This window comes from Cinclus cinclus, chromosome 10, assembly GCF_963662255.1.
Source record: "Cinclus cinclus chromosome 10, bCinCin1.1, whole genome shotgun sequence".
Classification (NCBI taxonomy): Eukaryota; Metazoa; Chordata; class Aves; order Passeriformes; family Cinclidae; genus Cinclus; species Cinclus cinclus.
The window spans coordinates 1,383,949-1,487,322 of NC_085055.1; the positions used below are offsets into that span (position 1 = coordinate 1,383,949).

The following is a 103,374-nucleotide window of genomic DNA, read 5'->3' on the forward strand; positions in this document are numbered from 1 at the left end:
TGTGACCACATTCCCTGGTTCCAGGCTGAAGGAAAAGTCCTGGATGTCCCCAGGGCATGTGGCAGTGTCCCAGTGCCAGGGCGTGTTCCCACGGTGGCACTGGGGGTGTCGTTGTCCCACAGGCCTGGTTTGGTGGTCCCAGGGCTGGGGTGGCCTCATGGTTGTCCCAAGGTGCCACACAGGCACAGATTGGTGGCCCCAGGGCTGGGGTGACCTCGTGGTTGTCCCACGGTGCCACACGAGCACGGTTTGGTGGCCCCAGGGTTGGAATGATGTTGTAGCCATCCCTTGGTCCCACACAGGTGCAGTTTGGTGGCCCCAGGGCTGAGGTGACATTGTGGTGCCACACAGGCACAATTTGGTGGCCGCAGGGCTGGAGTGGCCTTGTGGCCATCCTGGTCCCACAGAAGTAGAGTTTGGTGGCCCCAGGGCTGGTGTGACCTCATGGTTGTCCCCTGGTCCCACACAGGCACAGTTTGGTGGCCCCAGGGCTACAGGTAGGTGGTGGCCTCGCGGCTCTGGCGCTCGCGGGCCTGCGCCACGGCCACGTTGAGGCACTGCAGCCACTCCTCGGCGTTCTTCTCATCCCTGGCCTTGAGGACGTAGCTCCTGCTGTCCGTGAAGATCTCGAAGGCCCGTGGCAAGCTCCGGTCCCGCCGCTTCTTGGCCACCACTTTGACGCTCTGCACCTTGCTCAGCTCGATGGGGCTCTCGTCGGGGTCGTCCTTCTGGAACACGGAGACAGAGCAGAGGTCACCTGTGAGGAGCCACCCACCACTAACACCTGAGGCTCCCGGAAATGTCCCAGGCCAGCTTGGACAGGGCTTGGAGCAGCCTGGGACGGTGGGAGGTGTCCCCTGTCCAGGGCTAGGACGGACGTGTTGGTGGAGCACAGACCCCCCGCATCCCCAGCGCTGCTTGCCCGTCACTTATCCACTAATTAATAAATTGCCTTGTTGATTGTGGTGAGTAATTTCTAAGCCAGGGACAGGAGGAGTGCAGCCCCTGCTCTGACACTCACGGATTTGCCTCTGCGGAACAGCAGCTGGTTGCCAGCCAGGGTGAAGTAACGCGTTTTCCACCTCTTGATGAACTTCCAGCGCACCTGCTTCTCCTTCAGCTTGCCCTCCATCAGGGGCTGCCCGTCCTGGTTCACACCTGGCAGGGGAGCACACAGCCAGGGTTAGTCCTGCCCTCCTTCCTCCCCAGCTGGAGGCTCGTGCTGTGCTGCAGGAAGGTTGTTCTGCCTTCCTCTGCCTCCAGCACTCAGCTCTGACTTCACACAGACAGCTCAGCCTCAGCCATGTCCTGCTGGGGACGCAGAGCAGGTGGAGCTGGCAGCTCAGACCCCTCTTCCATCTCTTTTCCTATTCCCTCAGCCATCCCAAACTTCTCCCCCACACTCCTCCTCGTTGTTCCTCAGCCCTGCAATAACCATTTCTGGCCTTGGACACTGCCAGGGGTCCAGGGACAGCCACAGCTCCTCTGGGAATTCCATCCCCACCGTCTTAGGGAAGGATTCTTTCCCAATATCCAGCTTACCCTGCTCTCTGGCAGTTTAAAGCCCTGAGATCTCCCAGGGGTCTCTTTTCCCTTTCTCTTCCATCTTTACACCCACAGCCAGGACGCCGAGGAGCAGATAGACCAGAGGGCAGTGCAAGGCACATGCAGGCTGAGAAGGGACATTTTTGGGGAGGGATGTTTGCCTTGGAGCCCATCCCAGCACATGTCAGAGGGGCCATTCTCCCACCCCCAGCTCCATCCAGCTCTCCTTGAACACCATCACTGCCATCTGCAGCTCCTGAGCCCAAAGGATGCTGAGGATGGAGCTGAGCAGGGAGCCCAAGGGAGTGCCAAAGGCTTTATGGATTTTTGGGTACCCAGGCCCTGTCTGGAAGAGGGCAAACCAAGGCCAAGACAAGGCACCAGCTGTAGGTAAAGGCTGTGTCCTTCCCCCAGCGTTGTTTTCCTTGGCAGCGAGGCTGACAGGGGGTGCAGTGTGGACTCGTGCAATTTCCTCAGGAAAAACCATAAATATTTCTGTCTCTGCAGACAGGGAGTGCTTGGAAGGAGATGGATGAATGAAAAAAGGGGGTTGGCAAAGCCTCAGTGCTGGGGGGGAGCTGCAGCTGTGGCTTCCAGAGCCGTGCTCTGCTCCATTCAGCCACTTCAGCCCTGACCCCACAACTTTTCTGGAGATTTTTGTGCCAGCACCCATCACAGCACCTGGTCTGGCATGGCACAGGGGAAAGCAGAGGGTTGCTTTCTCCCTGTACAGATGTCACTGCAAAAGGGGATAAATTTCCCAGGAGGCTGGTTTGGGGCTGCACCCTCTCCCCAAAAGCTCTTTAGTGGGACAGAACCACCTTTTAATGTCCCCCTTACTAAAAACTTGGCAATTTTGTTAAATGTTGGTCCCTGCCTGGCTCCTGGCTCCACAGCAACATCTTCAATCCCACTTCAACCAAGCTGGGAGGGGTAAAGGACAAAAGGCTCAGATGATACTGAGATAGTTTGTGGGCAGGAGCACAACACGAGAAGGGAAGTGAATGTGCAATTTTGGCCTAAAGTGAATTTTTATGGCCAAGATCTTTCAAACCCAGGATTTGCTAAGAAATGTTGAAGGAGCCAGTGGCTTTGGGCAATGCTACCAGGGGACTTCTGTGTATCCACAAAGAAGCCCAGGGGGAGTTTGATGGCAGCTTCCAAAGTGTCCGTAATGAATCCGATGCCAGAGTGTCTGAGGGGCTGATTAGGAGAGAGAGATTCATGCAAGATAAGAATAAAGCTCTTTTCCAATATTTTTCTAAGCCCTTCTGCTTATTTTCCTTGCGGTTGGGTTCACAGAATCCCAGAATAACTCAGCTGGAAGAGAGCTCGAGGGGTCTCTCCTCCAGCCTCCAGCTCCAAGCAGGGTCACCCACGGGGTCAGACTGGATTTATCCACGTGGGACTTGAAAAATCTCCACATCATCTCTGGGCAAGCTGTTCCAGTGCTTGATATCCTCATGGTGGGAAAGCTTTCACTCACAGGGAGCAATCCCTGTCCAATATCCCATCTATATCTCTTCTCTTTCAGTTTGAAAAGGTCATGAAATAGCCAAAGGTCTTGAAATACCTATTTTTTCTTAAATCATCTTAATATAGACACCCTGACTCCAGTTTAACCCTGAGGAGGTCCCGTTGATGCGGCTGTTGGAATTTTCTATTTTCCATCCTGCTTTCTTTGCAGAACTACAGCACATCCAGGTCTAAGTAGTTTGGGTACTGAATAAAAAGTTAAAAACCCTCCAAACTCTTCCAAGATGAACTTGAGACAGATAAAAACCCAAAGCTTTAAATCTTGAATTTGATGAAACATAAAATCCTCTGCAAGAATTCATGAATGATCTCAGTGATAATAAACCCCTATGAACTTGAAAGAATGGAATGTGTGGCAGATAAATGCAATTAACCTCGGGGAATATGGATTCACTCTCTTCCATTAATCACCACGTTGGGTGTTGCTGAAAACCTGGAAGGAACACATCTCCGGATGCCACTTTTTATGATTTTGGGCTCCCTTATTTCTCTGGATAGCTGGCACTGCAGGAGGGGGATAAAAGTATTCCCAAGTTAATGCGGTGTCGGCTTTCCCTGGGAACTGCAGTTTTCCAGAGGAATTGGCAAACACCCTCAGTTTTTTTCCCCAGATCCCGAATCCTTGCCCATGGCTCCTCTGCAGCCCCCAGGGATCCCTGCCATGTCTTTGTGAGCTGGAATTCCCTGCTGGCTCTGCAGTGGTTTTGAGGAATGTTTTGTGCAAGAGCTCCTGAAGCCAAACTCTCAGTACAGGGGGTTGTGTTGGAATGAGGCTCCCAGCAGCCAGCCTGTCCTAACAGGAGGAATCCTCTCATTTTCCAGCATTCCAGGAGCCTCGTGGCTGTGCTGGGACGGCCAGGGCTGGAACACACCATGGTGGGAGCTGCTGTTCCTCCTCTGAGCCCAGGGCAGGCTTTGTGGGAGTGTTCCTTCCTCAGTGGCAGGAAAAGCCAATCCAGGAGGATTTAACAGCACTTCTGGAAAAGAGTGGTTGTACAAGAGATGCTTTGGAAGCAGAGGAATGAATGAGAAGGAGTCAAACTTTCTCTAATTGTCACTGTGGGTGCATCAACCACATTGCTTCAGCTTAGCTGGCTCCACACAGGACCAGCTTCCAGCTCCAAAATCCCTCCCAGCTACAGCCAAACAGGAATCACTGGTCACAGAAACATGGAATGGTTTGGGCTGAAAAGGATTTTAAATATCACCTCACCCCACCTCTGCCATGGCAGGGACACCTCCCACCATCCCAGGCTGCTCCAAACCCCAGTGTCCAACCTGGCCTTGGACAATTCCAGGATTCCAGGGGCAGCCACAGCTGCTCTGGGAATTCCATCCCGAGGCAAGGCCAGGGCTTTAAGGCAGTGTTTGCCCAAGTCTGGAGGATAAATGGCATCTTGCAACACGGCATCCAAAAATGCAACAAAACCCCACATGAACCAAACCCAGCTGACAATAATAGAATAAAAAATTTGCCTGTAAATTCCTTCTTCTACAGGAATTTGGTTGCTAAACAGCATTGCTGAGAGGGAGAAATTGCTTTCTTGCCTGTCAAAAGTATTTCAGATTTCAAATGGTCTTTCCCGCTCTGGAATGAAAATAAAAAAATGTTTCACAGCCTTTAAATCCCTTACCAATCCAAGGAGAGCTCCAAATCCTTTCTTGTGTCAGATCCTACAAACCCAGAGAGACTCTGCAGGGTCTCCCACTCTGCCACAACCCTCCCCAGCTGCCACAGCTCTGCAGCACCAATACAAAGGTGGAGTTGTCACTCCCCGCAAATTTTTATTCCACTGAGCTCCCTCTTCCACATTCCTTTGCTCAGCTTCCACATGAATTCACAGGAATTTATTTTCTTGGTTTTGTAAAGTCCTCTGGAGCTCAGAAGCAAATGGTGATACTCACAATGAGCTTTTCTTACAAAAATTCTTTTAAACTGAGACGAAGAGAGCAACTGCTCATGTAAAGGACAATTACAGCCAGCAGAGCAGGAGCGAAGCAAGGCTGGACTGGTTAAATGTCTTTGGAAATTCAGACCAAAGTTACTTCATTAAGCTTTGACATTTTAAGCAAGAGGCTCGTTTTCCTCATAGCTCAACATCCCTGATGCGATGGGGAAACCACACTGAGGGCACTGTGGAGATGAAGTTTTAATTCAGAGCAGGATTTCTTTCCTGGTCTTGCAGTCCCAGGGGAGCTGGGGAAGGAGAGGATGCTCAAACACCCATGGAATGAGCAGGGGCAGCCTGGCCTGCAGCAGCAGCTGGGCCACTCCTGCCAGACTTCCTAAATTCGGGGTTCATGCAGTCTGAAGAGACACTCATTGTTAAAAGAAATCTCTGAAACAGCCAATTATTCAAACACTTGGCCAAAATAGTCAAAACTCTTGGCCAGGATTGGTCAGACTTTCATGGAGTGGCAGAAAGCATCTAAGAACAAGACATTCCTCTGCCTGTCAGGGCACTGCTGAGTGCCAGAAAACTTCAAAAGCAGGGCACCAGGAGATTATACCTGGGAAAAAGGCTGTTTTTTCCTAATTTCCACTCACCCTCTTTTCCAATACAGCTGAAATATTATGCCTTTTTAGGACTTAATCACCATGTCCCTAAGGAGATGTGCACTGTGGAGTAAATGATATTAAAGCAAATAATTCTGAGAGTGAAGAAAGCAGGAACCAGGTGTTGTTTCTGTGCCAATGTCCCCTGACTTGTGGCACCTGGGCGGGCTCCAGAGGACCTGGGATGTGCTCCAGGAGATGCAATCCTTTATCAGGACACTGGAGGAGGGGTGCAGAGCCCTCCCACTGCCAGGGGTCAGTGGTGGTGCAGATTTGGGGTTGTGTCCCTCTAAGCACACACCAAACCAGCTTTGGGGCTGACTCTGTCACCAAAGACGAGTTTAACGGAGAATTCCAATTAAAATAGCCACTGGGGAGTTTGGTTTAGCCTTTTCCCCTTTCCCCACCATGACCACACACCCAGCACGACCAGTGAGCTTCACTGCACCCACTCCAGCCCAGCAGAGGCAGGGCCAGGACCTCTGTGTACCTGTTGCCTTCTCAGGGTTGTTGCACATGAAGCACTGCCAGGCTCCTGCCTCCTCGCTGTAGCCAAATAAATCAAAGAACCTCACTTCTTCCAGGTGCATCTGAACCTTCTCCAGGTCCTGGGATGGGAGGAGAGAAACCAAACTCAGCAGGTGAAGAACAACAGCTCAGCCACCTGCGTGGGACCCCACATCCAGAGGGACACACAGGGACAAGGGGCCAGGACCAGCAGCTGAGCCAGAAATCATGGATTAGGCTGTGGGAGGCTGGGGATGGTCTGGGATTTATTTTTCCTGTTTCATGCTGCTGCCAGCAGTCAAGTTTATTTTCCAGCTTCTGAACCAGCTTGGAACACGAGTGCGATGAGGAGAGACTCATCTCTGAGGGAGCTGGGAAAGGGAATCAGCCTGGAGAAAAGGGGGATCAGGGGGGACCTGGTGGCTCTGCACAGCTCCCTGACAGGAGGGGACAGCCGGGGGGGATTTGGGATCTGCTCCCAAGTAATAAATGATAGCACAAGGGGAAATGGCTCCAGGTTCTGCCAGGGGATGTTCAGATTGGGAAAATTTCTTCATGGAAAGGCTTGCCCAGGGCAGTGGTGGAGTCACAGGGGGGATTTAAAAGCTGGGTGGATGTGGCACCTGGGGACACGGGTCAGTGGTGGCCTTGGTAGTGCTGGGGATGGTTGGACCTCTGATCTGAGAGGGCTTTTCCAACCTAAATGTTTCCATGGTTTCCTTACCCCATCCCCTTCTCGGGGATGTTTTGAAGGGTCCCTGCAGTGCTGGGCACTCCCTGCTGTCCCCTGGGTCCCCACCAGAGCAGGAGGGACGAGCCAGGGCAGGGGGACAGTGCACCCACAAATGAACACCCGGCTTGCCTAGAGGAGCAGACAGAACACTGCAGGGGAAAAGGCAGAGGGAGCTCACTGTGAGCTAATCCAGGCCACTGCATAATCCAGTGTGTTTTAAAGCCCGTGATTTAATTTAAAACCAGACTGTGATCTCACACCCAAACAAACCTTGGGGTTAAGTAACAGAAGCCAACCCTCACTGCCAACACGGAGGGCACTGCCAGCCCTCAGAAACCCTCCTGTTATTGGTGTGGGGTCTCAGAGAGCTGCAGCACCATCCCGCAGTCCAAGGAACACATGGAACCATCCCCTGCCAGGGCTCTTAGCCCATCCCACTGCAGAGGTGTGAAGGGATGCAGATGCAGCTTTTCCAGACAGGCTGGAGGGCAGGACAGGGAGCAGAGCACGGTCAGTGCCTTGTCCTGCCCCCAGCTCCTGCTCTGGCACCTCGGGGGACACAAGAGGGGCACAGCAATGGCACTGCAGGCCATGGGCTGAGCGGGACATTCTGCACACTGGGATGAGGCTGCACAGAAAGCCTGGGAGCTTCCCCATCCCGTGAAAAAAAATCTGGTGGTGGCTGTCATGAGGGAAGTCCAGCCTGAAAGAGAGAGCAAATCCCACTGAAATATCAGTGCGGACATCTGCCTGTTCCGCTCCGCACTCCAGCATGCTTGAAATAATCTGCAAGGAGCCACTTATTTCAGGAGGGAAAAGCCTAATTGGAGAGGAGAGATTCACTTCATCCCCTTGAAAACCTCAGTGAATCCAACGTGGCCCTTCCTCCTGCCACATGAACCAACAGGAAAGGGGAGAACTGAGAGATCCACAGCTTAAAAATGTTAATTCTGCTCTTGCAAGGCTGAGCAACAAAGGGACCTCTGAGGGCATCACATGGGGCTTGTGAAGCAGTCACCATCCCAGTGCTGCCACTGCACAGGAGCCAGGACAGCTGAGCCCAGCTGAGCCCAGCTTTCCCTGAGCTGGGCACAAACAGGACCTTGGTAAAGAGCTGTGGAGAGCCCCAGGAAACCTGGGAGGATCCTCATCTGGAAGTGCTTTGCTCCTGAATAAATAAATAAATGAATGTTTTGTGTGGCATGGAGAGGCTGCCCAGTGAAACCCAGCGTGCTCTGGGTGAGCCAGGTACTCCCTGCAGCTCCAGGGATCTCCACGGTGCTGCACATCCAAAGGGATTTCTCAGAATTCATCTGCAGTGAAGTATTGATGTCATACATTACTCTCCAGGGTTGAAAATTGCTTTAGAATCCTTACTGGGAAAAAAAAAACAAACTATCACCTTCCACTATCCCAAGGTGCTCCAAGCCCCAATGTCCAGCCTGGCCTTGTACACTTCCAGGGATCCAGGGGCAGCCACAGCTGCTCTGGGCACCCTCCCAGCCAGGAGTTCCTTCCCAATGTCCCATCCATCCCTGATAAAGCATTTCGGACTCTGCTAGAACACAATGCATGAAACACTGTCTCAAATATAGCAGACAGTGTTGATGCTGCATTTGCATCAACACATTTCAAGCCATTGAAAAATAAAAGTGCTGTGCTTAATGAAGCAACCACAGCCTCAGAATTTTACTTCCTGGACTACTGGCAGAGGAATAACATTAACAAATATAATAATTTTGTCCAGTAATTCAAAATCTCTGAAGTCCTGTTAGCAATGGGAAAAACTTCTGGGATGACAAATTCCAATTATGACAAAAGCTGAGGAAAGTAAGGACTAGGCAATGTTCCAGGCAGATTTTTTTTGGAAATGCAAAAGCCAAAGAAAACTTTTACGGCAGTTCTAGTCCTCTTTCCCAGAAAACTGAATGGAAATTGCATTGGAGACAAACTCAGGCTCTTAGCAGTAAACGCAACCAGAACAAACCCTGGGTCTGCGTTAATTAATAACCAAAACAGAAAGTAAATCCAGCAGCAAACAGCAGAGCCCAGGAGTGGCCCCTGCAGTGTCAGAGCGGTCAGATGTGTTCCAGCTGTGCCTCTGTCCTCAGGGCTCTGTCCTGGGGCTGCTGGGCACTCACAGCCCGAGCAGGGAGCAGGGAATCCCTTCCCAACTCTGCTGCTTTGGGAGCTCTGAGATGCAGTCATGGAGTGATGAAAGTTCCCAAAACAGGCTGGGCTCGTGCACCTGAGGTCTGCCAGGCTTGTGCAAGCCCTGCACCTGATGCCATTAGCTGGGGTGTCTGCAGGCTCTGTGTGCCTGCTGCCCCACATCCGACTCTGCCCTGAGCTCTTTATTCCCCCAAACTCTCCCCGCTGCACCAGCCCTGGCTTTGGGCGAGTGCAGCTTGGCAGGGGCTCAGGTTAAACTGCTCTAAAGCCTCTGGATGAGCCAGTCCTGGATTCAACAGCTCAAATCCTTAGCACAGCTCCTCTGTGTGAGTAAAACTGGCCCCAAAAGCTGCTCTCAGATATGGGGGTCCCCCAGTCCTCTGAGCCCCAGCAGGAGTTCCCACTTCTTTGCCACATTGTCCTGGGAGCTCAGAAGGTGTTCCTAACAAAATTCTGGTTTTAAATCAGCCATAGCCTTGGTAACGTAATCTTATTCCACCAGACATCTTCATGCTCACAATATTCTGAGAGAGAGAGTGTTTTAAAATCATGTTTGACAACTTATTTCATCCAGCTGAGCTGGATGGAGATGCTCAGGGATAAATAGATATTTGTTTTCCAATCCTACAGTGGCCTTTTCCAAGCAGCTGATTAATAGCTTGGAAAGGGCAGTCACTGAAATCCTGGAGACAGAAAAGAGCTTTGGGCTGTGATCCCTTCAAGGGATGGGGGTAACTAATGGCACATGTGCAGACAAACAACTCCATAAAACCCAGGGCTGTGTTTAGCTGGGTGAACTTGCAGGGGCTGTCCAACACCCCCCAGCAGCAGCTAAGCTGAGTCTAGAGCTCGAGTCTGAGCAGGAAAAGCCCCATGTGCAGCATCCCTGCTTTCCATGCCATGCATCAGTTCGCGTGGAGGGGTGCAGAACGAGCCTGGGGACCTTCCAAAGCACAGCACAAAACACCCCTGGAACCCTCTGGCCCTCTGGGGTTGTTGCAAAAGCCCCAAAATGCAGGGCAAACTCCTGCTCTTCCCATTTGTGAGGAAAGCAAGCCCTTACCTTCTGGTGTGGGAAGGTGGACTGGATCATGGCAGTCTCAAAGCTGTGCATCCCCTTGAGCTGGGTCTGCTCCCACAGGGCCTTGAGGACTTGCACTGAGCTGCTTTGTATGGACAAAGGTTCTGCAAACAGGCTCTGAAGAAAAGGTTGAAAATGATTTCAGGAGTTTTTTTCACTCAGCCATTGCCAAAGAGCATCTTGTCCTCACAGCCATGAGGATTCCCAGGGGTTAGCCCAGCTCTCCGTAGGGAATTCCGGTGGATCAACAGGCTCACAATCAGACACAGCATCAAATATCTCATTTCTCTTGGGGGTTTTGAAGCTTGTTGCACATCCCACAGTCTCCGAGGTCTGTGGCTCACAGAGGATTGCCCTGCAATGTCCACTGCAGGGTTCTGCACTGAAATGTTAATTATGTTAATTTATCACCGAATCAGCAGTCACACAGAGCCCTGGGCAAGGTGCATCCCCCTGGAACACACCTGGCATTTCCAGCCAGAGAGAGGAGGTGCTTCACACCCCTGCAGGGCTGTGTGTGTGTCCTGGTTTAGGGCAAATTTGGGAGAAAAACTCTGAATGGGGCCCCTTTAGGAAACAGATTCAAGCAGCCCCACCCCAGCTGGTTCTGGGAAATATTTCCTAGGAGAGAAGTGGAAAAAAACCCCATTTATTTAACAGGCAAAGAGCTTTTTTTTTAGCACTAAAAATGAACAATACTAAGCAACAAAACCTTTTGTTGCTTTGAAGAGATGACAAATTCAGAAGAGTTCCTTCTGTGGGTCGCAGCCTGGCTAATACAAATATTATTGATAAAGTATTATAAAATCACTCCAAGACAGTGTGTTTGCTTGGAGCTCCTGCAGGTCTCGGTGCTGGAGCAGCAGGAGCAGGGTTTGTGGGTGCACTGGGCAGGGAGCAGGATGAAATCCAGGAGGGAAAACTCCACGGGACATTCTCAACACAGAGTGCAGAGTTTTCAGCTGAATGTAAAGGTGGTATGTGTACTACTTAATTAGTGGTTTGTTTGTAGGCTGTTTGTTTGAATTTTTTTGTTTTGTTTGTTTTTACTTAGAGTTATGATTAAAAACTTGAAGGAGATGAATTTTTTCATGTTCGGGCTTGGTTGTTTGTTAAATCTTATCTAAAGTACAGAGAGTTCTGCAACACTTCCAGCTTAAAGTGAGCAAAATGGAGATGAACTTAGCTAGTTATAAGGTCTTTTAAAGTTAAACAGTCCAATAGGGAATTAACACAAATATTATTTATACTTCTGATCCAAAATAGGGAATTAACACAAATATTATTTATACTTCTGATCCAATAACCAAACTCCTGTGACTTGCAGTGCAGCACCGACTGTCCAACCAAAAACTACCTGAAACCATGAAGGAAGAACACAGAAAGAAACAATATCCAAAATCTTTCAGTTTGTCTCATACCTATTATTATAAAAAGCCCAAATACATAAAAAATAAATATATTTTACATATATATTATAAAAACCCCAAATTCCAAACCCTTCATCATCTGAAATCACACATTTCTATTCAACTACACACCAGTGATTTTAACTCCAAATTTCTCCAAGGCCTCAGGTCCAAAGCAGTGTTCTCCTGGGGGTCAGTGTCAGAAAGCACAGAAAGCTCAAAAATCCCAGATTTCTGGGATCCAACAGCTGAACACTCTCAGGACAGGAGGATCCCTTGTTGGGGTGGGTGTTGTCACCCCCAGAGCTCCCTGAGCCAAAGGACAGTGAGGATCCAACCTCCCAGCACCAGGAATGATCCTGGTATTTCAACAGCATCAAGTTTGTTGCATCAAGTCTCACAAAGCCAGTGGTGCATGAGCACTGTGGCTGGGAGAACGTTTGTGCCTCTCCTGTATCTTCCCCATGATCTTTTAATTAAAGAATGCATTTAAATGCAGGAGCCAAGATAAGAGTGCACAAACAAACCTGATTTTCCATACTACCAATGTATGATTTCACAACATGGGCAATGTCCTTCAAATGTGGGATTCCTGGATGGACTTTCTGTCTCCTCTTTCTGAGCAAACTCATCCAGCCTAATCCTGCTCTCCTGCACTAATCAGTTCTCAATTTTTATCCAAGAGTTTTGAAACATGGTAGAACTCTCCGTTAATATTTTTTAAATTAACTGACCAGTGTTCTTGAAAAGTGTTTATTTCTAGGAAAACACACAGGGCAGAGCAATTCAGGCTGTTCCATCCCAGGCATCCCTCACTGTGCTACATTTTGGATAAATCCTGGGTGTTTCCAAGGCTGCCTTAGGATGGGATGAACTGCAGTGAAAGGCTCTGTGCCTGTTAAGAAACTGCACATTGTATTTTAACTCAAACCCCATCTGTTTCATCTCGAAGTGTGAATGTAGGGCTCTCTTTTAGTTTCACACTATTCATAACCTGCTAGGAAATTCTGCACACATCCAAATACTGGGCTGTGCTTGGAAGCAACATTAAACACAGGAAAATCACTTGGACGGTGGTAGAACAGCACTGAGCAGATTGACAAATTCTGCTCAGTCCAAACCTCTGCAGTTGGGTTCTGTCCCTCCAGCTTCCTCCTGCTGCTCCCCTAAAATCCACTGCCAACTCCTGGCTGCTTCCAAGGTACCTGGGACTTGCAGGAAGTTTTGCCTGAATAAGAACAACGTGGTTTTGGTCCCACTTTTTCATCCCCAGACTTTGCAATCTCCCCAGCCAGTTTGAATTTGGGGTATTTAACAGAAATATAAAAAGATATAAAACACAAAATAACTTCAGCCCAGCGGAGCAAGTTTCTGAGGGATCACAAGAGTCACAAATGACTGTGAGCTAGAGGTGTATTTAATGAGTTTAACCATTAAAATTCTTGTCCAGGTGCCCAGAGGTGGCCCTGGTTTGTGTGGCCCTCACCTGCTGGAACAGGAACATGATGTGGATCCAGAGAGGAGGCTGCTGGCTCACCAGGGTGAAACTGCATTTGCTGTACAGGCAGTAGTGGCCCTTCAGGGGACAGCTGAAGAACAGCTTTGCCACACAGCTTTGAACAGTGTCTGCAAAGAAATACATGGGATATTAAAATCATCCACAAACCAGAGAGAAAGCTCGGTGCCCCTGTGGGAAAACATTCCACTGAGGATTCGGGACACTCCTGCAGTTCAGCAGGGCACCCTAAAAGAAGGAGAGAAATTCAGTATTCAGTGCTTCAGCTCTTACCCTTCCCTGGCAAATGCAGGAGGGGCAGCACAGCCCAGCCTGGCTGTTCAAAGTCTTTGTGCTTTCTCCTGTGTTGGGGATATCAAACCATCAGATCCATCAAAGCTGTGTGTCCCTTAGCCTTATTTTAATTGCTGGAAAACCCCTGCCCTATCAGGCCCCAGCCATGTGGGGCTGACACTTGTGGGATCCCTGCTGAGGCGATGGTTTTAACTGGAAATGGAGCCCTTGAGATGCACAATTCTGCTTTTGCTAAATATTACAGATAATGGTTTGGGTTGGAAAGACCTAAAATCCTATCCCAACCCACCCCTGCCATGGCAGGGACACCTCCCACTGTCCCAGGCTGTTCCCAACCCCAATGTCCAGCCTGGCCTTGGGCACTGCCAGGGATCCAGGGGCAGCCCCAGCTGCTCTGGGAATTCTATTCCAGGGCCTGCCCAGCCTCCCAGGGAACAATTCCTTCCCAAAATCCCATCTGACCTCGGAATTTCAATATCCCACCCGTCCCTGCCCTCTGCCCATGTGAAACCATTTCCTCAGCAAACCCAAACAGCTTTGTCAAAGGATGATAAAATGATTTCTCCTTGCTAACTTCTGGAGGGTTTGCTCCCAGCCTCACAGCCATCTGGCCTCTCTGTAGCATTTCTGGCAGATTCCAGCATCCCACTTTTAGATTTTCTGCATTTTCAGTGACAATCTGACCACTGACACTTGCTTCTGGCAATGCATTCTTTGGTACCTCTGGTAAACTCCTTCCTCACGTATCCCACTTTTACATGAAATACTGAATTTATTACATTTCCCTCCTATGCACTGACATCTTGATTAGATGGCACGTGTTAAAAGCAATCATTTCAAGTTGTTGTTGGACACACAGGCTGCCTCTGCTCTCAGCCTCTGCTTGTCAGGAGATCCAGAAACCATCTTATCTTAGTCACGTTTTCTCAAAAGTCACAACTCATTTTTCCAGTTAGGAGATTTCCTTTGAGCATTTCATTCCTTCCCCCTTCTCCCCACGGTGATTCACCAGGACAGCAAGAGGCTGAGTCACATCCCTGCATGGCTGGCCCACGAGCAACACACCCCAGCAGGAAAAAACAGGGCATAAATCCACTTCTCTTGGATTAGTGGCATAAAACCCACACACTTGGATTCCTGGCTATGGGGGAAAACTTGAGTTTAATTAACCAAACCTATTGGTTCTTACCCAGACCTGCCAGTGCTCATGTTCACTATAACAGAGGAGTTTGGGGAGCCAAAAGGGTTAATGAGAGCCATCCTGAATCCTGGGGCACAGGAGAGCACACAATGACATTTCCAAGGAGGCTGTTGACAGATGCTCTTCCAAACTGCAGACCCCTCACAGATGCTAAAAAAAACCTTCACTGATGCACTCAAGCAGAAATCCAGGCTTGGCCTTGAGCCATGTGTCTGAAAAAAGCTGATGTTTCAAGATGGGAGATGACTCTTAGCTAAAATTGACCCTAAACCACAAGAGGAAGAGGAGCAGGCAGTTTGTCCTTCCTCTTCCCTGGAACACAGCCTTTACTCCTGCAGTTACAAACATCTGGATTGACAAAAAAACTGGGAGCAGGAGGGGCAGGGCTGCAGCTCCCCGAGGAAAGGCACCCAGGTAAGATCGTGTTTAAGGGATGGGAAGGACATTCCTGAATGCTGCAGGCCAAAAAAAAAAAAAAATGGAAAAGGATTTATGGAGAAACAGGAGCTCCTGAGAAAGTGCTTGGCAAGGTTTTGTTGGTGACACTGAGGAGCACATGTGCCAAAATCCACGGCAGCTCCAGACCAGAGCCCTCGCTGGCTGAGCACAAAGTTCCTGGACAATTGAAGCACTCGTTTGTCACTCCCCACTGCAGAAAGCTCCTTCCCAGACAATCTCCCAGCCTCTGGAATGAGCTGAGCCGTGACTCAGGGCTGCTCTGCTCTGTTTGAGTGCTACGTGCATCTTCTTGCCACGAACCACCAGGTTCCATCTCTAACGGGGAATAACAGGGAATATCAAGGTCAGCAGAGCCATGGAATTGTGGAGTGCCTTGGGTTGGAAGGGACCTTAAAGATCATCTCATTTCATCCCTGCCATGGCAGGGACACCTCCCACTGTCCCAGGCTGTTCCCAGCCCCAATGTCCAACCTGGCCTTGGACGCTGCCAGGGATCCAGGGGCAGCCCCAGCTGCTCTGGGAATTCTATTCCAGGGCCTGCCCAGCCTCCCAGGGAACAATTCCTTCCCAATATCCCATCCAGCCCTGCCCTCTGGCAGTTTAAAACCATTTTCTGCTGTCCTTTCATTACCTGTTTTCATTCTCCTCCTTCCTCAGCCTGGCAGGAGAGTCCAAGCACCACAAGAAAAGGATTTTAAAACATGAGAACATATGAAGAGCAGCACAGGACACAAACCCACCCCACACAGCCACCAAATGCCCCAGAAGACTGACCTAGACCCCAAGGAAAGGTTCCTCCAGCCAAGGAACATTTCTCAGCCCAGCTCTTGGCTAGTCTCTGCCTTCCACCAAGGGAATAAGCAACAACTTGTTATTCCTACAGGAAACAAGGGAATGTATGTTGCAATTTTCAAGTTCACAACCCAGTGGCGGTGTCTGGGGAGAAGGAACAGAATATAACCAGAAGAATGTCAGTAGAGCTGTTAATTGTTACCTATTCCAGCCTCACATGCTGGGCTGAACCAGGAGGGTACAGAGCCACTGGCTCTGGGAACAATTAATGCATTATTTGATTTACGTTGGTAATCCTTTACTATTAAATGAAATCTGCTAATAGGAGTAAAAGTATGCTCATAAAATTCCTAAACAGATTCAAACCCACACATAAACATGGAACCAATAAGAAATGGATGCAACTTTAAAAATTTTGGGTTTAAGCTTTTTCAGCTTCCTCGTTTTCCTTTGCCTGACCTCTTCAGTTTGGATTGCAAAAAGTATGCAAGCAATAAATACGTTTATAGGAGGAGAGGGCAATTTTTAAAGCCAGCAGCTTCAAGAAATGCTGCTTTATATTGTTTTTAACACTACTAACTTTGTGTGCAGGGCATAACTCAGTCCCAAGGTTTCACCTCCAGTGAATTACACCAACACTAAGAGAAGGCAGGGCTGTAATGGGGGTGGGCACCAACAACAAACTGAGCATAGACTCCACATCCAAGGAGCAAATCCAGAAGCTCAGGAGCCACAAAACCATCCCAGAATCACAGACTGGGTTGGAAGGGCCTGAAAGCTCATCCTGTTCTATCCCATCTTCCTTCCCCTAGACCAGGCTGTTCCAAGCCCCATCCAAGTCCTCTGGTTGATGTCACCATGCACAGGAGTGTCCCAGGTGCCAGGTAAAGCTCACCTGGAGAGCAGCCTGTCCCCAGATCTGCTCCCAGGTCTGCTCCCAGGGCAGGATGGAGCCTCCAGGGCAGGATGGAGCTCCCAGGGCAGGATGGAGCTCCAGGACAGGATGGAGCTGCCAGGGCAGGATGGAGCTCCCAGGGCAGGATGGAGCTCCAGGACAGGATGGAGCTGCCAGGGCAGGATGGAGCTCCAGGACAGGATGGAGCTCCCAGGGCAGGATGGAGCTCCAGGACAGGATGGAGCTCCCAGGGCAGGATGGAGCTCCAGGACAGGATGGAGCTCCCAGGGCAGGATGGAGCTCCCAGAGCAGGATGGAGCTCCCAGAGCAGGATGGAGCTCCCAGGATGTGTGTGAGGACATCCAGGGAAGAGCTGGTTGCATTCCCAGCACTCTGCCTGTAGTTCTGGGAATTTCTCCATGGTCTGACACTAGGAGCACCAAGGTCATCCTGAGTGGTGGCACTGCCATCCCCACTCCTCCCTCACGCCTTTGGGATGTGTTTGGGATGGAATGCCAGCTCCTGTTTGCTGTGAGCCAGCAGAGCTCTCCTGAGCCTCCCCAGCTCTGTGATCCCATGGCAGGACCCCAGCCCCATCTGTTCCCAATCAGGTTCTGGCTGATGGAATGCTGGAATTCCTCAGGCCGGAGCAGGGGTGAGCACTGCAGGGGAGCAATGAGCTTTTCCATCCACGCTGCCATCTGGTCCCCATTACCCCTCAGTACCACATAAAACATAATAACAACCACATTGGGGGCCAGCACTCTGCAACCTGCTTCCCCTGCTGCCTCCTTCCCTGCCAGGAATGTTCACTGGATGGATTTCCTCCTGCCTGGCACCCAGGAGCCAGCAGTGACTGCTGGAAATGGTTCTGATATTTTTCATTGGATGTCACTGAACGTGGCCTCGTTGAGAGAGGGGGAAATGATTCCATGAGCTCCCAGGGCTCTGTCCTTTCCAAAGGAAGCTGGAGATGGCAAATCCTTCAGCATTCCTGTCACACAGATATTACCAAATCTGCTTTCTTTCCAGCAGCTCACTTGACAATCAAAGCTCTGAGCATTAATGGTGGCTTTTTTATCTAAATTACCTAAAAATCAAGCAGAGCTACAGCAGAAAACAAGGGCCTGTCCTTGTTATAACTAAACCCAGCAGCTGTGTGGGACTCCTGTCTGGGAATCATCCCAGCCCCTCCCAAAGGCAGCACAAACATGGCTATGGGTCTGGGCACTGTTCTGGCACGTGGGGGAAACAAGGAGAGAAAGTCAGAAATCAGGGAGAGAGCAGGGAGGCTGCCCCAGGTGGGGTCTGCAGGGGCTCCAGAGCTCCTGTGCCAGGAGAAACTGGGTGCCCTCAATCCCAGCTGGATGCTGTGGCTGTCCCCAAACCAGCACTGGGCAGGTCATGACACCAAAAAAAACCACATAATCACCCCAGAACCTGCAATGGAAGGGCCTGGGCAGCTGCCATCAGCAGCACCCTGGAGAATACAGGATCCCAAGCCACCCCAAAAAATATGGGCTGAGGAAGACTCTGCTGAAATCCATGAAAAGTGAAGAGTCTGACAAATATGGTGGCTTGTTGTTTTTCTCTTCTTTTGAGGAAAAGTTCCCTAGGATTAAGAGGCTTTAAATGATGAATATGACATTAAAAAATGCCTCAAATTGCTTCAGGTATGTCAGAGACGCGGGTCAGGGCACAAAGCTTCAAATTAAGCAGGAACTGAACCAATAAATGGATTTTTGTGGGTTTGGGTTCCTTCTTTCTGCCCCAGCTCAAATCCCCTCTCTGACCGCAGTGTTTTTCCAAAAAAACTCCCTTATGCACATGAGTGTCTTGTCTGCTCTGTGAAACAGCCCCAGCTTAGCTCTTTTCTTTAGGGTAAAACCTTCTGGCCAACAGCCCAGTACTAACACTGCTCCTGCTGCAGGATCATCACCCAATTCACAGCTCTCTTCTGCCCAAGGCACAGCCAGCCAAAAATAGGAAGTATTAAACAACAGGGCTGACATGGCAATTTTTCAAGGTCTGCACAAGGCATCTTCAAATTGTCACAGACAGTTCATGGATCCACCCTGACACTTCTTAACCTGCAGCCCTTCCCAGCTGTAAAATCTGACACTCCAGTTAATATTGCATCCATTTGGACATGGAATATAAATTGAATGAGCTTAGAAGTCAACAAGGAGCCTGCAAATCACACCCTGTAAAGCAAAAATACTCAGTGAGGGGTAAGACCTACACAGCAAACATCTGCCTCAAGAGCAAAAAAAGCCAATTTGCAAATCACAGACAATTTAACAGAACAGAGGTGCCTGTTTTGTTTTGAACTTGCTTCTGACAACTTCATTGCGTGCTCTCCAGCACCTGGATCAGAGCAGACACTCAGTTAATCCTCCCAGTCACTCCTGATATTGCAAATCTCTTTTCCAGACTGCAGAGTCCACCTCCACTTGGAGGTCTCTGATTTTCCTCACACTCCTGCGGCCACTCTTACCCTTTATCCTTCATGCTCTAATTAATGCAGGCAATCCCAGAATGGTTTGGGTTGGAAGGGACATTGCAGCATCTCCAGCTCCTGGGCAGGGACACCTTCCCCTGCGTCATTAGTGTTCTGTCCTCACCAGCACATCCCCTTTTGGAGGAGCCCCCAGTCTGGGCCGAAGCCATGAGGAATTCACTCCATTCCCAGGTCAGACACCACCACCAGAAATGCAAGCAGGGATGGAATTCTGGTAAAGAGAGCAGAATTTGGCCCAACACCCCTTGGAAATTCCTCTAAGTGTCATTAACACCCTGCTGACCCCCCCAGAGCCACCACTCGAAATCCCAGGAAAGGCCTGAGCAAGGGAAGGAAAGGTTGGGAAATGTGCATTCACATTTTGCCACTCTTTCCTTCAAATATTCTGTGCCATGAGGGGTTGCTCTGGAGTTCTTATCTTTCCATATCTTCTATGTCTTACACATTAAATTTCCAGTTCAAGACCCCCACACAGGGAACAGAAAATCAGCCAACTATGTTTATTAATGTTTTGCAATCTCGTTTTTTTTTCTGCTAAGCACGTTGGTGAAATGTAAAACACGCCTTTGAGTGGCCCCTGTTAGAGTCTGGGGATCTCTAGAGTGCAATAACTGCAGGTTTTTGGAGAGGTTTATGCAATATCTGGAATATTAACAGAGCTGTCCCCAGTGGAATGAGTGGGGCTGCATTTCTTCAACAGATTCAGAACGACTCCCATAAATCTCTGCTCTGCACATGTGTCCCTGCTCAAGGAATTTCCCTAGGAATGCTAGTTGAGGATTTTCAGGAAATTACAATAGTTTGAATGAATTTAGAAATAGTCACGTGCCTAGGATGTATCATAAGAGGTATTGCAGAAAGGAAACTGAGCAATACATTCAAAATATTCAATATATGGGATTTCATTAATGCGGGGTCAGAGCACTCAGCATTTCAAAAGCCACATTGTTCACTCTCATGTTTTTAATGGAATTTTATGGAACATAAGTTTCATCCTTAATTCTACCAAGTAACTATTTCAACTACTAAACCTGGAATTTAGGGTATTTAGGAAATTCTTCAGAAGCATAAGCTTTTAAAATATATATATAAAGAATTATGTCCCCTTTATGAGTGGAAACTGCTTTTGCACTTTTTGACCACTGAGAAAGGAAAGAAATAAATCTTTTATCAACTTCAGTTGATGCTTGTTGGAGCTGAAGTGACGTTGTATTAGAAGGTGATGTTTGAAGTGACTGGAAATTTAATTTGTTAAATTAGATTTAATTTAATTGCTTGAGGCAGCTGCTCTTTGGCATCAGTGTGGCCCATGGCAGGGATGGGCTGTGAACAGCTCGTGGCCACCACTGAGGGGTTGGATGCACCCAAATTCATCTCAAAGGGAATAAGCAGAAGGATCCCAACCCAACTCAGCCCAGCCCAACCCAGCCTAACCCAATTCAGCCCAACCCAATTGAACCCAACCCAACCCAGCTCAACCCAACTCAACTGAACCCAACCCAACCCAAGTGAACGCAGGTCAATCCAGCCCAGCCCAGCCTAGCCCAACCCAACCCAACCCAACCCAACCCAACCCAACCCAACCCAACCCAACCCAACCCAACCCAACCCAACCCAGTCTAGCCCAAACCAACACAACTCAACCCAACCCAACCCAGCCCAGCCCAACCCAGTTTAACCCAATGCAGCCCTACTGGACCCAGCTCAACCCATTCAGTTCAAAGAGGAGCAGATCCCAGACCCACCAGGGATGAAAGCAGCAAACATTAAAGCACCCCAGGGATTGGTGAGATGGGATCCAACCCAACCCAACCCAACCCGTTGGGGTCTCAACCCTGCTGTGCCCTCAGGGGGTTCTGTGTTTGCAATGCGCTGCCCCGAGGGACCTGACCTTTGTAGTTCCCATCCAGCTGATTTAATAACTTGATAATGAGGAAGGAGCCCCAGATCTGCCCCAAACCAACCCAGCAGGAGCCTCATGGATCAGCACAGAGCATGTGGCACGTGGGCTGTCCAGCACACATGGATCCCTGATGTCTAACCCAGCTTCACAGCTCCAGCCTGGAGAGCTGGGAATGTCTCCTTCCTGTCCTGCCCTTGTGCCCAGAGGCTCTGCCACCCCTCAGGGCTCATTCCCCATGGCATCCAAAGGGAATTCTTCACCTGAGCCTTCATGGGAGTCTGGGAGAGGCAAGAGGTGTGCTGTTGCTGAAGGAAATGAATCCTGGAAGGTTTCAAAAAATTCCATTTGGGAAAGACGTTGTTTCCTAAGGCTGCTGTTCCTCCCTGCCTGTGCGGGGTCTTTGTTCCCCTTTCCCTGAGCCCTGAGGGGAGCCTGGCTGGATGTTCAGGTTCTTGGGAAGGCTCGTCCCACTTACCTTCGATCACACACTGGTCAGGGATGGGAATCCTCCTCCCCATCTCCATCACAAACTCTTTGACTTTGCCCAGGTTTTCCTTCAGGTGCAGGTACAGCTTGTCCTGGTATTCCACAGTGCCCATGGCTGCCTCTGCCCTTCCCTGCACGGCCTTTTCCAGGCTCAGCTCTGGCACTTTGGCTGGCTGGGGGCAATCAACACTTGGGTGTGAAACCGAGGAGTTCCCCACGTGCACTGCTCCGGGGTGGAGCTCAAAAGGCACTTTCTGGAGTTCCTGGCTGAGGTAGAGCTCAGAGAAGGAGATTCCAGCAGGGATGTCCCCGTTTTCCTCGTCTTGCCCTCCCTCTGAGCTCAGCCCTTTCATCCGGAGCGCGTGCAGGGCCAGGCTCTTGGACCTGGGGGGAGGAAGAAAGGAAGGGAAAACGGGTTTGGAATAGAGGCAGAACATGACCCCCCCCTAAAACCTGCCCTCAGAGAGCCAAGTGTGGGGCTCACTGAGCCAGGGACAAGAACCTTCTGGGAAATCTACATTTCAAAAGCCAAGCTCAAGCCATGGCTTTAATAAATGAATGAAATGAAATGAAATAATATCCAAATGATATCCACATATCCCAACATCTGCCATGGGGGGAGCGAGGCAGCCCCTCTGCAAGGAACTTATAACCCCGGGGGTGCTGTGGCTGCTTTACCAATCACTTCATAAAAATGCCAGCCAGCAGCAATTCCCTGGGCCAGGAGTTCCTGCTCTTCCTGCCCTGGGTCCCTGCTGGGGATAGAGGGGAGCAAAGAGGGCACAAGTGGCTGAAAGGGCAAACCCTGGAGCAGGAGGAGCAGAGCTCAGTGTGGAGCTGTGGGGACAGCCTGAACAGCCTGTGGGTCACTGTGGGTTAAATATTGTTAAATATTGATAAATACTGTTAAATATTGAGAGATATTGTGTTGGTGATAACACCCCAGAAAAGCTCTCAGGACTTTTCCTCTCTGTGATATCTCAATGCAGTTGTTTTCTTGCTCTTTTTGTTGCTTTAAGGCACAGAAAAGATTAAATGGGCTCCCCAGGAAAGCTGTGGCTGCCCTGGATCCCTGGAAGTGTCCAAGGCCAGGTTGGACACTTGGGCTTGGAGCAACCTGGGACAATGGGAGGTGTCCCTGCCTATGGCAGGGTGGGACTGGATGGGATTTGAGGTCCCTTCCAACCCAAACCATTCTGTGATTTACAAAGATTTCATCCAGCCCTTAAGTTCATGGATGCAAAACTTGTTAAAATTCGGTTTATACTGCCTGGGGGTACGACATGAGCAGACCAAACCCTCCATGTCTGGATAAAGTTTTATGACAAAACTGATCTCCCTGAACCCCTCACACATTTTCCAGAGCCATACCTGTTAAACCTCATATCCTTCCTCTCTTCTTTAGAAACCTGGCCCAGGCTGTATCTCCTCACTGAGCCAGGGGTGCTGTTGTCCACATTTATTTTCTCTTCAAAAGCCTGGATTTTAACTTGCAGCTTTTCATCTTCTTCACTGCCATTCACGACAGATTTTAAATCATCCAGGGGTACAGGACATTCTGCCTCAGGGTCGTTTTCCACCCTGAGGGAGCAGAAAGCAGAGGTTTAACCCTGGCACTCTGTGTTCACTGTGCTGTGTTTCTGGTGGTTTGGAGCTGGTAAAATAATTACATTTGAACAGAAATTCCCTGAGATTATCTTCAGGAACATCTTCTAGGTCGACATCTCTGGTGGATCAGAAACACTGAGCATCTCTGACAGCCCTGGATTAGAAACTGCCAACACCAGCAAACCACAACTCTGTCCCTGATAGTCAAAAGTTTTTCATCTGAACTCAAACCATTCTCTCAAAATTTCTAAACACTGACTTATTGCCTCATTTTCACAAGGCAAAAGTCAAGCTATTTGCAGACTTTATAGAATTCTGTGGTTTTAAAGCTTTGACCAAAGTACATGCAGTTCTTACTGAATTATTGCACTCTGAGAAAGAAAAATACCTTTTGAAACTCAGGAAAAGTTCTGAGCAATGCGACTCCAGCTCAGCAAAGAGAAAATGAAGAGTTAAAACAAACTTGTAGGACTGCAGGGCAAGTAGTTTTGTTTTGGATTTGTAATGTTTGCCTTAAAAATCACAGAATCAGAGAACCATGGAATGGTTTGGTTTGGAAGGGAGATGAAATCCTATCCAGTGCCATCCCTGCCACATCAGGGGCACCTTCCACTGTCCCAGGCTGCTCCAAGCCTTGGACACTTCCAGGGATGGGCAGCCACAACGTGGAACATCTTAATGCAAAATTCAAAGGTAACTTTCAGATAAATTGAATGGAAGCTGTTGATCTTACAGGACAAAAAGAAGGAAAGGGCACTGTAGGTAAAAGCGTGCTGGGTTGCCTCAAACACCCTTGAAAATGGCTTTTTCTGGGTTCCTTCATTGCTCAGAGCCTGCAGAGACACTCAGTTCCAAATATTTGCTGGAAATGTGAATTTATTCTGCCTTGAAGATGCTGCAGCAGCAGCAGGACTGGATTTCCCAGGGACCAACAGCAAGAGCATCACTGCTCCTTCCCCTCTCCCTCTCCTGCTGGGATGGTGTGCACGTTCCCTTCTCACTCCTGCAAGCAGGGAGGAGCTGGCACAGAAAATCATGGAGGCAGCAGAAAGCAAGCAGGAATCTCTTGGAGAATCAAGGGGGATTGGGCAGCATTTCCTTTTTGAACTCTACCCACAGCTCTAAAACCAGTTTGTTATGCTTCTGACTATTTCTTTGTTTGATTTTCTTTTTTTTTTTCGCCCGATGAACAAACATCTGAATAGCTAAATCTGTAAAACATGGATATATAAAACCACAAATGAGGGGTTGAACACAGCCCTTCCAAAGCTGCAGAGCATCACAAGTCACGCTCGCAGTGGGGGAGCCCATTAAAAACTCCCCAAACTGCAAATTACCAATTGTAAAAAGCCAGTTTTTTAAAAAACAACCAGAAATGTGGCATCACAAAATGCACTTTTTCACTTGTTTTGATAAAGGCAGCTCAGAATATTTCTCAGGGGAGCTGGCAAGTTTTGTCTAGCTTTGTTTTTAATTCGAGCAAGATCTCATAATATATTAACAGTGAGGAGCACTTGAAAAATATTCTTCTGTAATAAAGACCCTTGATGTGACCTTTCCTAACAGATCTTTCTGGGGATGTAGGACAAGATTTAATTTATTGGAAAGCAGTCACAGCTCCAAACACTGCTGCCATTGTGGGAGCTGAGCTCGAAGGAAAACTTCTGTTCCCTGTGTAAATATGGGCAAAGCCTCAGGACACAGAGAGGGGATTGATGGACTGGTGGGCTTTGGGAGTGACAGACCCCAACCAGGGAGCCTTGGTGATGCTTGGAATTAAAAATGGGGTTTCAAACAGCACCTCTTTGTCCAGCATTCTCCTGCTGAGCTCCCATGGCTTTGTGAAAGGAATGCAAGGAAATACTTCTCCTAAAGAATAAAAAAAAATAGTTATGGTTGGAAAAGAAATGTGGCTGAATCCTATTTTCCATGTGTAGAGCAGAAAAAAGTCACTCCTAGGGTGTGGAGGGTGGGCTCCTCAAGCCACCACCTCTTTTTTGCCCCTGTTGGTGCCAGGATTTCCAAGTGGGAAGCAGAGCATCTCTGAGTGCCCAGGAGCTCTCCTGTGCACCAGCCTCGTGCTCACAGCAGTTCCCTGGGAAGCCAAAAGCACAAAAACCCCACAAAACCCTCAGCGAAGGCTCCATCCCACCCCACTGGGATGCCTGGCAGCCCTTCCAGCTCCACTCAAACCAAGAATTGTTTGCAGCCTTGGCAAGAGGCACTGCTGGATTGCTGAGGTTGCTCCAGCAGGATCAGTTTACACCAAAGTGGTGAGGAGGAGGAGGAAGCGGAGGAGGAGGAGGAGGAGGAGGAAGAGGAAGAGGAAGAGGAAGATGCACAAGCTCGTGGAGGAACCAAAATGCCAAAAATTGTGCCAGGCTGCTGAGGGCTTCATGGACAAATGCACCTCAGTGTCCAGGTGATGCATTACACAAAGGACATTTCTCCAGACCAGCAGCACCAGTGGGGTGCTCAGTGGGATAAAGAGCATCCCAAAGGGAGATGAGTGAAAATTCACCCAGGAAAGTGGCCAGGGCTTCACCTCTGTGCACATGGACACCACGAGGATGAGCCAGGTGCTCCCGGTTTGTTAAGGGAGAGAAAATCACCTCCTCAAATGAGATGGACTAGAAACTTTAAACAAGGCAAGTGGTGGAGAAAAGATCATGGACTTGTCAGCAGGATCCCAGACTGCTTTGGGTTGGAGGGAACTTAAATCCCATCCCGTTCCACCCCCTGCCATGGGCAGGGACCCTCCCACCATCCCAGGCTACTCCAAGCCCCATCCAACCTGGCCTTGGACACTTCCAGGGATCCAGGGGCTTCTCTGGAACCTGTTCCAGAGCCTCCCCACCCCATGAGTAAAGAACTTCCTCATATTTACCCCAAATCTCTCCTCTCCACATGTAAAACAATTCCAAGCAGCCACACCACTGGGAGGAGCAGAACTGGTGCAGCCTCATGCTCAGCTCTTACCCACAATGAGGACTTTGAAGCTTTCTTTCCTTTTAATTGACTACACTGCCCCTCTAGGTAGGATAAGTCCATTAAAACCCTGTATGTGGTCTTTAAAAGCCCCTCTGGGACTGAATAACTTTCAATTTTGGGACAGTAAGGAGCAGCAGAGCATGACCTGGTTTCAATTACGCTTCCCAGTCCCTGTATGTAAAATTCCCTGTGTCAAGCCACACTGGACCAGCCATGGCTCTGAAGAAATCAGCTTCTCCTTCTGTAAACACAGGGGTTTTGGAAGGAATGGTTATAATCCAGGCACACAGTTTAAATCCTGGTTTCCTATCACAGCACAAACACTCTGGGTTGCTGCTCTTCAGCTCAGGGGCTGCAGCAGCTCCAGAGCTGGAAGGGCACTTCCACCTTCACATCTGGACTGGTCCCACTTCCCAGCCCCGAGTCAAAATCAACTCTGCTTCAATCAGCAGAGAACTCTCCTTCAGCCCTGTCTGATTGAGCTGATGCTCTGCTTGATACAGGCCTGGAGTGAAAAAACAAATAGCTAAAACTGTGAAAAAGCAGCATTTTGCTGTGATCTCTCACAGCCATGTTGAGATAACGACGGCACAGAGGGTTGGGGAGGGAATGAAATTTAAAATAAAGAAAGAAATAAAATTGAGCAGAGAGAGAAAATCATCTGTAACCACACTCACAGTCAATGAAGCTTCTACACTTCAGCCAGTCCTTAACAGAGAATTTTAGAGAGAAACAACCAGCTTTTGATGAAAACCTTTTTTTTAACCTTTTTTTTTTAGCAGCTCTAGAGAAAAACGTTAAGCACAGAATGTAATAAGGAATATCACAGTATTTTAACAAATAAAGTAATTTTTCAGCCATAAATGGAGGGACCATGATGGGTTGTGAATGCTGAGGGCTGTTTTCTGCTGAGGTTCTGCCACCAGGTGAAGCTTGGACATTTCTCATAGCCTTGTAGTCAGAGGAGGGGCTCTGTCTGGGCTCCTCTCCTTTTTCATTTTTACCTCTTTCCAGGACACCAATTTTTTATTTCTCCACTGACCTCACTGTTTTGGATCCATGGCTCCCAGTCTGGCTCCAGGGCTGGCCTTCACTCTTAGGAGTTTTCTGACATCTGTGTTCCATTTTTTCAAAGAATTTCATTTTTTCCAGAAACTACTTCTGTGTGCCCCCCGACCTACTGCAGTATAGACAACTCTAATTATTAAGTCTCTCACTAATTAGAAGTGACTGCCACCCTGTATTTAAATAACGTTCCTATCCTCACCATGAGGAACATCATAATGCTTTAACCTCAGGATGCAGCTGAGTGAACAGAAATCTCTCTGTGGATGCTTCAGAAATTGATTTCAGACTTTTTTTGGAGAAATCTCCATCAGGGAGCTATGCCAGCCATTGTTCTCATCACCCTCAGTGGGCATTTTCTAGAATAAACTCAATGATAATTGTGAGGCCTGACTTCACTGATTTATTTTTAAATGAGGCTTTTTAGCTTGCTTAGGTCTACTTATCTGGGGCATGGCTTACTTCATGGCAATGGGAGGACATTTCATGGGAATTTTGATGCCTAAAGAGGCTGCCTAGAACAGAGGCTGGGCAGAGTTAAAGGAATAAAGCAGGGATTTATTAAAAGCCTTTCAAGGATTCACTTTGGGCAGTGCAAGAGCCCGGACAGGATGGACCCGAGTCAGGAATTTTCACACTTTTATAAGTTTGGGTTCATTCCCACCTTGGGGTTCATTGTCCAACCCCAGCTCCAGGTTCTGCAGTCCCACCCTCCCAGATTCTCTCCTCAGTTCTCTGCTCTTTGCACTTTTTGGGGCTGGAGCTGCAGCGGTGTCCTTGGTTCTGGGGCTGGAAAAGGATTGTTTTGTGGGGCTGAGCTGTGAGGAGAACTTGGAACACTTCGTACGGAGTTCAGAACTCTACACTAATCCAATACAGAATCTGGAGACACAAAAGCTGAGCCTGAAGGCACCAGCAGAGCCCTGGGGAGGGCCGGGCTGGGGTCCTGGCAGTACCTGGCTGCCGCTCCGCCGTCGCGGTCCAGCTGCCGCGCCAGCAGCCTGGCAATGGCAGAGAAGCTGTTGCTCATGCGATAAATGTCCCTGCTCTGGGTGCCCAGGATGCTCGGGAAGCTGTCGGTGAGGCTCTTGATCTCCAGCAGGAGGATGTGGTGAAAGGAGTGCTCCATGTTGGCCAGCTGGTTCACCAGATACAGCAGGGACGTTCTGGCTCGCTCCTGGGCAGTGGGGAGATAAGGACAGTGCTGAACCACGGACAATGAATGGAACTCATTGTTTTCTGCTGGCAGGGGCTTGGTGTGCTGGCATTGAGTCACTGGCCCTGGGGGAGAGTGGCTGCCCTGTGATGACAGAGGCAGCTGCCTCAAAACCAGTTTATTTGTGGTCACGCTGAAGTGACTTTTGTTCCTCTTGGTGTTACCTAACCCAGCCTAACTCAGGACACCTTGTTTCCTCCTCAGACCTGGAGCCAGATCCCTGAAGGCTCTTCAAGGGCCCTGCATCATTCGGGGTTGGCAGATCAGCCTGGCTCACTGGCTCCTCTTTCACCTCTGATGAGGCTGGCTCAGCTACTTCATAAAACCAGAGAATGGTTTGGAAGGGACCTTAGAGGCCCACCCTGCCATGGGCAGGTTGCTTCCACAGGTTGGCCCAAGCCTCACCAACACCTCCAGGAATAGGGAACATCCAGCCTGGATCTGAACATCTCCACATTAGGGCTCCTCTGTTACAGTTGTCCTAATTAGATTGGGTTCCACAGTCCTAAAAACACCCAAGTGGGAAAAGCAGTGGAAAAACCAGCAATTATCTCAGGAACCCCCATCAGATCCTTCACTGGGGGAATCCTTTAACTCAGGGAAGCCCACTTGGCCCTCAGCAGATGGATACAGAAACTGGGAGATGTTTGGTTTCAGCCTGTGCTGAAACACAAACAAAGGCAAACACAAAGAGCTTTTCCCTTCCCAAGGGCTCACGTGCCATGCACGTGCAGTGCATGTGCACTCTGCAGGGTCCCAGCCCCATTTCCTCCTCTCTTCTGGGACCTCGTAACCAGTGAGCAAAACCTGCTGAAAGTTTGATTCCAGACCCAGCTGAGCTACAAAAACACCCGGCAGATTTTGGCAGGACATGGCCCGAGCATCACGGGCGAGGCTTTTTCTGAAGAGCAAGTCAAGGAAATGGAAGGAAAAGCAGCTCTGCTGCATCGTGCCATGGCAGGGACAGATGGGAAGGGTGGATCAGACAAACTGCATCCCTTCAGCCACGTGGGGAGAACTCCAGCTACACCCTGGGCTGGGCTGATGTGACCAAGGAGCTTTTTCCTCAATGGCTTGAGCAAGGTTGACTTTTTGGTGCACAGTCACTCATTTATTTGAAAGCTGATCCTTCCTCCAAGAGATAAACAGAGGCTCAATTAACATTTAAAACACATTTTTGTTTTCTAAACAAACTGTGCAGCAGACTAAATGGAGGAGCAGTTTTGACCATTTTCCTGTCACTTTGATCCAGCTGGAGAGTCTCCAGCCATGCTGAAATGCTGCTACTCGCCTGGAGTGAGGTAAAAGAACAATAAACTTGCCTGAGTAATATAATACGTAACTGTTTCACAAAACAAAATTAAAGCAAAATAGCTCGACATGAAAGCAGCCGTTATCCCTGCCACAATTCTTATCCAAAATGTTTCCCAAAGCCTATTTGGATGCACATAACCTCTTGTTATTTCAGCAGTGCCTGTTTGATGTATTTGTGTATTTTCTCATAAGCAACCCTTACATTTTATGGCATTACATCTGCCAGAAGGTGAAGAGCTAAAGCACAGGCAATGAGGTGTGGCAATGTGTTGTTCTTTTTTTCCCTCAAAAACAGGTTCAGGAGACTACAAAAAAGATCACAAGGCTTTCAGAAATAATTCCAGCTCCCAGGTGGTTCAAAACATAGGGGAAAAAATAAAGTGTCCGATCGCCCTGAGCCCCAAGATGGTTTTTCCTTTGCACAGATTTATGGTTAAGGGACAAGTTCTGATTTCAACTTGCCCCCTGAGAGCGTGGCTGACACCAGCAAGTGTGATGTGGGTAAACAAGGGGCAGCCTCTCAAATCCAGAGCTCTCCTCTCTCCTGGGGTCCCTGGAAGCACAAGAGACATTTTCCAGGAGCCAGCAAAGATTTGCTGCTCAGATCCACAGTCTCAACCATCAAGGGCCAATCCTCAATCCTTGCCACCTCTTTTGTCCAGGCAAGGCTTCCAGTGACATAAAACATCAACAAATAAAACTCCAGCGCTGCCATTGATGTCTCCTTGCCCGCTTGTTTAGCTTGGCCAGGCAGGGGATGCTGATTCCTGTCTGAGAAGTGGCAGAATATCCCTGGCACAGCACAGGGAGAGGGGAGAAGGGATGAGAGAGGGTTTGGGAAGGCCCTGACATGGGGGCTGTCAGATGAGACCACCAGAGGCACACGTGGGTTGATGGTTGGAAGTTTTTTCCAGCCTGGGTGATTTTATGATTCCATGATCTCACCTATGCTCAGGAATCAGCCATGGAGGCATTTCCTTCTCCTCTCAGGTGAGATGATTCTTTTTGTAAGATCAGTTTAGAGGTTTGGAGCAACCTGGGGTAGTGGAAGTGTCCCTGCCCACAGCAGGGGAATGGGATGAGCTTCAAGGTCCCTTCCAACTCAAACCACTCTGTCATTTCAAAATCTTCCATAATTCAGAATTATTCACACTTCCTAACTTCTTAGACAGCAAAACAAGAGAGGAGCCATTGATCTCCTGGTGGAAAATTCACCCGCACCACCCTTTGTGTGTTGTTTTTATCCCTGTTTTTGAGTCTGGAGCAAGGTCCCTGGATGTCAGTGACAAACACAGCAAACAAATGACAAACTTGTCCTCCCCATGGGCTGGGATGCTGCTGAGCCAGCAGCTTCCTAAAAATTCAGACTCGTGACACAGGACATGGTGAGATCTTACTCAACACTTACCCCAGGGAGACTGGACATCAGTTATTCAGTGCAGGCTCTGTGTGTGCTCCACTCAGTAGATTGGTGCAGCCACATAAACCAACAGGTTAAAAATATGAGGGGGGAAATATTCTTTGAATTGTGTCTTTGTAAACTGCACTCTAGTGTGGAATTTCCAGCACCCAACAGGGCCAGTTGGTTCCTCACTTATTCTTGGGTTTGGTATAAAACAATCACAGCAACAAAAGGCAAAATAAATAAATTCAGCCCCTTTGAAGTAGCAGAACTCAGCGGAAACGGAGCCTCAGAGACACCCAGATGGGGAGAGCTGGTTCAACACCCCAAAACACAGAATCCAAATGAAATCCTTCAGTTCTGAGCCCAGCTGTGCTCAGCTGAGGATTGGCTGGTTAGCAACTGTAAAGTTTCTAGAAAATGCTGACTCTCAAATACTAAATACAGAATTAAATGTGGTCACCTGCAGATCTTATAAAAGTAAAACTTGCTGGGGGATGGAAGTAAACAAAGAGAGAACAAAAAAACTTCATTTGGCTCCCAGGCCTCAGTGGGAATTTTGGCTCCTCTTTCCACAGAACAGAAATAAGATTTACAAAGCCAAACCAAATCTGGTTTTGATTCTTCTGAGATAAATTCAATTTTACATGAATATAAAGCTCCAGATCAGTAGAAACAGTAGGGATGGTGTCTTCCTGTGCTGCTCAGACACACGAGGCCCAGCCAATACACCCCCAAATTAATTACCAAAGGGGGAAGGACTGGAATAAGATCATCTTTAAGGTCCCCTCTCTCAACCCCAACTATTCCATGATTCCATGGCGGGGCAGTCTGGTTACTCGTTAAGAAAGAAATACACGGATGCATTACTTTATAAAGATTAAAAGCAAGCCCAAGCAAGTCCTTTGGTTTTTTTTTGCCACCTTACCTCATCGAGATGTCCAACAGCTCCAAAGATCTTTGCTGTCTGCCCAATCAAAGTGGGAAAACTCTCCCCAGTTTCCCTCAGTGTGGGAAGGAAAGGGGCCAAGGCTGCAGGTTCGTAGTTGGATATTTCCAGAAGGATGTTTAGAATCACCTCGCTGTGGTTGGGGTCCCTCAGGTGTCCAAATAAAAATGGCAAACACTCTTTCAGCACCTGTTAAAAAAACAGAAACAAATTGGATCTCTGTTTTGAATTGTGAACACATATAACCAGAGGAGACACAACCACCAGAGTGATAAAAATAAACCACCAGACTTGGAGTTAATAGAAGAGTTTTCCACCCTTGGCGACCTTTGCATGGAGCTATTGCTGAGGTCAATCCAAGTTCAACTGAACATATGGAATAAGGGTAAGTTCTGCTGCAAAATATGGCAGTTATGCATAAATAAGTAAGGAAATGCCCAACTGAAAAAAACAAAACAAAACAAAAATCCACCTCTACCAAATATTTTCCTTGCTCCAGGCCAGTCTATAATTTATTGATTAAAACAACGTAAGACTCAGCCTTCGTCAATGATGCAGTAAATTAAAGTCCTCGTATAAATTTTTGGGTTCCACCAGAAATTAAATAAGGTGACAAGGTCACAGGAGCTGGAATAGAGGGAAAACTGGGGGGCAGGACCCTCACTGCATGATAAATGTGCTGTAGATAAGTTGTCGTTTCATGTAGGAACCCAATTTTCAGGAGGCTGAGGGTGTAGTCCTCGGAGCCATCTGCCAAACAGGATGCAAGTCCCCACTGAGGGATTAATTCAGGGTACACAGGCACAATAAATTACCTTGGATTCATGGAGACTGCTGCATCTGTGCATTCAGACACAGACACGGGGCATAAAACAACTCCTTCTTCAGGTTTGGATTTTTTTGTTGTTGTTTTTGGTGATTTTTTTGTTTTGTTTTTTTTTTGAGGATTATCAGGTCTCATCAGTTCCTAAATCATGTTACTTGTCCTTGACATGGATTTTAATGCAGCTCATGTACACTGACAGAAACACAGTTATGGGATTTCACACTCAGCTGACAGAGGACGAGCCAAAAACATTGGAGACAAATGGTTTAACCCAAACCTTTTGGTCCAGCAGACTCTTTGCTCTGTTCTCCTCATGGAGGACTTGGGATGGAATGAAAGAATTTCCAGGGAGCAAATTGCAGAGGATGGCACTGCCCTGCACTGTGGGATTCCTCCCTCACCAAACCTGTGAAACACAAACCCTCCAAAGGAGGGGCAGGGAGATATTCCCGGTGTGGTTTACCCCCAGTTGTCTCTTCCTGGCCACGGTGTGCAGGAGCCTGAGGATGTGGAGCTGCTCAGGAGGGTCCAGCTGGGCCATGGGTGCCACCAGGTCCCGCAGGCGGGCGTGGATCGGCTGCGGCCGCTTCTCGTAGAGCGCGGGCAGCACCCGGAGCAGCATGGAGTTCCCTGGGGACACAGCAGGGACCAGGGTCACCAGTGCCCTGCTGGTGCCTCCAGGCTTAGCTTTCCTATTTCCAGATTCAGTCCCGCACTGGTGTGTGACTCTGAACTCCATATCAAGTGTTCCAAGTTCTCCTCACAGCTCAGTCCCACAAAACAATCCTTTTCCAGCCCCAGAACCAAGGACACCGCTGCAGCTCCAGCCCCAAAAAGTGCAAAGAGCAGAGAACTGAGGAGAGAATCTGGGAGGGTGGGACTGCAGAACCTGGAGCTGGGGTTGGACAATGAACCCCAAGGTGGGAATGAACCCAAACTTATAAAAGTGTGAGAACTCATGACCCATTGTCCATCTTGGGTGTAACCATGTCCAGGCTCTTGCACTGCCCAAAGTGAATCCTTGAAAGGCTTTTAATAAACCCTTGCTTTATTCCTTTAACTCTGCCCAGCCTTTGTTCCAGGTCAGCCTCTCCAGGCATCACTGCACTGGGGAGAGCCCCACAACACCAGCACACTCCTGCAGACACCAGTTTAACAATCACAGAATGACTTGGGTTGGAGAGGTCTTAGAGCTCACCTCTTTCCACCCCTCCTCTGGGCACCTTCCACCAGGTTGCTCCAACCTGGCCTTGAAGGATCACCAGTACAAAACCAGGGAGGTATAAACTGTAGAAAATTATATATTGGGCCAAGAAACCAAATAAATTATCAAAACAGAGAAGATCACTGTGGTCGGTAACAACATTGTGTAAAGAAAACCCCACTGATTCCTACCAATTATAATTTTATTTCTGAATATCATGAGAAAGTTGCTTAATAAGCTTTCAGCTTTGGATGATGCTCTGTTGAGTCCTAGGCCAAACTAAGTGTGATTTCAATTAACAAAGAAACAAAAGAAGAAAGAAGGAGAGGAATGACAAAGAAACAACAAAAACCAACAAAAGACAAAAACTACAATTCTCCTTTGCTGAGATTCAGATTTTCAAATTAAATAAGCATCATATGGAAGGAACAGTTAGTTAACAGAGAACTAAACATGCATTTGAACAGAAATAGTTAAGGATGCCATTTCCAGGAATAGAAAGGAGCCAGAGAGAGCAGACAGACAGAGATATGCTAAACCCTCTCTCACACGTTTTCTTAACATGGCTGTGCATAATTCAATTTGAAGCCCAGGCTCATACCAAAATATATAACTTCACATCGCAGTACATGCCTGCCTCAATGGATTTAAGTTTCACTTGAGCAACATATGGAAAACATCTGCCTATTGCAACCCAGTATGGCTCCTTTTTGTAAACCCTTGCAAGTCCTCACGGCCTCTTTGGATTTGGTTTCCAAGAGGAATCAGCTCTCTGGCCTGCTGCTTTTCCTCCCACTTACATCTGAGCCGGATAACTTTGGAAGATAAGCAGATCTGTTCATGGATGGTAGGAAAAGGATATTTGGGTTCAGGCTGGAGCACGTGGGGCTCTTGCCAGACACAGCAAATGCACCCCAGGACACGGCTGGGTCTCACAAGCTCCCCCTGAGCCAAGAAACGAGCCCATAACTCACGGCAGGTTCAGACAGCTCTGAGCCCAGAAGCTTGTAATGATCCCTGAGGGTCCTCATCCTTCTCAGGAGCAGCTCTCCACTCCAGCCAGCCACACTTCTGCACCTTATCCTGCTTGGAGGATCCCTGGCTGCTCCCCAAAGGCTGCCTCGAGCCCCCTGTGCAGCCCCAGCAGTGCCAAACCCCACTCAGTTTGACCCAGTGGGTCAGACCCCACCCCCACCCCACGGACACAGCACATCTATCTCCTGTTCTACATGATCACAAAGGCCAAGGGCAAAGGAAAGAGGGTTGCTGATGAATCACCCTGAAAAGAAGAGCAAACTGCTCTGTTCTGGCCATTTCCTAACCACATTCCCTAGGCTCTTCCTGATGTTCCCACTGGATCTGGATTAAAACTGTCACCATTAACGTTCCATGGGATTGATGCTAAGAAAAAATTCCCCCAGAGGGAGAACCTGGAGATCAAGGAAAGGTTCTGCTTCCCCCAGAGGGTGCTGGGCACTGCCCCAGGGAACGGGCACAGCCCCGAGGCTGCCAGAGCTCCAGAAGTGGTTGGACTTTGCTCCCAGGGATGCCTAGGATGGGATTTTGGGGTGTCTGTGCAGGGCCAGGGATCCTTGAGATCCTTTCCAACTCAGGATACTCAATGATAAAAGGTGAGAGGATGGATTCACTGGAACTTTTCTAGGCTCATGCCATAGTTCAAAATTGAAACATTTTGTACTGATTACACCATAAACTCTTTTCTCTCCGGATGACGTCGTGCTTCCAGCACTAAGTCCTTTCTCTGCACTTGCCCTTGCTTAGATTGCACTGGAAGTTTTCTGCCCACATGGAGCAGAGCCCTTAAACTCCAGTCAGATTTCAGCAATGATTGCAAAAGATGAAATTCCCGTATTCCTGGACAGGCAAATTTCCTCTCAGCTATAGAAGTGTGATGGGAAAGAATCCAAGAGGGAGTAACAAAAAAAAAAAAAAAAAAAAAACAAAAAACCAGCTTTAAGCAAGGAAAGACACTAACCTGAGCCATGCTATTGCCTAAGCTGGGATGTCAGGGCTAGGAAGGGATCTGGAAAGGAAGAGTGATTATTTAGTCTGGCAAAGGAGTGTTTGGAGTGTGGGGTGTACCAGAGGAGTGATGCAATCACAGATGATGGACTGCAGCCACCAAACCTCTCTGAACAAAAAATACTTTGTGCAAGTGCAGCTTTGGGAAGTTTCCTGCAGCAAACATTGCTGGGCTGATATTCCCTAACCAAGATAAATGAAAAGTAAAGGCAATCAGAGCAACCCGCTCCCTCTGCAGCGAGATTGAAGTGACCTCACTGACATGGAATTGCTTTTAAGTGAAGAACCTGTGTGCACACGTGTAAATAATCCCAGATATCCCAGTTTGGGTCTGTTTTTCAGAGACCTCAAGAAAGGTCAGCAGGCACAACCCAGTTGGCCATTTGCTGGTTTTTTCATGGTTGAGGTAGCAAGGGATACTCAGAGCTGTTTGTCACATCTTTACAGGCTCTGAGGGGATTTATACACACCCAGCTTCCCAACTCCCTGATTCCCAGAGCTCAGACAGCCAGAGGTGATACTGGCAATCCTGAATAATTCACTTTTTCCCAATCTTGCTTCATCTGCCTCAATCTAAACTAAGAGCCTGAAAATATTTGTTGTGTGAGAATGGAAAGAACATCCCACTCAGCTCCCTAAATTCCTTCCTTCCCTCTTCCTTCCCTGCCACCCTGACCTCCAGTACTTTCCAGCTGGGAATGACAATTCCAGCACGGTGTCCTGGGGACACTCCATGGCTGCAGGTGAACCAGGGAGGGACCCCAGGGACGTGGCAGGGTGGTGCCAGCCCTGCTCCCATTCCTGGAAAAGGCTGCCCCAAGCTCCAGCTCTGCCCATCCCAGCAGCACAGAGAGCTTGGGAAGGACAAGGAGAACATTCCCACTGGCCCATGGACAGATGGATTTTCACTCCAAAGGGAGCTCCCAAAGACAAAAGCCCCAGCATCAAGACTAATTTTTTTCCCCAGGGTGACTCAGGTTTGACGCATACCTGCTTGAAAATCATGGAATCATTCAGGTTGGAAAGGACCTCCAGGACCAGAGTCCAACCTGTGCCTGACCCCCACCTTGTCCCCACCATCCTGCCAGGGAGGAATTCCTCCCCAGTACCCAAGGCACAGGCAGTGCAGGTTTGTATAAGCAAAACCGGAGACACAAATGGAAAGGGAGCACAGATTCCAAGTTAGATACAATTACAGGAGGGGTTTTTTGCTGTTCTCTGGGTATTTCATAGCCAATACATAATTTGTATGAGATCACCCCTAATCTCACCTAAGCAAAGCGGCTCTGACATGATGAATGGCCTGTTGAATCAATAAGATTACAGAATTCAATAAGACTTAGACTAAATTAATGCTTCATCCAAAAGCACACCTTGTTTTGCTTTTTCAAAGGTAACAGACACAACTCTGATTGTGCAGCTGCAGGTTTACAGCTCCCAAAACAGGATACAGCCCTGACAGATTATCCACGGAGTAATGGTGGTGTAAGTGCTAATTAGAGCTGGAAAAGCAGAACCCCAACAAGCTGTTAGAACTCCTTAAGAGCTCTCCTACATTGCTTAAAGCAATAAACTGTTAGTATATAACATAATTTACTATACAGCGCTGCCTAACTCTCAAAAAAAAGCTGCACTATTTCACTTTTAGACACGCGTATCCAAACCAACTCCAGGTATGTTTATTTTGCTACCAATCCCCTCCAGAGCCCCGGCACACAAACTGAATTCGCGGAGAACACTTTCTTTTCCACAGATGATACAAAAACCAACCCATCCTGTGCAAACCCGAGCTCTCCCACCCCCCCCCCCGGCGTTGCCGCACCTCCCGATCCGCCCCGGGGCGAGCGCGGCTCTCTCCGTTTTTGCCCTTGGCCAGTCAGAGCATCCCGCAGGCAAACCTGGAGGGTTGGGATTGAGCAAACTGCCCGCCCCCTTCTCTTCCCTTCCCTTCCCCTCCCCTCCCCTCCCCTCCCCTCCCCTCCTGGCCAAAAGGCGCCGGCAGGAGCGCTCCGCTCTCAGCGCTCATTCATTGCGCTCCGCTCGCCAGCCCCGGCTCTGCTGCAGCCACAGCGGCTCCCCGGAGCCCGGGCACCGGCCGGGAGATGCTGCCCCGAGAATTCCTCTCCCTGCTCGCGCTGCTCTGTGTTTCCAGGGTTTCTGGCTCTGCCCTGGATGAAGATGATGACTACGAGCTCATGTACGTGAACCTGGATAATGAAATCGAAGGTCCGGCCCCTGCGGCTGAGGAAGGTGAGTGAATTTAACCCGAATTCAGTTTAAGTGCAGAACTTTCTTTGCTGCCTAGCTCTTGAAAGAACTATTACTGTGAACATAATTTACTTTTTCCAGAGGGAGAAGCTCGTAGCTGTAGGTTATTACGGGCTACAATGGTAAAGCCCTTGGATGGGATGCCTTGGACTGTGCTTTTTAGGCTCTTTATTTCCCAGTTTTCCTGCAAAAGGCTGTTGCTGTTCCAGCGGTTTAGTATCTCTCTGATCACACCCCTGTGCTGTTCTGTCCTGGTACGGAGGGAAAGGCACTGGGCAGAAGGTTAGAACCAGACTGTCTGTAAGGTCCCTTCCAACCCAAACCAGTGTGTGAGTCCACGATTCTGGGACAGTTTGGAGGACACAAGCCTTGCACAGAGCCAGATTTTGCCAAGCACTCCCGTTTAAAACTTGGTACGAAGGAATAACAACATCTGTACCTTCCCTTCCAGCTGCTTCGTGCGACTGCCAGCGGGAGCACAGCAAGTGGGACAAGCTGTTCATCATGCTGGAGAACTCGCAGATGAAGGAGAACATGATGCTGCAGGCTCTGGATGAGCTCCCCAGGCTGGAGCTGCAGAGCCTGAAGGCAGAGCTGAGCCAGCTCGCCACCACCCTGGCAGGCACCTTCACCACTGTCACCTCCCAGGTGCTGTCCCAGGTGGAGCAGGTGCTGGTGAGGAGCAGGGAGCAGGCTGAGGAAGCCAGGAGGCTGCAGGAGTGGGAGCAAGGGAAGGTTCTGGAGCACATCCTGCAGCTGAGCCACAACGTGTCCGTGAGGCTGGGCTGGCTGGAGAGCGCCTGGCGCAGCGGGGCCGAGCAGCAGGAGCAGGAAACTGCTCTGCAGGATAACCTGGGAGCCAGCAGAGGGGACAGTCTCATCCTGAACTCGGTGTGGAAGGAGCTGCAGCAGACCCGGGCTGAGCTGAGGGTGTCACAGCAATGGGCAGCTCAGCACCTGCTGCCAGCAGGTAAGGCCATCGTGAGAGCTCTGGGGGCCACCCCAAACAGGGCTCCACAAACCCTTCCTGGGCACCTCCTTCTCCAACCCCGGGGCAGCAGGGCAGCTTTGAACAGGCTGTGCCTCAAGGGGGGACCCCCGGAATGTGTGGAAAAAGAGGCACTGAGCTTTTCAAACGTGGGATGAAAGAAAGATTTTACCGTGCAGGGCAGAGCCAGGCAGGATCCCACCTCCTCCAGGCTGTTCCAGATCAAAGCCATTGTCAGAGAGCAGCAAATCTATTTTAGACATCCAGGTTGTGTTCTCTCTCACCTTTTGCCTTCCCAGCTGGTGCCTCCTGTGCGTTTGCACCAGTCATGGAGCTCTCTGTTCTGCTTGTTCCTTTCTCTTCCTATATTCACATCTCCTCCCCAGCTCCAGTGTCCAAGAGCTGCCAGGCAGCCAAGCACACTTCCAGGGCAGGGAGGGTACATTCCCTGCATGCCAGTGGGAAGATTCTGCCCTGAATATTCCCCCTGGCACAGAGAAATCAGTAAGTAACCCGTGCTGCTGTTGTTTGGGGGATTTTTCCCCTTCCAAAACATTTGCACTGGTCAGTGAGGTGGCTGTAGAAAGGTGGGCTCATACCTCAAATCCCAACTCAGCTTTTCTGTGCAACAAGACACCCAAAAAACCACAGCAGCTCAGGTGTGGTGGAGCAGCCCCTCATTTGTTTGAAGTGTGGGTGCAGAATTACCATGTGCACTGAAATCACCCTGCCCACCAGCGAGCTGTCACTGCCTGCCTTCGAACTGCTGATTAATGGCTCTGTTTTCCTCAAACAGAAGTTATTGCAACCTAAACCCCCCAAATGTACCTGCAAATCACCCCTGCAGGGTGGGTGCAGCATCTCCAGAGTGAGCTCTCACACCAGGGAGCAGAAAGGAGCAGTAATTGCTACAGCAAAGGCAACAACACAACCACAACATCAAAGCTTTTACAGCCTAACCTGACCCCATCCCTTCATGCAGGGCACGCACTCGGCTTTGGAAGTAAATTTTTTTCACTGTTTTTGTCACAACACCTCAATTTTTGTGTGCTGGGAGGAGATCTTTGAGCATATTCCTCTTTTCCCCAAGCACAAACTTTGCAGAGAGCATGTTCTCATTCCTCATCTCCCTGTGCCCCAGCAGCTACTCTGCACCAGGTGAGAGCAACAAACTCCATCTGCATTGAGGATCATCAGTGGAAATTCGGTTTATTTCCACTGGTTCCCACGTGATTTTACATAAAACAACCATACTTGTAAATTTAAAGGCTACATTTTAAGTACTTCCAGAGTATCTCGCTGGATTATTTTTTTATTCCAAGGGAATTTTTACCAACTGACTTTAATTTCTTGCATCTTGACTTACTGCCAGCCATACTCTTGAGGGATTTTCTAATCACACTTTTTTGTTCTTCACTGAGGCTGGTTTTAATTTTGTTTAGGCTTTGATAATAGAGCCTGAAAGCCTGCTAATTAAAAGCTTTTTCACAATGGTGCTCCTAAGTAGCATTTTAAGGAGAATCCCCAGCAGTTGCTCACTGACCCTGTCCCTCCTCAAAAGGGTCAATGGGAGATGTAAAATCTGCTCAAAGCTGGAGGGAAGCAGCCCATGAAATACCACAGCAGCTCAGTCCTGGAGGGCACAAAGAATCCTTCATTCCCTGGAGCAGAAATTTCCACACACGATTTAGACATTTCAGATCCTCCAGCTTCTTTAAACAGGAAATGAAGCAGCTTAATTGGAGAAGGGGCTGCTTGTTCCCTGCTGTCACCTTGGATATTAACTTAGGTACAGCCAGGGAGCAGCACAGAAACCACCAGAAATGTCTTGGCTTTACTGATCACCAGTTGCTTTCCTAAGCTGCAAAAATTTCTGTTAGTGGTTTTAATTAATCTAATTTCTATTATCAACACTTTGATTAATTGGACATGAGAGAAGAGCTGGTTTAGAAGTATCACTTGTCTCATAATTTCCCCTGTTTAACCAGTGCCCATGAATGCTCCTGACCAAAAAATCCTAAAGGCAGGGCCAGGAAATGGGTTCATATAAATTAAATAAGCAAACCCATCTCAGCATATTCCTGCCAACATTTTCTGCTTTTCAGAAGCTGCTGTGCCCTGGTATCCTGTTTTCCATGGCACAGCCTCCCAGCAGTTCCCTTCTCCAGGCACAGCCTCTCCCCTCTCCTGGGAATGCCTTGGTGTCCAAACCTGCTGTTTGAGGGGATCCCTGACCCCTTCCCTCAGCACAACTGAATTATTTTCACTACTCCACACTTAGAGCAGAGGATAAAACAACACTTCAGTGGCACCGAGGGAGGGTTACCCAATTGCCTGGCAGAATTACCCAGTTTCAAGGGCTGAGAGTCCCTCTCCCGGGAGGAGGTGCTCCATCCAGAGCCCAAAGGAAGCAGGCAGGCTGCATTAACCCTTTGGATGTCACAGGACTGTACAGTGGCCCCCTGTGCAGGCAGGGAAGCGCCAAGAAATTCCTGCAGCTGGATTATCCCTTGCCATAGTGCCCAGCAATTCCTTCACCAGCTCTGACAGCTACTTCCAACCATCCTGGGGTAGGTCCCTGCATCCCACTGGATCCCTTGGAGAAGCCTGGAAGCGAGCCCTGGCTCAGGCATTGGGACAGGCAGCCTGGAGGGGTGATGGAATTCCCTGTCCCTGGAAGTGCTCAAAGAGGGGGTGGATGTAGCACTGGAGGGCCTGGTTTAGTGGTGAGCACGGTGGTGCTGGGCTGGCAGCTGGACTTCACAGAATCAGGGAATGCTTTGGGGTGAAGGGATCTGAAAGATCATCTTGTTCCAATCCCACCTGCCATGGACAGGGGACACCTTTCCCTATCCCAGGCTGCTCCAAGCCTTGTCCAGCCTGGCCTTGGACACATAGAGATCTTTTCCAACCTTAATGAATCCGTGTCGTGTCAAAAGTCCCAACTGTGCACACACAAATAAAGCGGCTCTTATTTACCTGACAATCTTCTAAACCTTTCCAGGCTGTGAAACCGCAATTCTGTTCCCCATGCGCTCGAGGAAGATCTTCGGGAGTGTCCACCCGACCTCTGGAATGACCCTGAGCTCCTTCACTGCCTGCATCTGGCTCAAGGTGACCGAGGCCTTGGACAAAACCATCGTCTTCTCCTACGGAACCAAATTCAACCCCTACGAAATCCAGCTGTACCTGAGCCGGGACTCGGCCGTGCTCGCTGTTGGGGGTGCCCAGCACAAGCTAGCTGCCAGAAATGTGGTCATTCCTGGGAAGTGGCTCCACCTGTGTGGCACCTGGAGCTCAGAGAACGGATCTGCATCCCTGTGGGCACAGGGCAAGCTCGCAGCCAGCGCCTGGGACGTGGCTGGGGCTCACACCGTCCCCGACGGGGGCATCCTGCAGCTCGGGCAGGAGAAGAACGGCTGCTGCGTGGGAGGGGGGTTTGATGAAGCTCTGGCTTTCTCAGGGAAGCTGACTGGCTTTAACCTGTGGGACCGAGTGCTCAGCCCCGCCGAGGTGACGGCTCAGAGCGTGGGGGACACCTGTGGCACCCGGGGCAACGTGGTGGGCTGGGGGGTCACAGAGGTGCTGCCCTACGGAGGAGCCCAGTACGTGTCCTAAAGCCTGGGGTGTGCACAGGGGATGGATTTCACAGAGCTGAATGGCAGTGTTACAACCAGCAGAGCTGCAGGAGCCCCTGCCTCTGGAATTCCCAAGGAACATGAGCACTGCGAGGTCACAGAACGAGGCACTGGGATTGATCTCTGCCTGCTGCCCTGGCCAAACCCCAAAAACAATCCCACAGACCAAGGCATGGCTCTGGAAAAGCTGTTCCTGGGGCCAGGCAACTCTGTCTCTCCAGTGCAGGGCTTGCTGATGTATAAAGGGAGGGTCACTATGGACATTCTGGAGCCAAATGGAGTTCCTGACATCCCTGCTGAGGAAAATCTGACCTTGCTCTGCAAATCAGGGCAGCTGTGGCTGCCCCTGGATCCCTGGAATTGTCCCGGGCCAGGCTGGGCAGGGCTTGGAGCAGTCTGGGACAGTGGAAGGTGTTCCTGCCATGGCAGGGGTGGCACTGGGTAGGATTTAATGTCCATTCCAACCCACACCATTCCAGGCTCCTCCAATCCTTGGGTTCTGTAGTGTTAATGTGAATTTTACAGAGCAACCACCCAAGTCCAGAAACATGTTCTCTATTAATCATTGTTAGTAATGTGTAGACTCTACGAAAGCTAGTTCCTTGTTTAAAGCATTATTTATGCCACAGATTGACATAAAAATAATATTCCCCATCATAATCTGACGTTGCATTGGGAGGAAATGCAGCTGTATTATATTGTACATTGACTTTGTGATAATTTTATTGAAATTATTTTTGTAAAGGTGTTTTGTAAATAAAGATACTTTACTAGACTAAAACTCTCTACTCTTCTCATAAACCAAAATTCTCTACCAAGTCCAGGTGGGACTTTTTTCATGTTTTGAACCATGCTGGTAGAGAAAACATAACGAGCAGCATCTCATAGGAGCAGAGAGACCCTATGCACAATCCTGGCCCTCTGAGGACATGTTTTAAGGTACATTTGGACTTGTTTGCTGCCCTCAGGGGGTTTGTACAAGACAGAATCGCTGCTCGGTGATTCTCTTCTCTCCCACAAACTTATCTCAAATTCCCTACAAGCCTAGGGCTGGATACAGAGCACAACAGCAGCTGCAGAGAGCCAAGGAACTGCTGATGGTTTTCATGTGGAAAACAGAGCACAAGCAGAGAATAATGAATACCCGTTTAAAACAAGAACCATCACTTGCTACCTGTTGAAGCCTCCGAACAAGTTATCATGAGGAATGTCTTATTCAAAGCATTTCCTATTTCCCCTGGAAACAGCCCATCCTTCTTCTCTATTCCCATGTTTCCCTGTCTCTCTCATTCTCTACAGATCTCCTAAGAACACACTTGGACAAGTTTCTTGACATGTTGCTGCTACACTTCCTCCTGACCATGGCAGATCCTTGCTGCCCATATACAAAACTAGTAAAAAAAGGTAAATTCCTCTTTCCTGTGCCATTCAAGGGGGTTGTGCTTCATACCTAAAGTTATACGACCTGCTCCAAAGTTTTGGCAGCACTGCTTATTTAAGGGAAAAAGAATTGCTGTGATTGCTGGAATTTCTCCTGTCACCCTGCAATAAAAATATATCTCCGTTATAAATGCTTGGCAGTAAACTTGACAAAAATCCCTCACTAAGTAGTATCTGCAAATAACCTTAGTTACAATCCAATGAAATAATACCTCTGTTCATCTCTGGCAGCCAAAACCCAGATCTTCAGAGTTACAAAAACACTCAGGGTCCCAACATTGTGCAAGGGCAAAACCACTCTCAAATCTTCCCTCTGTTCAGTGCCCTTCATTAAATGAAAACAAATGTCCATGAAATACAGCAGCAAAAGGAAAATCCTCAAAAAGATCTCCAGAAATCCTTCCTGGCCACTCCTCTTACTGCAGCTCATACCTGAAATTCTTTGTCTTGGAAGGAGCTTTCTCCCATTAGCTCAGGTTTGGCAGAGGACCAAATGCAAAGCCAGGCCTTGCATCCTCACGGGCTCAGCTGGAAAACTTCCTGAATGCTCTGCTCTTCCTTTGTCACCTCCCAGGAGCAGCAAAGCTCTCCCTCGGCCCAGCGCCACAACTCCACCAGCACGCTTCTCTCTTTCCTCCCTCACTCAACTACGCTTTCCTTTGTCAGCAGTTCAGAGAACACTGAGGAAACGGCGTTTTGGGAACGGCATTTTGGGAACGAATGGCGTTTTTTGGGAACGAACAACTTTTGGGGAACAAAAGGTGTTTTGGGGAACGAACGGCACATTTTGAGAACAAACGACTCTTTTTGGAAACGGCATTTTGGGGAATGAACGGCATTTTGGGGAACATTTTGGGGAACAAATGGCCTTTCGGGGAACAAACGGCGCTTTTTGGGAACAAACGAGGTGCTCTTTGGGGAGGAATTCAGGCTCCAATTATGAAAAAGCCTCTGCAGTCCTGCACTGCCAACACAGATGAAGGAGCAAGGCTGAGCCACAGCCCAGCACCACGGGATGCCTGAGCTGCTCTGGAAGGTGGAGCAGCCACAGGACTCTCTGATTTCAGGGCAGAGTTGTTGCTGTCCCCCAGGAATGGGAATAAATCCGTGTGACCCCAGTGCTGATGGATGGTGTCAGCACAGGCGTGTTCAGAGCCCACGCTCGCTGGGGCACAGCAGTCAAACTCTTTCTAAAGAGTTCTTTTTTAGCTAATGAGATAAGAACCTGGCTGTGCAGCCAAAGAGTTGCCCCAAGTAATGAAAAACTCCAGTTCCTCTCCAACATCTGCAGGCAAGGGGCCAAAGTTTGCTCAGGCTGGTGCCACGAGGCTGAGCCCTGTCTGTGCAGCCCCACAACGTGGCTTTGTCTCCAAAAACTGCCTTGGAAATTCATCCTCAGCAGCTTCAGGGAGCCTCCTGCTCCCTTCTGCAAACACTCTCAGGGCAGCTCTCAGCTTGCTGCACATCCAGCTTCTCGTGCCTGAAACACCAATTATGTGCAGTGTAATTAAGTCACTACGCAAAACAAATCATTTGGCCTGTTCTGAGTGGCCCCTTCCAGGCTGGAATTCCCAAACCTGATATCCACAGCAACATCTGCTGGTGGAATAACATAAATACACAGCTCAGCCATGCTGAAACCTTCCCTTGTGGCTGTGTGTGCAGCACTTCCCCCAAAACCATGAATATATTCATTATTTCTTTCTGATACTACCCCAGTTACAAGTGGCAATGCATTATGTTAGCTCATTAATAAGCCTTAACAGAATAAATTTATAAATTAATATATAAATTAACAAATACAAGATGCACACGTTTAATTTTGGGGCTTAACACCTTCCTCACAATGTTCTTTTAATAATCAGTTATTGCTACTTTCTGCTATTACCCCTACTCGAAGGAGAGCACTGATTTTACCACTGCAGTAGCACTGTATTGCAACAAACACTGTGAACTTTATTACTGCAATCCAATTGGAGTTCTTTTTATAGAGGAATAAATATTTTTGGCTTTTTCAACCACAAAAAAAAAATGTAAAGAGATTAGCAACGTTGTTCTATATAAAGCTAATAATGTAGGCAAAATGGAAGAACCACTACAAAGCTTTTATATCTTCCATCTGACTATTCCACCACAGAATGGGATTAATTTCATCCCCATTTCTCTTTTGGAGCCTTGCCAGTGACACTGAGAGGAAGGATAAGAGCTCCATGGCTGGTGCCACATATCAGGGCTGATAATTTGGAGTCCATTAGCAGGGAATATTAACGAGTACAGATGTATTTCCTGCCCTGTGGGTCAGCCAATCCATACCAAAACCTCCAGAGGTGCAGTAAATTCACATATTCCTTGAGAAAGTCTGTTATTAGAGTGTGATTAATACATTTGATCACATTTATAGATATTTCCATAGGTCTGCTTTATACAGCTCACATGATTTGTTTAATAGTTGGATTGATCCTGGAGTCTTTCCCACCCCTAAGGATTGATTGATTCTATAAGATAATGGTTCTGTACATGCCTGACTGATCTGGTCACAGACCTGGACTAAACCCAAACTCTGGGCTGGGCCTACCTTGAAGGACACTCCTGAGGATGGTTTCTGTGTGCTCAGCCAGCAGCTCTGCCTTGGCAATGGCAGCCAAGGACAGGTAACTGGACATGTTCCTGCACAGCTCCTTATTGCCCCTCTGCAGGAATTTCACTGCCACTGGCACAGCCAAGGCCATCACTGGAGGCCGGTTGTAATTCTGCAAAAACATGGAAAAAATATTTACATAAAAGTCTTGTGCTGGGCAGGGTAGGGAAACCAAAGTCAAGCAGCAAGGAGAATAAAAGCAAAAAGCTTGTCTTGAAAGGTCATGTTTTGGTAGCACCACTGAAGACAGGAGTCAAAGAAAGAGCAAATACAGAAACTGAAAACTACAGCAGCAGGAAATGTTAAGAAGAGCCTTATTTTTGTCTTCTGCTAGAGGAAGCAGAAGGGCACTAACAAAATACATGGTGTGTAAATAGAAATCAATATAAATTAAATATACAAGGTATGAAGTGCACTAACTATGTATTAACATTTCTAAGAAGACATTTTGTGGTTGGTGCTCCCTGGGAAGACAGAGGCTCTATCCATCATCCCAAAGCAGGAAACACCTTGGAGCAGCCACTCCCTGGAACTGCACTGGAAACTTCCTCACAGTGTAATAGCTCTAGTTATTGATTGATAATTCTTCTGTAATCATTAAGATTTCATTTTTTTATGCAAACTCACAGAATCCCAGAATGGTTTGGGTTGGAAAGGTCCTTAAAGCTCACCCTTCCATGGGCAGGAACGCCTTCCACTACTCCAGGGAGCTTCAAGCCCTGTCCAGCCAGGCCCTAGACAATTCCAGGGATCCAGGGGCAGCCACAGCTTCTCTGGGAACCTCCGGCCCATTGGAGTGGAATTCCCACTGGAATTCCAGTTCCCCTTCTCTGGGAACCTCCAGCCAATTCCTCTGAACACTGAGATTTTTTTGGGAGTGTAAACTCCTCTTCCTAAAATGGCTCCGAGCTTCTGGAATCCCAGGGTCCCTGAGTGTACACTGGGGTTTTGAATCAAGGTCAGAAAAGGTTTTCTGCTACTATTTAGAGAGAAAATTGTGTGTACTGACCACACACATCCATTGCCTGTTGAATTCCCACAGCAGCAGGACACATTTTGGGTGACTGAGGACCCGCATTCCCTCTGGAGCCTCCTTAACCAGTGCTGTGCTCTCCTCTCCACTCAGTTCTGAGCAGCTCTTTGAAACTGGAGCACATCCCTGTTTCTGAAAATAATCCTGCAATGTGATTATGTCTAATTAGCAGCTGAAATCCCAGGCAACCCCTGGAACCCAGATGTTTCAGACAGCGACAGAACGAAGGAAGGCAGAGCAGACTTTCTGGACTTGCATTCTGGGGCAGCTCTGAACAGAATAAATTTAGACTGAGAAACCCCAAATCTGTTATTCCACAGAGTTTGAGTGGCTCTGAGGATTTTCCCTTGGAACAGAGACTTGCCAAGCAGGGGGCACTCCCTTCCAGAGACCCCTGAGGAAGAAGGGGCTGCAGCCACCCCTTGGTGTCAAGACAGAGAATTCTGGCAGCTGCCATATGACCAAAAGCTGCATCTTTAACGAGAAAAGCCCTTCAAATAAATGGAGCTTTCTGCAGCAGCATGTTTAAATCAACATAATGCCTCGTTATGTTTGGCTGAGACACCTCGGACCAGGAGCCAAATGCTGCTCCAAGTTATTGCTCTGCTACTCCACACAAAGAATGGGAAGATAAAGCTTGGCTCTCTGACTAGGATTTAAAAGATCTAAGAGAATTCCAAAGAACAATTATTTTTTTTTCCCCCCCCACCCCTTACAATAAAGATAAAATCCTTAGTTAAGAAAAGGTTTGAATTCAGAGGGAATGAGAAAGGTTTTGTTTGTTCCAAGATAAACATCAGGGCAGGAAGGCACACTTAGAAAATGTGGACGTGACAATGAAGAGCAGATTTCAATAAAGTGATACAATGATGTTTGCAAACCTTGGGGTCCTTGCTGCTGCTGATATCAACAGAGACCTGCCTGAGATCCAGCCCAGCTGGCAGATATTCATTATTGTTCCAGCTGTCCCCACATCTGCTGGAAAACCTCCTTTTATACCTTTTTTTTTTTTTTTAATGCAAAGGAACTTGTCAATAAAAGCTCTGTTGTAGGGAGCAGCAAATGTGCTTTTATAACCCAGCTGTGGCTTCCCCATCCCCAGCAGTGTCCAGGGCCAGGCTGGACAGGGCTTGGAGCAGCCTGGGACAGTGGGAGCTGTCCCTGCCCATGGCAGGGGTCACCCTGGGTGGGATTTAAAATCCTTCCATTGCAAACAATTCCACGGTTCTGTGAGTTACCTCAACAATTTCAAGAGAGGAGAATTCGCAACAGTACAATTTCCCAAGCTCTTAGTTTTCAACACAACCACTCACAAGCACCCAAAAAAGAGAATTACAAAGGCATTTAAAAAACCCAAAACCCAATTGGCAATGAGAGCACCGCACTCATTTCAGCCCAGCTCTACCTGCAGGATGCAGCTCATGATGTCAGATGCAATTTTGGCATGTGGGGCATCCTCATCTTTGCCAGAGGGTTTCAGGTTGTGCTCCAGACAGGACTCCCAGAGAGCCACCAGGGCTTTGCCGTGCTTTTCAATGGATGCAGTCTCCCTGATGGCCGTGGTGATGCGGGTGATGCAGATCTCCACCACAGCCTGGTCGTTGTCATTGGTCTGGTAGTCCTGGGACACAGCAAAACACATCTGCCAGTGAGCTGGTTTGCCAGGACCCCACAAAATTCAGTTTTTCTAGCAGTCCGGTGTCCGCTTTCCCCACTTCTATCTTTACAAAAAAGGTTCAGAGTGGTAGAACTCTGGAACTTGTCATCCTACAGGTCTTAGTTCTCATTACTGGGAAGGTATGGACCCCTGTAATCTCATATAATCTTTAATATGCTTTAAATAACTATTTAAGAAAAAATAGTATAAATATGAACTGGAAATACCTTTGCGGGAAAACAAGCCAGTGAGAACTGGATTTTTAAGCACATTTTAAAATACTATGCTTTGCTCTTCAAGTCTCTTCAGAAATCAAAATTGTTTATACCCCCCCTTATTTATATATTATGATTTTTAAAAATTATTAAGGACACTGTTTCACTCACTGCAGCTGAACTAATAATTCTGATCTGTTCAAGAGCTTCGGAGAGGCTTCCTTCGATCTCAGCATCCTCCAGGGAAAAGAGATCCCCTGCCCGGGACAGGTCCTTCTGTGCCAAAACCAGCCCGAAGAGATGATGCATGGCCCTGCTCAGCCACCCCCTGCAGGCACCATGGGCACAGAGTGCTCAGCTGGGGACAAAACGGGGACAATCCTGGCCAGGAGCAAACCAATTTCATATGAAGGATAAATCCGGGCTGTATTTCAAAACTTCCTTGGACCCAGTCTAAAAGAAAACAACAACAAATAGAGGAAAAAAAAAAAATCAGCAAACGCATTGACTGACATATTCCAGTTCAGCAAAGATTTTTTTAAATGTGTGTGAAAGTGTCAGACAGGACCCCCTGAGCCAGGGACACCCCTAAGCACATTGAGGAACTATGTGAATTTTTACCTTCAAACACTAAGTAGCTTAAAATTAGATTAAAAATTACGAATTTTCAGTAATAACTGAACCAAATGTTTTCTTCCTTTCCATGCATGTTACCTGAGCATGGGCCAGCTGCTGAGGGCTCCAAACCCCTTTCCCTGGTCAGGAGCAGAGCTTTCCTGGAGGAGGAAGAGGAGGAGGAGGAGGGTGAAGCCTCTTCCTTTGTTTTCTGGGTTGTTGTGTCTTAACTCCAGAAAAAACATCATTAGCAAGACTGAGAAGATAACGAGTTTTGTTCCGAACAAAACTGTCACTTTTGTAGCCACAATGATCCCCAGGGTCTTTTAACCTCCTGTAAAACAAAGCCTTGGCTGAGGAATGGAGCAGAGGCTGAGCCAGGCAGGGCCAGGCTCACACTTTGGGAAGTGTCCTGCATTTGAGTCCTAAAACTCTGCTTAGATCCCACACGGATTCAGTCTGGGTGTCAACTCCTCTGGATTCTTCTCTTGAGTTGACAAAGCCACAAGATATATGACTTATTATTTGAGATAGGGAATACCCTTAATACCTATTTTATTCTATTTTTTTCCAGAGGGAAAAGAAAAAAAAGTCAAATCTAATCACATAATCACAGAAGGTTAAAGAGCTGGGAGGGACCTTAATCCCAATTAGTCCCAACCCCCCTGCCATGGGCACAGCCACCTCCCACTAGCCCAGGTTGCCCAAGGTCTTAGCCAGCCTGGCCTTGGGCACTGCCAGGGTTGGGGCATCCACAGAAGGAAAAACCGAGGTAAAACACTGAGAACATTCTGGAAGCAGCTCCCTGGAACAATCTCTATTTTTATAGGCAGCACGGTGCACTTGCTAACGCCACAAGGCAGGGCTGTTTGAATTTCCCCAACTCTATCAATACCATTCCCAATCCCATCGAGCAGAAGCAGAAAGGAGCTGATTGCAAATCCCGAGGCACAAATCACCCACCTGAGCCACAGGGATGGGTGGCAGCTCAGATACTCTCACCCTACTCACACTCAGCCATTCCCAGATCCAAAAAATAAAACAGTTCAGAAAGCCGCAGGCACAAACAGATTTTTGATTTTTTTTTTTTTTTTTTTTTTTTTTACCTGCTTGGGATCCCCCCAGGCCATCCTCAGGGATGGGGTCAGGTGTTCTGAGGACACCAGAGCCCTTCTCCTGCTCTCCCCCCGGCAGCATCCAGGGCACGGTGGCAGGCAGGGATCCCCGAGCTGTTAATTGCGGTGAATTAATGGAGAAGGCATCCCAGGAATGCAGAATAAAGCAGCCTAAAAGTTACCCATGGCTCCGTCAGGTGACTGAAGGAACCCAAAGGCAGGGAAGCCTTATCTCTGAATGAGCTGCTCTGTTTCCAGGGCAAAATACAAAGCCTGCTCCGCTTGAGGGCAGTTGTTTTTAACAGAGGAAACAGAACTCTCTGTGTTAGGGGAAAAGCTATCCTTGCCTGCGAAGGAGGGGAAGCAGCCCTCAGTAACCCACACTGCTTGAAAGAGAGAGAGAGCAAGTGAACAGCCTTGCTGGAGAGGAGATTTCCTGGCCAAAGGAATAAATGCTGTCGTTCTGCAGCCTTTACACGAGCACAAAAGAGGGTCTGAGGTTTGCTCTGGCTTTTTAACATGAGCCTCAGGGGTAGCACAACAAAATGTGCCCACATAATGCAGAAAAGTACTCCAGGAAGGAAGGTCCGTGGAGCCCTCCCTTTGACGAGCTGCTCTGAAACACAGCAGCCCCTTCTGCAGGAGCTGGGCTTCTTCATCCTCCCAGGTCCCTTCCAGCTCAGGTTATTCCCTGATCCCTGGGAATATCATTGGCCTTGTGCAAATGATCCTCCCCTGGGTGTGCTCCTGCACAGGAATTTCTCAGAGAGGTCCTGAGCTCTACCTGAACAGAGAATTTTACGTGAGTTTTATAGACAATACTCAGGATCATGCAGGAAAAAAACCAAAAACAAACATTTCTTTATTGTGAGCTCTTGGAAATGGAATTACAGCAAATCCTCTTAATGCTTACATTGTGTAACAGTGCTGGAAATACTTTCCTTGCATCAGCATTAAAGAGAATTGTTCTTTAAGCATTTCCTTGCTCACTACAAGATTTGCTATTAATAGGCAGCAGGCACTGAGCAAGAGGGAAAACAAATCATGTGTCTTAAAAAAATGTCATCTTAAAATTTTCTTTTCTTAAAGGGTCAGGCTGGGCAATAAAATTAGCTTCAGAGTGTAATTCCTGAGGTGCCTCATCACCTTGACTCCACACCACCCATCCGAGTTTTCTTACTTGCTGTGTTTGCGTCCCACACACAGAAGGAATGGAAAAGGCAAAGGTTTGGCCAAAGTTTGTCCATCCTGCCTGGATCCCCCTGGCGCTGCATCAGAGGGGATTCACAGCAGGAATTTGCACCTTTCCAAGGCCAGAACGGAGCAGGAACTCCAGCACTTGGAAAAAACTTCAAGTTATCGTTATGCAGGAAAAACCCCTCGGTTTATAACACAAACCACTTGCACTGGTTCTGGTGCAGTCCCACATCAATTCCCAGGTTTGATCTGATTTTCAACACCTCCTTTCCCTTTTCATGCCAAGCTGAAAGAGCCACCCTGTCCCTGGGACCTTGAAGCTACTCCCCTCCAAGGTGAATCTCTCCACTTGCTGCAGGCACAGCATTCTTACCAAAGCTCCTTATCAGAAGCAATCAGAATAAAAGCCAGCCTGACAGGTTTCAGAGCTTGAAGCTACTGAATTGGTCTGTTTGCAAAATAATTCCCCCAATAATAGAAGATTAACAATAAAAATTCAGTGTAAAAGGGCAGTTGGACCTACAGGCATCCAAAAGCCATTTGAACTTGAGCTGAAAGGCTGAGCCTTACAGTTTATCAGGAGCTCAGCTTCTGCAGAATGACATTAGAAGGACAGGGAAAAAAGTCTCTTTAAAACCAAAGAGGAAGGCAGAAGATAATTTTTTATATATATTTACAGTGAAGGAAATTCTATAAGAAAATCATCTCCTTAACTTCTGAAAGACTTGAAATGTAATTCCAGCTGCTTGATTTTTTGGGTGCTATCCCACTGGAAACAGAAACACAACCTTCAAACAATTGTGCAAGGACACTTTTTATCTAGCTCTGTGCTACACAACATCACCAGGAAAGCCTTCACTCTGTTTAAGGCATTTTAGGCAACTCAGGCCACTGGAGTTCATGTTAAGTGAACCTTCACAGAATTTTCTGTTTTTTCCCTTGCTGGAGCTGCAGCTCCTTGCTGGAGCGCAGGGATGCTCCCAACCCAGCCCAGGCAGGGCTCCCAAGGAAATCAAATTAATCAGCAGATCCTCCATCCTCTGTGACACACCATGGTTCTCCCCAGAAGCTGCAGCACAACTCCCACACGGAATTTCTTTTTCCCCACGGAAGGGCTGAGCCACCACAGGTGCCAAAGCTCTTTGCTAAACACAATGCTCATTTCCTGAAATCTTGAAAAATCTAAAAGGTATAGAATCAGTATCTGGTTCAAAACTAACTTAAAGTGCCCAGTAAAGTCCATGGGAGAGGAAAGTGATCTGGGAATTCTCTGGGGCTGGAGAGATTTGTGTTAGAGAACTGGGAGCTATTTTATCTTGGGCACAACACAGCCCAGAGCTTTGAGTGACCTTAAAAACGAAACCAAAACTCCCTTTCCTTACCTCCCACCACCCTGCCATGCTTAACTCATGGATTCCACAGAGGGATTTGGATGCCTTGCATGAAAGGCACTGGAGGAAAACAGAAGGAAAATAGTGTTAGTGTCTCTCTGCCTTTCCAGACTGTAAATTCCCTTAAGGTCTCCTCCAGGAATGATTGGTTTGCACCAAGCAAGGTTTAATCCTCAGGACCTGGGTCCTTAAAGGCCTGGAGAGCAGAGCTGTGCTGAGCCCTGGCTGGTGTTACTCACACATGCATGGAATGAACAGAGCAGGTTTGGATTTCCATGCTCTGGGGATAAATGTTTCTAACAACTGTGTATTTACTTGTAGTTTCCTTTTCCACGAGCAGCAGGAAGATTAGAATAATCTTCAAAGAAAAATTTGAATTTCTGGTAGAATTCCCTTCTGTTGAAATTCTTCTTCCCCATCTTACAAGAACAGATTTTGTGGAATTTCTGTCTCAAAGAGTTACAGAAGTTTGTACTATTGGCCAAGACTGCTGGAAACTTCCTTCCCCCTGTGCACCAACCCAGGGAGGATAAAAAAGCCTGGATACATTTCCCAAGAACATCCATATATACAATTCATGGATAGAATATTACAAGATATTTCAGAGAACCTTTCCCCTCCATGTTGCACTAATCAACATTTACTTTATTTTTATGCTTGGAATCATTTACTCCCTAAAATAGAGCATCCTTTCTAAAGTTGGAAATAAAGTTCTCACATTTTTCAGTGAAAGAAAAGGATTAAAGATTATATTGAGAGAGCATCATTTTCACACAGGGTGAATAGACTACAGCAGTTCCCATGGGATCAGCTGCATATATTTAAAATCTTCCCACAAGACAACCATTGTTTCCTATGAGCCTCTCTCTCTTTTTTTTTTTTTTTTTTCTGTCAGGACAGGTTTCCACACTTCACATCCCTTGAAATCCCATGGATGCTGAGCTGGACCAGACGATGAAATGATAAATTATGAAGTCTATTAATTGGTTTCAATCCCTAAAATTAATTTCAGGGGTTAAAACTGGTTTTTACTAATGGAACACCTCATTGCAGTGTAGGGAGCTGATCTCTCAGCATCCAGCTCCTGGACACAAGGAATGTGTGTCCCTATGGAGGACACTGCAGGATAATCATGAATTACAGAGGTTTTAGAGAGAGCTCTCCTACCAGAATTCCAGGCTGTGCCAGCACCCACAGCCTGAAGGCAGCTCAGGGTCCTTCCAGGTGTGAGAATATTCCACCCTGTGATGAACTGGTTTAATCAGCAGGTTTATGGGACAGAATCTGCCTGAACTGAACCAGATCTCACCGAGCTCCAGGGCAATTTTGGCTGCACAACACATGCAGAAGCCACTGCTGCAGAGGGGTAACAATGTACTTAGGAACTTGCCAACTTCTACTGCTGCAAACAGACAACTCGATCAATTTTTTTATATAAATAAATTACTTGATAACCTTGGTGCTGTCAAGACAGTTTCATCTGATTTTCAATCTATAAGAAATCATATTTGGCTGCTGGTTCAGCACACACTGATGCTTTATATAGCATTTAGCATTCTTAACATCACTAAGGCAGATTTGTAAGAATTCCATGTTTAAATGTCTCTGTGATATTAAAATATTAGGCTAAACTAAACAACACAGTGCCAAGATGGAATAAGCTGCTTCATAAGAAACACTAATCACTGTCACAATGATGCTGCCAAAAGCTGCACATTTTCAAGGTATGCTTAACGAGCTTTTAGATCTGTGACTTGTTTTCAAGACCACAGTGATCTTACAGGGAAAAAAAGAATTTGGTTTAAAATTTTACAAAGGGAATAATGTGCATTTCCATCTGAAGAGACCGTGAGGGACTACAGGGTCAGAATCCAGGGACCCTGTCGTGAAAAATGCCACTTTGGCAGGGAAAAGACTGGACTAGAGCAGTAAATAAATGCAAAAATCACTGAACCTCTAAGTCTCCTGAAGCAGCAGTCACCGGACAAGCACTGAACGTCCTGAAGTTCCTCCCAGGTACCTGGCAATCCCCCCCAGTGTCTCTCTAGCTGGTGATTTAATAGGACCAGCAGCTCCCCAGAGTGCCACGGTTCCCCCAAAGCCAGGCTTTAATTCTGGAGCCCAGGGACCAAGTGGCCCCGAGCATGGTGAGGGGTGGAAGGAGCCAGCTGAGCCCCAGGAGGATCCAGGGGGGCTGCAGGTTCATGTCTCACACACAGACACTGCTTCTTCCTTCCCTGGCACCTCCAGCTCCCAGCACTTCTCACAGGCATCGCTGCAATACATTTCTACATCTCATAACCACAGCTCCTGCACTCACAGAAACCCGGGAACAGGCACGCTGTGAACGACCACACTGCCTCCAAAACCTCCTCCATTATTTAACACTCAGCCCTGCTCCTTAACTCCCCTCCCCGCAGTAATTTATTCATTATTCAAACTGTTACATGAACACTTATTTAAGTTATTCATACCTCTCAGAAGCGAGACCTCGGAAAAACATGAATAATTGATGGCAAATTGGCGCTCTTCAGAGAAATTGGGATGGGCTCCATCCCAGCTGCCAGTGCCCCTGCCATCCCCCCGGCTCTGGTATGTGAACCAGGCTGCTGGCGGGTGCTCAGCCCTGTCAGCCCGAGCGAACAGTCTATTCAGTTACCCTGGAGTTGTCATGTGGAATCAAGCAAACAAATAGCTTCTCTCCCTCTGCCCCAGCTCCGGTGCTGGAAAACACATCAGGAATAATTCCTCACCCAGCTTAACTCGGGCAGCGGCTCCAGTGAAAGTGCTCCCAGCTCGATACGGAATTTGAATTAGTTAAAAGGATTTATCAACAGCCGGTGGTTACATTCAGTTAATTAATAACCTGCTTAAGAGTAACAAGGAAATTGCAGAAGTTAATATTACTTTTGGGGCCTCTTCTCGAAGGTTGGAGCCTGTCAGTGCCTCTGAAGGAACTTCAGCCAAAGGAAAAGTCAGGGGAGAGCAGGACACTGAGGAGATGCAGCCTTTCAGCTGGCACTTGGGGCATCTCAGCAGCTCCTGAAGCTCAGCCAGCCCTTCCAGAGGGACTGCCCAGGTGGGACTTGTGCCCAGGACCTACCTGAGCACCTCCAGAGCTTGGCAGCTGCAACAGAAATGATCTCCAAAGCATTCCAGAGGCATTCCACACACACCTGATCTTTCCCCAGCAAGCCTGTCCTTACTTTTCCTGTTAACTTCCCTCTGACAAACTCTGGACTCCCACCAAGTCAAGCTTAACCAAAACTGACCCTACAGACCAAACTGACCAACACCATGGATCTGAGCCTGGCTGTGTCCTCTTCTCCTGAGAGAGCACAGGAGCAAGCCCTCACTGGGAGTGTCCCAGCAAGGACATTTTTCTAGTAACAGCCAAAGAAATATCAAAGGAACCAACTGGGAACAGCCAAGTGTGAGGTCAAGCACCCTTGGGCAGCTGCTGGGAGAAGAGCAAGTCTCTTTGCCCAAAGATAATGAGGAGAAACGTTTGTACAACTCTTGTTAGGGTGTTCGTAATGCTGAAGGAGTTTATAAGTTATAGTTTTAACAAAACCCCTTCTCCCCAGAATACACATTCAGTCACACAGGTCCTCAGTTTTGTTGGCAATTCCTCCTAACGGCTTTTTTGCTTCTGCTCACTGCACCACAGCCTGAGCAACCAAATACAAAATTAATGGGGGGTGAACACATTCTTTTAACGACGTTAAAGCTGTTGTTGTCCTTTAAGGGAAATGTAGTTGTGTGTTTCCTACATCTTCCTTTTAACTCAGGAAGGACAGGAGCACAGCGGGCTTCTCTCCCACTTTTATGAGACTGTAAGAAAGCTTGTGAGATGATGGCAGGACAGAAACATTCTCACTCTGAAATTCATTTTCTAAACAAGAGATTTTAATATAATAAATTTCACAGGGCAGGGTGGTCTGACTAAGAGAGCACAGACAGGGAGCTGGATTTTATTTCTGCATCTGATAACAACTTTATTCATTGTACAGCAGCAATCCAGACCTTCCTTTCCTCACCATGAACCTATTTTTGACTTCTAATAGCAACCAAAATCACCCAGAGATTATGGACTCCCCATCCCTGGAAGTGTCCAAGGCCAACCTGGGATAGAGGAAGGTGCTCATGGCAGGGGTGGAACAAGATGAGCTTTAAAGTCTTTGCTGTAATAATAAGATAAACCAAAATACTGTGGTAATAAACAAATAAGTTCACACACATCTTTCACCAGCTGAAAAAAAAGAACATATTTTATGAAAATAGTTTTTTTCCCCATCGTAGAAAAAAAGTTGTTTTAACTTTTATTCTAACAGCTACAATGAATGACGCCCTTTTTCAGCAAAGCCCTGAAAATATTTATTTTCTTAGACTTTTAAAAACAAACATCTTGTTAGGGAAGAGACAGGCTATTGTTCTCCCTCCGACTAATTGGGGAAAAGCAACAGAATATTCCATATTCATTACATTTCACCAAAATGACTCATGTTATCTTCCACCCAAAGTGTTTTAATTTTAATAACAACAATGCCGACAGCTACAATACTGTTCTTGCAGAAGTTTGCTTGTAAATAATTAACATTTGTTGTATAATGACAGAGGGGGGGGGTTGATAGCTCTATTAATTTCAGTCAGGCTGGAGTCTCTTTAATTTCAGGTATTCCTAAGGACCCACTCCCCTCCCAACATAAAAGGCTAATGGCAAAATCAGGTTTATGTCCCTGCACCCTGTCCTAATGCCAAAATCCTGTTGGATGCCAGGAGTCAGCCATGGAAAACCAATGAGAATTGTGCAGGACTCACAGATCACATCTTCAGTTTGGCTAATAATTGTCTGGGTTGGAGGCTGAAATCTGGGATGGGACAAATAACAAGATTCAAATCCTGCTCTGTGCTGGGTTGGCCTTAGCAGGGGACAGATCCAGGACAGGGCACCACTTATTAATGGCCTCTAAATATGTGCACTCCACGGCTGGCCAAGCCATAAATGTTCCCCTAATCCACTCATATCCTTAAAATCAGACAACATTCCCCTAATTCTGATGGAATCAGCCAGGACACAAACACCTTGAGGACCACGTCAAGGTTTCCCTTGCTTCCATATCAAGCCTTGCTTATTCTCCAGTTAGCGTTTAGCAGCCACAGTCACAGCCCCTGCTGAAATTAAAAGAGGTTTTCCCTGAATAAAAGTCTCAGGTCTTGGAGGAGCGAGTCCTGCCCAGCTGTACGGGTTTGCAGGTGGGTATTGCCCTGTGCAATGCTCAGAGCTCATTAACAGCTGCCCTGCTCGGAAGGTTCATTTGCATCACAAACCAAACATCTGCTACGCCGTCCTGATGATAAAGTTTATCACAAATAGGGAAACTTAGCATACTCATTTCTTTGTAACCACTGCTGGTTCAGAGAGGTCTCCAAAATACTCACAAGCAACAAAAAAAAAAGTCACCTCAGCCTCCCCTTGGACAAACTCAAACACACCCAGCGTCGTTTTTACATCCCCACACGTATTCACATCTCAGGTAACATTTTCATTAACCACACGCATCATTCCCCCACTGAAGGCATATTTCATTACTTCAGACATCTCCTTCCACTGGCTTTGCTTTCCACGGACAGGGCTTCCTTAATTGAGCTGCATAGTTTATGAAGTGTGCTAATTGAGCTGCATAACTCCGCTGCTGCCGGGGTTTCAGACCCTGAACCCGACCCAACATCGAGCGCTGGGTCGGTGCCGCGGGAGCTGCAGCCCTGCAGGTCAAGGAGCCCTCTAACATCCTGCACTCCTAACACCCCTGTAGGTTTTAGTAACACCCCAAGCGGAAAAAAGCTGCATTCTGCTGGCACAAATTTATTTAAGGAGAGCCATAAAACGAACGAAGCTGCTGCTGACAGCCCAAAGAACCCTCGTGCTCTGTCCTTGAGAGCAGCAGCGAGGAAAACTCACCCAGGAGAGCAAAGGCAGCTACTCCAGCACAGAAAAAAAACCAAAAACGTCTGACTCCAAGGTCTGCTGCGACCACGCTGCTAGGTGCTGGGTGGGAGCCAGGAGCCTTTCAAAAGGTCCTGGAAGCAGGAAGGAGGAGCGGTATTAATAGGTGACCGTGAGGACCTGCCGGTCCCAGCTGCCCGAGTTAAGAGCTCAGCAATCAGGGCAGAGACGCCGCGTCTGGAGCCGGGGCTGGTTCCGCACAGCATCCAGCTGTTTCTCACCCTCATTAAGTCTATAGGCTAACAGGGGTTATTAATATTAATCACCCAGCCTCTGAAGCTGCTAATGAAACCAGCTAATCCATAGCAGTGAAAATTAACCCAGGGATTTGTGCTGAGTTCCACGGGAGAGAAGCATACCTGCTCACACCTTGCCTGTGCACAAGTTCTCCTCCTGGCTACGGAGAGATGCCTCAGTAAGGTGCTAAAACCCCTAAAACATCTGCTGAACAAGCTTTCCGTCATCGATGCTGCACCTCAGAGGAGCACAGGGCTTTGAAAGGGGAGCACGCTTCCACCAGCGCCTCATTTCACAACAGCAGAGCTAAGCAGCAGCAATTACTTGGGAGCTTAAGGAAACCAAGCAGGGGAAATAGAAGAGAGGCAGCACCTCATAGGAAACGTTATTTAAACTAATTAACACCAGCACTGATGTGGAAGTGGCTTGGCAGGCAAAGTTTTGTCTGCTAGATTTGCAGAATTCTTTGTGTAAATCAGCATGATACTGTAGAATATTGGATTGGAAAATCCTCGAGCTTACCAAACCTGTTGAGGCAAGAGCTGTCAGGTCTAGGCTCACCTGATGTTTGTCCTGGTGTTGCTTCCCTAAGCAAAGCTTTTCAGCATTCCACAATTAGGAGATTACTCATTAGCCAGAGACTTTTCCCTACTCCATTAGGAACAGAGGACACCAGATCACTGGTTTGTTCTGGTGTCTGAATTAATGATTCTTTTCTCTCTCAAATGTCTCCTTTTGAAGGAAACCTCTCTTTATTTTCATCTCTTTCTCACTCTGCTCATGTTGTCCTGTGCTGTCCCTGAGCAATCCTCACTAAGCTTTCATTTCCTCTATTTCTCTGTGTTTTGGGGGTTTTGTTAGTTTGGGTTTGTTTGTGGGGTGGTTGTTTTGGGGTTTTTTTGGGTGGTACCATTGTATCTGTTGTGTTTTTCCTCCAACATCCTCCCTAACCTGAGAACTTCCTGCTCCAGAAACCAACTCCCTGAATTTTCAGCACATTTTGCAGAGAAACCATTTTCCTCTCATAACTTCAAAATTTAAACCAATAGTTCCTTCAAAATAAAACAAGATCTGATCCTTTGTGTCCAAAATGTGGTTCCTGGCTTTTCCCCAGCAGGTCTGAATTTATCAAATCGTGAGGTGTACACGTTGCATTAAAACCAAGTAATAGAAAATTCAGTGTTCACCTTTCAAGTCCAACTCGGTAGGAAACCGATTCAATTTTGCTGTCAATTACATTAGGGAGAAAATAGGAAAAAAAGATCAGATTAATGCATTCTGAGAAAAATGGTATTTCAGATAAGTTTAATCTTACTTTTGAGAGGTGCAAACTCATCACATGCATCTACATGGAGAAGCCTGGAAGGCACAACACCAAAACAGTTTTTCACCCTCATCTAACTGAGTTAGGGTTTCCTTTTTTTTCCCTCAGCAGGACTCACAGGACAGGACTAGGATTTCAGCTGGGGTCTGAAATTCCATAACCAGTTTAACTGACTTTAACCATAAAAGCAATCTTCTCCTAATCAGAAGTTCGATTAGCCCTTTGGTCTCCCTTGTCAGGCTATAAATAGCTGCTCCCCCCTCTCCTCGGGAGGACAAGGATTAAAGGAAGACAACATGGAAAAGAGACTGAAACCCACAGGAACTGGGGGTGGAGACCATGAATTTCAGAGATGTTTTTAGGAGGTTCCAGATCTCAGCTCAGCAGATTTTTAAGCTTAACTTTCACCATCTAACAGTCTCATCTTGTTAATTATTCCATGTCCCAGCTCTTAGAGTGGGGTTGAGACTGGAAGGTGCCTCCAGAGACCATCAAGTCCAGCCCTAGCAGGGTGGTCAGGGCCACCTCCAGCTGGATTTTGAACTGTTTTCATGGCTCTCCCCTGGATTCAGTGCATCCCTGTCCTTCTTGTATTGACAAGTTTGGTGTTTAGAACTGAAGTGCATTTATGCCCTCTCATCCACAGATATAAACCTTCCTGAATGTCTTCAAATCCCTAACATTATTTCACCTGTCAAATGATAAAATCTAACAATGTCTTCACCCACCCTATATTTTGCTCCCAGAAGGGGTTGATGTCATACAGATACACACACCAAGGATTTTTATATTTTCATAGCAAGGCAACAAAGAAATTCACTTAATGACAAGTTCTTGGACTGATGCATTATTCATTTGGTTATGTGACAGCAGAACAAAATTGTAGCCATAAATATATAATGTTACACACCACTTCTAATGTCGTTTACATTTAGAGAGTAATCAGCTGTCTTCCACATTATCCCTTTTTTAGTCACTTCTTTTTTTAGGAAGTGTCATGAAATGCAGCTCATGACATCAAAGATGTGTTTATTCAGGAAGAGGGACAGCAAAAGGCCTGGATAAACCCAGGAATTTCCATCTCTGTTTCTGAAAACGTTTTTTTAGTCTCTCGAAGGATTTTAGATGTATCTTTACACTGATTTCCCGCATAGAAATTGCTTTTTTGCTCCTCTTTTTCCTGTGATTAACATGAGTTTCTAAATAATCAGGAGCAAAAGGAGCCAAGGTGAGAAAGAGAGCCTGTGACAAGGCTACAGCACAGATCCAAAGGAAGCAGGGCTGGATTCAGGCTGGCAGGACAATGTGCTTGCATGAGGGCTCCATCCAGGAGCTCCCCGCCTACAACCACAGAATCCTGGAGCGCTTGGGATGGAGGGGACACCTTCCACTCCAGCCTGGTCTTCCCCACGTAACAAAACCGATTCCTTCCACAAGCCTGCCACTAGAACTGCTACAAATCCTCCTGCTCTTGCCCATCTCCAACAGAGGAGCATCATGGACATAACAGGGAATTTCACTGTGCCAGACAAAAGCAGCTCAAGTGCCAAAACCAACACTGAATCATTGCCTGAGCAGCAATTAAACTAGAACAATGCAGATACCCAGAGCCTGTCTTTAATCATTCCTCCAGCCCTCTGTTAATTAGCTAGGCTGCAGCAACCACTGACATGATGAGCCTGTGTGAGAATAAAAAGTAAAACTGTATTAAAAATTCAGTAAATTATACAACACTCTTCCCTATCAAAATATTCTGAAATATTCATGTCTGGCTTTCCAGGACCTAAAGGGGGCTTGCAAAGAGGCTGGAGGGGCACTTTTCACAAGGGCCGGGAGTGACAGGACAAATGGGAATAGCCTTGAGCAGAAGGGCAGGGTTAAATGGGATATTAGGGAAAAATCCTTCCCTGGGAGGGTGGCAGGCCCTGGCACAGGTGCCCAGAGCAGCTGGGGCTGTCCCTGGATCCCTGGAATTGCCCAAGGCCAGGCTGGAACACCCTGGGACAATGGAAGGTGTCCCTGCCATGGCAGGGGTGGGATGGGATGATTTTTGGGGTCCCTTCCAACCCAGAGCATTCCAGGATCCCATGAGGTTTCCTGGGAGCGTGCAGGGGTGGGAGCACACAGCCCGTGCTGGGCTCTGCCTGGGCTCCCAGGTTCCACTTTAAAAATACAAACACAGAAATGCAGGGTGGAGGGAAAACTCAACATCCAGAATTTAAACTTTTCTTTGATATGAATTTCTGCTTTCTCGCAATCCAGGGAGAGCCCTGAGAGACGAGGCTGTTTCTAAAACGACAAAGATCCCTAAAAAGATCCCAGGACTGTAATTTATAGTTCTTTCCATTGCGGTCTTTACCGATCGGGTGAAACGTTTCTAAGCGGGCAGGTGGTGCTGGTGCCGCGCTGGGAAGGTCCCACGGCATTTCCCACAGCCCAGGGGAATCCCGCCCCTCTGCCCAGCCCTGCAGGGCACACCTGGAGGCGGGGAGCACATCCCCCGCCGCGAGCCCTTCCCGCTCTGCCCAGGCCGGGATTCAGGGATGAAATCCGCTCCCGCGGGGTGTTGGGGCTGTGCAGGGCCCACGAACGCCCGGCCCCGGCGGCTCCCGGCCCTCAGGCGGCCCTCAGGCACAGCGGCGCCCGCCGCCGGCAGGGGGCGCTCCGGACCCGCGCTCTGAGGGGAAGGGAAGGGAAGGGAAGGGAAGGGAAGGGAAGGGAAGGGAAGGGAAGGGAAGGGAAGGGAAGGGAAGGGAAGGGAAGGGAAGGGAAGGGAAGGGAAGGGAAGGGAAGGGAAGGGAAGGGAAGGGAAGGGAAGGGAAGGGAAGGGAAGGGAAGGGAAGGGAAGGGAAGGGAAGGGAAGGGAAGGGAAGGGAAGGGAAGGGAAGGGAAGGGAAGGGAAGGGAAGGGAAGGGAAGGGAAGGGAATGGTGATGCTCGAGCATCCCGGACATCCCGGTTATCCCTCGATCCCTCTATCCCTCTATCCCTCTATCCCTCTATCCTGCTATCCCTCTATCCCTCTAGCCCGCTATCCCTCTATCCCTCTATCCCTCGATCCCTCTATCCCTCGATCCCTCTATCCCTCTATCCCTCTATCCCTCTATCCCTCTATCCCTCTATCCCGCTATCCCGCTATCCCTCTATCTCGCTATCCCTCTATCCCTCTATCCCTCTATCCCGCTATCCCGCTATCCCGCTGTCCCGGTTATCCCGGCTGTCCCTCTATCCCGACTATCCCTCTCCTCCCGGTGCTCCCTGCCCTCTCGCAGGGTGTCTCTCGAGGCCATCCCGGATGCCGCATCCCTGCAGATCCATCCGTGCCCGCCCCGCTCGGCTCCCGGTGCCCGGGGCCTCTCCCGGTGCCGTTCCCGGTTGTTATTCCCGTGTCCTGCCTCTTCCGTGCCCGTGGCTCCCCCGAGGACCTGCCCAGCGCTCCCCGGCTCCGCAGGGAAAAGGGGAACGGCAGCTCCGGGACCCCCGTTCCCGCAGGGATGCTGGGCTCTCCAGAAAGGCGCTTCCTTCTGCTTTGTTGTTCGGTTTATTATTGTTAATAAAACCATAAAATCCTAGATGAAAGAATCCAATAACCCGGACTGGTTTGGGCTGGAAGGGATCTAAAGCTCATCCCATTCCAGCCCTGCCCTGACCAGGCACATCTTCCACTATCCCAGGTTTAAGTTAAACTGGGATTGTTCTCTAGGAACTGGCCTTGGTTTCCAGGTGAAATCTGGTCAAGCAGAATCCACAACCAGGAGTGTCTAAAACGCTCCCAGAGAGCAGTTTAAGCCAAAATCCAGTGACCAGTTTAACATTGGGACCTGCTCGCAGAATCCCTGGTTACTCCATGGTCCAGCTCCACCTTTTCCTCCCCCAGCAGGAATTAAATGATGAACTCTGTAAAACTGAGCCCCTTTTGGGGCTTGAGCTGTTCTTAAGTGCAGTTTAAAGACCTCGCACACCAGCCAAACACACATCTGACATCCTCATACATCACTTGCAGCCCTGGTTATTTGACATCCAGAGCTCAGGGATGTTCCCAGCTGGAGAGGCAGAGGAGCTGTGGCAAATCTCCCAAATCCCAGGAAAAACCTGCATTTCCTTGTTTGCTGTTCCTAAGAACGTGGATTTCACTTCTAAACCATTGCCTATTTCTGTTTACTCACTCCAGAATAAAATATCAAAATTAGAAAAAGTGCCCAAACAAGAGGCTCAGGTTGCTGATTCCTTATTCCTAAATATCTTGGACCGCAGCAGTGTTGTTTGTAGCTGGTCAAGCACTAAACCTTGGCAGAAAGGGATGATGCCAAGGCTCCAAGGTCACACCTTCGCTGGAACTTTTCCATGTGGAAGTAACCAGCATTTGAGCAGCAATCTAAGAAAGAATATGAGGTTACAGGCAAAGAATTGTTACAGGAACATAAACAATTTTAAATAGAATTTTATGATTTGGAGGTTGGAACTGGATGATCTTTAAGATCCAACACAAACCATTCTGTGCTTTTCTCATCACTGACAACTTTAATACTGCAGGAAGCAAAGAAATGTTTTGGCAGTCTCCTAATCCTCTTTTTATGTGGAATTCCTGGGTTTGCTCTTCCTGGGACAGGACATTTTGCCAGGGATTTAAGAAAACTAGCAATTTTTGTAATACTAAAATTATAGTCTCAGGGACTGGCAACACAAATATTCTGCTGCATAAATATTGAATAATAACAACCCAAAAAATCATATTTAAATGCCATGTCCTGTTTTAGTGAGGCTGCTCAGCTGCACAGTGCCAGAATGGGATAAAAATACTTGAAATACTACTTGCAACAATTTTTTTTTAACTTTAAAAGTTATTTTCAATGATGGCTACAAAGTCTAATAACTTCCCCAGTATAAGCAGAATAAACTGAATCTATCCTCCAGGCTCAGGTGATTTCTCAGTCTATAAATGTATGTTGTATTTTTATTGTTTAATTGGTTTAAGGCCAATGATGACAGTTCTCTGGAGAGGCAGCCAATTCCTGCAGGAAACTTGTTCCAGCATTTAAAACCACAAAAACCTGAAGTCTCATGGAAAGAAAGAGGAATTTCTGGCTGAAGAGCAAAGCGACTCCTAATTCTACAGAGAATGATGCTCTGTGAAAACAGATTTTGAAACTTTTTCAAGATTTGAATAGTTTGGTGCATAATGGTGGCATTAGGGAATTTTGGAGGCACGATCACCCTATGTTTGCCTCCTGCAAGTCTTTTTATGCCTCCCATGTTTCCTGTGGAGTGTTAAATGACACAAAGTGTTTGACACTGCGTTGAGCCACTGATTATGCTGGATGGATTTTAGTGACTTTAAAGCTCACCTGGAATCTGAGTCACAACTCAGTTCTTGTTCATAGCATTCTCTCCACATTAATGGCATGGAACCAACAAATAGATAAATACTTCATATAAATATATTTTTGAAGAGTGAGTAGCATGTTCAGAATCTGGGTAAGTACCTCTAAGGAAAATACTGTGACTTTATTAGCAGCACACTGAACATGAAAAATCAGAGTTCTGGTCTTAAATTCTGATAAAATCCCTGGTTTAAGTTATCCTGCAGCAGATTTCTGGCCCCTCAGTGTCACTGACCACCTCATCCACCACGAGCTCAGACTAAAACGCTGCAGTGATAATTTTGGAGCGTTAGGTATTGGATCCACAAAGAATTTTTCTTTCCTGGAAGTGCAGCTCGTGTCTGTAATCAGCGAGCAGGAGCGAGCATAGTGTGGGTAACCCCTCGTTCACAGGGGTTGTGTTTATTCCCTGGAATCTGGCAATTCCTGATTCCCTGGAATCTGGAATCTGGGGGAGATTGGGGCTGGCTGGGAGTTGCTGCATCCGCCTGGATGTGCAGGGCTTTGCACGGAGGATGTTCAGCATCCCTAACCGGATTTGGGGATTTGCACGGGGTGGGGACGGAGGCAGAAATCAGCTCCTGGGATTGGATCTCCATCCAGGAGTGATGGCTCTGAGCTGCTCTCAGCATCTCCGCAGCAGGGAGCAGGAGCTTGTGCAGGAATGGAGCGCCCTGGATTTGGCAGCTCCTGGGAGGATGTGCCAGGGATGTGTGGGAGTGCTGGAGCCTTGTCGCAGGGCTCACTGCCATTGTCTGCCTGCTGCACTCCCCTAAGTTGAAAGTCTTAAGCAGTTCTCAGATTCAAACATGAGTAATCTTGCCCGAAGCCTTTTGCAAAAGCTGCCTTTTTCTTTTTTCTTTTTTTTTTTTTTAATTTTATCTTGGATATGTTCCTCTATCTGCATAATACAGATAGAATAATATGCCAGGGAAGCATGTTGTTCATGTTTGCAAAAATATTTGGTGGTTGACAAATGAGCTTGATGTACTGTGCAGTTGTAGTAACTTGACACTAATCTCTGCCACTTAGAGCAAATGAGAATAAATTACCTCTCCTCTCTTATCTTCTCCACCCCGAGTTGTGTGTGCACTTGCAGCTCAAGCTGGCTCAATATTTATTTAAATCCACGCTTTCCCACCAATCCTGTCCTGCCTATTCAGTTTGGGTTGGGAGAAGGTCAGGAGCAGCACTGCAGCTGGCACAGTGCTGAATCACTTGGTCACTGCCTTCAGGTTTCAAACCTGCAGGTAGGAGATGACAAAGGAAAAGGGGGAATGATCTCAGCAGCTAAAAATGCCTGGAAAAAAATGGGATTGACTCCAAAGTCTCTCCCCATAAGGGGGATATAATTTACTGGCCTGGTAAAAGGGCTGTGGAAATCAAGTGAAATAAAACCAAGCTCGCTCAGCTGTTGAGCTGCTGAAATGTGAGCTGGAATATTAATTGGAGAGGGGCTTCACATTCAAACTGTCGTGTTTGTGAGCACAGAATTCAGCAAGGTGTGTCCAGGGGGCTCAGGTTTGGGATTGCTCCCTAGTCCTCACTGTCAGTCTGAATCACAGCTATCCAATTTAGGGGCTTGAGTGGAGCTGTGAACTCTGTGTTCATTCTGAGCCCTTCTGTGCTTAACAGAGGGTTCTCTTATTTCTGCCATCTATAAACCAAGTCATAATTACCCAGATATTTACACTGATGTTTATTTCTGGCAGTGATTTGGTGTTTGTCATTCGCATTATGATTATGAAGTCACATTTCAGTGCAGTTGATGTGTTTCAAATTATTTGCATACCGAACAAGCAAATGTTTTATTTCTTTCAGATGGTCACTGCTGCTTTTTATGTGAACAATGACCTGATTATGATTTCATGATTTGTTTACTGTAAGCTCAGGAATCAGAAGGTGGCGAAAGGAAAGTTTTTACCACAATAAAATGTTCTCCATGATGGAGCACAGTCTTTACTGAGAGATTTTCCTACAGCATCCAAATAATTTTTTTTTTTTTTATTTTTTTTTCAGATGGATCCAAAAATAGAGTGTACAAATTCTGGAGTTCTGAGACCTGTTGCCTCCAGTTTCCCCTTCCTTCTCATTTCTGACCCACACACATCTGTGAATATTTTCCATGGAGTACTTTCATTTGATATAGACATTAAAATGCAATAGATTTCTGGAATCTGGTTGCATATTTTAACTGATTCCATGGTTTTTGTGGAAGTATGTGGGAGTTGAAACCAAGCCTCATTTCTTTGTGGGGTTCAGTTGGTTTCCTCCCCCATTGATTGAAAGTGGTCTTTATTTGCTTATACCATAAAATATGTTGACATCTTCATGAGTTCTGTTTCAATATATGCATTTAAAAAAACATATTCCAGGGAATGAAATCACTGGAGTTGTGCTTGAGCAAATCCTGGCAGTGGCTGGAATGTTCAGCCTGCCCAAGGACTACTGTTTCGTCTGAAATGGAGGACTGCACTCTTCACAGTGTATCAAATCAAAACCATTAACTCATCAATTAAAAAAAAATAGGAAAGAAAATCCATGGTACAGCAGAGGTAACAAAAAGCTGAAGTAAACCAGATGCCTGCCCACAGACTAAATGTGAGTAAATCAGATTAAATATGGAACTGATAATAAACCTGGAGACAGGGCAGTGCTGAGGGATTTCCTCTCTGCTGCCTCCTCTGGAAACAAACCCAGGCTTTGGAGCATGGAACTGCCACTGCCTGGTCCAAAATGATACAACCATCAATACCTCAGTGAGATTTTAGAAATTCACATTCCAAACATCCTCGCTTCTGCAGTTTTTTAATCAAGACATGTGGAAAGAACATTACATTATATTCTATTCATCAGATTTGTTCATTGGCTGTTATTTAATCATGAATCAGCTATCAGACCTAATAATAATATAAGAGAGAAAGTGATAATGAACATTTCCTGTCAGGAGTAATGTCCACCAAGGAATTCCCCAGCAGTTCCTCCACTGCCACCCTCAGCACTGCCACAGTGAGCAGGGGTGGGCACAGAGCCCAGAAAAAAAGAGGTGGAACTTCCACTGCTGCCAAGAAAAAGAGACATGAAATTCTACCTTTGCATTTGCATATTTGTACTGCAAACAAAAGTGACCTCAAATCAACAGCAGATGTTATTTTTCAGCTAATTTGTTTGTGTGTCATTCCAGGCAGTCCCAGCCTAAGGAATTTGGGCACAGTCTGGATTGTGGGGTGTGGAGCTCTGAGTGTCACTGCCCCCTGTCAGCTGCTCCTCAGGGATCAACAGCACAATCCAGAAATCCCAAGGTATAATGTCAATTCTTACCTTTTTTCCCATTAAAAAAAAAAAAAAATCCCACCCAGAAGTGTCTTGAAAAGTTTGTGTACTTTAAAAAAACCCAAAGGATTTTTTAACAAGGATTTAGCAATCATGTATGTGGATGCTTTTCCCACCCATCCCAAAATAAAGATGTTATAAAATTACTTCTTTCAGCAGCTTCCCAGGCTTCTTGTGTCCTTTGGGCCCTGAGGATGCGCTGCTCTGAACTAACAGAACATAAATGTTGTGTCTGTGCCTGTGGGAAACGCTGTAAACATCCACGTGGAGACCACAAAAAAATCAATAAAAGTGGGAAATCACCATTGTACCTGCTGCTGTCGGTGCAGCAGGAAAGTTCACAGCCCATTCCTGCTAATGCCAGGGAAATAATTGTAATCCAGCAGCACGGCCCAGCAGGGAGGCAGCTCATTTTCAAAACACAGCCAGAGTGAGAAAACCAGCAGCTCTTCAGCTGTGAAAAATGAGTATTTTGCTTTCTCCAGACAGGATGATTCTTTTTTTTATTATTTTTTTTTTCTTGTGGCTAGAGTTACACTTTTTAGTTTTGGTTTGAGTAATTGTGCCCAGGGTTTTTTTTTGTTTGTTTGTTTTTTTAGCAGGAGGACTGGATTGATATCAGCGTCACATCCCAAAGCCTGGCACCAGTTTTGATCTGCATTGTTGTGAGATGAAGTTTAAGCCCTTCCTCACCCTCTCTGGCCATCTGAAGGGCAGCACTGCATTGCCTCAAAGGAATTCTGTCCACAACCCCAGCCCCTGGACTCTCAGTTTAATCCTCTGCAAAGCCTCAGAGTGTTCTTGCCAAAATCCATGTGCTTTTCTTTTCCAGAACTCTCCTGATCTGATTGAAATGCCAGGCTTCGTTTGTGCCTGCCTGCTCCTGGGCAGCAGATTCCCTCAGCTCCATAAAAACCTGAGTGGGTTTTTTTTGGCACGTGTTTATTTGATTTTCTGTTCCTCCCGTTGTTGGATTGTCCCTCACACTGAGCTTTCCTCAACTCAAAACCCCACTTTGCTTTTGTGACTGAGAAAAAAATGGAGTTTTTTACCATTCAGACAAGGACGATGAGAATTTGAGGAAAAATGCTGGTCTTGGATTGCTGGGAAAAGATTGATTGGCAGGAAAAGAGGAAGGGAATATTTACAGCTGGATTTATCAGCAGAAATCTGCTTTGTATGATTGTTTTCATGAGGAAGTGGCATCCTCCCTCTTCTTTCTCCAAACTATCCCATCCTGGGAATAAAAATTAGAATTAGAGGAAAACTAGTTTGAAATCTTAGCTCCTTTTCACCAAGGTGCCATTACCTTTCACCACAACCTCTTCACTATCAGTATATTTAAAAAACCCCAACAAACACATCAAAAGACCAGAAGATTTTACTTTGTCAATTACACACAGACATTTTAATTGGTTATGGAAGTGATTAATTAACTTCTAAGCCTGTTTATATTCCTTGTCTACCTGCAGTGCCACAGTATTCTCAAAAAGATCTGCTGAATTGACAACAACAGATTCCTTAAAAACTAGTTACCATTTGGGAGCAGATTATCCTGCTGTTTGCCCTCCCACAAAAATGGCATTAACCAGAGTTCTCAGCCCTGGAACAGTTCCTGAATTTTCAGTGATTTGTGCTGAAACTCAGAAAATTCAGAGCCCCAGGAAAACAGGACAAGAATGACTGAAAGTCTTTGAGAGGGTTATACCACAAAATGCCCAAATTATCTCTGTCTATTGTGGGAATATTTTAACATTTCTTTGCACTTATAGAATTGTTGTTTTAATAATTTCTGTATAACATTTGTGCTTAATTTCAGGGAGTATGCACGGAAGGCACCTTTTGCCTGCTCTTTGCCTTGGCCATGTTGGGAAACTGCACCCGTGGACTGAGACTTGTTCTAAAGGTGCCAAAACCCAAATCCTCCCAGGTCCTCTGCTTTGTTCACCACCTTCCCTGGCTCACTTGGAGCTTTGGAGTTTTGTTCCTTGACATTTTTGTATCATTTTCCTGTCACAGCTAAAGATTCAGGGTAGGCTTGTTAATAAATAAACCACAAATTGAATGGATTTAAAAATAAATCATATTTTTTCTAACCTGATAATAAAATCTTCTGGCTGAACAATAATTTGTACCCTTTCTATAATGATAATTCTAACAAGAATAGCAAGATTATAGAAAATACCAATATTAAAGCCACTTTGAACAGGTTAATTTATAACCAGGAGATAATAAGTAGACACTAAATGTTGGGAGGGGTTGCACATGGTGCTGGGATGTTTTTATATTTAATATAAAATATTATATTCACACCCAGTGTAGTAGTCATTGTTAGTCATGCTCTTTCCAGTTGGAGCATTGGCCTTTTGTGCTCAAGAAATGAAAAGCAAAATCTTTGGAGAAACTTTTGTACCTTGGCTTTAAACACCTGGTGGACTGGGATGGATTGGGCCTGTGATCTACAGGTACCAATATTGTTACCAGAGCTTGGATTTGCACTTAAAAGAGTGTAAAAAGAAGACTTTCGGATTTTTTTTTCTGTAGGAAGAATTGTAGGTTTGTGTGTGAAAACATCTCGTTGTTTAGCTCTGTGAGCTGGAGCCATAAACCAGGATGGAATAAGGAGGGATTCCAGGAATTTTGTGTTAATCCATTCCAGATTAAAAGTAAATTCTTCACCAGATTTACCTGGACCTCTTCCAGGAGTTGTGATTCCCAGGAGTCATGGTTCCAGTCAGTGTTGTGTTCCTGATTAAAGGAATTTCAGGCCCTGCAATCAGAGGAGTGACCAGACAGCCCTGGCCTCGGGATGGGCCCTGAAATTCCAGTGTCATTCCCAAACCCCGGACTGTGGGCTGGGAAAAACCCTCTGCACGTGGAACACAATCCCCTACTGAGGTGGGGACACTGAGCTGTGGCTCCTGAAACGAATTCCGATTTTATGTTTTATGGGACAGTGCATTCTGAGAGCAGACCGGGGGGTTCAGGGGGTTATTCCATGAACAAAGTCCTGACTTTCTCCTGCTCCAGCCCCCAGCTGGAAACACAAAGCACGCAGTATTTATTTACCCCAACCCCCCCGAACTTGATTTTGACGACCCTCTCAGTATATTCTGTACAGATTTGCAGATGCTTTTCTATGACAGACTCTGAAAATCAACTTTTTTTTTGCCCCCAAAGCTTCCCCCCTCCATTCCCTGCCCCGGGATTGCAGTGCCAGCCTGCACATGGCATCAATTCCTGGGTTCTGGCTTGATTGGGGTCTGAGTCCAATCTTGTTAATAGTCCTCCAGTTCAAATTGTATTGGAAACAGATGCTTCCAGATCAGGTTGAGGAGCTTACAGGAATTCTGGTCAAGTATAAAGTGTTGGTCGGGAATGGATGAAGTATTTGTAATCAAGAGAAAACAAAAGCAGACCTCCTGCTTAGAGAGCCCTGAAGGTAAGGAAGGCACTGCTTTTCAAAAGAGCTTCACTGATGCCTCTTGCCAAGCAAGAAAATAAAAATCTGACAAATTTAGCCATCACTTCAGTCCAGAAACCAAAGGATAGGCTCACCTGGGTCTTGGAAAAGAGGAATTCAGTCCAGAAGTCCTAATTTCTAAGAGGGAGGTGTTTCATCATTGCTATTTGTGTAACAGTCTGTTTTGAGGAGAAATTGCCTAATTCTGGTTGACTCTATTCCTGATTGTGTCCAGAGTTTCATTAGGTGGAAAATAAACCCTCATTTCTCAAGGTCCAAGGCAGGATTAAGAGTTCACTCACTCTGTGTCTGCTGCACTATCCCTGTGCTTCCATCTGCCACGGACTAATCCTGGAAACAAATGGGCTCTGCTCAGGAGGAGGAGGAGGAGGAGAAGGAGGAGGAGGAGGAGGAGGAGGAGGAGGAGGAGGATTCCCCTGGAATCCTTCAGCCTGGTTTAACAGGAGAACAACACCCTCACCCCAAAGCTTTGGTGCCTGCAGTTCGAGGGCTTTGGTTGAACAAGAAGCCAGATTTTCCCCATAATGAATGGGAGTGTCCAATTGTCTGTGGAGCATGAGCTGCCCTCCTGTTCACTTTGAGAGGAGTTCCATCACTTTTGAAAGTGATTTGAAAGCACATCACTTTTTTGAAAGCACATTTGAATTATAAATTGGACAGGGTTTCCTTTTCCAGTCAGTGTTTCCTCCCATTCTGCAGCAGGAGATGGTTGGGATTCCTTGAGATATTCTGGAGCTTGTCAGAGATGCCAAATCCAGGTTTGGATTTTAGCAGAGCTTTATCTCAGTCCTAAATCAGTCCAGCCCTTGGTCTTGGAGCAGCATCATCCTGAAGTTTCTAAAAGCCAGAATCTAGTGCAAGTTTTTCTGGAAAACTTCATCCTCTCCTCTTATTTCCTCCCCTGCTCCCTCCAAACCCAAACAACTCTACTTTGTGTTTAGTTCAGAAAAAAAAAAATCCCTTCACCGAGATTTTTTTTTTTTTTTTTGCTTTGACATCACCCTATTGTGAGAGAATTGTGTTCAGCTCTTCCACATGTTTTCCTTTTCATTAAACATGGCCAGGCTGTGACTGGATGGCTGGAGTTTATTCAGCAAGAGCCAAGATGCTGTACACAGACTTCTCCTGCACCTTTGGAATCCTTTCTATCCCTCCACAAAACATCAGGCTCTGCAATTTAATTACTGGGCTAAAAATAGAAGCCTGGCCTGAGAATTGAGCCAGGAGAGTTTCCCAGCCAGACATTCAACTTCTCTGCACTCCTGTAAATGCTTGGGGCTGCCTCCAGTTTTTAAACTCATCTTGGATTTTTAAACAGCAAGTACATTGTTTAATTTCATGGAACAAATTTGCTGCAGTAGCTCAGTGGCTGTTGGAAATTTTTACCCTGGAACTCACTTTGGTTGTCTCCTCCACTCTGGGCTCTCTCTTGAGCTCTGGAAGTTTCTGGATCCAGTATTTTGTTAGTTTAGCACAAAACAAACAAACAAACAAACAAACAAAAAAACAACAACAACAAAAAGGAAGTGGCTGCTATATTTGCTGCAAAAACCTTCTGGAAATACCCTTTGATAAGCTGCACTTAATTAATGTTTCTCATTTTTTCACCTGCAGAGCTCCAGGGCTGTTGCCAACCTGCTGCAGCCCAGGGGCTTGGGGTTGGCTTTTCCAGCCTTAAAAACTCCACGGTTCTGTCATTCTGTAATCCATGGTGAGACTTCCACCAGATTTTCCCAGTTCACAGGGAAACCTCTACTAGAAACCCAAGTGGTTGGTACCAAGCTCAGAGCTCAAGCACAAAACTCCTCGATTTTCCTGCAAAACTCGTGGAGAATTGTGATTATTTTGCATTTAAGGGCTGTCTGTGCTGCAAGTCAATAATTTTACTGGAGAGCTGACACCATCAGGAGAAAGGACAAGGACGCATTTGTTAATTCTTTTTAGATGAGCAGTGTTTCAGTGGCCTGCTTTACAATGGGGATGGATAATTACATCTAATTGCACAACTGGTGTTGAAAGCAGCTCTAAATGTTGAGTCATTTGTTGTCTGAGTGTCAGTGGCTGGAAATTTGACTGCCTGGAAGTTTTGCAGGAGATGAGAATTGTGTTTTGGTTTTTTTTATGCTGAGCTGTTGCTAAGAAGAGTTTTGAAATAATTTTTAATAACTTTTTCTCCTTACCTGCCTCTCCTCTCCTTTTATACATTTGTGGGCTGATCATGAAGCTCCTTTGATTTCAGGTAACTTAAAGGGACACAATATAAATTTTGGGTTGAAATAATAATAATTAATCAAAATTAAATTTGTTTTTAAGTAATAAACAAATGATTCAATGGATTGTATTTAAATTCCTGCCAAAAGCACACACTTAAAATGGAATGTTTTCACTGTGGTTTTGAGGATCCACCTTGGAGAACTCCATCACTTTATTAGTTTCAGTCTGATTTCTGGAGTGAGTAGAAGGAATTAAAAATTAACCTTTTCAGTCCATAAATTAAACTGCAATTTGTTGTCCTCCCAGATTTATCTGCTGTACACACGAGATTAGCAATCTCCTGCCTGGCTGTGATTGAAACCATGACTTGCTCCTTCTTAATGCCCTTAGAATTTCTTCTTCCATCATTTCTTCAAAGATTATTTCTCCTTTTATTGCTGCTCTGTGTAATCCTGTTTTGGGATGTCTTTTATCCCCATTTCATACTGCTCGTTAGGACAGCCAAATGTGGGATGTATAAAGTTGCAGTGATTTAATTTGAGGCTTTTTACTGAAAATAATTTGAATTTTTAAATGTGAAGCTGTGGCAGTTATTTACTTATAGGTCATATATAAATAAGTAGTGTATGGGTAAAATCAAATCTTAGGCTTGAGAAAATGTAATTTCCATGCTCAAATATTCCAGGTTAGAGGCTGAAAGGCAGATCCTGATCACCTCTTCCTTAATCCCAGGAAAACACAGCTCGGAGTTGCCATCCCAGCTACTTTACTGGAGAGCAAAGTGCCTTAAATCTTCTTGATTTATTTTACTAATTCTTCCCTGGTGCTGCTTGTAATCCGAGATTAACGGCATTGTTCACTAATTTCATTGTTTTAACTATCATGGAAATCTCATTAACTAAAGGAAACATCTAAAATGTCTCCAGGGCTTTATTTTTAAACAAAATAATCCCATTTTAAACAAATTCACCCCACCACAGTTCTCTGTTTGTCAGAAGACTCCTCCAAAACTGGAGTTACTCCTGGTTTTACATCCCACGTGTGATCCCTTGTTCAAAAGGGATCTAAATATGTGTCTAGAATAAAAAAAAACCCTGTTCTTTATTTGCACCTTCTGCATTTCTCCTGGAATGTGAGGTTTTCCCAAGTCCATCCTTGTTTTCCCACTCCCCCAACTCGCATTTTTGGGAAGGGAAGTTGGTTCAGCAGTGGAGCAGCACAGCCACAATTGGTCACCCCAGCCTCGCATTCCCTCTGTCCCCTATCAAGGAGCTCCTCAGCATCATCTGGAAGCAACAAAAGCTTCTCCCACCGCTTCATTTTTGGTACAAAAAAATGGAAAATGAGGAAAGGAGATGGGATGTGCTTGTGCCAGTGGCTTCAGTGCCACCGAGCAGGGTCACTGCAGCCCCTGGGACACATCCCAGCGGCACAAACCTCCCCTGTTCTCCCAGGGACAGAGGCTGGGAAGGGACTGCCCTGCACAGGGAGGGCTCTGTGGCTCAGGGGGGGCAGGGCTGGGGGTCCCTGGCAGGAGAGGTGGGATTTGGCACCCAGCAGCCGAGGATCCAGCCTTGCTCCTGCTCCAGAGCCTCTGCGTGACATCCAGAAGTTTTATTGCCAAAGCCACTGGTGCACACAGCCCTGCTCCCTGCAGAGGCTGGGCAGGCAGGACAACGCTGATCCTGGGCTCAGGGAGCCTTGGGACAGCACCCATGCAGCTGGAAGCTCCCAGTTCCCCTGTTCTGTGCTGGGATGAGCTGGGATTGCAGCTGGAAGCTCCCAGTTCCCCTGTTCTGTGCTGGGATGAGCTGGGATTGCAGCTGGAAGCTCCCAGTTCCCCTGTTCTGTGCTGGGATGAGCTGGGATTGCAGCTGGAAGCTCCCAGTTCCCCTGTTCTGTGCTGGGATGAGCTGGGATTGCAGCTGGAAGCTCCCAGTTCCCCTGTTCTGTGCTGGGATGAGCTGGGATTGCAGCTGGAAGCTCCCAGTTCCCCTGTTCTGTGCTGGGATGAGCTGGGATTGCAGCTGGAAGCTCCCAGTTCCCCTGTTCTGTGCTGGGATGAGCTGGGATTGCAGCTGGGCTGTGTCCCCTGGCCCTGGGAGGTGACAGGGATGCACCTAGACATTCCCTGGCAGCACAGCACTCTCTCCAAAGGCTCTGGAAGCTGCTCCAGCTTCTCCAAATCCCAGTCCCTGCTTTCCCCAGCCCTCCTGGGGACAGGACAGGTTAAGGGTCCCCATCACAGCAGGAAAGTGAAATCCAGCCCCTGCTGGGGGGTGCTAAGGGAACCTTAATGGCAGGAGGGAGGATTCATGAATATTAACATCTTGTAGTGCCTCGGTGTCCATCGTGTGGCTGCTCGTGAGACAGAGGCTGCTGGAAATATATGGGATGGAGACCGGGCATTGATTCATTCCAGGATGAGGGGGGTTGCCCTAATGTGCTCCAAACAGCTTTTAAATAATGACTGCAGAGGAATTAAGACCAGTTTAATCCGACTAAATAATACTCCTAATGATAAACCATTAAAATCAAGTTGACTTTTAGATTCTAACAATTGTATCAGACAAGGTGATTACACTCAGCATCAGTATTGATAATCATTAAAATAGATTAAACCATGGACTGAGAAATGAGAGATGCTGGGTGACTCTGGCAGAAATGCTGCTTTGACTTTCCAGCAGGGCCCCTCCTGCTCCCAGGGACTTCCTGCTGCTCCCTGGGGATTCAGGGATCAGGCACTGCTCTACGCGAGCCTCAGGATGAGCAGCTCCTCAAACAGCACATTTTATCTCAAAATGTCTTTGCAGACAACAGGAGGGATAAGGATTGTGTGGTCTTGCCTTGGTCCAATCACTCCTGCCTGGAGCCCAAGCCCTGTTCTGCTGGGGGACATTTTCCAGGGTGGGAACACACCCAGAGGGAATGGCCCTCACTGGGAACTGAGCTGTGATTTCTTCAGCAGCAGCCTGAGGTTTCTCCTCTTGAAGGAAGTTCTTGTAGATGTGGCCCAAAGTAACTCTGAGGAAGCTGAACCTTGGGAGCTGGCCACGAGATAGCCCCAAAGCCAGCAGCCCACGGGCTCAGAACCTGATGGTCTTTGAGGTCCCTTCCAACCCAAACCATTCTGTCACCCTGTGACAATGGGAAGGACCAGAATCCCAGAGCTTGATGATAAAAATCCCCTCCACATCAACGAGAGAAGGTGCAATGTGAGTGGATGATGCAGAGGAGCTCTTGGCCACGTTGGAGAAGGATTTTCTCAGTGTTCCAAAATGCTCCTTGGAAAAGAATCCTCCCTCTCCAGCGCTCCCTGTGAGTCACCTCATCCCTCTGAGGGCTCTAACTCAGCCTGGCATGTTTGGGGTGCTCCAGAGCAGCGTGGCTGCTGCTCTGCTGTGGGAATATTGATATGGAGCACTCACTTGTCTGTGCCTTCAATTGCAAAGGGCTTTTTCAAATTGATTACTGGTCTGGCTCAAGTTATTGGATGACCCTGTAAATACAGAGCGAGGATGGGCGTTTTATGATGTCTGACTTCCCTACAATATTTTTTTATTAAGTAAACGGTAATGGAAATATTGGGTTTTCATTCCTTGCTTGCTCCTTTTCCAACAATTGCCAGTAAATCAAAGTTGCAAAGAGCTGCTCCGTGCTGGCAGAGCTGACACAGCCTGGTGGGCACTCATTTTGGAGATGATATCCCCTTATTTCTAGGCACTCAGCAGACTTCAGCGCTGATGTATTGACACTCCCAGCTTTCAGGTCAAGGAAATAGTGCAGGAAAGCATTTCCAGCAGAGAAATGCCCATATTTTAAAGGAAGGACTGCCAGTGGTAGCGACGCCGATTTGCTGAGGTACAAAAATGCCACGCTTAGAGAGCAAGGAAGTATTTCTTCCCTTCTTCCTACATCCATGCCTGGGTGTCTCCATATCCATCAGGCACTCTGGATAGCACAGAAAGCCCTGTGAGCCCCCGGCCACAGGGCCAGGTTTGGGTCACCTCTCCCATAGCACATCTAAGCACCCACAGCCAGGCAATTGGTGTCTTTTGGGGCTTTTTGATCCCTTCTGAGATGGTTTGATTCCATCAGGGACATTTTGATCCCTCCTAGGGTGGTTTGATATCACCAAGGGTATTTTGATCCCTTCTGCAGTGAGGGCTCGTTCAAGTTGGCCCAGGACAAATAAATGCATGGAACCGTTAACATCCTAGAAATTCCACAATCATTAATTTGGGGATGAGCCCTGCAGTGCAGCCTTGTCTCAGGGCTCTCCCTGGGTTGCGAGAAAGCAGAAATTCATATCAAAGAAAAGTTTAAATTCTGGATGTTGAGTTTTCCCTCCACCCTGCATTTCTGTGTTTGTATTTTTAAAGTGGAACCTGGGAGCCCAGGCAGAGCCCAGCACGGGCTGTGTGCTCCCACCCCTGCACGCTCCCAGGAAACCTCATGGGATCCTGGAATGCTCTGGGTTGGAAGGGACCCCAAAAATCATCCCATCCCACCCCTGCCATGGCAGGGACACCTTCCATTGTCCCAGGGTGTTCCAGCCTGGCCTTGGGCAATTCCAGGGATCCAGGGACAGCCCCAGCTGCTCTGGGCACCTGTGCCAGGGCCTGCCACCCTCCCAGGGAAGGATTTTCCCCTCATATCTGATCCAAATCCTCTTTCTTTTGAGGGATTCATTTATAAACCGAGAGCATCCAGCCGGGTTCAGCCCGGTTTCTTTAGGGCCGCTGCCTCCTCCCACTCTCCAGCCAGGATTCCCCAGGACACTGCGAGCCCTGGGATGCCAGGGCTGGCTGGGGAAGTGTGAGCCCGCATCCCACATGGTATCCTGGATCCCATCCCTCTTCTCATATCCCATCCTGCATCCCATTCCACATCCTACATCCCATCCCGCATCCCACATCACATCCTGCATCCCACATCCCGCATCCCACCTTGCATCCCATCCCGCATCCCACATCACACCCTGCATCATATCCTGGATCCCATCCCTCATCCCATATCACATCCCACATCTCATCCCACATCACATCCCGCATCCCACATCCCATCCCACATGACATCCTACATCCCACATCCCATCCCACATCCCGCATCCATCCCGGCCGGAGCCGCTCCCACCAGATGGAGCAGTTGCTGTTCCGGCGCTGCCGAGCGTGAATCCCAAACTCCGCGGCTCTCCGGCTCCAGCGCTGATCCTGCTCTGCTCCCGGGTGTAAATCTGCCACGGAGCTCCCGGAGCCGCGAGAACCAAACTCCTTTAACTGCTTTATTCCTTCGCTGGATCCAGCAGCCTCTGCTTCCCGAGCTGTGTCCAAGCTGTGCCCGTGATTTCCCAGCTTTGCCAGGTTTCAGCTGGGCACGGGGCCGCTGCTTTTTTAGCAAACTTTGCACAAACAGACGATCAAAGCTCAGGCAAAACTTGTCAGTGAGAGGTGTTCCAGGTGGGGATTGGGGGTGTCTCCAGCGGGGAGCAGGGGATGCCCACGCAGCCACCCCCATCCCCTTGGCACAGCTCTGGCATCCTTGTGGCTCCTGGACCTTGTGGCTCTGCACAGCTTCACGGCAAGGACAGCAGGAGAGGGAACGGCCTCAGGCTGTGCCAGGGTCGGGTCGAGTTGGATATTGGGAAAATTCCTTCCCAGAAAGGATTGTCCAGCCCTGGACAGTGACGGAGCCCCCATCCCTGGAGGGGTTGAACAGCCCTGGGCATGTGGCACTTGGGGACATGGTCAGTGTGGCCTTGGCAGGGCTGGGGGTGGTTGGACTCGGTGACCTCAGAGGGAAGCTCCAAACTGAACAATTCCCTGAGTCTGTTCCTTTTTCCTACTGCTTTAAAAAGAAATTGTTCCCACCCCATCCCACACATTGTCACGGAGGGTGATGCTCTCCCCTGTGTGCTGCTGCTTCTGTGATAACCACGGCAGTTAAAACTTCACATTTTTCCATCTGCTCTGCTGGGTCCAGGTACCCCCAGAATTTGGAATGCCCAGCCAAAGCTCCAGATGTTGCAGTTTGGAGCTGGCTCTGATCTGGTGAGACACAAAGGTTTGATTTATTATTGCATTGTTCGTCTGCACATCGAAAATAAGATTATGTTACATAATCAGATCTCATTTGTTATTTATTGCTTTCTCTCCCTGCACACATGTGGACGTTTCTCCCTCTCTCCTGGTGGATAATCCCTGTGGTTTTACTGCTGGGGCTGTGGGAGGTGCTGCGGGATGGGTGGGGAGCCAGGGGTTGGAGAGTTGAAGTTTTTCCAGAGAAAACCAACATCTTTTGCCTGTTTGTGCCTACAAAACTGCAGGAATTTCTGCAAAGGGCGAGTTCAGAGGCCATGGCTTGTCCTGGGAGGTGAAATGCTTGGATATTGAGCTGATATCGCCACAAAAAAACATCCCCAAAATGCTGTTGACACCACAAATCCCACCAGTGCAGGTAACTCTCCTGTGCCTGTCTGCTGCCTTTTCCTGGCAATGGAAATCCAGGCAGGGCAGGCAGAGTCACCCCCAGGCTCCTGCTCTGCTCCCTGGGCATGACTATCCTGATCTAGGTGCTGCCAAAGTGCAATCCTTGCTGCTCAGTGCAACAAAAAACTGCAGCACGAGTCCCTTCCCTGCTGCTCTCCCTGCCCAGCAGCCTCTCAGAGCTCAAGGGACATTTGGACAAAGCTTAGGGCATGGTGGGATTTTAGGAGTGTCCGGTGCAGGGCCAGGAGTTGCAATGGATGATCCTTGTGGGTCCCTCCCAGCCCAGGATGTTTTGTGATTCTGGGACTCTTCTGTCCTGCAGAGCATCCCAGAGTGAGCTGAGCCCATCCACACCCTGGGTAAAATCTACAATTCCCTGAAAGGAAGTGAGATTTAGGATTTAGAAACAGTGTGAGGTGAAAGGGCTTAGGAAGGGCTCTGCACTGCACCTAAGCCTCCAGGTGCTTGTGGGTGCCACCCCTGCTGCTCTCACAGAACACTCAGAATAGATCCTGATATCTAATCCAGATCCAGCAGTGTCCTTTCTCCCAGACTCCCCCATGCCCACACGTATCTGTTCCATCTCCCAAACCACAACAGATAAATAATTTGAGTTGTGTTTTGGATCCCCACAGCAAATTAAACACGACCCCAGCAGTGCTGGTGCTGCAAGAACTTGCCCCAAGCACAAAGCTGGAGACAGGTTTGATTTTAAACCTTCTTTATCCAATATTCCATTTCGTACTTAAAAGCAGGTGTGTGATGGGGATGTAATAAATGTTGATCTTCTCACTCCAAATCTCTGCTAATGTAATTCTTGGTGCTGCATCACACGGAAAATCTGAATTCTTGTATTTTTATGTAAAAGTGCTGTCAGAAACCCCAGCAAGTTTTCAGTGTGATGAGACCCTTAAAAAAGAGGAGGGTTTTTGTTGTATTGTAGTTACTGATGTCTTCTGTAAAGGAGATCCTTAGGACACAGGAGCAGCTCTGGCTGCCAGTGTTGGGAATCACTTGGACCCTCATGGAATGCAGGGACAGCGATGGAAAACCTCCCCAGATTCTTGCCAGCTGGCTGGGCTTGTCCTGCCTTTGCTTTGTGCTTCTCTCAGGTGTGTCTGTGTCCCACTCCCTCCCCGTGCCCCTCACTGTTCTTTCACAGAAAGGTTTTTTCCTGCCAGCCCAGAATTGCTTGTTTCGACTCACTGGTGTCCTTAGGGTGACCTGGTGGCACCGAGGGGCACAGGGACATTTCCCTCTCCACGCAAAACTTCCCTCCAGGAATGCTGTCCCAGCTCTGGCTGCTGCACAGCACAAGGGTTTCTCACTGACAGTCCCACAGGTGAAGTTGTTGGTGAATGATTGATTTTTCCTCTCAAATTAATTAAATTACACCAGATCTATTGTATGGAATAAATGGGAATGATTTTATATGGTGGAGTGTACAGAGTGATTATAATGTGCGATTTTCCAGGGCAAATATGGGAAATCAGGGTCCTCTGCAGGGGTGGGGAGGGAGCTCCCCTGCTTTTCCCCACATCCCTGAGTGAAGTGGGAATGTGGAGCAACCCAGGATGACTTCACAGCCAACATGACAGACGGAAAATCCAGACTGATGTAAAACGTTGTAAGCACCAGCTGCACGTGACCACCCTTCATCCAAAACATGTGTGGAGCTCTAGCATTCCCTGCACTGCATTCCCTGCACTGTGTTCCCTGCACAGAATTCTCTGCACTGCATTCCCTGCACTGCATTCCCTGTACTGTGTTCCCTGCACAGAATTCCTTGCACTCCATTCCTCCACTGCATTCCCATCTCATTCCAGCCCCTTGCCAGGGTCAGGGACACCCACCAGACCTCCAGGCATTCTAGATGAAATGATATTCCTGACAGTGCACTCAGGAGCAGTGCAAACATGCATTCCCTGAAAATTCTGGGTTTTTAAATGAAAATGGGACTGTGGAGCTACTGGCCAGAGAACAATGGTGACAGAGCAAAGGAAATGAGGTTTGCCTTCAGAAATATTATTAAATCTTCAGAAGGTGCTGCTGGGAGAGGAGCAAGCCCAAATGCCTCATAAATCCTTTCAGATAATAAGGCCACAGTCAACAAGACACACAGAAGAGAAGGAGATTTGGAAATTCCTTTGGAAAAGGTCCAGCCCCTCTCAGAATTCTCCTCCGAGATTTTCGGAGCACTGGAGAGTTGCTCCAGGAGTGTGGGGGAGGCTGTGCCCAGTGATGTGCCCAGGAGCCCTGATCTGCACATTATGGAAGGAAAAACTGTTCAATCCTCTAGAAAACAACCAAAAAATTGCATTTTGGGTCTTTAAGACATTAAATTCCCAGTTTCTAGGAGAATGGTTGCTTGTCTCCATGCTGGTGGTGCTCCCTTGGTCCTCACATCTCCAGGAGTTTGGGATCCCTGGATTCTGCTCAGGGTGAAGAGTGTGGGGAGCAATCCATTTTGGGAGAGGGACTTTTTTGGATAATTACATTGATAATTTCAGGGATTGCAAAATTTCTCAGCTCCTGATCCCTCCCACTGCTGGTATTTGTTTTCCAAAAGAGAAAATGGGCTTTGCATTTCCCAGCCATGCAAAACTTGTGCTCCTGATACTCATAAAAATCCTGTCCCAGCCAAGCTCTGTGCTGCTGCCCTGAAGGAAAACGGGAATCTGAAGGAAGTGTGGGGAAAGGGAAATCAAACAGAGTACAAAGAAACGAAGAGCCCAGTTTTGGGGAGGGATGACAAGCACCCCTGCACACAATCCCCCCCTCCTGTGCTGCCTGTGTTCACAGATTCTTGTTTTGAATCATCCTGTAGCTCCAGCTGTGGCAGTAGCTTCCAAGACAGCGCCTCAAATCCAAATTTGATGTTCAAGTGGAGGAATCAACGGAATTATTCAAGTGGTGCAGAAACAGCCTCAGAAAAGAGTGTGTGCAGTATCTCAGCTATTAATGTATTATTCCCTAACAGCATTCCTCGTTCTTTGAAAGAGCAGAAAGGCTTGATTTGGGATGCTCCAGTTTACATAAGAATATTAAATATGCAAAAGCTTTTCCAAATAATAGTTTTATTAGTCCCTGGTGAGATCACACAGTGATCCACAGGGATCCAATCCTGCTCCGTGCAGCAGCCGGGGCACCTCTCCCCACAGGTGCCAGGGTGACATCACACCTGGAAGGGCCACCCGGTGCTTCATTAGCATAAGAAGTTCATTAACAAGTAATTAAATGGCAGGAGTGAGGGCCCTGTGTATGGGCAGGGTCTGGTGGAGGAGCCAAGGAGCCTCTCCTGGTAACCCTGCCTTTAGTTTGATGTTTCTGTAAAACCTTCTCTGTGAGGCACCAGAACCAGGGTTTGTGGTTCTTATCAGGGCTGATATCAGTGCCCGGGGTTTGGGCAGCACAAACCTGGGTGGGCAGGAGGGCAGCTCTGACCATGGCCCTTCCCACAGGATGGGCTCCGACAGCAGCTGCCCTGGGCATGATTTCTGTCCTGGTGTGATCCCAAACACCCAAAGGTAAATCCCCAGCAGCGTGATTTCTGTCCTGGTGTGATCCCAAACACCCAAAGGTAAATCCCCAGCAGTCAGATTTCTGTTCTGGTGTGATCCCAAACACCCAAAGGTAAATCCCCAGCAGTCAGATTTCTGTTCTGGTGTCATTCCCAACACCCAAAGGTAAATCCCCAGCAGTGTGGTGGCTCTGTGGAGCACACAGCTTTGTTGGAGAGTGGTTTTCCATCCAAGCTGGCTGCAGGAACACAAATCCACCCTTGAACCACCTGAACAAGGGCAGGGAGAACATCCTGAGTGTCACCAGCACCGTGCTGGAGCAGCATTCCCATTCCCAGGATCAAACCCCACCTGAGCTGTCCCGGAGCTGCCAGGCCCTGGCACAGCTGGTGCTGGGCACTGCTCCGCTGGGAGTTCACTTCTCACTCTCATAGCTTGGATCACAACGTGGAGCCTCGTGCTCCTTCCCCAGTCCAGGAGCACTGGGCTGGGGGCTGCCACATCCCCGTGTCCCCTGGCTGGTGTCACACCGAGCTCTGGGGCTGCCACATCCCCGTGTCCCCTGGCTGGTGTCACACCGAGCTCTGGGGCTGCCACATCCCCGTGTCCCCTGGCTGGTGTCACACCGAGCTCTGGGGCTGCCACATCCCCGTGTCCCCTGGCTGGTGTCACACCGAGCTCTGGGGCTGCCACATCCCCGTGTCCCCTGGCTGGTGTCACACCGAGCTCTGGGGCTGCCACATCCCCGTGTCCCCTGGCTGGTGTCACACCGAGCTCTGGGGCTGTCACTGGAGCTGGTTCTTGGAGCTGCTCAGTATTCTGTGGCACCACTTACCTAATGCACACGGATTTAATTCATTTCTGATTGATCCCATAATTACAAAATTTGTTTAAAGCTGTTATATTATCTCCTTATTTGACACAATATGGCACAATTTTGTTATAGTATTGAAAACCAAATAAGACAACTGCAGCTGGTAGCATTTCAAAGAGCCATTCCCTTTAAGATGAAATCAATCCTGTTTCAAGTTTATTCCCTTGCTTTAGGATCGAGGCTCTAGGGGTGTATTTTGCTGAAAAATGTCTTTTTGATTTTTCAGAAATTCTTTAGATTAATATGCAGCTGTCATTGCCAGGCAAATCCAGCCCGGCTTTCATGTGCTCCCCTCTCCCCGGGCTGTGGCGAGTGCCCAGCCCTGCCGGGAGCCACCGCAGCGCTGGTGGCAGCCTGGCCACGGCCACCTCGGCCGCTCGCCACTCGCCCCCGAGGCTGCCCCGCCCCGCACTCACCGCCCCCTTTAAACCTGGCTTAAAGCACAAGCCCGAGACAATACAGAGACTTCGGGTCCTTTGTGCGGCCCCTGGAGTGTCCTTTGAAAAGTTGTTTAATTTGCAGATCATGTCGACAAAACTTTCCGAGGGGATGCTTTGGTGTAAATAGACGCTGAAGGCCCTAAGTGAAGTTTAAATATTTATATCAATATTTGAGTTATTGTTTCAGCAGCATCGATCACAGAATCACAGGGGTTTGGGTTGGGAGGGACATCAAAGCTCATCCAATGTCCCAGGGGCAGGGACACCTCCCACTGTCCCAGGCTGCTCCAGCCCCAGTGTCCAGCCTGGCCTTGGGCATTCCAGGGATCCAGGGGCAGCCACAGCTGCTCTGGACACCCTGTGCCAGGTCCTGCCACCCTCCCAGGGAACAATTCCTGCCCAATATCCCACCCATCCCTGCCCTCCCTCGGTGTGAAGCCGTTCCCATTTCTCATGGATGTGCTGTCCAGAGCCTCCACCTCGGTCACGGATCAGTTCGGGAAGGAGTTTTTCCCATTTTCTCCCTGCATTCCACCCCTGCCGAGGACGGGGACTGTCTCAGCCCAGCACGTTCCTGCCCGGGATTTGCCTGGGTGGGCAGAGGAGACCCTGGGGGCTGCTGGAGCTCCTGCTCTGCAGGAAACACTGCCCCAGCTTTCCAGACGCTGTCAGAAAAAAAAAAAAAAAAAAAAAAAAACGGAAAAAGTTCTCTTGGGTTTTTCTTCCTTATTGAGTAGGAAGAAAGAAGGAAAAGGGTTACTGGAGTGCTCCTGTGCGCTCCTGAGCCTGCCCAGCAGGGATGGGTGAGAGCAGGGATGGGGCGCCCCGGGAACGGGAGCGGGGCCGGTCCGGGGCGCTCCTGGAGCCTTTCAAGAGCTCGTCCCTGAGCAGGGACTGAGCTCAGTGTCTCTTTTCTTGCAACTCGCTTCACAGAGAGCCTCGCTGTCCCCTGACATCTTCAAACACGGCGCTGGCAGAGCGATTGAAACGCCGGAGTGCGGGAGGCGCGGTCCTGCAGGGACGGGCCGGGGACGGAGATGAAATGCGGGAGATGCGCTCCTCTCCTCAAAGCCCGGGCCTCCCCTTCCTTCTTTCCATCCTTCCTTCCTTCCTCCGCCACCACCGAGCCTTGCAGAGCAGGATTCCTCTGCTTCCCTGGCTCCCCAAAGGCGGCCTGTGCTTGTGCAGGGGCTGGGGGGGCTCCCCAGGCTCCCTCCCACACACCCAGCTGGGCATCAGCCCCCCTGGGTGCTGGGGGTGCTGGGGGCACTGGGAGTACTGGGATTATTGGGATGCTGAGGGAGCACCCTGAGGGAGTACCTGCAGGTGCTACAGGTACTGGGAGTACTGGGGGTTTGGGGGTGCTGAGAATGCTGGGGGCAATGGGATTCCGAGGGCTCTGAGGGTTCTGGAGTTTCTGGGGGGATTTGGGGGTTCTGAGGGTTCTGGTGGTGCTGAGGATGTTGGGGTTTTGGGGGTACTGGGGTTTTGAGGGTTCTGGGAGTGCTGGGGTTCTGAGGACTCCGGGGACTCTGGAAGTTCTGGGAATTCTGAGGGTTCTGGGGGTTCTGGGGTGCAGCAGCCCGGTCCCAACCCTTCCACCCCGGTCCCTGTCCCTCACCTGCAGCCGCAGTCCCCTCCCAGCGCTCCCACCCGGAGCTCCCAGGCATGTCCAGCCCTGAGCCCCCTCCGGCCAGAGCTGAGCCAGGACAGGACGCTCCAAGACCCCTCCAGACCCCGAGAGCCGCCCCGGCTCCTTCTCCTCACAGCAGGGATGCAAATGAGCGGCTCTGGAGCGTGTTGGATAAACACAATGTTTGTTCTTCCTAATGGATTTCAGCAAGATATGGTAAACATGAACTCCCAGGTGGGGCAAATGCATAATTCATCAGCAGGTTCGCTGTGCCCGGCTCCTGCTGAACGCGTGTCAGCCCTGGCTGCTGCAGAGTTAATTCTCCTCGCAGTAGCTGAGATGGGGCTGGGATTTGTGCCGGGAGCAGCGCTGATAACCCAGGGCTGGTTTTGCTCTTGCTGAGCGGGACTCGCACAGCATCGAGGGCTTTGCAGCAGAGCTGGGGGAGCACAAGGAGCTGCGGGGACCCAGCTGACCCCGAGTGACCCCAGGGATATCATTTTATCCCTCCCCAAATCCCTCTGAAGAAGTTCAGAGCGAATCTGAAAACCTCAGTGAGGTGATGCAGGCGAGTGGTTGAGCTGGGGGCAGCTCTGACACCATTTCTGGGGGAGAAGATGGGGTTTAGTCATTAATTATCCCTCTCTGCTGTGTCCACACACTGCTCTCTGTGTCAGCCAACACGTCCCTGTGCAAACCCCACGGCACCCAAATTATCCCTGCTGCTCCATTCGTCCCCCCAAACCCCAATTTTTTGGTAGGTGTGGGCTGAGGAAAGGGTTAAGAGGTGAAACCCTCCCGCATCGATCCTTGGCCATGTCATTTAACCAAATTAATTCCAGCGGAGTAAATAGGATTTAAATGTCTGCTGTAGTGATTTGTTAAATCAGGAGATAAATACAGACCCTCACCTCCTTCCCGTTAATTAGATGTCAATTCATAAACGCCTGAATTCGATGCCAGGGCGAAAATTGCCCCCAGAAGTGATTAGAGCCTCTCTTAAACTGGCGGACGAAATCTGTTTTCCACACTATTGGCTCTTCCACTTTTTCCTGGGCATAAATTAACCCCTGCCCACACCTCGGTGGCTCAGGTGACATGCAGAGGGTGATGGTGTCACCCTCTGGAGCTGCTCCATCTCCGCCCTCTCCCTGCAGCTGGATTTATGCCCGAGATTAAGAAGTCAAGGCTGGTGCACTGATTTACCACTGCCCGGTTTTTCTCCTCGTTTGAAGCTGTCTTTGCCTTTGCTCCCGCGTGGTGACAGCCCACCAAAAGCCATCCCCCGAAATGAAAGCAGTGACATTCAGCGATGCGATTCCAGACCTGCCTAAGTCAGATGTTAAACACCTTAGGGGTATAATCTCCTTTTAATGTGAGCACAACTCCCATTAACATTAATAGGGGGTTGTGTGGCGGCTTCAAAAGGAGAATATGCACCTAAAAGTGCAAATTAGCACTTACAAACTCTATTGATAAATTATTAAAGCGGATCATTAAAGCATAGCCACGCCTCCAGATCATTAGAGCGAGTCCAAAGCAGCACGGGGGCATGCGCAGCGCTGCCTCATTAAAACTGCTCCTAAAATGCCATTTAGGCCCCAAAATGAACCCAGAGTAAATATTGGTTCATCAGCCCCTGCTTCGTGCAGAATTTGGAGGTTTAAGAGCTTGAACTCCTCTTCTTTAAATGCAAATGAGCGCCAGGCAATGCTTTTAATGCAGGTCCCCTCTCAGAAATCGGTGTTTAAAAGGTAAATGAAAGCCCAAACCCCCAAAGCTCAGGGGCCACGCTGTCACCAGAGCTCTCTGTTGTTGTTTAGTGGTGATAAAGCTGTACCCCCCCCTCCCCAGGGGGCTCAGGCCCGAATTCCCAGGTGTGCCACAGCTCATTTTCCTCTGATCTTGGTGCAGTGGGGACACTGGAGCCCTCCTTGCTTTCCCTTCCTGGTTTTCCTTGTCCAACCCCATGGATGTGGCTCACTGGGCAGACTGGGGCTGGTTGTTCCTCCCAGTGATGATCTGGGGCAGACCCTTCCAAGCTGGGTGTTTGTGGGAATACAATCACCCTAAAATCCCTAAAAAGGGTTCAAAAGTAGGACGTGTTCATCCTGTGAGGTATTTACTCAAGCTGTGATGGTTTTCAGTGCACTAAAATGGTTTTTCCTCAACTTCAATATTCAGGTTGACACGGTTTGTAGCATCCCAGTGACCAACATTCCTAATTTATAAGGTATTGCCTTCACCCTTCCAGGGATATAAAAAATGGGTTATAATGTTATAACCGCTATCCTAAATGCAAACCCCAAACTCCAAACCCATTCCCGGAGCCATTAACCAAATTATTTTTGAAACCAAGATTACTTATATTAATGTAACAGCCAAAGGAGTAGAAGTCAAGAAAACAACCCCTCAGTGGTGATCCTGAGCTTGGGATGATGGCAGTTCTTTCTGCTATTGAGAATTTTGCAACAGGTGAATGTGAAGAGTCCCTGCTTCTAGAGACAAATAAATACACAAATTCAGCTGGGGAGGTTAGAACATAACAAGAATGAGGGCTTGGTGCACCATCAGCCGGAGCTGGGTGCTGGTTTGGGTGCTGCTGTACTTTCCAGGAAAATTGAGATTACAGATTTTGGGGTTGAGTTTTAGCAGAGTTCAGCTCTGAGCTGGAGCTGAGCTCCAGGTGAAACATCTGCCCAGGTGCCTCTCCAACATCCCCTGGTGTCACCAGAGCCACCAGTGCCAGCAGCAGCGTCCCCTGAGGGGTCCGGCCAGCCTCAGCCCCGTTAAACCAGTTTTAATTATTCCACATGTTACACTGAAAACACTCGTTCCTTTTAAAAAAATGTTTCTCCTCAGAAAACACCTTTTATCTCTCTAATAAGAAATCATTAATTAGGAGATGTTGACCCGACGAGCTGTGATAGTTTGGTGGCTGATGAACACTGCCTTTAATCAGACCTTTTACAAGCCGGTGGATGTTAACTTGTGGCTGTTAATTATTCACACCTTCAAGTATTCCGATGGTCGGAATATCTCATGAATGCCCTTCTTTTTATTTAACAGCGACGATGGATTTTATGAGCCAGGAATTTCACTTATTAATTTACAGTCGTTTTGCACTTCCATGCCAGTCGCTTGGCATTAACTCTCTGTTTAAAAATAATAAATGACCCCTGACTTTCTATTGTCTGTCCTAATTAGCATATTGTCTTTTAAAGAGGAAAGCGTGTTTTCTCTTCATTAACAGTAATATTACCTCGGCAGACAATCAGTAGGTCCGTGATCTAGAAGCTGCTGTGGACGCCAAATTACCTCCTCTACCAGGACAAAATCAATTAACACCACTAGGGATGTCATTATTGTCACATTATGTCACCGGATATACTCCAGGGTAAATAAATGATTTGTGGAATTTTTAATGCCGCCGCTGGAAAAGCCGCGGCTGAGCCACCCGGGCGGTGGGACCGGGGGGTCCGGGGTCTCTGCCCATCCCCGGGGACCAGGGCTGGAGAAACCGGGGCAGGAAAAAAAAAAAAAAAAAAAAAAAGAAGATCACGGGACTGGCTCGGGGACACCCCCGGAGTGTCACCAGGAGTCACCCGGGGTCACCGGGACAGCGCCGTGCTTTGGCCGGGGAGAGGTGGGAGGGCTCAGGGAGGGGAGAGATCATTTCACAAACAAATTGTATTGCTATTCTAATTCTATTTTGTTATAGACCCGCCCGTGTTCACCGCTCCGACGGGAACCACCCGGCTGCTCCTCGGCGGAGCATCCTCAGCACCCGGGAGGTGCCGGCTTTAAAAGCGCCCCCAACTTCTGTGTTTGCCCTGCGTCGGGGGTATTTAATTAAGCCAGCTCTGTCTGACACGATCTGATGTCATTGTACAAGGAGATGTTCTTTGTTAGCAGCGCTCTTAGTTTCGGGCTCCTCTGTGTATTTGAAACCATGGTAACAGAAGAGGAAGCTAAAGCCAATGAGATAATGAGATATTCTCATTGTAATTGCGTTTCATGAGGGCACACGCTCCCATGGGTGGGATCCGACTGCCTTACAACTGCTAACAGAATTTAAGGGACAGGAATAAATTAGCGCGGCGGCGTTTGCCGCAAGAGCCGTGTAAACATTCCCGACGCGGCGCTCGCCGATGCTCCCAGCGCCTTCCAGCGCGTCCTGCGCGTTTGTGGTGCGGGGAAAAAACGCTGCCAAACGGGGAGAGCCGTGTTGAAACCCCTCAGAACTTCAAGGAAGTTGAGGTGTTGGTTTGCATGATAATTGAGGTGGGAGCTGGAGAAGAGGCGGTGGAGGCGAGGGGAAGGGGGACAGGGCTGGAAGTGCGGCGCCCCGGGGTGTTGGGGATTTTATGGAAAATCCCGTGTGGAACGCAGCCCAGGTGCCCGTGGGGTTCGTGCCTGGAAGTGAAATCCAAAAGTTCAGCCGTGATTTAAATGATAAAAGTTTCTAGAGGCGCTGAGGAAGGGAGGAGTTTGTCCTCTCCCGTTGTAAAGGGAGAGGAACCCAAAGCAAGGGGTTGGGTTTGGGGAGCCCTGGGTGAGGTTTTCATTCCGCTCCCAGATGGGGACACGGGGGGCCACACTTCGCACACGAGATGGACTCTGAGCACAGCAAAAACAAACTAGGAAATGTGATTTGGGGAGTGGAAACAGGATCAGATCTGCTTCATGCCCTAATTGTCTTCATCCTGTAATTGTCCTCATCCTGTGTAATTCCCAGCAAATGTACAATTATTGCTCTTTTCCCCAGAACATCTCAGTACGGGGCAGGGCCGTTTGGGTGGGTGGGTGTGTATGAGCCCGGGGAATATGGGATGAACTCCTGAGAAAAGTCACAAAATGTCTGGGAAAATCCATTTTTCCTGGAGCAGAAAGAGCGAGGGGATCCCCAGGAGCAGAGCCTGGAGCTTCTCCACCACCCGGGCAGGCTCAGGCAGGAGAGAAGCCACAGTTTGATCCACATCAGGCAGGGAAGATTTTTATTAATATAATTATTACTCTTGCTCAAAAAGTGGACTTCTGATGTGGGGACAGCTGAGAAGATAAATTATATCTGTTGTCATCTGCGTGGAGAGAGCTTTGGGGGATTTTAATTAAGAGCAGGCTCCCCCCAGCCCATTGTGCAGCTTCCCCAGAGCGGGGCTGGAGCCACACGGCCACGACCCCATCCAGCCTCCTTCCCAAAAATCCAGCCTCCTTCCTGACCATCCAACCTCCTTCCCAAATGTCTGAGATTCTTCCTAACCATCTACCCTCCTTCCCAAACATCCAACCTTCTTCCCAAGCATCTGAGATCCTCCCCAGCCGTCCAATCTCCTTTCCAAATATCTGAGATTCTTCCCAACCATCCAACTTCCTTCCCAGCCATCCAGCCTCCTTCCCACAGCACAGAGATCTGGGATTTGCCCCGTGCACCCCAAAAATGAGTGCCTGTATTTGTTTGGTGTGACACAAGCCCGTGCAGTGCCGTATTTAACACCGGCACCACTTCGGGGGGCACTTCCTCTTAAAGCTGACAGCAAATCATCACCACAATGGAGATAATGAGATATAAAAATCCCCTTAAATTTGCTCTAATTTAATTTAATACAATACTCTCTAAGCTCTAAGGAAAGGTTTGTTTGGACTCTTAAAGGAAGATTCTTTTCAGTGCTGCAGTGTCTGGGCACACTCTGGCCCGGAGCCTGGGGACCTGTGTGGGATAAACGATGCTTCAGCTGCAAAGTTGATACAGAAGGATCCTGCAGGATGCAGGTGTGGGATGGGATTGGTCAGTGCCACCCTCTGAGCTGTCCACACTCATCACCCTCCACAAGGTCCAAAGGGCCTCCCACGAGAACAGACGCACCAGGAAGGAAGAAAATTTTAGAAGTTGTTCCAAAAGAATCTGCCCAAATCCTAATGCTACCCCATCTTCCCCTCACCAGCGTTCACGTGCACAGAACAAGTTGCCAAGAGCCTCCTCTCAGAATTTAGCACAGAAGAGATGTTTGACAGCCTTGTACAGGAAATCAGAGCTGTGTCGTGGCTTTTTTTAATTTCAGCAATATACACAAATCAAGCGCATTTATTAAATCAATGTATAATCATTTTTACAAGGAAGTGTAATTTAAAAACAGACATAAAAGATTTCTGAAGTAACGCTACACATTTTTTTTTTTTTTGACAAATGTTATTTCAGGGATTTATGATAATTCCTTTTCTGAAAGAAAAACGAAGCTAATTGAAACAAACTTTGTAGTTTCTATTAATGCCATTGGAATACAGTATGTGCTGCCAGTTACAAAGTGACATTGAAAGCTGATGCTGTTCTCAACAACACCATGATTTCTCAGTTTTATGTACTTTTTAATTTCCTCTGTGGAAAATCTGTTCTTCATAAAAGGGCTGCTGAAGAAAATGTGGAAAAAGTTGATTCATTCCATATTTACATTCTTGCAAGTACCTGGAAATGAACCAATTACCAACGGGAGCCAGAAGAGAAGTTAGGAAAATAATTTAGAAAACTCATCTTCTGACAGGCTCAGAGGTGCCCTGGGAAAGTCCTGCTCTGGTTGCAAACCCCTTCCATCCCAGCAGGATTGGGATTCTTGTCCCACTCTGAGCTCCAGCCCCTCTGGAGCTTGGGGACAGCCCTGTAAAGGGGCTTGGGCTCCTGTCCCAAACTCAAACTCACACTGGGACTGGGACCCCAACATGATCTCAAACCAAAACATGAACATGAACTCAAAGCCAAAACTAAAACCAAAACCAAACCAAACTAAACCAAACTAAACCAAACCAAGCCCGAACCTAAATGCAACCCCACCCTGACGTGAACCCAACCAAAACCCAAATCTCAACCCAAAACCAAACCTAAACCTTACCCAAAGCTGAGCCCAACCGAAGCACAAATCTGAGCCCAAATAAATCCCAAACCTGAATCTGAGCCCAACCCAAACTAAAATCTGACCATAAGCCAACCTCCAACCAAACCCAAACCCAAACCCAAACCCAAACCCAAACCCAAACCAACCAAACTCCTTTACAAACCCAAACTCCAAACCAAACTTGAACTTTAACCCAACCCAAGTCTAGTCTCAAGCCCCACCAACCTCTCAGCCCAGCACATCAGGGCAGGGCTGCTGTGGTTGCAGGAGAAGGCTCTTCCTATTAAACCCTCAGAACCTCTGCTGGTGAAATAAATAAAAAACCCAACAAAATTCCCAAAAAAGATTAGGAAGCAGGGGGGGTTGCTGGTTTTAAAGATGAATTTTGGCATCATCAATCCCCACCCCATCTGGGTGGTCTCTGGTTTTTGGTCACTTTTGCCAGTCCCACCCTGAAACCACCACGAGAGCAGAGCTGCCTCACCCAACCCCAGACGTGGCTGCTGCCACCTCCACCCTGAGCCATTCCACTTTTTTTCCCTCACTGTTTCACTTCAGGGATGCTCCTCGCTAAAAAATCCCCTCAGCTCTGGAGAGGGGGTGTTGGGAGCTTCTGTTGGTGTCTGAGCTTTGCAGGAGCATGAGCTTTTCCCTAGGCCTGGCTTTAATAAAGCCTTGCTGCCCCAAGGTTGCTGCTTGAGGCTCCTGTGGCTTTCAGGACTGGACAAGGCTTTATTAAATTCTGCCAGAGGAAGAAAAGTAGAAAGTTGAGTTTCCAGCACTAACATGATTTTTATTCTTTTTTTCTTTTTTTTTTTTTTTTTAAAAATCCCCCCCTCAGCCTGGTGGCTTTCAGGCTGATATTGTGAGTTCATTTCAAACAGGGGTTTGATGGCTCCTCATTATTGCCTTGTCCCACTTGGTACTCCACAAACTGGAACACAACGTCTGTGAGGGTGGATTTAATGAGGTGAAAACCTCTCAGACTGAGGTTTTCACGCCCCATCCCTGTAATCCCTGCTTGGGTTTATTTGGGCAAGGAAATAAACTTGGGATCAGGGGTCTGCCCTGCTCTGTTTCCCTGCTGCAGGGTGCAGAGAGGATTAACCTCCCTCCTTGCAGGTGTGGGGAAAGCACACCGGGAGAAACTTCCCACGTTCAGGAAAACTGGGGAAAGAAAATATTTGTTTTCTTGAAGGGGGGGGAGAAAACCATTCCCCAGTCCTGCCCCTGCCCTGGCCATGGAGCCAGCACTCCGGGCTTACCTGAGCCCTCCTGGCTCATGGCCTGAGCCTTGGGGTGCAAACCCTGGCTCAGAACCCTCTGAGGTGATGCTGAGCCTGAGGATCCCAAAATCCTCATGGAAAGGCAGCGCTGGGTAGGTGGGATTGACCCATTGGTCCCAATTCCCAGCCAATAAACACGGCTGGGAGCAGATATACGAGCATTGATCCCATGCTAATAATCCTTTGCACTTCCACAGGGCTTTTAGGGAGTCTCCAGGGTTTCTAGGATTGCTGCTCATGTCCAGAGCCCTGAAACAGCAGCTGGCTTTGGTGATCCCCTTGGATCCGTGGGAGCATCGGAGCCATCAGATTTTTATAGGAGCAAAAATTAAAATTGCTTGATATGCAACAGGTTTGTCAGACTCCCTGCCCCAAATCCTGTTTGTAAACCCAGCCTTCGGTGTTCCTCACAGCAAGCAGTGAATGGGGAAGTTGGTTTGTGGCCTCCAAATTAAATTTGGATTGATTTTTTTTGTTGTTGTTTTTTTTTTTTTTTCCTTCCAGGCAGACTGAAGAAATATAGTGAGTTAAAATTGCTTTAAGTCCATTTTGAAGTATGCACTTTCATACTGAATTTAGCACGCAGGTCGTTAGTCTTGCTATTTTAAATTAACTAGAAAATCAATTGGAAAAAGTAATTTCCATGCACAGCTACGAGAAACTGTGGGAGCACCAACATCGGCTGCAATGGGACATCTGCAGCATCTTAGAGGGTAAATGAACCACTGAATGTGGGCACCTTAAACTCAGCTGAAATCCACCACCATGGCATTAATTAACTGTATCTGTGTGGGTGTCTCAGTGTAAGGTTAATTGTTGGACTTGATGGTCTTCAAGGCCTTTTCCAGTATTAATGATCCTGTGATTCTATGTTTTATATATCATAATTTTGTTCATCTTTTTCCTTCTCCTTCTCCTTCTCCTTCTCCTTCTCCTTCTCCTTCCTCTTCTCCTTAGTATCAGTATTTTTAATTTCCAGCCTTCCCAATTCCTCCTTCCCATCCTCTCCTTCCCATTTCCCACCCCCAGAACATTTCTGTGCCTCTTTGGATATGTCTCTGCCTGGTCCTTTCTGAGTTTCCAGGAGACAGGGCCCAAGTAGTTTTGGGCTTTGTTGTTAGGACTGGCAGATAAAAATGCTGTAATATCTTTTCAATGTACAATGAAAGGAGAAAATAAAAATCTTAACTGAGCAGGGGGGGGCCATGTGTGCAGCTTCTCTGGCAGGAATGATTCTGTTTTCCCCTTGCATTTTCCATCCCAAGAAGGGTGCAGGTTGTACATGGGATTTACGTGCTGGCTTTTGTTTTGGTGTTGATTTATTTATGCTGAGGCTATGGACTGAGAGACTGCACAGTTCCTGCTGAATGCCATTCGGATAAATCACTGCTGGTATTTATTGTATTCCTTGCTGGACTGGTGTTGCACACACTGATATAAAAAAAAAATGGACGGGAAATCAATGTGGCTCAGTGTAAAATATCTTGACTATAAAGATTTTTCAGATCTATCAAACATACAGTGTGTTTGCTTTGTCTGGAGGCCGTTCCCTTGACATGAGTATTGTACTAATTGTCCAAGCATTTGATTTAATTTGCCGTGGGAGCCAGGAAGGAGCACACAATTCCTACTTCAGGGATTTCACTGTTGAGTTTGGGGCAGGAAAATGCTCTCTACACAGGCAGCCATGGGATAGAATCCCTTCCACGGATCTGAGCCCAATCCAAAGCCCCCAAGGCTGTTCTCCCTTCCTCCCCCCACACTCCCTGGTGTTCATAAGGATGCTGCAGGACTTCACACCCCAGAAATCAGAACACCACAAACTCTGTCCATAGATACTCCACAGATTTGTTCCTGGGTTAGGGATGTCCTCCAGCCTGGGAAATGAATTTTCCTGGTGGGATTGCCCAGCCAGCGTGGTCCCTTGAGCTCTTGACCATGCCCAGCTCTGGGTGCCTCCTCCTCCTCTCTTGAGGAGGATTCTGAGCTGAGCAGGGCTTGCCACAGCTGCACATGAATGGCTTCACACTGGACATCAGGGATGGATGGGATTTTGGGAAGGAATTGTCCCCTGGCAGGGTGGGCAGCCCTGGCACAGGGTGCCCAGAGCAGCTGTGGCTGCCCCTGGATCCCTGGCAGTGTCCCAGGCCAGATTGGACATGGGGGCTGGGAGAGTGGAAGGTGTCCCTGGTGGCACTGAGTGAGCTTTAGGTCCTTCCAACCCAAACCATTCTGGGATTCAGAGATTCTGAGTGATTCCAGCAACAATTCCATTGGAATTACACAGGCAGATAATGATAGGATCAGGGGGAACGACCTTAAAACAAGGGAAGAAAAAGAAAGAAATTTTTGGATTAGCTATTAGGGAGAAATCCCTTCCTGTGAGGGTGGGCAGGCCCTGGCACAGGGTGCCCAGAGAAGCTCTGGAAGTGACCTGAAAGTGTCCAAGGCCAGGCTGGATGGGACTTGGGACAGGCTGGGACAGTGAAAGGTGTCCCTGTGCCCACGGCAGGGTGGCACTGGATGGGATTTATGGTCTCCCATCCAAACCCTTGTGGGATGAGCACCCAGTGAGGCTCGGGGTGCATTTGGGGTGCTCGTGTGTGCGGCAGAAGAAGTTTTTAGGGAGCCCTGAGGCAGTGACACTGCTTTCCTTGCTCACCGTTTGTTCAAACAAAGCTCTGCAGCAACGGCACCGCGTGTCCCGTGTCACCGCAGCCGCGTTAACGGGGGTTAATTGGGAAACCCGTGTCACAGGGAAGGGTTTCCCCCTCCGAGCAGCACCGATGCCTCACTCTCCTGTTTGGATAGAAAGGAGCAGAACAATTCCAATATTTCAAACACCACTCAGGCCCCTCTGCTCTAATCACAGCCTGCCCAACCTGCCTTGGGTCACTAATGCATTCAAACATCACTAATGACACCAGGGGATGACAAGATAAGGACGGGCTGGGGATGAATGACTGCACAAAGGCAACGTGGCAAAAGTAATTAGAGCCTCACATGGGCCCAGATGCTGAATTTCGTGTTCAGCTGAACCCCCCCAGATAACCCCTGTGCTGGGAGCTGGGGCTGGGCCACCCCTGGAACTCAGCTGACATTTGCTGCCATGAGCATGAACCAATTTGCAGCGAAGAACCAACTTCCATTTCCCCTCCATTAATTAGACAAATTAATTAAAGCGCTCTTTGGAATCTATTCCCCTTTCAAGACGAGGATGCTGCAGAGATTTTGTTAAATGGTTCAGGGAAGGCTTATTAATCCTGAAATGAATTCTATCAAGCCCTGTAAAGCACCAACTTCAAGTGCATTTGTGGAGAAGAAAGCTTTGCAAATCAGATAGGAAAGCTACAAAAGTGCTGGGTATTATCCTAATCTGGGGAGTGCTTAATTTGACACTCTTATGTCAAGATATTAGAAGAGAATGAGCAAATGGCCTGATAAATATGTACTTAAAGAATGACAATCCTCATAATCAGTTAATTTCTATTTATCTTGTGATACCCTTTTCCACAGAAACTCGTATTAGAGAATAAATAAGATTACAGGGTAATTCTGAGAGCTGTAAGAACATAAAACACTCGTCTGCCCTTAAAGGCAGAAGTTGTGCTTTATTGTGCAGCACTTCCATCCACTCTTAGCCATGGGATTGTCTCCTGCAGGGTCTGGTACCATCAAACCCCCACCGTGGGCATCTCCCTGCAGCCCAGGGATGTGGAGCAGCCACGGGAGAGGGATCAGAGCTTGGGGAATTTCTTTATGCCAAAACTTGGTGATTTCTTCTGCAAACCACAGTGCACTGAGGAGCAGAGCCTGGCTGAGGGAAGGCTTGGTTTGGGGGTCTGTTCCTGCTTGGGCAGTGCTTGGGAGGGTTTGAACTCAAAATTCCTCATCAGAGAGGCCAAAGAGCCTTAAAAGCTTCAGGATATGACCCAGGTCTGAAACAATACCCAGTCGAGAAGAAATGAGTTTATTATCTGCTCTAAAAGGATTTTATTGACTTGCTGAAAAAAAAGTCATATTTAATATTGAAGTATAACTTTTAAAAACAGAGATGCTGGCTCTATAAAAATGTGCTCTGGAGCTGAGACCTTGACTCCAAAGTGTAATCCAGAGTTTTTTAATAGCTGTGCTATAAATCATCAAAATTAAATGTTTGCATTTGCAGCAGCAGGAGAAGCCTATGCAGAGTGTGGGGACGTGTTAGCCAGCACAGAGATCAGCAACTGCACACCCTGGGCTGGTTCTGACCCAGGGAAGGGCTGTGGGTGGGGTGTGCCTCTATTTCTATGGGGTTTTGCCGTTCCCCTGTGGGGTTTTTCCCAGTGGGGCAGGTGAGGTCTGGGGAAGCTCCCAGTTCCCTGAGTTCCTGCTGGGGCTGGGTGCTATGGGGGAGAGATGGGACAGCAGGAGCAAGATGGGGAGAGGCTGCCCAGTTCAGGGAGGGTGAAAAAATGAGAGATTTTCCCCCATTCACACGGAGGGCACCAGGCTGGCACCACCAGCCCTAGGCTTGGCCTTCCTGAGCTGTTTTGTCCCCGTAATCATCACAGGTATATTATCCTTAAGTAGGAACTGTGCAGATTCCCCCTCTCCAGGCTGGCCCCAGGGGGATTGCAGCCTGGCCTGGCTGGAGGAGGGTTTGCAGTGCTGTCCTGCACATGAACCCCTTCCCTGCACCGCTGCAAACGCTCTCCAGAGTCCGGCCAGCCAACCTGTTAACATCCTCTCCTTCACACTCCTGCAACGAGCCAGCTGCTCTGCCCAGGAAAATACAGCTGGAGAGGTTTATAAATAGTAAATCAAGGCTTGCTCCAGCCACTCCAGCTGGGCAATGTTAGAGGAGTGAGTAATTCATCACCAGGGTGTCGTCCCCCCCTTGATGTGCTGCCCACCAGCACCGCACCGGGGACTCCTGGCTTCACTTGGCTCAGCTTCTCATTCAGCTTTTGAACCTTTTCTCAGAATTAATTTTGTCGGTGTCGCCTAACAAGGAGGGGAAGTGTGGGTGACAGGTCCCTCACTGAGGTTTCAGGACATCATTGCCAGGGAGGGATGGGTGCTGCAGGAGCCCCCACTCTGCCCCGCTGCCCCCTTGGCCACTGCAGGGATGTTTCAGGGCCAGTCCATTGCACCCAAACCAGCTCCATGTCTGCAGGGCAGGAGGGGCTGGAGGCATGAGCCTGGACATCTGACACATCCTCCTGCTGTGACTTCGCTTCAGGGAGAGGGGAGAGAGGGCTTGGTCCCTCCATCTGTTGTGTGCATCAGCCGAGGGTCTCCTGGGTGTGTATCCATATCAAAACTCAATTAGAAAATGAGCCCTGCATGTGAAGCACTATTGTGTTTCAAGTACTTTTATAATTAAATCTGAGAAGGTGGGACAGGCTATTTATGAAGGGCCTTCACAGAAGGTTTCCTGGTTTCCTGAGCACAGCCCTAACTCCAGCACTGGGCTGAGATTTCTTGTAGAGACTTTGGTGCATAGAAGAAGGGGGTAGGAGAGTTTATTTTATGTATGGTTATATAATTTTCACTGCACAATAGGGAAAAAGCTTTCTGAGAGGTCAGGATTCCAAATGCACATCATCATCATCATCATCATCATCAATCATCACCACCACCACCACCCTGCACTGCTGCTTGTTAATTGTTTAATAGCCCCCAGTCGCTGAGCAGAGATTTCATCCCAGGAACTGGAGGGGTGCAATAGGGACCAGCACCTCCACCCCTTGGAAGAGCCTCCAACGGAATTGCTGCTGGAATTGCTCAGAATCTCAGAATCCCAGAATGGTTGGAGTTGGAAGGGAGATTAAATCCCACCCAGCCCCACTCCTGCCATGGGC

General features: G+C 48.0%; 3 protein-coding genes across 4 annotated transcripts; 2 read left to right on the forward strand and 1 right to left on the reverse strand.

Moving 5' to 3' along the window:
- Window positions 1-491: 491 nt before the first annotated feature.
- VEPH1 (ventricular zone expressed PH domain containing 1) lies at window positions 492-50,567 on the reverse strand. Of its 2 annotated transcripts, XM_062499227.1 has the most exons (13): window positions 50,274-50,567; window positions 49,636-49,851; window positions 47,135-47,309; window positions 33,442-33,608; window positions 32,132-32,341; window positions 28,228-28,448; window positions 22,979-23,188; window positions 21,597-21,991; window positions 13,027-13,166; window positions 10,114-10,248; window positions 6,129-6,246; window positions 1,022-1,158; window positions 492-728 (listed from the first exon to the last, which is right to left on the reverse strand). In XM_062499227.1, the coding sequence occupies exons 1-13, from the start codon at window positions 50,409-50,411 to the stop codon at window positions 492-494; spliced, it is 2,499 nt and encodes an 832-aa protein (XP_062355211.1). In that variant the 5' UTR covers window positions 50,412-50,567. The 2 variants fall into 2 exon arrangements, with proteins under 2 accessions (XP_062355211.1, XP_062355212.1); XM_062499228.1 differs by lacking the exon at window positions 10,114-10,248.
- On the forward strand, window positions 38,328-43,099 carry PTX3 (pentraxin 3). The gene is made up of 3 exons (XM_062499551.1): window positions 38,328-38,475; window positions 38,945-39,463; window positions 42,486-43,099. Exons 1-3 carry the CDS (start codon window positions 38,328-38,330, stop codon window positions 43,097-43,099), a joined length of 1,281 nt encoding a protein of 426 aa, XP_062355535.1.
- Window positions 50,568-67,048: 16,481 nt separating the features above from the next.
- On the forward strand, window positions 67,049-72,724 carry LOC134047914 (uncharacterized). Its single transcript, XM_062499385.1, is given in 8 exon segments — window positions 67,049-67,116; window positions 67,594-67,661; window positions 67,762-67,987; window positions 67,989-68,178; window positions 69,190-69,270; window positions 70,333-70,701; window positions 71,339-71,635; window positions 72,521-72,724. Coding segments are annotated over 8 exon segments (1,503 nt in total).
- The last annotated feature ends 30,650 nt before the right edge of the window (window positions 72,725-103,374 follow it).

What these genes read in the sequence shown, in the direction of transcription:
- VEPH1 (XM_062499227.1), bottom strand. Translation starts at nt 50,411, where the DNA reads ATGCATCATCTCTTCGGGCTGGTTTTGGCACAGAAGGACCTGTCCCGG. An exon ending in TCATGAGCTGCATCCTGCAG is followed by an intron (nt 47,310 to 49,635) that starts GTAGAGCTGGGC and finishes ATGTTTTTGCAG; the next exon opens with AATTACAACCGGCCTCCAGT. An exon ending in CCTCAGGAGTGTCCTTCAAG is followed by an intron (nt 33,609 to 47,134) that starts GTAGGCCCAGCC and finishes CTGTGTCCCCAG; the next exon opens with GGAACTCCATGCTGCTCCGG.
- PTX3 (XM_062499551.1), top strand. Translation starts at nt 38,328, where the DNA reads ATGCTGCCCCGAGAATTCCTCTCCCTGCTCGCGCTGCTCTGTGTTTCC. An exon ending in GGCCCCTGCGGCTGAGGAAG is followed by an intron (nt 38,476 to 38,944) that starts GTGAGTGAATTT and finishes CTTCCCTTCCAG; the next exon opens with CTGCTTCGTGCGACTGCCAG. An exon ending in TCAGCACCTGCTGCCAGCAG is followed by an intron (nt 39,464 to 42,485) that starts GTAAGGCCATCG and finishes AAACCTTTCCAG; the next exon opens with GCTGTGAAACCGCAATTCTG.